Source organism: Delphinus delphis, chromosome 6 (assembly GCF_949987515.2).
Source record: "Delphinus delphis chromosome 6, mDelDel1.2, whole genome shotgun sequence".
Taxonomy (NCBI): Eukaryota; Metazoa; Chordata; class Mammalia; order Artiodactyla; family Delphinidae; genus Delphinus; species Delphinus delphis.
The window spans coordinates 89,417,026-89,558,232 of NC_082688.1; the positions used below are offsets into that span (position 1 = coordinate 89,417,026).

The following is a 141,207-nucleotide window of genomic DNA, read 5'->3' on the forward strand; positions in this document are numbered from 1 at the left end:
GACATGAATTCCATAAAGTTGAATAAGGCATAATATGACATTAAAATAGAATCATATGCAGTCATATGTTGCAGAAGAATTTTTATGACATGGAAAGTTGTGTTTGTAACATAATTAAGCAACAAAATAAGTAGAATGATTCTGTTGTGTAAAGAACATGTCTTTATAAAAAAGCATAGAAAAGGTATGAAAGGCTAGAGGTCTGGGGTAATCTGGATTATAAATGGGCATGTATCCACACACCTCCCCTTCAAATGTGAGTGGAGGACACTCTCCCACCATGTTCATCTTGGGCTTGGCCAAATGGCTTGCTCTGGCAGCAGCATCAGTAGCCGATCCCAATCCTAAACCTTCAGAGGACTTGCATGCTCTTCTTGCCAATCTGGGAGCTCCGGACTCCCAACAGGAGAGGAGCATGCCGAGGAGCATGTCCCAGGAGAATGGGAGACATGTGGAGCACACCTGGACCACACCTGAAGCTGAGGCTGAGCCCCATCCAACCCACAGGTGCAAGAGCAAGACGTACACCCTCACCCTCCTACACCTCCTAGTATTCCCGATGGCTGTGACTGATGATACAACATCAAACTAGGAAAAGCTGTTATTCCTGCATGATAGAATCATTTTCTTTTTTTTCTCTTACCTTCATTTTCTAAATTTTCTGAAATGAACATAATATTATATTATTATATTAACTAATTATATATTTTATTCAATATATTCATTATATAATATATTACATTTTGTTATTTAATTATATTATTTATATACATTTTTATTGTTTATTTAAATGTTTTTATTATTTTATATAAAGAGTGTGTGCATGTGTGTGTATGTGTAAAACAAGGTTTTGGGACGTTTAAAAAGAAAACCTTGCCCTTAAGGCCACCCTGTCTCTCTGTTCCCTGCCTCCTGCAAATGCACGGTAACCAGCGATAATCACAATGAACATTTTGATATCCTGTCTTTTCTCTGAAGTTACATTGTAAACACTCTTTTTGTTACTATATGTCCTTCATGAGTAACATTTACAGTGATGACAGAATATCCCACCAAGTGAATGTAACAGCATTCTCATGTGTTTTACCTGCTGGAAATTTAAGTTACAGGCATAACTTGTTTTTACAGTGCTTTGCTTTATTGCACTTTGTAGATACTGTATTTTTCACAAATTGAAGGTTTGTGGCAACCCTGCATCAGATGATCGTTAGCATTTTTTAGCAATAAAGTATTTTAAAATTAAGGTATGCGCATTGTTTTTTTAGACATAATGCTATTGCACACTTAATAGACTACAGTATAGTATAAACATAGCTTTAATTTGCTCTGGGACACCAAAAAATTTGTGTGACTCACCCATTGAGATGTTCATTTTATTGCAGTGGTCTGGAACCAAAGCTGCAATATCTCCAAGGAGGTCTGTATTTCAGAATTGTCGTTTAGTGAATGTGTGACCATGAATATATTCATGCATGTGCATTGTGTTTTTCCCTTTGCTTCCCAAAGATAAAATCACAGACTTGAGACACACAGGAGGGGATGCATATTTTACTCCCTCTTGATATGTATTTAAAAGTTTGCCTTCCAGAAGAAATCAGCCAATGTACCTCTCCACCAGCTGTACTTACAGGTGTGCCGGCCTGCAGAAGACACCACAGATCACCCACTGCATGTCCCTCAGGAAATAAGACCTGATTTGATTCTAGAGTGTGGGGGGCAATTTGCCCATCCCACCCTGTATCTATGGGTAGCTAATGAGATGTAAGCAGAATTACTGAGTGAGTCATCTGGAAAGCTCCTTAAGAGGGGATAACTGGAAATGAGCCCTTTTTGCCCCCATGCCTGCTTTTTGTTGTGATGGTTGGATCTCCAGCAGCCATCTTGGGCCATGAGGCTATTTTGAGGATGGAAGCTCCACACTATGCAAGGCAGAAAAGAAAGATTCCCCCTACTCCCTCCTGCTGAGCTGACGTTGCACTGTTGCATATCCCAGCTACTCTGTGGGTTTTGTGAAACTGTGTGAAGTCTCTATCTCATTGTATTATATGCAGGCAAGACTGAACTCTCCTACAGATGTCTGGAGTAAGCTATGGTGTAGTTTTTTGGGGGGCACATAATAAGCACGTTACAGCAGAAAAAATAATAATAATAATACTGTGGAGGAGCCATGCCAGCCTTAGATTTCCTGTCTCCAGGCTTGTTTCAAGGTGCGAGTAAAATAAATCCAGTATTAGTTAGGTCTTTGAATTGTAGACCTCTATTACTAGTAACTGAGCTACTTCTTAACCTCTCCAGAACATTACTAGCATTGGCTTTAGCACATTACATTTTTTAAAATTATGTATAGGTGTCAAATAAGACTTAATTGTTGCTTAATTGTGCATTTTTGGAGGAACATTACAGGCAGAAGGAGTAGCACAAGCAAAGCTGTGCTAATTGGGAATGACAGCCGTTTTCAAAAACACAACAGTCACTTCCTGGGGCACGACACCGTCAGATTTCATCTTACTGAGAGGGTTTCAGGTAAGACATAAATGCACGTCACTCCCATCATGGAGAACCATTGAGGCAGAGCATCCCTATGGAAACTCAACCTGTGTTTTCACGTTTCCAGTCTCTCTCTCCTCTCTTGCTCCCTCTCCCCCTTTTTCCCTCTCTCTCTAACAGTTTTAGCAGGAGAGGGATCAGCGAGTCCCCCGCCCAGGACAGGGTGAGTAACTCACATAAAAAGGGACAGGTTGCACAGCTTGGAGAAAGAGCTGGAAAACTGACACCCTCAGAGCAGGACAGCCCAGCCCTGCTGGCACTCTGTGAAAGGCTATTTCTCTCCTCCCTGCATTCAGACAGAGACACACCATCCAGCCCAATAAATGTCCCTTTGTGCTGGATGGGTTTCCATCAACTTATGAGATGTCTTTAATGAGAGCTGGTTGTACTCTGCCCGGCCTCTGCCCAGCAACAGGCCTGCCAGCCCGGACACCATAAGAGCTAGCAACAGGAGATGGACGTTGTGGGGAGACACCCCGGAGTTTTTAGCATCTGCACAGTGCAGACAACATCCACGGGCTAGACAGGCAGCTGGCCCCATGGAGAGGCCAGTGGGTCACATGCAGGGCCTGGCTCTTGGACCTGCCTTGAATATTCAGCTGGAGGCCCCAGTGGTCTGGTGGTTCAGCCCCCAAGCAGTGGTGGCCCCAGAACCAGCCCCTGGGGTCAGCCAGCTCCCATCCCACTCCATGTCAGACCAGGAGGACACACCTGCTTCCTACCTGCTCCTGAAGGGACAAGGGTCCTTTCCTTGGGCAAGCCAATTCACCCCTCAAACCTCCACACCCTCTCCCTTAGATGGGAGGTAGCAGTTGGGGAACTGAAGTGGAATATCTCAGCTTCCAAATTCTTCTCATCAGCCTTAGCTGAAAGCAAGGAAAGAACCGGGGGTTAGCCAACCAAACAGGATTCAAGAGAGACTTGAAAGAAGAGGCTGTGGGGACCAACATTTTCAGACCGAGAAGCACAGCCCAGGCATTACAGCAGGCAAGCAGCGGCCAGAGGGTAACGGGCACCATCCCGCTCCCTCACCTCGTTGCCCTACAGTTGTTCTTAGCAAACAAGGTCCTCTGGGAACCCCTGCTTTTTGACAACATAGGCTTTACCAGGATGAAGGCAGCCTTGCTATCCGTTGGACCAAATCTGCTCATCAGCTGTGAGAAATGACCGATGACAGGACATCACCTGGTCATCGGGAACCCAGCCAGCATGAAAACTGTGTCGGCTGACCCTGGAACCTATACAGGATCCCTCTTTAGGACTCTTTTCTTCACGGATTTATGCAAGTAAAATAACTAAAAATGGTGTCTTTGCAGTATAGTCATTTCTAACATGCTACACTGAGGAGTCACTTTTTCCACAGCAGAAGACACATGCCCCATGCTGAGGGGCAATTAGTGAGTGCATCTGTGCAAAGGTGCCAGGACCATGGCGGGTGCTCATAAGTGGGGTCTTTTCCCCTCTGCACCCCTCAGTCAAATCCACTTGACTCAAATTCCAACGTTGGGGCTCCGAGTGGGGTCCCCAAAGCAGCCACACCAGCCTCCCTGGGACCTGGGTAGAAATGCAGGGCATGGGCGGCAAGTAATATCCCTCAGCAGTTCTGATGCTGGCCTAACCAGGATCAGAACAAGGATACCCCTTTGGATGGCACTGCATGATGTCCGGCAGGCACAGGGGCCAACCACTGTCCCCTCCCCACCTCAGAGCAGGAGAGATCTACGCCTGGGCTCAAAGCCCCCACCCTGTTGTGGCTCCTAGGGCGTTTGCAGGGGTCTCCCTAAGGAAAGTGAAGCCATGGGTCAGCCTGAGATCTGAGGTGGGCCACGCTTCTCCAGGGTAGACAGGAAAGGGTCTGAGATGGCTGAGTGCTCCTGCAGGACTCACCCCAGCCTCGCGGTAGCTCCCAACACCCGTCTGGGGTAGGTGGGGTGGACTCAGGAGACCCGGGTTCAAATCTCAGCTCTTAGAGCCTTAGTTTCCCCACATGCCGAATGGGTTCATAGTGAGACAGTGCACACCAAAGCCCCATACCAGGGTCCCTTAGCAACGCCTGCTAGTTCTATCCTTGGCTTCTCAGTGGCAGTGTCTCCACTTGTCCACAACCTGTGGGAAGCCGTGGGTGCTAAAGGAGACAGCCCCCAGCCTGAGCCTCAAGAGCCTCAGTGGGGGTGGGGGTCGTGGAAGGTGGTGGGAAAGACCTGGGGATGCAGAAAGCATGCCCTCAGGGGCATCTGGAGGTTTCCTGGAGGAGGCAGCCCCTAGACTTGGATAATGAGGAGACTGACCCTGGGCCGGGAAAGGCAGGAAGGCGGGGGGCTTCGGGCTGGGTATGAGCGGGCCCCACCAGTCCCTCAGCAACTTTCCTCTGAGCGCCTGTGTGGAGGTTTCAGACCCAGTTTACTACGGAGGAGCCATCGCCTGTCCACAGGACCTCCTCGTGGCCTGAGTCTGGGCCTTTTGCCCAGCTGGCTCCCTGGACAGGCCAAGGCTAGCAATCGACCTTCGGGAGAGGAAGGGGGGTACTTAGACTAGACCTGACCTGCCAGCAGACACCTCTTTGCCAAACCACAAGCCACCTACCCCAGCAGAGCTCCAGACACCTGTCCTCACTCCCACGCTTACCCGTGGCCCAGTGGCTTCGTGGTCTGAGTCAACGGTCAATGTCAGAGCCAAGAATATAGAGCCCCATCATTAGTGGTTTGCAAAGCACGGGCTTGGCCGAGCCAGCCAGGCTGAGGGACTCCTGGAGACTGGACAAAGCGCACATGGCCAGGGCATGCCCCGGGCAGCTACCAGGTGCGGGCTGAGGGTTAGCAGTACCTGGGGTTTTGCGTCTGTGGTTGCGGGGGAGGGGGCAGTCAACACACAAACAGCAAGCATGGTGCTTTCAGGAGCTGACCCAGGGCACGGGGTAAGGGAGGCCAGGGGCTACTGCAGACAGGTGGTCTACAATCAGAGGTTATGAAGAAGCTGGCCACATGGAGACCTGGGGGTAGGATCTTCAGGTTGGGAATACGGGGCGTGCAAAAGCCCTGAAGTAGAGATGAGTCCAAGGAACACACAGAAGGGCAATGGGCAGGGTGAGGAGGGGGGAGGATGTAGGGGTTTCAGTTGTACAGGTTCCAGGAGTGAGGATTTTCATCAGAAGACTTCAGAGGGACTTAAGCTGGTCAGTGATATAATCTGATTTACTTTTTCAAAATAGGATTGTGGGGAGGGATGAGTGTTTTAATCTGTTATATGTCCTGTGTTTATAGAAAAAAATACCTATTTATCAATGAAAAATATAACATATAAAAACTAGGACTGAGATCAGCTGTATCAGGAAAAAGAACAAAATTACAGTACCCTAAAACAAGATAGTTTGTTTTGTTTTGTTTTTTCACATTTAAGAAGTATTGAAAGGACAGCCTCTTCAATAAGTGGTGCTGGGAAAACTGGACAGGTACATGTAAAAGTATGAGATTAGAACACTCCCTAACACCATACACAAAAATAAGCTCAAAATGGATTAAAGACCTAAATGTAAGGCCAGAAACTATCAAACTCTTAGAGGAAAACATAGGCAGAACACCCTATGACATAAATCACAGCAAGATCCTTTTTGACCCACCTCCTAGAGAAATGGAAATAAAAACAAAAATAAACAAATGGGACCTAATGAAACTTCAAAGCTTTTGCACAGCAAAGGAAACCATAAACAAGACCAAAAGACAACCCTCAGAATGAGAGAAAATATTTGCAAATGAAGCAACTGACAAAGGATTAATCTCCAGAATTTACAAGCAGCTCATGCAGCTCAATAACAAAAAAACAAACAACCCAATCCAAAAATGGGCAGAAGACCTAAATAGACATTTCTCCAAAGAAGATATACAGACTGCCAACAAACACATGAAAGAATGCTCAACATCACTAATCATTAGAGAAATGCAAATCAAAACTACAGTGAGATATCATCTCACACCGGTAAGAATGGCCATCATCAAAAAATGTAGAAACAATAAATGCTGGAGAGGGTGTGGAGAAAAGGAACACTCTTGTACTGCTGGTGGGAATATGAATTGGTACAGCCACTATGGAGAACAGTATGGAGGTTCCTTAAAAAACTACTAATAGAACTACCATAGGACCCAGCAATCCCACTACTGGGCATATACCCTGAGAAAACCATAATTCAAAAAGAGTCGTGTACCAAAATGTTCATTGCAGCTCTGTTTACAATAGCCCAGAGATGGAAACAACCTACGTGCCCATCATCGGATGAATGGATAAAGAAGATGTGGCACATATATACAATGGAATATTACTCAGCCATAAAAAGAAACGAAATTGAGTTATTTGTAGTGAGGTGGATGGACCTAGAGTCTGTCATACAGAGTGAAGTAAGTCAGAAAGAGAAAGACACATACCATATGCTAACACATATATATGGAATCTAAGAAAAAAAAATTTCATGAAGAACCTAGGGGTAAGACAGGAATAAAGACACAAACCTACTAGAGAATGGACTTGAGGATACGGGGAGGCGGAAGGGTAAGCTGTGACAAAGTGAGAGAGTGGCATGGACATATATACACTTCCAAATGTAAAATAGATAGCTAGTGGGAAGCAGCCGTATAGCACAGGGAGATCAACTCGGTGCTTTATGACCACCTAGAGGGGTGGGATAGGGAGGGTGGGAAGGAGGAAGACGCAAGAGGGAAGAGATATGGGAACATATGTATATGTATAACTGATTCACTTTGTTATAAAGCAGAAACTAACACACCATTGTAAAGCAATTATACTCCAATAAAGATGTAAAAAAAAAAAAAGAAGTATTGAGGTAGGCAGCCTAGGGAAGGCCTGTGATCCAAGCATTGGGGACACAGGCTCCTTCTGTCTTTGGCTCTGCTGTGTGAGACTACCATGCCCAAAGTCTCATGGTCCAATATAGCTGCTGGAGCTCCAGCCATTACAGCCACATTCCAGCCAATGCGAAGGCAGAAATAATAAAAAATGGCATACGCCCTCTGTTTAAGGTCCTTTCCCTAATGTTGCACACCGCTTCCATTGCCAGAATGTAGCCACACGGCTACCCTTCGATGCAGGAGAGGCTAAGAAATGCAGGAGAGACCCCTATTCTGGGAAGCCATTTGCTGACCTAAAAAGCAGGAGCCTGTGACTAAGAGAGAAGGGAAGAACCAATAGTAGGGATGACCACTCTCCCTGCCACCTTTGCCCTGCTCCTGGGGACAAGGACTTTGCTGGGCATAGATACCCATAGATGGCAAGTGGAGTCAGCCCCTTGGGGACTGGGAAGAGACCAATGCAGAGACAGGCAGGACAGATGGGTGGATCGGGGCTCCACAGAGGAAGCTGCATCTCACTGTTCTCTCTCCACAGTACTGGGTGGGCACCTCCAAGCCAGCTGACCTGCCTCTCACTCGCTCTGTCGATAGCTACATGACAGTCCAGAACATGATGGGCACAACTCAGCGACAACCTCATGGGGGGAACTCACTTTGTTTTGGGGTTGAGGGCCTTACTGTGTGACTTTGGGCATGTCACGTCTCACTAGAGGATCAAGTGAGGTGGTGCATATGCCTGCCTGGGTGCCCATCTCATGTTACTAGTCCATTACCATGCTTGGCCCAGGCATGTCTGCATGACCTTGGCCAGTGTCTCCCCATCCCTGTCTTTAAAACGGGGGTGATGACAAAGAACCTCCTCACAGGCCTGGCCTCCTTCCTCTGTCCTTCTGGAAATGGGGTGGCAGCCCTGCCCTGCCTCCCGGCTCTGTGCACTGAACTGGTGGGAGCAGCGGTGCCTGGAAGTGCCTGACAGAAATGCAGAATCCTAGGCCCACCCCACTGCCATGAGATGGTTCCCCTCAGGTGGGTGGCGGGCAGGTGGGCCACCAGCTCCCAGGGAGTGCCCATTGCCCCAGGCTGTTCTCCTCCTCCCGCTCCCTGGTGGTGGGCATGTGTGGGCCAGCCTGGGCCCTGGCAGAGACAGGAACTATAGCTGCAAAGCCAGCCTCCCGGGGTAGGGTTGAGCACAGGCCTGCTTCACTCAGCCTGGGGCACCTCAGACATGCCACACCACGTTTCCAACCTTGGTCTCTCTCTCTCTCTGTAAAATGGAAATGCCATCTCTGTCTCCTTGCCTCTCACGAATGGAAAAGGGCCAGGGATTCAGCCACTTTCAAAGGTTCCCATTCATGTGGTCTATCTGAATGCACATCTTCCCAGATCCCAGATGACATAGTCATGATCTCCCCACAGTAATTCAGGGGCACAGGCAATGTTCATCCCCCTCCTGGTGGTGTGTTGGGTGAAGTGGGGCCCAGGCCCTTCTAGCCATGAGACTCCCATCCCTCCTGATGAGGAGTGAAGTGGGTCAGGCATCCTGGTCTCTGTCTCATCCAGGGCATGAAGCCACTGCCCTAAGAGCCACCAGACTCTGGGGCCTGTTCTGGGTGATGTGGCCCTTGGCTATCACTGGCCAGCAGGATTTCAGCACCTGCTCAAGGTGGCAGCATGAGGAGGGGCTTAGGTCAAGGCCACCACCACCCTCACTGCCGGGAGCTGGTCTGGGCTTCACCTGGGCTGGGTCAATTCATCTTCACAGCATCCCCATTTTACAGACAGTAAATGTATCCCCAGTCACACAGCTCAGAAGGGGCAGGTGAACTCAGCATCATGCTGCGTGTGTGCGTCTGCACATGTACGTTGGCTGCACATGCAGCCTCTCTATCACGTGTGTCTCTCTGCTGGAGCATAGCTGCTGGCCCTGTCCCTCCCCAGCCCACCCCGTCTCCTGGGACATTACCCAGTGGTCACTTCCCCATGGACCCAAGCCTCGTGGTCAGCATCTGGGAACCGGCCTTGGACAGTCATGCTGGTCTCTCCAGCATTAGAATTTGAAACCAGGTAGATGTGGGGACACACAGTAGGCACTGCCCCTTTCAGTCTGTCCTGGGAACAATCTGGTAAACAGACACAGCATAGGCAAATGAAAATGACAAAGCAGACAAGGGAAGTCCCTCCCTGAGGACAGGCACGCCTGGAGAATGAGACCCTGCCCAGGGCTGACCAAGCCCCCCACAGGTCTACCCTGGGAAGGTGAAATGCCTGCCTGGGTCCCTGGTGGTCAGTACAGAGCACAGTTACAAACCCAGGTCTAAACGCCCAATTATTCCACCACGATCTTTCCTGGCTTCCGCCTTTTGGACAGAGGGAATAATGAACCTCAGCACAGAGCTGCCATGTGGCCCACATGAGAGACCCCTATGACACCCACAGAAACCCTTTCACTCAGCAAACAGGCAGGAACAAAGCCCTCTCCTCCCACCTCTCTTCACCTGCCCCATCCCCACACCTGGGGCCTCCCCTGCAACCTCAGAGCCCTCTCCTGGCTGCCCTCTCCCTGGCCCCTCCAGGAGCCAGCACTGCCCCTAGGGCAGAGAGGCTAGTGCTTTTGTATGAATAATACCAACTTAAAAACTCTGGATTTCCAGCTGCTCATGAATAGTTAGTTAGCTGTGGGTTATGTGAGAATAACAGTAACTACTACTTGTAATGGCCACCATGCCCAGGCCTGATCAGACCCCCAGGCACTGCTGCGTCCCCACTCATGGTGGCTTTGTGAACTAGGACTGAGGCAGTAGCCACCTCTGTGAGCCTCAGTTTCCTTAGCTATGAAGTGGGCCAACAGCAGTTCCTCCTTCACAGGACGGCTGTGTGTGGGCAGAACTGATGTCCCATTGGGATGCATTGGGCCCTCAGCGGTGCTGCGACTGGGCAGGCCCTGCTCACACCTGCACAAAAGGGAGGGCTATTGGTCTGAACTGTGGGCTGCAGGACTTCAGGGCTAAGGTCAGGACAAGCTCCCAGGGCAGCCCATACAGACCCTAGACACTAGGCCCCCACCATGGGCAGAGCACTGAAGAACCAAATCCAAACACCTCATTGAACAGAGAAGGAAACCAGCCACATCATACAGCGGGCGAGCGCCCGGCTGGGTTCAGCCAGTGCTGTGGGCACCCCACAGCCCCCAGCCTGTCCCCCACCACAAATGGTTTGGACATGCCAGCAGGTCAGGAGGAGGACCTGGTGCAGGGTTTAGCGGAAGATTCCTTTTTCTGATAAATCTCCAGGGTGACTTGCATTTTCCATGCCTTCTATTTCACTTTCAAAACTCCCTCTAGCAGCGGGGGTGAGGCTCTGGGCAGGGGGAAACAAGGAGGGTCCAGTGTGGAGGGCAATCACAGGTTAGACAGGCACTAGGTTACAACGCCCATGGGTACCCACCTGCTGGCTGGGTAGACTAGCCGGGAGAGCATCCAGTCCACTCTTACAGGACTGCACAATCTCCCCAGTTCTGAGCGTGGCCCTCCTGGGTCTCTTCCCAGCTGTGCCTCAGTTTCCTCCCATCATGTGAGGGGGTAACACCTGCTTCCCAGGGCTGTAAGACAAAAAGTGATGCACCTGGCCCCACGCAGGGCTGTCCCATGCCACCTCCCATCTGCCCCAGAAGTCCTGTTCCAGCCCACAGCACCTAGAACAGGGCATGGCATACAGCAGGCACTCTGTGGTTACAGGATGAATGAATGAACCTCCACCTCCAGGCCAATGTAACTCACTATCTCCTGACCTTGGGCACCGCTGCTTACCCTCTCTGGTCTTTGGTTTATGTGGAGGGAGAAGGTCATGCCCACATGGCCTTGGTCTCCCTCGCAGGCAGGGAAGCTGACGCACAGAGGTCAAGCCGCCTGCCTGAGCCACTCTGCTGAAGACATCAGCAGACACCGTGACAGACGGCGGAAAAAGGGCAGGGGTGGGGAGGGGGAGGGCGGCTCGACTAGGAGTGAAAAGCAGGTGGGCCTGGGAGCCGGGTCAGGGTCAGAACAGGAGAACACAGAGGCCTGTACTTTCGCATACCTGCCAGGGGAGATAATGCCTGGCCCCTTCGTACCTGCCTGGCTTCTGGGAGAGGCCCGCGTCCTGGCCGACAGAGCCAAGGGCTAGAGGAACCAACACGCTCAGGCCACCCCCGACGGCTGGCACGGGCACACACAGGGTGCCACCCCAAACAAGGGGGCCCTGCCTGAAGACACAGAGGCTGCTTCATGAGGGGCAACGGCGGGCACTGGCACACAAAGCGGGCCCAACCTGTGGTGATCCGCTCTCTGCCTCCCCCTTCCCTCCCCTCGTGAGTGCGTGGGAGGCCTTCATGCCCCCATTTCCTAGACGAGAAGGCCGAGGCTCAGAGGGTGTGAGACCCACACGACTCGTTGACTCAGGTTCCGGGTGTGGGGCGGACGATGTGTTGGCGAGACCTGCAGTGGGGCCCCCGGGGTGAGCCTCACCCCGTTAAAAAAAAAAAAAAAACAAAACCCACACCCGCGGGAGCGCCCTTTCGCCTTCACAGCGCGTTCGGCAGTTAGCGAAGCGGCCGGGGAAAGGCCGGTTCTTGTCCTCGTTTTATGGATTAAAAGTGTCCACGACAGGAGCACAGAGGGCGACGTACTTTACCACGAACACGCGAGGTCCGGGGCCTAAGAGTGCCGAAACGCAGCGCGGGATTCCGCGGCCCTTGCCGCCCACGCTGGAAAGGAGAGCGGCAGTCTAGGACCAGCCAGCCAGGCCTCCAGCCCCGGCCTGGGGGCGGAGTCTGAGGGCAGTGGCGTGCGCTGGGCGGGCCGGGGGGCGGGCCGACGGGAGGGGGCGCTGGTACGCAGCAGGGTCTCAAAGGCTGAGGCGCCGGCCGCCCTGAGGCCCGGAGCAAGGCTGACCCAGCGCCGCACCATGGACTCGCGACCCGAGGAGTATGAGCTCAATGGCGACGTGCGCCCGGGCTCGCTTGGCTCCCCGGACGCCTCGGTAAGCACCCCTACCCCCGTGGCGCTCTGCGACCTTGGCCGATGCCCGCCCTCTCTGAGCCCGGCGCCAGCGGCCCCTAGGGACCTATGGGCGCCGACCAGCTGCGCGCCGCGTCCTTAATGAGGGTGGCGGTGGTCGCCACGCCCCGTGCGTTCCGCCCCCTACCCGCGCGGTCGGGGGCCCCAGCGGTGGCCCTGGGGCTCCAGCCACCCCGGAAAGTGAGCGGGGGCTGGGGCGGTTGGCAAAATGCCGGACGTGGCCCGGGGCAGGTAGCGCCCACACCGAGCTGCACAGCCGAGGGGCCTCCCCCCGCCACTTCCCGCTGGCCCCTGTGTTCCCGGCTCCCACACCACACTCCAACTTTGCCTCTCCGCCGGCTCGATGCGCGCCCGGACTGGGCGGAGTGGATCTCGGCTTCTGGGCCCCAGGCCAGCAGCGGGCAGACAGTTACGACACCCACGGTGTCCACGGAGACCGCACAGTCTTGTGCGTGCCCTGATGGGGAACTTGGTGCCACTGTGGCCCCTCTCCTCTCTCCACCCGCACGAGAGGCTCTATTCAGAGCCTGCCCTGCTGGCCTGGAAGCACTGTGGGCATGGGGCAGGCCCTGGCAGTGGTCCCATATTACAGCTGGTACCCTCCCACCCTGGGGTCCTGTCCCACTGGCAGGGCCAGAGTAGCGGTTCCTAACTGGCTTTGCCTTGGACTAGCACTTCCCCAGGGCCTCTGTTTACGGCGCAGTCCTGAGCACGGCCCTCCCAACTTGTTGACTTTGGACGTTCTTTCAGTTTCTGACCCCCCGGGGATGGGGGTAGGGACGGTGGCCAAGTGCGCCTGACTGAGGCAGAGACTGGCCCTGCTCAGGTGTGGGTGACCAGTCCTAGGCGATGTTGTAGTAACAGGCCACATTTAGGGGATGGGGGGAGAACATGTGGGGCAAGCAAGGCCTTGGACTGGGGAACGGGCCCTCAGCAGGCAGGATGGGTGTGCTCAGGGATCACTGCGTTCATTGGCTTTGGGACCAGTTGCAGTTGCTGCAGCCCTGTACCACTCAGTCTGAGAGCTGAGACCGGTCCAGACGGAGAAGCCACGGCCAAAGTGCTGAACTCCCAGGGGTTGGTTCTGAAGGCAGGTGGGAGTGGGGTCAGGAAGGCTTCCTGACCAGTGGGGACATTGGCACTGGAATGGGGTACAGGTATGCCTGGGAAGGGCATCCCAGGCAGGGAGAACAGTGAGAGAAAGGCCCAGGGGCTGGACCACCAAGTATCAATACATTGGAGCTGGGGAGCTGGAGGTGGTATGGGAGGTCAGACCTTGCCAGCTATGGAGGCCATGGAGGGGCTGGAAGCTCATGTGACCGTGAACACATTCTTCCAGGGTGGCTCCAGTCACAGGCAGGGAGGCTCTGGGAGAGATGGTCAGTACTGAAGGCTGCTCTGCTCACCCTGCCTGGGGCCCAGGCCCACGCAACACTGCTCTCCAGCCTTCGCCTTCCCCTTCCCACCCTCAGGACCTGCCTCACTGTGTTCTTGAGCACATCACTCTGTGTCTCAGTTTCTCATTTGTGAAACGGGGTGAGAAACGGGGTGAAAACCCTCCCTCAGAGGGTTATGGTGAGGATTAAATGGGCTAATGCGTGTGAAGTGCTGTAGGAAACTGGGCACACAGCGTTGTTAACATTCCTGCCTGCCACACAAGACCCTCTCCCAAAGATGAAGCCCAGGCAGGGTTTGGAAAGGGCAGCACCTTCCCTCAGGTGCAATCCCTGTGGACAGGCATGGCCCTCCCCCTGCACCTCACCTGGCTTTTCCACAGCCTTCTCTCCCGGCGGTCCCTCCCTGAATCTGAGCCCCAAGCTCCTGCTTGAGGAGGGGTAGAAAGGCTTGCTGGGAGGAGGGGCAAACCCAGGATCTTCAGATGTGTCCCCACTTAAGCAAGAGCCCCAGACAGCAGGGTGTGTGGGCTGGGTCACCACTATGTCCTTGGCTGCAAGAGGACTGAGTGGGAGGCCCAGGCCCAGAGCCGCCATCAGTCTCAAGACGCCCTGCCATGCGGCCTTGGGCAAGTGCAGACCCTCTCTGAACCTCAGTTTCCTCCTCTGTGAAGTGGGGCAGGATCACTCACCTCCCAGGGTGGCTGGGCTCAGGGAAGAGTTATATGTGTAATCCATGGGCAGATGAGCCCTGTCGGGCCAGGGTGGTGGGGGAGCTCTGCAGATGTCCCCCTCCCCGTGCCCCATATCCCTATGGCCTCCACACAAGGCCCGTCTGCTCAGATGCCCCGCAGGAGTGAGTTGGAGTCTTCACTAAGTCAACTCACTTTCGGCTGGCAGCAGCAGGAATAGTAAACATCAATTTTATTGTGAAAATAAATGTGGTCCTTGACTGTGTCATGCACGGGGATTTATCTCAGGGGGCAGCTGCGTTGGACCCTGCAGCAGACTCTGGGACCACAGCCAGCTGAGGACACAGCACGGAGGTGGCAGGACAGGGTGCAGTGAGGCTCCTGGGGCCACATTTGGGCTTGGAAGCCAAGTCCTGGGAGGGAGGGGTGCGTGCACAGCGTCAGCTGCTGGGGGAAGTTTGCTCCTTTTCTCTTAAACTTTTTTTTTGGCTGCGCTGCACGACATATGGGATCTTAGTTCCCCAACCAGGGATCGAACCCATACCCCCTGCATTGGAAGCATGGAGTTTTAACCGCTGGACCTCCAGGGAAGTCCCAAGTTTGCTCTTTTTCTCATTTCTGCTTTCCTGGCAGATCCCGAGGCTGGTGGGGTCTTGGCCGTGTTCCAAAAGGCAGCCCTGATGTGGCTGCGGGGTTACTGCTGGCCATTGCTGAGTCCACAGGAAACGGGACTGCCCAACCCAGCCCAGCTGCATCAGGGAACCCCCCCGCCCCCCACCCCAGGAAACTTCCTGCCATGAACTCAGACATGGAGCAAGAGACATCTCGGGGCTGGCTGGGTGCAGACGGTGTGGGGACAGTGCAGGAGTAAGCCAGTGTGACCTGGAGCAGGTGGCTTCATGCTGAGTCCGGGTGGTGGCCACAATAACAGCTTATGCCGCGCACTAGTGGGTCAGACAAGGGACACCCCAGGTCCCAACAGATCCTATTCAGTCAGTTCTGAGGTCCCAGCCAGAGGCAAGGACGCCAGAGCCCGCACATCCACTGTTGCCCACTGAGTCCAAGGGGAGGGGCCTTATGCAGAAGTGGCTGCGATAGCCCAGCATCTGGAGCTGGACCTCCAGTGCACCCCGGGTCTCACTCAGCTCATGCATTTTCTGGGGCTAGTACTTTCTCTTCCTTGTTATGGATTTTTTAAGTGGAATTAATTACAAATTGGTACAGTTCATTTTGGAGGCAACCTTTCAAAGTGGTGAAGCCTGGGTGGTGAGAAAGAGGAACATCCAGTTCTGCCCTGCACCAGCTGTGCTCTGACCAGCCACTGGGCCTCTGAGCCCTTCATTCACTCCCCTTTATGTGCCCATTTTATAGATGAGGAAACTGAGGCACAGACCAGGCATTCTGTTGGTCCGTGGTGTGGCAGGATATGGAGATGATAAAGGATAGGTGCTGATGGAAGGCCCACACCCCAGCTCCTCCCAGGGTAGCTGATGAACCTCATAGATTTATTGGGGGCTTGGTTCTACAGATATGCAATTGGGCTCTGGGAGCATGGGTAGGAATTCCCATGTGGGCTCCTTGTTCCATACTTGTACATGGGGTTTGGAGTCAGTGGCAGAGTTGGGGCAGGAAGGATTGGTGGAAGTCCATAACCAAAACCCTGAGGGGTCCTGCAGGGGTTCAGTGGGCCATGGCCCTGGCCTGCCCTTGTCTCCCAGGGGAGCAGAGAGTGTACAGGCAGGAGGCTGGGGGTGGGCCAGACCTACTGGGCCCAGCTGTAGGCCACGGGCAGCCCATCCAAGCCCAGGGTGGACTGGAGGATGCATTGTGCTGAAACTGGGTTCTCTGAGTACCACAAACCTGCTTTGAATCCTGCTTCTGTCCCAACTCCCCTCCCTGTCCAAGCTGAGGTTGCCCAGCAGTGTGACCCTGGGCCAGGTGGCCTGGGTCCCTGCAAGCTGCCTACCAATGGCTGGGATGAGACCCTCTGTCCACAGAAAGTGGGCTCAAGGAGCCAGCCCTGTGGGCATCTGCCGAAGTCAGCTCCCTCCCCACAGGCTCCTTTCTGGCTTTTAGGGGAAAAAGTCTGGCAGCCCCAAGCTTACTCAGCTTCTGGGATGCCGTTGAGGTTTCAGGGAAGTCCTCTTGGCCCTAGGGACACATTAAACTGGGTATTTGTTCCCTGCACTGCCCAGGTCATGGGCAGGGGTCTCGGTGAGAGGGTCCCAGCATGGCTTCTGGCAGCTGGGTGGGCAGGTGGGCTGTCCAGGCCCATAGAGCTCCGCACCTGTGAGAGCTGGGCTCTGACCGCCCCCCCAGCCCCAGTGACCTTCTCAAGATAGCAGCCTCCCTGGGATTCACCTGTGCAGCAGTCACCTCTAGGGCCCAGAGCTCCCTCCACAGCTCAAAGCCCCTCTGCAGAAGGCCTAGGACACGAGGTCAGGCATGGGAGAAGCGGATCAGCCCTGCAGCCTCCTCCCCACCCAAGCCCCTACCACACAAACCTCCTGGGCTCTCTGACCAGGGTGGACATGAAGCTGTGCCATGTCCTACATGGCCCTAAGCTTTGAGGTGGAGAGGCTGGTTCAAATTCTGATCTGCCCCTCCCTCACAGTAGCCCTGGGTGAGCCCCCCTGAGCCTTAGTCTCCCACTCTATAGAATGGGAGAACAGTGCTCTTTCTCAGTGTTAGTGAGGGCACTTGGTAGGTTGTAGAGCTTCCCAGACTGTGGCCTGGGGTGTACAAATGGGGAAACTGAGGCCCAGTGAGGGGGAGCGTGTTGTCAAGGCTACACTGCCAGGCTATAGTGAGCTGGGGCTTGACCAGAGCTCCCCTCACCAGCCCCCTGGCCTGCAGCCTCTGGCCAGCACTCCTTATCACTGCACAGGTTGAACAGGAAGCAGATGGCCGTATGGGCAGGAAGTGCCCTGTATCATGAGGGGCACATGGCCTGGGGCCCTTGCTTCCTAACTGGGACCCTGAGACAGTGGCCAGATCCCCCAGAACCTCCTGGCATGTTTGCTCTGTGGCCCTGTTGCACACATGGGAGACTGAACCCCAGAGGGGCCTGGCTGTCCTGAGGTCACTCAGCTAGAGCCAGGGGCTGGGGACTTCTGAGCACTCAGGCTCACAGATGACCCAGACCCCAGACCCCCACTGCAGGCCCCAAGGGGACTGTCGTGTCAGCTCTCAGGGCTTCTGAGCCCTGGGACCTGGGTTCAAATCCCAGTGCAACCCTCACTTGCTATTGGCTTTGGACAAGGTTCCTCCCCATATAGCCTCAGTTTACCCTCGGTAAATGGGGCGTGAGGACGGGGGACTCCCTGGAGGAAAGCACCTAGCTAAAGGGTGAGTAAGATGATGGGCTGTGCCCTGGGCACCCAAGATGGAGGACAGCAGGGCACAGGCGCCCTGTGCTGGGGGCACTGCTGCTGATGGTGTCATTCTGTATTTGAATGTGCATGTGGCTGCATGGACATAAAATATTTCAACAGTTCAAGAGAGCTCAGAATAAAAAGGAATTCTCCCTCCTCCTCAGAAGCCTCCACAGTTAGCCTGGATGTGTACATATGTGTGTGTATGTGTGTTTGTTAATGCATATATACATATGTATTGTATATGTGTGTATACATGCGTCTGCATGTGTGCTCATCTGTGTTTGTGCATGTGTACTGTGTATACATGTTTGTGTGTGCTTACACACATATATGTATTGTGCTTGTGTGTAGATGTGTATTGGGTACTTACGTGTGTGTGGAAGACATTTTGGCACTTCTGGTTTATGAAACCTAGGGGCACATGGCCAGTGGGCCAGTGTCTCCAGGATGCCCACACCCAGAGGAGCACACACATGGTGAAGCATGGCCAGATGGGCCGCTTTGCAAGAGCAGAGCTGGGAGACAGTCTGGTGCTTTTGGGGGGGAGGGCACAGACCCTGGGGAGGAGTGGTGTGCCTTGGGTGTTCTTGGTCCAGGGGTGTGGCCCACCCAGATGTGAGTGCAGCTGTAGGCCTGGCATGGAGAGGCAAAGGGGAGAGTTGAAGAAAGAAAGAGGAGACCTCAGGCTGCACGTGGAATTTCCCAAAGAGCAGGCCAGGGCCCTGGGTCCAGTGGAGGAGGCTTTCCTTGGGGGCTCTTGGGTCTAGAATTTTAAACCAAGTAGATTTGCTACTTAAGAACAACTGACACTGAGGGAAAGCAGGACATAGCAGAGCCGCCTACGTTCCTGTCCTCCCTCCTGGGCATGTTATTCTAGATTACATTTAAAAGACATAATGTAAAAATGATGACCCCGCCCTTCTGTAGTTCTGTAATTTCCACGGTGAAATATCTCCAGCTGCAGAAGGTAGAGGCTTGCCCTCCCCAGAACCCCCACCTCCCATCCCTGCCTCTTTCATGACTCTAGAAACAAGATCTGAATGGCCCCAGGAGGCCTAGTGGCTCAGGGATTCCTGTGGACAAGTGGCCAGGGCTGAGGGGTACAGATTTGTCCTGGGAGGTTGGGGAGGGGCCTGGCCAGGGGCAGCTTGAGGAGAGCAGATGGGCTGGATACAAAGAGGAGGCCTGGCAGCTTACAGCTGGCTTCAAGTGAAACAGCCGCCCCAAGAGGTAAACTCCAGTCCTGGGAGGGGTCTTTGTGGCCTGGACTCCAACCTCGGAGGCAGACCTTCTCCTGCCTAACTACCCTCCCCCCTCCTGCCCTGGGACAGAAGAGCCTATCCTACAGGGGGAGTCAGCTCTGGGTGGGGCCCTGGGGCATGGAGGGCCCTTGGGAGGGACAGGGGCCCTGGCCTTGAGGAGTGGGGATGTTCTCAGGCAGAAGTGAGGGAAGTTATCAGAACTTGTGTTCCTGTTTTATCAACGTGAACATGAAGGCAGAATGAGCCCTGGAGATCCACTGTGCAGCATGTCGTGACCAGTACAGCACTCTAAGGGTGATATTAGTATTATCACAAATACTAATAATAAAGGGTCAGGAGAAGACTCTGGATGTGTGGTGGCCTGGATGTGGTGATGGTGTCACAGTACACACTTAGCTCCAAACTCTTCAAGTTGTTCACGTTTATTAGGTACAGTATTTGTGTGTCGATCACACCTCAGTAAAGTGGTTTTAAAAATTTTTTTAATAAAAATTAAGGAAGAAGCTAAGCTCAGTTGCATTGTAGAATGCTGAGGCATCTGTTGAGCACCTGCTGTGTGCCTGCACAGCTGGGAGATGGCCTGGGTGGATCGGCCATCCCAGGAAGACTTGTTTCAGGTCTGGGCGAGTATGCAGGGATGTGGAATCCAGATGCCGTCATGTCACTTCCCGCGCTGGCACCAATCACCTCCTGGAGAGGAGGGCAGGCAGGGGCATGCAGGGGAGGCTGCCAGACGGCCCCGCCCATGGCAGGCAGACAGTTGGCGGCATTTTCCTATCTAACACCAGAGTGTGTGCTAAGGTTGTGTTTTGTTTCCTTTCTCTTCCAGGACTTGATTCCTAGGGTGGGTCTTGCAGGGGCTGCACAGCCTTCTCTGGGCCTCTTGTTCTATTAATAAGCACTTTCCTTTTGAGCCCTTATCTGGGCCCTCACCTGCTGATCCGATCAACCCCCACATCCCTGGGAAGGAGACCAGGCTCAAAGGGGGGGACACCAGGGTGGGCCCAGGCCTGCAGCCCCCTGCCGCAGAGCCCAGGCTGACCGCCCCCCTCCCTGCAGCCACCCCGCTGGGGCAGGAACCAGCCCATCAACATGAACCATTATGCCAATAAGAAGAGTGCGGCCGAGAGCATGCTGGACATCGCACTGCTGTTGGCCAACGCCTCCCAGCTGAAGGCTGTCATCGAGCAGGGCCCTGGATTCGCCTTCTTCATCCCCCTGGTGGTCCTCATCTCCATCTCCCTCATGCTGCAGATTGGTGTGGGCGTGCTGCTCATCTTCCTTGGTGCGTGCCTGGGCAGGGGGCCCCAGCAGTGGGAGGGCCCTGGGGTACCCCTGCCCCACGGTCAGCTGATTCTGCCTGCACGCACCTTGGGATGCGTCACTTACCCCACTGAGTGTTTTCCAGGCCCTCACAGAGCTGCACGGGAGCCCTGGCCCTTCTCACTAGGCACGTAGTCCAAAATGTAGCTCCCACCGTGGCCCCCAGAGGGACCCCATGTCTCCATCTTTCCACTCACCCAAGCTGAGGACACAGGAAAGTGTCATAACTATACTAAGAGTTGATATGTACTGGGCACCTACTGTGTACCCTCTAGACCTTATGGCGGTCCGTAGGGATTAGGTGGTAGTCCTGCCCCCAAGGTGAGGGTCAGGGCTAAGAGCAGCAAGAGCTTTGGGCTCCCCACAACCGCTGCCTGGCTGTGTGACCTCAGGCAGGTCACACGACCTCTTGGACCTCTGTTTCCTTGCTTAGAAAGTAGACATAAGGACAGCCTTGGGTAGGTGTGAGGATGGCTAGATTATCATTGCACCAGCACTCAGAAAGGTGCTTGCCTGTGCACGTTCGGCACATTGTGCCTTAAAATCCAAGCCTGGGCCTGGGCCTCCATGCCTTCCACTTCGTGACCAGACACCAGGCCCCTCTGAGCTTCTGTTCACTGAACAAGGGGGAGTGCAGTGGTCAGGCCACAGATACCAGACTGCCCAGGCCAGAGCCCACTGTCTGTAATGTATTAAGGCAGCCATGTCTCTCTCTGGGGGACAGAAGAGGGCCCCTTGGTGTTGCACAGCCCTGGGCAGTGTCTGCTCCCTCTCGCCCACAGTCAAGTATGACCTCAACAACCCTGCCAAGCATGCCAAGCTGGACTTCCTCAACAATCTGGCCACCGGCCTGGTCTTCATCATCGTCGTGGTCAACATCTTCATCACTGCCTTTGGCGTCCAGAAGCCCACGATGGACATGGCACCCCGGCAGTAGGGGCTCGGGTGAGCTGTCAGGGCCGACCCCGGCAGGGTCTACACGTGGCTCCACCACGAGCCCACCCACTCACCCCACTGGGCCACCGACCCAGCATGGGGGACTCAGGGTCTTTCATGCAGAGCCCCTGTGACTGCGTCTGCCCTCACCTGGGCCTTGCAGGGTGGGCGCCCCTGGCCGTGTGCAACCCCACACCACACTCAGCCCACTGTCCTCGCTCAGAGAGACCCAGCGCCTGCCCAGGGTCACCCCACTTGGGAGCAGGAGCCACAAGGGAGTGGAGTGACCCTCATAACACACTCAGCAAGCCCCTACTGTAGGGCCTCAGACACAGGCAACCCTGATTGTCATGAGGGCAGATGCAGAAGGTCAGTGGGTCTGGCATGTGTCATGTGTCCAGAATCTGGAGCCCTGGCCAGGGCTGCACAACACAGGTCCACCCACCCTTGGGTCCAGCAGTCCTCGGGCCTGCCCCAGAGGAGAGGTGGGTGCCACAGACGACTGTCCATCCACTAGCACAGCAGAGTGGACGGGAGACTGTCCCTACACAGCAAGCACCTATGTGTCAGGGGCATACTAGAAAACCTTACACATTGACCAAGTGGACGATGCCGTGAGATGCTGGGAGCAGGGCCTTTGTGTGGCCCCATTGTGAGCACCTGGCCTCCACTTGCCCATGCCATTGCTATTGGCCCCACCTGGCATCTGATTCACTGCCCAGCTGCTGGCACCAGTTTGTTGTGAAGTCTGTCCCCCGTGGAGGCCTCTGGATGCCAGCCTGCTCCCTCACTCATTGCATGATGACTGGGCCACTTATTAATCACCTGCTTGTGTGCCCCAGACACAGTCCTGACTCTCCCCAAGCATCAGCCTAGCAAGGAGACCTTGTGGGCCCCACGGCACATGTCCACCCGCCGGCCCATGCTCTCAGGGGGCCCCTATCAGAGCGTGTTGGGACCCGGCTTTTAAATCCTGACAGTGACCCAGGAGGGGAAACTGGGGCTCTCCCAGGTCAGAATTGGGCTGTCTGATTCCGGAGTCGGAGTGACCCCAACATTTGTGGGCTGGTTGCCAGACACAACACTGAGGCAGGGTCACCAGAACAGAACTGGAGGCCCCTCTGGCCTTGGCGACCCTCATGCCTCTCCTCTCCCTTCTTTGCAGATGCCCCCGGATCGTGCCTGGCCGCAGCTGCCTAAACCCAGGAGGCGCCTTGCCCTTGAGGCCCACCCTCCTGTGCGCGCATTCCCCCAAACCGCCACAGCCCAGGCTGGCCCCGCTGGACTGCATCCAAGCAAGCCACCCACGGTCAGGCCACTCTGGCCAGCACAGGGCCTGCCCCATCCTCAGCTGCTCCTCCTCCTGGAGCATGGCGCGGTGAGGCCCAGAAGACAGAACTGTAGAGTCCTCAGCAAGGGTCGTCGCTGCCGTGGACATGCAGCAGGCCCAAGCATGGGGGGACAAGAGGCTGGCACCGTCTCAGGACATTTCCAGAGGGACGAGGAGGCGCCTGCCCTCTGCCAGTGCAGCAGTGTCCTGGCCTCGTGTGCTGCCCACCCTGAGTGACCCATGACCTCTGCACTTTCTGACCCAGGACCATAGACCACCAGAGACCCTGTGGGACCCCCACCGTGGCCACTGACTCAGGCCTCACACCCTCTACCAGCAGTGACTCGGCAGGGCCCTACCCCTCCTTGGCGGTCTGAGCCCCCACTTTTCTAAGTACAAGTAACCAGTAAAGCTGATGCTCCTCCTCATGTGGCTCCCAGTGCCATCCTCCCCTCCCCCAGGCCCAGGTGCTGTGCACCGTGCCCCTCAGAGCACCAGCCTGTGCAGGCCTCCTCTCTCTCTCCCCACAAGCCTGTGACCTTTGTGGGGAGCAGCCTCTGTTGGCATCTCCAGACATCACCCCCATGTGTCTTCGGGGACTGGTGACCCCTGACCAGACCCTCATGGAAAGTTCCAGCACTCCCACATTTCCTGCAGTTTGCATGCCCACACAGGTCCCTTCTGCACCCACAGGACTGGCTCACCTTGTGGCGGTGCTGGGCACTGCTGGTCAATCGGGCCAAGGGGACTGAGGAGAGTGGGGCGGGTGCTGAGCAAGCCTCGACCCTGCAGAGGCACCAACAAGGGCCAGGTGCTGTCTCGGGGGGGCCTTGGGGCCACATCTCACCTGGCTGGGCCCTCGAGCTCCCTCAGTCCACCCTGTGGCCTCTAGGGCCTGAGCCCTCACTCTCTGCCCCCTTGTCGCCTCCCTTCTGACTCCTGCTGGCCCCACCCCCTCATCTCCTTGAGGCAGCAATGCTCTTACTTGGTCCTCTCTAGGTGAGATACCTGAGAATCCCCTCCAAGCAACTGGAGCCCCGGGTGGGGATGCAGCCCCCAGGAGCTCCCAAGGCCCCTCCCCCATCACGCCTCTTGCCCTCTCCACTCTGAGCCTGGGGCAGCTCCAACACCTTGTTCCTTAAGACATTCAGGTGACCCCACAGACTCTTCTGTGGGGCTGAAAATTCAACTCTGCACAAAGTGATTGATAAACAGGAGTGCTTCTGGGTGAGATGATCTAATCCTGGGCTTTTCTTTAAATAAATAATCCAGGAAAAAACATAGGGAAATGGATGAAATAAGATTGAAAGTGCTAGTGGCTGCAGAGCTGGGGCCAGCTCTCTGCTCTTCTGAGTGTCTGAATGTCCCATAAAGAAAGTTTTTAAAGGTGATCCACATATGGGATGAGGTCCATGAAGAAGCAAGACCAGCAGGTAGGCAGTGGGTGGACACATGTTCCCAGAGGATCCAATGAACCTGGGGCCACCCCAGCCAGAGGGGTCAGATGCAGAGCTGTGCAGGTGGCTGGGCCCTGGGAGCAAGTGGTACAGAGGACCACCTCTCCTGCCGCTCACTATGAGCACATCTTACCTTGGCTGTCTTGTTATTGCCAGGAAGCAGCAGAGGTCAGGCTCCTGGCTGTGAACCTTCCCTACCACCTGGCCCTCATGGTGGGTCCAGGATGGTGTCCGGGCCCATGCCCCCAGGTCCAACCCTGCCCAGGGCCCAGCACAAGTGGATGCTGCCCAGCACCACGTGCCTGGTATAGCCTGAAGCAGTCTGTGGCTTGTGGTATGGGCTGGCTGGCAGCCACACCAGACGGATGCCAGCCTGTGTGGACCATGGACGTGGCCAACAGATGGCCTAGTTCCTCCTTTGGCCAGGACAGGAAGCTGGCCCAGATGTGGCCAGAGAGGTTAAGCCCCAGATGGCTGGACTGGGTCCCAGGTCACCAAGCCAGGCTGGCCTCCACGGGTGCTAGGGGCACTGGGGACAGGGCATGACAGTGGGTGGGTCTGTGCATCCCAGCCCCCTACAGCCCCTACCCCAGCTGCTGCCCCAACAGGTACACGTGACTGCCCCCCCCGCCCCCCCACCAGCACCCAGGCTCATGCCTCTACAGTTCCGGCGCCCTGATCCTCACTCCAGATGTCTTCCTGTCTGAGGCCCATGGCACGTGCTGCTGCTGTCTCGGGTCAGGGCTGTGCCCTGAGGTCTTCCCCACTGGCCCTCCTGACCACCACTGCTGGTCACTGTCACAGTGGGCCATTTGGGTTTACTCTGCCTTTGGTGCCATTGGCTAGCGTCACTGCCCACAGTGTCCCCCTGGGGCCCATATCTGAGCCCTGACTACCCCTGCACCGTCTGGCCCAAGACCAGGGCTGCTCCCTGAGAAGAAGGGTCCTGCCCACCATCTCCCTGAAGGCTGAGGAAGCTCTGCCTGAGCTGGGGGAGGAGGTGGACCCCTACTCATACTTGCACTTCTATTTGGTCTGACCTGGCTCTCCCACTGGTTGCAACCACCCACAGCCTATGTCCCCAGCACTGTGTCTGACATACAGTAGGTACTTAGTAAACATCTGCAATAGATTCACTCCTCCTCGAGTTCCGAACCCTGTGCATGTGTCACAGTGGCCAAGGGATGGACAGAAAACCGAGGCCCAGAGAGCGAGTCAGGGCCAAGCCAGACCCAGAGGGGTGAGACAACCCTCAGGGAGTCCTCCGAGACCCTAACACATCCACTGCTTGTTAACTACCCCCTCTGCCCTACCATGCAGCTGCCCCACCCGGGGACACTTCTCTGCCCTCCCTGGGGATGGCAGAGACCCTTAAGGAGTAAGAAGCAAGGAAACATACGTGCCAAGTTGGGGGACTCCACAGAGGGACACACAGGGAAGTCAAGAGCCGGGGAGCTCTCAAGACTGATGCTCTGGGACCCAGGACCGGGAGGGAGCCCCAGGAAAAGACAGGCTGTGGTGCACGAGCCCTGAGGCCACGTGAGCTGGGGCTGGCCTTGAAGGAGTGTGGGGTGGTCAGTGCAGGGGAGGGGGCAGTCATGCAGAGCTTGTTGAGCAAGCTCTGGGGGCCTGTGTGCTTAACCTTCTTACTGTAAAAGATAGATGATGACTGATGGATGGATGGATGACAAAAAGATGATAGATTGATGGACAGATGGATAGATGATGATAGATAGATAGGTAGATGATAGATAGACAGATAGATGATAGATAGGGGTAGGGATAGATGAGTCATCCCCAGGTCACCCCTGGCAGAGTCACCAGATGAGGAAGTAGCTCTGTGCCAGTGGAAGCCCAAACAGGACCCCTCTGTCCCTCCGGGAACCCTTGTTCTTGTCTCCTCATTTCTCATGTCCCCTGCATGTGTCCAAGGACACCACAGTTTATTCCTGCCTGGCTCAAACCCTGGGAGTATTCTAGGTCCGTTTCACTCTACAGGTTCTCCTTCCCTGACTCTCCATCCCCACTGTCCACCCTTCAAGGCCATGGCCCACTTGACCTGGGTGGGGGGAGGACAGGGTAAGTCAGGGGGCTCTGAGGAAGGTAGGCCAGGATGGGATGGGGGCCAGTGGACCAAGAAGGTGGACTTTTGCTGCAGGATTGGGTCTTTCCTCCTTCCCACACCTGCCACACCCACCTACCCATTTCCCTCCCCTCTCTCTCAGGCACCTTCTCTCCCACCTGCCTTTAATTGAACTTAGTTCCTCTTTTCTCACCACATTATTTATAAAAATCAAGGAGCTGAATGTTTTAACATTTTTCTTCCCTTTCTCTCAAGTATTTATTTCATGGGAAACTAAGCTAAGCTGCTGGACCTGTGTGTGGCCCAGGGGAGATGCCCCATGGCAGCCCCCTAGGCCCTGCCCCAGCCCTTGGTGTCCTCAGAGGGGAGATGGGGCTCCAGTCCTGCCTCCAGGTGGAATGAGAATTGAGGTCCCAGCTGCCACGTGGCCAGCGATGAGGAAGGGCCCCTGCTCCACGCTCCCAAACCCCCATCCAGTCTACAAGACTGGGGTCCCAGAGCCCATACAGCAGGGACCTGACCCAGCGCTTGGTCAGGCCTGGGGTTTATGCAGAGGTTTTGGGGGCACAGGGTGAGCAGTATCTTCTCTGAGATAGTCCACAGAGCACTGACCTGGCGGGAACTGGATATAACAACCCCAGATTCCAACAGTGTCAGCACCCACACCTGAACCCTGTGCCCTCTCCCCAGAGGGAAACCCTGCATTGTGCAAATTGCAGTTGCATTTCTGGTTCCACAAACACCAGCCTGTGACCTCACCCGGCCTGAACCACATCACTCTGGCAAGAGTATCTAGGGCCCTGACTCCCTCCATCACAGGTCCACTACTCTTCACACACACACCTCCTTCTTCACAGACACACTTCTCCCAAATGCCCGCATCACTTCCGTCCCTCCCATACTCCTCACACCCTCCCTCATTCCTCTCCCTACACATGGGGGTTCTTCCCCACCCCAGGCAGACTGGAGATGGGACAGTCATCCCAGCACTGTGATAGCCAGGATGAGGAACTACTCTTTTCTTACTAGAGTTTTTGGGGGACTTTCCTGATGGAGATGGCATTTTACCAAAGACCCAGTTGAGTAGATGGGGGGGTGGAGGGCGGATGGTTAGTAAAGAGTGTTCCTGCTGAGGGAAGAGCATGTGCAAAGGTGCAGAGGCATGGATCATGGGCAGTTCCAGTTGTTGAGGTATGGAGGTGGGGACGGGGGACAGAGGGTCAGGGGGCCAGCAGGGGAGACTGTGGCCCATGGTGTCTTTCACACCCTGATGGACTTAATGCATTCCATGTCATGGTCACTGACTGACAAGGTGGTTGGCAGGGCGTGGCCTCATGCGGGGAGGTACTGTGCCTAGACATGGATGCCCCATTGTTCTACCTCCCTCAGTCCCAGCCCAGGAGTGCAGGCATTGTATGGCAGTAACCAGCCAGGGGCAGGCAGATGGTGGACGGGCCTGGCTGCTGGTCTGGGCTGTTGTCGCAGACTTCAGCTGCAGGCACGGAGTCCAGGCACAGTCGAGGAAGGGGCCGTTGAGGCAGGGATCCACAAAAGGGTCCAAGAACAGCCTGAGCTCGGGGGCTGCTTCGGACCTCCAGGGCAAGGCCTTGGTAGGTCATGGATGGAAGGAGAAAGTCAGCAGTCACAAGAAGTAGCCCAGCTCGAGCCAAGGGAATAGGTGTCCTGGACTGTCACAGCTCACCAGACGGGTCCTGAGACCTGGGACAGGCACTCACCGCCCCCCACTCAGGGGATGGAACCCTGCCACAGGGTCTCACAGGTCTCGGGGGGTGGACAGTACCCAGGACTTCCCTGCCATAGGCCTGCGGGGCCTGTCTCTGGGATGTTCCCTCAAAGGTGCTGTCTTAGTTCGGGGCTGCTATAACAGAGGCCACAGACTGGGTGCTGTATAAACATTTATTTCAGGGGGTTGGAAGGCTGAGATCAAGGCACTGGCTTATTCAGTGTTTGCTCTGCCTGCACCCTTCACACAGTGGCCTCATTTACTTTTACCCAGATGTCTCTATCACCTACAGTCAGGCGTCTGTCACCTTCACCCAGTAGTGCCCTTTACCTAGTTGTGTCTGTCACTTTCACCGGGCATGTGTCACTGTTACCCAAGCGTGTCTGTCAGAGAGCAGGACAAGCATCAAGAATACCCCAGGCGGGCTTCCCTGGTGGCGCAGTGGTTGAGAGTCCGCCTGCCGATGCAGGGGACACGGGTTCGTGCCCCGGTCCGGGAAGATCCCACATGCTGCGGAGCGGCTGGGCCCGTGAGCCATGGCTGCTGAGCCTGCGCATCCGGAGCCTGTGCTCCGCAACAGGAGAGGCCACAACGGTGAGAGATCCGCGTACCGCAAGAAACAAAAACAAAAACCAAAAAACAAGAATACCCCAGGCATCTGCCCAGGAAGCAATTACCCTCAGAATCAGAATCCTGCTCGCTCACAATGGATGGAGGGGCTACAGACTGGACAGGACATGCTGGGCTGGGCCTCAGGGGTCTGCTGACCTCGAGAACCCCTGCCACCTTCTGAGCTCAGAATCTGGAGCAGGTGCAGGGACTAGTCCCCTGGTCTGGCTGGCCAATCAGGAAGGTGGCCTCCAGTGTCTCTGCAGCAATAAGGGCCAGTTTACATGGGGAACTGTCTGCAAGAGACCTGGAGTGCGGTGCACATTCACAGCCCTGAGGAGGCTGGGAGGGAGTGGGCACGTTCACAGCATCCCTAACCCTGGACCCTGAACAAGATCAAGAGGAACCTTCACGTGGTGCGCAGCCATTGGGGGATCCGTTCAGCCCATTCAGCTCAGGGTGGCACCTGTGTCCTCCCCACTGAGCACAGACAACTGCACTCCTTTCACCCAATGGGAGTCTGTCCCAGAGAGAACATGCATTAGCTATGCCTTCCAGCAAAGTGGTAAATTCATGAAGCAATTTCCAGAGAACAGTACTTGGAACAGTGCTATCCAGCTCAGGATATCCATGCTCAAGGACAGGTCCCAAGGTTGTGTCCCTTTTTACAGATGGGTAAACTAAGGCTCAGAATTCGGAGACACACACCCACAGCCTGCAGTGCAGAGATGGAGGAGCGAGTGGGAAGCTGCACTGTCCCAGGCTTCAGGGCAGAAAGGAGAGCTCCTATGCCTGGCTCTCCCTTGCCCTGGCCCTCACTTTAATGGCTGGGCATGCAAATGAGTGAACTAGCTCACGAGCTGGCTGAATGAATCAGCCAGAGACCATGTCCTGAAGCTGATTCCTCTGCCTCCCATCTTGTTTCCTTCCCACATGCTCTGAGAGACTAAAACCTGGGAGTGGAACCCCTCCTGGGGCCCCAATGGTAGCGTCGTTCCTGGAGTCAGGCTGTGGGTTCCTCCGGAAACCCCCTATGGAAAATGCAAGCTCATGATGATTCTTGGGTTGACAAACATACTTCTGTTTCCCCAAAGAGGCTGGAGAGGGACGAGCTGACAGGGTGGGGGCAAGGGGGAGAGGAGCCCATCAGGGGCCAGGCCCAGGCCCTGGCAGCCCACGCCTAGTGCGGTGCATGTGTGTATCTGAGCACTGTGCACGTGTACATGTGCACACTTTTCGTGTATGTGTGCATGTATGTTTGTATGCCTGCGTGTGCATGTGTACGTGTGTGGGGAGGGCACTCTTGGCAGCTGTGTGGTCCTGGGGTCTGAGCTTCCGCTCCCTCATCAGTAATGAGGGTGGTGACAGGGGTCCACATAAAAGACAGGTGCCAGACAACCACAGCCTGCAGGAGGGTAGTAGGCACTGGGGACGTGGCTCACAGGGCCCCCAGAGCCAAAGGCAGAGCACACTCTTGGACGTGTACACTCACCCTCTTGCATCCACGAGGGACATTCCCATGACAAGATCCTGAGCCGGAGGCTGGCAGGTGAGACAAATAGGTACAAACACCCTGGTCAAGGGGACAGGCCCATGTCCCCAAGACAAATACAGGGGCTCAGCTCTGAGGACAAGGTGCTGGGTATGGCCAAACCCCAGGCTGTTGGGGGAGGGCGTGAGGAGCCAGAGCCCAAGACTTCAGATGGCACAATTACATTTTTCACCTCTAAAAGTTCTAGAAGTTTTTGTGGACTCTTGTTTTTCTGTCTCAACCTCCTCTCCACCTGGGATCAGGGACAAGACTTTGTGTTCATTTCTAGGCTCTGACCATATCTGTGTCAACTGAACCCTCCCCAGACCCGCCAAGCGCAGGTCATCACCTCCCGGGGGGAGGGGCTCCATTTCCAAGATAGTAGTAGTATGAGGGGCCTCCAGGGCCCAGGATCTGGGTGTTGGCTCTGGTGACTGGACAGAGACAAGGGGGATGATAGGGGAGGGGGTATCTCCTTGGGACATGTCACAGGAAGGGAATGAAGATGGTGGTGGAGCCCCTCATGCACTGGGTCCCCCCCCTTTCCTGGCTGAGTGATCTCTCCTTTCAGTCTTAGATTCTTCATCAGGAAAGCAGGGACAGCAGCCCACCTCCTGGGGCTGCTAAAAGGAATCAAATTAACACATGCTGGCACTAGGTATCATGAGGCATTTGGTTGGCGCCCCTCCATGGCCCAGGGCTCGGGTAACAGAGCAGCCCAGTGCGCCCTGTCCATCCTCATCCTCACCACCTGAGGCTGAGGGCTGGGGAAGGAGGGAAGATGGGCAGGGGCAGGTGTGGGGACCAACAACACCCAGGCAGGGGATGGCAGGAGGGGTTCAAGGTAGGGAGCTCTGGAGAGAAGTAGTGGAAGGTGGCCAGGGAGGGAGGGAAGGGGAACACATGGCAGGGGATATCTGGAGGTGGGCACTGGGGGACACAGCAGGGGTCATCTGGGGCAGGTAGCCCACATGGAGGGGTGAGGCCCAGGCCCACAGGGGTCTGAGAAGGCGGCCTGAGCAGGACCTGGGTCTTGGGTTGGACTCGGGAAGCCAAGAGCCCACAGGGTCAGCCCCAGTTACACATGCTGTCATGTCTTGTGTTGGAATCATCTAGAAAACACTCCTGAGAGAAGGCATAAGACTCAAACATTTAATATTGTTGAGCACCTTTGTACAGTGAAGGTAAAGTGCTGGTTACATAAGTTATACACAGTGAGAAATAAACACTTAGAAAAATCAGCCAGCCCCAGGGCAGCAAGCAGCCAAGGTGGGCAGGGAGGGGATCGGTCAGAGCCCCCCCAGGTCATCTGTGAGGAAGGCCAGCAGGAAGCGGCTGACGTGCCTGTCGACGATGACAGGGGAGAAGCCCAGGACACGCCTGGCCCCTGGCAGCACCTTGGGGTCTGGAAGACAAGGGGGTCTCAGAACCCATCGAGAAGGCGCCTTCTCTCAGCCTCATGGCATCGCCAGCCCCACACCTGAGTGATGTGGGGTCCCCATGCCGAGTGGGCCTGCTTGGCACTGGCTCCCCACACAGGACCTTGACAAGGTCAGCAAGGCAGGAAAGGAACCGCAGGACTGCCACGCTGGGCCACAAGTAGGGGGCCTCAGGTGTAGGCCTCCGTCCATCCGGCAGGGCTCTGCCCCATGGTCTGGAGAGGACTGGGCTGAGGCTTGGCCAGGCAGCACCCACCTGGGGGGCAGCAGTAGACGAGGAGTGCCAGCCCTGCGGCCAGGCCGAGACAGGTCAGGAAGGCCACGGGTCCTGGGGAGAAATGCACGTGAGCAGCTCCCCAAGCCCAGGAGGGTGGGAGGGGTCCAGAGGCCTCGAGGGACAGGCTCACACCCTGTGCTGGGGTCAGCTGGGCAGGGACACACCCAGTGAGCACCCTGAGGGGGTCTGTCCAACAGGAAGCCAGGAACGGAACCCGACTTGGAATGGAGAAGCCCCCAAGGCAGAGATGGAGCCTTGGGTGGGGAACAGAGAGAAGGGACATGGGAGGCGGTTACCCCTGTCACTGAGCTCACGGCCTGCGGTGCCCGAGTCTAGCTCTGTGCAATCTGAGTTCTCTGGAAACAAAATCACAGGGTGCAGTTAGTCATGGGTGGGCCAGAGGGTAAGGTGGTTGCCCCGCCCTCGGGAAACCAAGGGGGCTGTCGAGCCCCCTCCCCCAGACCACCCAGGCCCCTCAGGTTGTGCCGGTGCTAAGCCCTCCAGGCTGTGTTTGGGGTAAGTCAGCGCCAGACAGGGAACCCTGCGCAGTTTTGTGTCTTCTCCTTTTGTCCACTTCATGAGAACTTGAGGACCATGGAGTAGGGGGTTCATTGTTCCCTGGCAACCACAAGGCACCAAACACAGCGCAAACACCTGCCTGTCCGAAGTCTGATGATGTTGATGTGAGGGCAGGGCGCTCTTTCCCTTTCCCCAGACCCCACTGGGGCTCCCCCTAACCAGCCAGCTGCCAGACAGCCCTGAGGGCACCCTGGTAGGTACTTGACTCCAGGCAGGCTGTGTGGTCCTGACCTGTGGTGACAGGACCGTTCCATGCTGGAGCTCAGGGCCCAGTCCTGCCAGCCTGTCCTTGGGGGCAGGGACACTAGCCCCAGGTCCAGCCGAGTGGGCTGAGGCGAGCCACCTCTTCCCTCCTGGCCTCCAGCCTCTCATCCGAGGACTGAGGGACAGTAGCCACTCCTCCTGGGGACCTGGGTGCAGAGGCCTCAGAACTGAGCTGCCATCCTCGCTTGTACCTTCCCTGCACCCAACCTGGCAGCTCAGAGGACCCATCGGGGCTCACAAGCCTCCCGGGCCCACAGGCCAGACCCTCTAAACCAAAACACATGTGTCTTGGACCAGCCATCTGTGTCAGAAACTGTTCTACAGAAACAGCCATGCCATGAGGATCTACCTGGGCGAAAGTGGACACAACCTGCGTCGTGGGGGTTGGGGGGGTCAGTTCACTCAAGGCCGGTACAGCCTACAGCCGTGAGCTATTTCTGATCAGAAGTGTAAGGGTTCCCAGATTCATTAGATTACAGAGGGAAGGGCAGAGCTGCATGCAAGAGATGCTACCTTTTGTGTAAAAACTGGCACAAGAAAAAGGGAGACAGAGGGACAGAGAGACAGAGACAGAGAGAGGGAGACGTGGAGACAGAAACATCTATATTGTCTGAAATACTCTGAGGGCCATACAAGATGCAACCAGAGGGCAGTCTCTGGTGAAGGGCCGAACCAGAAGATGCCGAGGCCTGGGGACTGGGACACGCACTTACGCAGGGCGTGCCGGCTGGGCAGGCAGCTGTGCAGAGGCTGGGCATGGATGTACAGGGCCCGGTAGAACTCCTGGCAGTCCCGCTCACCGCTCCGCTGCAGGTGGCCCAAGAGGTCGCAGAGACGCACTCGCAGAGATACCTTGGGGTTCCGGAACTGGAGGAGGAAGGGGCACAAGACAAGGTCAGGCTGGAGCACTCTGGGCTCAGCACCCAGCCCCAGCTTCCTCAATGGCTGTGATACCATCTAGGTGCTTGGAACATGCACGGGGAGGTAGCAATTGCTACCACAGCCTCATGCACCCCCATGTGGCACCCAAGACTGTGCTGCATGGCCACTAAGCCTTGCACTCCCACTGGAGGCCAGGACACGTCAGCAAGAAAGATGGCGGTGACATTATTCCAAGTGTGGAAACTTAGTGGCTTGCTGACTTGGTTTTCCCATTTGTAAAAAGGGAATAATAAACCCACATGGTAGGGTCATTACAGGGAATCTCTGAGGTAATGATAATTTCTAGTTTACACTCTACAGGAATGTGATTCAAGTTTTAAAAAATAAATCAAGGGTTAAGGAGAAAAAAAGGTGGCTTTTTTGATGTGGTTGACTGAAAAATATGTGGTTGTAAAGGTCAATGGACAGGGTACTTGGCATTGACCCCCAGAACCTGGAGGCCATGGCTCGGTGCTGCCACCTGGTGGTGGTGTACCATGCTACAAGGAACTAGAGTCAAACCACAAAGGTACAGAAACTGCAAAGCAAAGGCAGATGTGCAGCAGAAGCCATGGGTACCTATGAGGAAAGGAACTGTAGTTTTGTGTGTGGAGGAGTTTCCTTTTTCTCATGTAAACATATGAGCTTTTCAAATTGTTTTTTTACAATGAATGTGTATTCGACTTTTAATTACAAGATATAAATTTGAGCCCCTACTTTTTAACTCACTGTACTACTTCTGTAACTTAAGAAGCATCTGGGCCAGTAGCAGGGTCCGTGTTGATTCTAGTTCTGTTGAGGATCAATCTCACCTGTCCCTAGGAGAGACCCCAACCCTCCAAATAGTTCTGCACGTGAAACTGTTACCCTGTGCCAAGGCAGGAAGCTCAGGTCCAAGAGGAGAAGAGCTCGCTCAGTCACCCAGATGGGAGGCAGGTCCTGCACCCCAAAGCCTCGGCTGGTCTCTAGCACCCACCCCCAGCCCCACGGGGGAGCCAGAGAAGTGGGTGGGGCGAGCAAGGAGCACCCACTCTCACCCAGTGTCCCTGAATAGGATGGGCCAGATTACACCCAAAACGTTTGCCCACTTTGAACTTTTGGAAGATTCAGAGTGAAGAGCCCTATGGCACTGGGTAGGGCCTGTCTGGTATCCCTGATCCCCTCCCACCCCAGCACTCCCCTTGTTCCCCCTCCCAGGTTTGTCTCATGTTGTGGCATGTTATCACATGTCTCCTGTGATCCTCCCAGCATTCTGGAAGGGGCCAGAAGGCCTGATGACATATAAAGAGACTAGGGCTCAAAGAGCTGATGTTCTGGGCCCAAGGTCACCCTAAGGAGACAGGTTTTCACCTCCAAGCTGTCCTGCCCCCCGCTTCTCCCAGCCCAGAGAGGAAAGGGATGGGAAAGCAGCCTCAGGTTCCTTGGCACCTTTTCTGCATCCTTGTTGCTGAGTATCTGGGGGTAGTAGCGGTTCAGCTGGAGGATAATCCTGTCCACCTGCTGCTCACTCAGGCGCCCAAGGCCTGTGAGGAAAGGCATGTCCTGGACCAGGCGGTCACAGTAGGTCTGCTCTGAAACAGAAGCATACAACACAGAGGGAATGAGCCAGCTCAGCCCAAAAAGGGGGTGGCGAGACCCACACACCATGATGCAGCCATGGCAGGGACCCCTCGCAGCAAGGTCCCCATGCCCACCGAGAGGTGTACCAGCTGTAAGCATCTGGACAACTGCTGACATCCCAGCTCACGAACAGCCCAGAGTTCCCCCATGTCACGCCAACACCCTTGCCAGAAAGTGGGGTGGGTGGGTGCAGTGATAAAGGTTCAGACTGCTCAAAAGCAGAGCAGAGCCTCTGGCTCCTATCTTTTATGCCTGAGAGCTTATTGCAAAAAAACTCAGAAGGGCGAAGAATCTGCTGTCTGTTGGGCCCCCTCAGTGCCCTCTGGAAATAGCCAGGCCCGAGGAAGGGCACGGGCAGCCTGGAGAAGGCCCAATCTCAAAGCTCCTACAATCGCTGTTGTTGTTTGGAGTGGCCTGTGCTGGCATGGCCACCAGACACAGTGTATCTGCAAGGCCTTGAGAAGCTGACACCAACAGCAGACCAGCATGCTTGCTGCCCAGGAGGCTGGGGAATGCCTTTTCTTTTGTTTTTTCTTTCAGAGTCACCATTAAAGCATCACTGTTGCACTATCTTTCCCATTAAGAATGTCCCTTAGAATGACAAGTCTTTAAAGGCAAGGGGTGGGGAGAGGTTGGTGGGTAGTTGACAAAGAAATCTCTGAATCTCTGAGGGAGGGTCCCAAGTTCCTGCAGCACTAGCTGCCTGAACAAGTGCACCACCTTACCTACCTGTGGCAGCTTGTCCTGTTTCCTGGTGGACCCAGGGGATGGGGGTAGGCAGAGCTGTATAGGAGGAGAGTTTTTGTATGTGACTGAGGTTAAGTTGGTATCAATTCAAATTAGATAGCTGTAACTTTAGGGTATTATGTATAATCCTCATGGTAACCACAAAGAAAATGTCCATAGAATACACACAAAAGGAAATCAAAATGTGTTACTACAGAAAATCAACACAAAAGACGGGAAGAAATGAAGGAAAAAAAGCTATGAGACATACAGAAAACAAATAGCAAAAAGGCAGAAACAAGTTATCCCTTATCGGTAATTACTTTAAATGTAAATGGATTATACTCTCTAATCAAAAGACTTAGATTAGCAAAGTGGATTTGTAGTATCATGATTTATAATAAGAAATATATATTTGATCTTTGTCCCAATTCCTGGCACACAGTTTCTAAAACCCAAGTAATTTCCTAAGTGATGAGAGCTGTGAAGGTGGAAGGATATCTTTTGTTACTCATAACAAGCCCCTTCCAACCTCATCTGACTTTGTATTAATGAGGTGATTTTGGGAAAGCCCCTAAATAACCACAGGGTGGGAGCTGATTACGAGTGGAACCGACCACGTAATTCGAGGGGTGGAACTTTTAGTCCTCCCCATCTCACTTCCCCCTGCAATGTCTGGGGAGGGGAGAGGGGCTGGAGGTTCAATCAATCACCAGTAGTCAATGATTTAATAAGTCATTCCTACCTAAGGAAGCCTGCATAAAACCCCCCAAAAATGGGGTTTGGAGCACTCTAAGTTACTGAATATGTGGAGGTGCTGAGAGGATGGCCTGTCTGGGAGGAGCATGGAGCTTCCATGCTTTGCTTCTCACATGCTTTGCCCTATGCATCTTTTCCATCCGGATGCTCATTTGTATCCTTGAAATACCCTTTGTAACAAACTGGAAATAGTGTTTTCCTGAGTTCTGTGAACTATTCTAGCAAATAGGGTCACAAGGAGAGGGTCATGGGAACTCTGATTTATAGCCAGTCAGTTAGAAGCACAGGTGACAACCTGGATTCATTATTGGCATCTCAAGTGGGGGCAATCTCGTGGGACTGAGCCTAAAGTTAACCCATGGGATCTGACACTATCTCTGGATAGATGGTGTCAGAATTGAATTAAATTATAGGACTCCCAGTTGGTGTCCACCAAAGAACTGGAAAATTGCTTGGTAGGGGGAAAAACCCACACATTCCATAACCAGAAGTGTCAGAAGTATTGAGAAATATAAGCGTTGTATGTAAGAGTAGAAGAGAAACAGAATTTTTTTCCTCTCAGGATTTAAAAAACATGATTTAACTATATACCATATCCAAAAGACTCACTTTAGGTCTAAAGACAGAAAAAGGTTGAAGGTGAAAGAATGGAACAAGATATTCCATACAAATAGTAACCAAAAGAGAATTTACATTGCTATACTAATATGAGAAAAAACAGACTTTAAGGCAAAAGCTGTTATGAGACAAAGAAGTACATTATATATTAATAAAGTAATCAATCACCAAGAAGTTAGAACATACATGTACCAAATATCAGAGCCCCAAAATATTTAAAGCAAACATTGGCAGAATTGAAGGGAGAACTAGAAAGCTTTATGATAATAGCTGGAGACTTCAACAGACCACTTTCAATAATAGAATAACCAGACAGAATATCAATAAGGCAATAGAGGATGTGAACAGCCCCATAAACTAATGATACCTAACAGACATAGACACAACACTCCACCCAACAGTAGCAGAATATACACTCTTCTCAAGTGCACAGGGAACATTACCCAAAACAGACCACAAAACACAGTTAACCACAAAATGTGTCTTAATATATTTTAAAGGGTTGACATAATAAAAGGATCTTTTCTGATCACATGGAATAAAGCTAGAAATCAATAACAGTAGGAAAACTGGAAAATTCACAATTATGTGGACATTAAACAACAAATGCATCAAAGAGAAAATCACAAGAGAAATCATAAAATACCTTGAGAAAAATGAAAATAAAAATACAGCATACCGAAATTTAAGGGATGCAGTGAAAGCAGTACTGAGAGGAAAATTTACAGCTATAAATGTACATACTAAAATAGAAGATCTCAAATCAATAACCTAATGTTACATCTTAAGGAACTAGAAAAGGAAAAGTAGACTAAACCCAAAGCTCGTAGAAGGATGGAAATGATAAAGATTAGAGTGAAGATAAATGAATAGAAAAACAATAGAAAAACAAAACCAAAAGTTGGTTCCAGAAAAATCAACAAAATTGGCAAACCTTTAGCTAGATTAACAAAGAAAAAAAGAGAGGAGATTCAAATTACTAATATCAGAAATATTACTATGAATTTTACAGAAATAAAAAGGATTATAAAAGAATACTGTGGACATTTATACCAACAAATTGGACAACCTAGATAAAATGGACAAATTCCTAAAAACACACAATCTACCGAAGCTGAATGATGAAGAAACAGAAAATCTGAAAGGACTTATTACTAATAAGGAGATTCAATCAGTAGTTAAAATGGTCTCAACAAATAAAAGCCCAGAATCAGATGGCTTCACTGGTGAATTCTACCAAACATTTAAAGAACTAATACCAACCCTTCTCAAACTCTAAAAATAAAGTTACCACATGATCCTGCAATCCTACTCCTGAGCATGTATCTGGAGAAAACTCTAGTTTGCAACCCAATGTTCATAGCAGCACTATTTACAAAAGCCAAGACATGGAAGCAAGCTAAATGTCCACTGACAGATGAATGAATAAAGAAGATGTGGTATATATACATACACAATACAATATTACTCAACCATAAAAAGAATGAAATAATGCCATTTGCAGCAATATGGTTGGACCTAGAAATTATCATATTAAGTGAAGTAAGTCAGAGAAAGACAAATACCATATGATATCACAGTTATATGTGGAATCTAAAAAAATGACACAAATGAGCTTATTTACAACACAGAAATAGACTCACAGACATAGAAAACTTGTGGTTAGCAAATGGAATGGGGGAGATAAATTAGGAGTCTGGGATTAACATATACACACTACCAAATATAAAACAGATAAACAACAAGGACCCACTGCATAGCACAGGAAACTATACTCAATATCGTGTAACAACGAATAACGTAAAAGAATCTGAAAAAATATATATGTAGGGGGCTTCCCTGGTGGCGCAGTGCTTGAGAGGACGCCTGCCGAAGCAGGGGACACAGGTTCGTGCCCCGGTGCGGGAGGATCCCATGTGCCGCGGAGCGGCTGGGCCCGTGAGCCATGGCCGCTGAGCCTGCGCGTCCGGAGCCTGTGCTCCGCAACGGGAGACGCCACAGCAGTGAGGCCCGCGTATGGCAAAAAAAAAAAAAAAATATATATATATATATATATATATACACATATATATATGTATGTATGTATGTACATATGTATAACTAAATCACTTTGCTGTACACTTGAAACTAACACACACTGCAAATTAACTATATGTCAATTTAAAAACTTAAAAAAAGGAATAAAATACTTAGAAATAAATTTACCCAAGGATGTGGAAGACTTGGACACTGAATCTACAAAACATTGCTGAAAGAAATTTTAAAAGACACAAATAAATGGAAAGACACATCCCATGTTCATGGGTTGGAAGATTTAATATTGTGAGGATGACAATACTACCCAAAGTGATCTAGGAATTCAGTGTAATCCCTATCCAAACCCCAATAAATGTTTTTTGTTTTTCATCCTAAAATTCAAATGGAATCTCAAAGGACTTTTATGGCCAAAACTATCCTGTAAAAGGAAAGAAGGTGGATGACTCATACTTCCTGATTTCAAAATTTACCACAAAGCTACAAGAATCAAAACTGTGGTACCAACATAAGGACAGACATATAGAACAATGTAATAGACTAGAAAGTCCAGAAATAAACCCTACTTTGAGTGGGAAAAAAAAGAGTGAAGACAACCCACAGAATGGGAGAAGTATTTGCAAAGCATGTATCTGATTAGGCATTAATATATACAGAGAGAGGAGATAAAAAGAACTCCTATAACGCAACAACAAAAAATCCTATAAAGTAACCAATACAAAAATGAGCAAAAGACTTGCATAGATATTTCTCCAAAGAAGATGTACAAATGACTACTAAGCATATGAAAAGATGCTCAACAACACTAGTCATTAGGGAAATGCAAATCAAACTACAATGAGATACCACTTCATACACATTAAGGTAAAATAAATACATGGAGAGAGAGGGAATATGAATATGAGGATGAGGAGAAATTGGAACTCTCATGCATTACTGGTGGGCATGTAAAATGGTATGGCCACCATGGAAAACAGTATAGCTATTCCTCAAAAAGTTAAACAAATACTTCAGCAATTTCATTCCTCAAAAGAACTGAAAGCAGAGACTCAAACAGGTATGTGCACACCAAGTTCAGACTAGCATTATTCACAAAAGCCAAAAGGTAAAAACAACCCAAGTGTCCACAGACAGATGAATAGAGAGACAAAATGTGGTATATATACAATGGAATATTATACAACCGTAAAAGGGACAGAATTTTAGTACATGGATTTGACAACATGGATGACTGTGAAAACATTATGCTAAGTGAAATAAGTCAGACACAAGAGGACAAACGTTGTATGATTCCACTTACATGAACTATCTAGAATAAGCAAATTCTAAAGACAGAAAGTAGAATAGTGATTACCAGAAGCTGAGGGTAGGGGAGAAAGGGGAGTTATTGTTTAATGGGCACAGAGTTTCTCTTTGGGATGATGAAAAGTTCTGGAAATGCATAGTGGTGACAGCTTCACAACATCGTGCATGTATGTAATGCCACTGAAATGGTTAAAATGGTAAATTTTATGTTCTGTATATTTTACCACATACATACATATAAAGGTGAATGGATAATATGTTAAACTGTGGTTCAGTTTAGTAAGTTACAATGGAATATAATTCAGTGATAAAAGGACCTATGAAGTCACAAAAAGACCTATGAAGTCACAAAAAGACATGGAGGAAACTTAAATGCATTTTGCTAAAGGTTAAAGAAGCCAATTTGAAAAGGCTATATACTATATGATCCCAAGTATATGATATTCCAGAAAATGCAAAACTGTGGAGAACAGTCAGAAGATCAGTGGTTGCCAAGGGTTAGGGAAGAGGGAGGGATAAATATGTAGAGCACAGATTTTTAGCCAGGTAAAACTACTTGTATGATACTGTAACGGTGGACACAGGACATTATGAATTCTTCAAAACTCATGTAATATACAACACAAGAACTTTAGTTAGTAATACCTGAAGTTATTAATATTCTATCAATATTGGTTCATTAAGTGCAACAAACATACCACACAAATGCAAGATGTTAATAATACAGGAAATGGGGTGTGGGGATCCTCTGTGCTATCTGCTCAATTTTCTAAAAACTAAATATGTTTTAAAAATAAAATCTATTAATTAAAAAGAAATCCTATTTGGAAATTCCGTAGCTGAATTTTAAAGAAGGAAAATGAGAGTCACAGAAAGCAGATGAATTCTTGGATTGGGTGGGGTTCCCTGGAAAGGAGCATGAAGGAACTTTCTAGAGTGATAGAAATGTTCTGTCTTGATTAGGCCTGGGCTGGTTGTTCCATGGGTGCATTCATTAGTCAAACTTATATAATTATTCACTAAAAATGAGTGTATTTGTAAGTAAATACTACCTCAATAATGTTGATCTTTTTAAAATAGGGTCATTGAGGCGGAACAAGTGGGGCCCCTTCCCTGATTTCTTCCATGGGGCCAACTCAACAGACTGTCTTTCTCTCTCCTCCTCCTGGATGGTCTTTTCTCCCCCAGAATATGAATTTCTATCTTCTGATTCTCCGAGCCTCTGAAAGTCAACCTTGAAAATGGACTTGTCAGCAGCTCCAACTTGGTGAAGAAGCCATGGACAAGGAATGCAGAGAGACCTGCCACCACCACACGGCCGGACCCTCCTGGCCACCTGGCTTCAGCACCTACAACCTCTCTGATTAAAAAGTTAATATTGGCCATAGTTCATGGAGTGTGCCCCAAGCTTGGGCATTCTGTGGGCTCTAGGCATACAGATAATCGTCATTCTTCCATCAGCTCTGCTACACAAGCATGACTACCACCCCTATTTTCAGAAGAAGAAACTGAAGCACAACGAGTAGGCTTATCTAAGACCTGCCTAAGACCTCAACCAGCTAGGGAGTGATGTATCGAGGTCAGGACCCAGGCACAGCACAGTGTTGGGGCCAATTCTTGACATCTAAATTTTCTGCCTCTCTAATCAACCTACTAATTAACTATGCAATTAGCTGCATCATGTCTGTTCCTGGCCAAGCCATAGGCTGTCTTGCCCAGCACTACCAGTGTGTGCACGTGTGCATAGTGCCAGCACACACTAAGCACTCACTAAAGAGTTTGGGAATGAATGGACGTAGGTCCAAGGCTCAAGGGCAAGGGCTGTCAGTGGATGCTGGCCAGCATCTTGCAGTGGCTCCTCCTACCCTGCAGGCTGCTAGCCAGGTGGGGCCTCCATTGCCTGCAGCTGCCAGGCACGATGGAATAGCCTGGGGGCCAAAGCTCTGGGCTCTGCTGTGCGCTGTGCACACCAACCACACCCAAGCAGCCATTCAGAGGCATGAGAAAGCACAAGAAAGGAAACCACTTTGGTCCCAAGTGCTGATAAACAGTCCCAGACAGTTTTTACAGGACAAAGGAAGAGGAATGCTCTGGCATAAAATTCACCAGACCTTCACCAGCAACCTCTGCTAAGCCCTACCTCCCCCATCATCTTGCCCTCCTGGCAGCACCACAACCATGGACACCGCCACCCACCCACCAACCTGTTAGCCTGGCTTGGCAATAGAGGCCCTGTGGGAGCTGGCCTCACTTGCCCTCACCGGGCCTCCCAGGCCCCTGAGCCATTCCTGCACAGCAACCCCCAACTGCAGTGTACTGCCCAGGATTCCCGCCCTTGGCACAAGAATACCTGTCCCTGTGGTTTCCGCCTGGCTAACTCACGCTGACTGCCCTCCCGCCAAGAGACCTTCCTGAGCTCCCCTGCCGCCCCACCCAAACCAAAGTCCAGATGCTTGGACCGCAACCTCCCCTCCCAAATTGAATCTCCCAGAATCCCCTCCTGTCCCAGTGCCCAACCTGGCCTCAGGCATGGAGTTGAGATGGCACACTCCCCAGCACACCACAAGGCAGGGACTGGTTCTGCAGCAACAGCAATTGCTGCAGTGACACTCGGCCAGTGCTGGCCCTGAGCAGACGCATCAGGCCCCACACACTCCCTCTGCAACCCTTTGTAGAGGCCCCAGAACCAACACAAGACAGTTTCCTGTTGGTGCATGGAGACAGTGAGCCAGAACTTGAGGCCCGCAGCCTTGCAAGCCTGCCCATTTGACCCTCCCAGGCCTGTGCTCTCTGGGCCCCAGTTCCCCATACCAAAAATGAAGGGCTCTGAGGGAAGAGGTCTCTAGAGGCCCAGGACACAGAGATGGCAGGGAGAAAGGGGATTGATGGGCCTGGGCAGGGTCTAGTCCTGGCTCTGCCACTGACTGCCCTAGCAGTCTGGGGCACCTGCCCAACCTGACACTTTATTTCCTCATCCACACATAGAGATATTCCACTTTTCCCCATACAGCGGTTCTCAATGGGAAGCACCTGATGCAAGACCAGGTGCACAATAGGTACAACAGACCCTGGAACAACGCAGCGGTTGGGGGCGCAGATCCCTGAGCAGTCGAAAATCCACACATTACTTTACAGTCAGCCCTCCATATCCATAATTTTGCATCCAAGGATTCAGCCAACCTGAGGTCATGTAGTACTATAGTATGTATCGAAAAAAGTCCACATATAAATGGATCCTCACATTTGAAACCTCAAAGGGTCAACTCTACTCAGAAACAGCAGCCACAAGATAAAAAGAATTCAGAGAGATGACGGGAATGCACAGCAGCTGGGGTCTCTTCTGGCTAAGGCTGGGACACTGGTGTCCTGGAAATCACCAGGTTCCTGCCCATGAAATCCTATTTGTGTGCAGGACTCAGGCTGGAACTCCAGTGAGTTCTGGGGAGAGAACAGGGACTTCTGGGGCCTTCCTGGCCCCATGGGCCACCCCTAGGTAACTTCTACCTCATGAAGCAGCCTGACCATGCTGTCATGGGCTCTGTCACCAGCCTGTCTCTCTCATGGAGCTTCTCCTACAGGGAAAGGTCCATAGGGAAGGGTCACCCTGCTCAGTTAGGGTCAGGAAGGTGGTGGGCAGGTCCCCACTCCAGAGAGGTCCTTGGCGGATGACTGGGCTGGAGAACCCATCCAGGGAAAAGAAGGAGGGACTGGGGCAGTTCAGTATGGGGCACAAAGCCTTCGGGGACCGAGTCGGTATCCACAATTCCCCTGGGCCTGTCGCTGGGCAAGGGGTGCAGCCTGGGAGGCACCACAGAGTCCCATGGGTACCACACACTGCCCAGGTATGCACCACCTGTTGGGCATTCTTCTCAGGTAGCTGTGAGGACGGAGTGTCTATATTTCCTGATAGAAGCACAGTAGAATCATTTTTATTTTCACCTCCCACTGTCAGGCCTCAACCCTACCTCCCCCACCCGCCCATGCAGCATCTACCCACCTACAGACGTGCACTGGCCGCTGCCCTCCCGGAACCACCCACGACGTGGCCCCCACCCACTAGAACCTTCTTCCATGGCCTGACCTGGCCTCAGAACCATCCCAGGACCAGCCTCTGTCCCCCAGAACCCTCTAGGGCCTCACCTGGCCTCGCCGTCCAGACCCCTCCAAGGTGGGGCCCCCAACGCTCAGAAGCCTCCAGGGCATGACGTGGCCTTGCCCAACAGAACTCTCCAGGGCTTGTCCATGGCCCCCGCCCCCAAGAACCCTCCAGGACCCGGAGTGGCCTCGCCCCCCAAGAACCCGGCCCCGGGCCGCGAGCCGGCCTACCGTCGTCTCGTCGACAGGACACTTAGTCACGGGCAAGGTCACTCGCCGCCGCGAGGAGCGGCCTCCGGTGTGGCATCGGGACACCCGGACCCTATGGGCCACCATGGCCGCGCGCCCGTCCCTGTATGGCAGGCACGACCCCGGACCGCTCTCACCTGTCATGGCGGCGGCACGCCGTGCACCCAGCTGACCCGGCCAGTCCCCCTGCCGCCGTCAGTCAGCCTGGCTGTCCGGCTGCTGCCCGTCGACCCCTGTGACGACCGCCCGCTCTTTCCCTGTGAGCCCCGCCCCCGGCATCGTCGCGGCTAAGCCCTAACCCCGCCCTCACTGAGCCCGCCCCTTGCCGATAGGCCCAGTCCGTAGCGTCGGCTGCGTCGCCTCGAGGGCTCTAAATCCACATCCCTCACTCGAGCCCCGTTTCCGGACGCGTGGGCTACGAACGCTGCCGAGCCCTTAGCCCCTCCCCTCACTGGGCCCGGCCTTCCGAGCGCCCGGGGCATCGGCTTTGTCACTGCGAGAGCTCTAAACCCCGCCCTCACTGAGCCCCCACCCTCGCGGACAGTAGCTCTGTTGCTGCCACAATTCTTGAGCCCCGCCCCTCGCTGAGCCCGGTCCTCATCAGTTACTGGGCCTCCAGAAGCCTTAAACCTTGAGCCCAGCTCCCGCCTGCAAGCGGAACTCTCAGCTCCACCTCTCACTGAGTTCCGCCGCCGCTGTCCTGGGCTACGTCACCACCAGATCCCTGAGCCCTGCCCTTTTCCACGAGGCCCCGCCCCCGCCTGCGTCGATGGCGTCGCCGCGACCACTCTAAATGCCGCCCCCATTCTAAGCCCCGCCCCTCCGGCGCCACCTACATCGCCGCGCAACTCTGAGTCCCGCCCCTCACCCGAGCCTCACCCGGGTCTCTGGCGCAGCCTCCTTGACACCCTATGTTCTCCGTCCTGGCCTTTACCCGCTTTGGACCCGTTCAGTCTTGGCCTCACGGGGCGGCCAGGGTCCGGACCTGGATGAGCGCTTCCGGGCACAGTCCACCGTGCCCGTGCGCCGACCCCCCACCCCATGAAGGAACTGGAGGATGGGTGCAGCTGTCGGATGGAAACCCCAAAACTCTTGGACCGACTCGTGGTGGTCACCACGGGAACCATCCCCGCTCCGAACACTGAAAGTGAGTCTGGCCCGCCTTACCGGAAAAGCCCAGCCGGGTCCTACCCCAGTCCGTGGGACAACACGGGCAGTGCCAACCTGGGGCAGGAGGGCTGTATAGCATGACCTGGGGGTGCACTAGGGGAAGTCCAGGCCTGCTCGAGGTCCCACGGGCGCCCTCCTGGAGGGGGCCTCCTGCCCACCAGTGGAACTGGCCTCACACCCCCTCCCCCATTACTCTGCATCCCTCATGCTGGGTCATGACTCTGCAGACCAAAAGTGTTGCCTGTGACATCCCAGTAAACATAAATGTTACCCACTATTAAGCCATTAGGCACTGCAGCACCCCCCTTGGGGGGAATTCAGGACGGAGAAAAACAGGATACAGGACCCAGATAGATGAGATGCATATCTAAGGAATAATTTCAATAAGCTCAGATTCTTGTATCTTCCCAAACAGAAAAGCACTAAGATCATTAGCTTGACATGTCTGTTTTTGTGATTAGTAATCTTTTGATATTCAACTACATGGGTTTTTTGGGGTTTCTTTGTGTTTTTTTTCTTCAGCAAAAACTCTTGTGTATCCTGGCTCCTGTCAATTGGAAAAAGTGCACAACCTAAAAGTTGAGAATTATGTTTTATTTGGTAGACTTTCTGAGGATTTCAAGCCTGGGAGGTAGCCTCTCAGATAGCTCTGAGGGACTGCTCCAAATAGGTAAGGGAGGCGCCAGGATATATAGGAGTTTTGCAACAAGGACCAGGTAGTTGGGACATCAAAAGATTACTGTATAAGACTTCCCTGGTGGAGCTGTGGTTAAGAATCCGCCTGCCAATTCAGGGACACAGGTTCGAGCCCTGGTCCGGGAAGATCCCACATGTAGCGGAGCATCTAAGCCTGTGCACCACAACTACTGAGCCTGCTCTCTAGAGTCCGTACTACTGAGCCCGCACACCACAACTACTGAAGCCCGCACGCCACAGCTACTGAAACCCCTGCACCTAGAGCCTGTGCTCGGCAACGAGAAGCCAGTGCAATGAGAAGCCTGTGGACCGCAATGAATAGACCCCACTCACAGCAACTAGAGAAAACCCGTGCGCAGCAGCCCAAAAATAAATAAATAAATAAAATTTATGTTAAAAAAAAAAGATTACTGTTTGTTAAAGAAAACCAGGTATCTCAAGTTGATGAATTTAGTGCTTTTCTTTGTATGGGAAGATGCAAGAGTCTGGGCTCATCGAAATCATCCCTTTGATGTGCACCTTACCTATCTATGGCCAGTATCCTTTTCTTTCCCATCCTGAGTCCCCTGACGGTGCACTGCTGGGATTGGCTGCAGTGGCTGAGGGTTTGGGGAGTAAGGGGCAGTCCGTTTGTCTGCATCCTGAGTTCCCTCAGCGCTCTCCATAGGGGGCAGTGGTAGCGGCTGATGACTGCAACATCCTTTTTTGTGTGTGTGTGGTACGCGGGCCTCTCACTGTTGTGGCGTCTCCCGTTGCAGAGCACAGGCTCTGGACGCGCAGGCTCAGCAGCCATGGCTCACGGGCCCAGCCGCTCCGCGGCTTGTGGGATCTTCCCGGACCGGGGCACGAACCCGTGTCCGCTGCATCAGCAGGAGGACTCTCAACCACTGCGCCACCAGGGAAGCCCACTGCAACATCCTTTTATGTTTACTGATACAGCAGGCAACATTTTTCATTCACAGAACAGAGCTACCTAAGAGGCTGTCTCCAGGGCTATAGTCCTCACTAGGGTCCCTGAATAAAACATAACTGGCAACTTTCAGGCTGTGTGTTCTTTAAAAGTCAACAGCTCCTAGCATTTACTTCTCTTAGTTCCTTTCACTCTCTAGGAGTAATGTCAGTGGCATAAGTGTGGGGTCTAGATGGACAGAGGACACAGTGAGGAAGGGGGGCTCCTAGGCCAGACTCCTTCCTGGGTGGCCAACATTCCATGCCACTCCCACCAAGGGACAGATAGGGAAACTGAGGCTCAGAGCAGCAGATTTCTGGACCTTGCCCCTGTTCAGCAATGACAGGGCCTCCGAAGTGCAGGATTTGCTAGAGGGACCCCACTCCCTGGCAGACAGGCCCTGTGCCCCTCGGGATGTGCATGCCAGGCAAGCTAGGGCAGGGGATCCCCACCCTGTGAGTGGCAGCAGACGCTCGAAGAGTCAATGGGTGGGCCCTGGGCACTCCCCTCCCCAGATGGGGCGGGGACTGTGTGCAATGTCTCCCTCCTTGCCCACTGCCCCACTGCCACTGCACGATTCGGATCGAAAGTGAACACTCAGGAAGTTGGGCCATCTGAGGTGGGAGGGCGGGCCTCCTGCGGACCCTCCCCAATCTGCTGAATACTGTGGGTCTCACATGCAGAGCGAAACATCTCCCTGTGTGGACTTACTGGTGCGAACTGACGTTGCTCCCCACCTGTCCCTTAACATCCGGGATGCACTGGCCCTGACCCTCACCCCCACCCCCACTGCTTTCACTTCTGACTTTTGCTTCCGTAGAATTTTGTAATCTTGGCATGCTTTATGTGATCAGAAAGTAAATACAAGTTTAAATCAGGCAGGGAGAGCTCTTCCCACGTGGTGTCTGCACTTGCCACTTGCCTGATCTCCTCAGGACTGCCCTCCCCTCCAACATGTAGGCAAAGTCAAAAAGCAAACAAGAAACTGGGACATGTTAGCAGCTCATCTCCCTAATTAATAAAGAGCTCCTAGAAATCAGAAAGAAAGCAGTCAACATTCATATACTCAGAGAAAGAGGAAATGCCTAAGGAGCTGCTCAGTTTCATTCATAATAAGAACATCGTGTTCCATGGGTACAACTGGCACAAATCCAAGATCCTGATCAGACCTTCTGTGGGCCAAGCCGTGGGAACACCTCACCACAGGGCACCACTACAGGCTCCCCATCCTGTCCCCCCAGGCACTTCCTGCTGCCCATCTCCCTACTAGAATGTCAGCTCCCAAAGGCAGGGCCACATCTACTTTGGTCACAGTGCCAGACTTACAGCAGGTGCTCTGTAAATGCACTTAGAGCCTAATTAGATGAGCTGAATAAAGCGGCAAGCACAGGCCAGAGGCAGGAGGAATGCAGGGTACCTGTGGGCTGAGAAGCAGCCTGCCTGGGTAGAGCTGACCATGCGAAGGGTTGGGGTGGGTGATAAAGGGCCTGAACACTGCGGAGGTGCAAGGGCATTCTCCTCCCACATTCTCATATGGCCAACGGCCACAATTCATTCATTCAATCATTAATTTATTTAGTAAATATCTCCTAAACACCCACCATGAGCCCAACGAAGAGGTAGATTGTCACTGGGAGAGCAGAGGAGCCCTGATCCCATGGAGCTTCCATCAATAGCAGCAAAACACATCTGAGTGCAGGTGCTGAGTGTTGTGAAGAGCAGGAGGCTAGAGGCTGCCTGGGGAGGCTACCAGCCTCCAAGGTGGCCCCTCACATTGTTACAGAACTCAGGTTTGGCTGCTCACTGCTCAAAAGTCAATAACTGAGGACCAAGTGTCGATAGAAAGAAAAGGTGCTTTATTCTGAAAAGCCAGCAATCTGGAGAGAAGGTGAACTCTTGTCTGGAGCCCAATTCCAAAGATTCTGCTCAGCCATGACAACTTTTAAAGGGAAAAAGGGGAAACGATCTCAGTGAATCATTAATGTAAGAGGTCAGATTCATCGTCATTTTTCCATTGCGTGCAGACCTGCTGGCTTCTGATCCTTTGGATGCTGTCTTGCTCACATGGTCCCCCTAGAACTGGATGTTCCTTTGCCCATGTGGTCTGCCTTGCAAATGTACCAAGGGTAAGAAAGAGGTAGAGAGTCAGTCATTCTTTAACTACATAATTCTTCATCCTTACTCCTTTTAATCCAGGAATGAACCCATTAGACTAGGCATTGTGTACATCCAGTAAAGCAAAACTCCGGAGCTGTGTTACATGTTGCCTAGTGAGCTCATCTTTCTGATTAAGGTCTGAGGAAAACAGGGGTGAACAAATGGAAAAGGGGCAAAAGAGCTGCTGCAACATACTGGGTCACACCCCTGTGCAGTCTCCTCCGCAGCAAATCAGGCCAGTCTTTGTGACTGGTGAAATGTGGCAGAGGTGATGGTGTGTGACTTCTTTGGCTGGGTCGTAAAGGGGACTGTGGTTCCTGCCTTTCTCTCCTGGATCACTGTCTCTGGGGGAGCAAGCTACCATGTCATGAGGATGCCCAAGCAGTGCTGAGGAGTATAGGGAGGAGCTGGACCCCCAGCCAACAGCCAGCATCAACTTGCCATGAGGGAGTCCCTGGCTCCAGTCAAGCCTTCAGCAGAAAGCCTGTCCAACATCTGACAGCAGCCTCAAGAGAGATCCAGAGACACAGCCACCCTGCCAAGCCTCACCTGAAACTGTGAGAGATAATAAATGATGATTATTGTTTCGAGCAGAAGGGTGAGGTCAGGTGGTGACAGGCAGGTCACACAGGGTAATAGAGGCCAGGCAGCTGGGAGCTGACAACATGAGGGTTATGAGCTGGGGAGGCGGGGTCGGGGAATGGAGATCTGCTGTGATTTATATGTTCTAAAAATAACCCCCTGTACACACAAAAGTATTGAAAGCAGGGTCTCAAAGAGATGTTTGCACACCCCTGTTCAAAGCAGCATTATTCACTGTAGCCAAAAGGTGGAAGCAACCCAAGTGTCCATCGAGGGATAGATAGATAACCAAATGTGGCATATACATAAAATGGAATACTATCCAGCCTTAGAAAGGAAGGAACTTCTGACACATGCTACAACATGGATGAACCTTAAATACATTATCCTAAGTGTGATATTACAATTTATAATGAGAAATATATACTTGGTCTTCATTCCAGTTTCTAGCACAGTTTCTAAAATGCTTAATATTTCCTAAGTGGTAAGGTAGCCAAAATTCGGTCTCTGTACCCTGGTACCGAATTGAATCGCAGAAACAGAGTTTTGGGTGAATTAGAAAAGAATAGCTTGTTGGTGGGAATGTAAATTGATACAGCCACTATGGAGAACAGTATGGAGGTTCCTTAAAAAACTAAAAATAGAACTACCATACGACCCAGCAATCCCACTACGGGGCATATACCCTGAGAAAACCATAATTCAAAAAATACATGTACCACAATGTTCATTGCAGCACTATTTACAATAGCCAGGACATGGAAGCAACCTAAGTGTCCACCGACGGATAAATGGATAAAGATGTGGCACATATATGCAATGGAATATTACTCAGCCATAAAAAGAAATGAAATTACGTTATTTGTAGTGAGGTGGATGGACCTAGAGTCTGTCATACAGAGTGAAGTAAGTCAGAAAGAGAAAAACAAATACCGTATGCTAACACATACATATGGAATCTAAAAAAAAAAAAATGCTTCTGAAGAACCTAGGGGCAGGACAGGAATAAAGACGCAGACGTAGAGAATGGACTTGAAGACACGGGGAGGGGGAAGGGTAAGCTGGGACGAAGTGAGAGAGTGGCATGGACATATATACACTACCAAATATAAAATAGCTAGTGGGAAGCAGCCGCATAGCAAAGGGAGATTAGCTCAGTGCTTTGTGACCACCTAGAGGGGTGGGATAGGGAGAATGGGAGGGAGACACAAGAGGGAGGGGATATGGGGATACATGTATACGTATAGCTGATTCACTTTGTTATACAGCAGCAACTAACACACCATTGTAAAGCAATTATACTCCAATAAAGATGTTAAAAAAAAAGGAAAAGAATAGCTTTATTGTTTTGCCACGAAAACGGGGCCACAGCAGGCTAATGCCCTCAAAACTGTGTCCCAACCTGGAGGGGATAGTGAGTTTTATAGTAATGGTTCAAAGAGGAGAGCGTGATCATCTTGTGGACATTCTTCCAATTGGTTGGTGGTGAGGCAGTTGGGAGTCAGCATCATCAACCTTCTGGTTCTAACCGGCCTGGGGTCTACCTGCTTGTGGGCAGCATACAGTTAACTTCTCCCACGTGATGGGGGTTTCAGTACCTGTAAAGCAGCTCAAAGATATTGTTATGTATATCCCTAGAGGGGAACCAGGACCACTGTTTCTTGACTGCTCCTCCCTTGTCTCCACATCCCCTCCTTTCCCTGATTAGCAACTGTTTGAACCTGCCCTTTGGAACTCAGGGAAGGTCATGGAGGCTGAATGAAGCCTATTTCCTGTAAGCAAGAAGTGGGGGGCATAGAAGGACTTTTATGCCCAGGAGCCCCACAGGGTCCTGCTTGGTTTCAATAAGAGAGAAAAATGTGTCTTTTGTTACGTTAATGAGGCAACTTTTGGAAAGTCCCTAGGTCACCTGAGGATGAAGGTTGATGGCCAGGGGAACTAATATTGTGATTAGAGGGTTGGAACTTTCAGTCCCACCCCCTTACCTGGACTGGCAGAGGGGCTAGAGGTAGAATCAATAACCAATGGCCAATGATTTAATCAATCTTGCCTACGTAATGAAGCCTCCTAAAAACCCCAAAAGGATGGGGTCTAGAGAGCTTCCATGTTGGTGAACTCATGGAGGTGTGGGAAGAGTAGTGCATCCAGAGAGGGGACAGAAGCTCCACACCACTTTCCTCATACCTTGCCCTATGCATCTTTTCCAACTGGCTGTTCCTGAGTTATGTCCTTTTATAATAAACTGGTAAACTAGTAAGTAAAATGTTTCTCTGAGTTCTGTTACTCTAGCAAATTAAGTGAACCCAAGGAGGAGGTCATTGGAACCTCTGAACTATAGCCAATTGGTCTGAAGCACAGGTGACAGCCAGGATTTGTGATTGGCATCTGAAAGGGGGGGGCAGTCTTGTGGGACAGCCCTTAACCTGTGGAATCTGATGCTATCTCTGGGTAGATAATGTCAGAATTGAGTTGAATTGTAGAAAACTCAGCTGGTGTTGAAACCGTGCACCTCAGATTGGGACTTGAACCCACGTGGCTGGGGCTCGAACCCGGCCAAAACCCTCGGTCTTCCAACCAATATCACACACCTGGTTTCAGGACTTAATGAAGCTCAGGTTCTTGATATCTCATGGCAGAAAGAATTCAGTGAGAGACAAAGTATTAGGTAAGAAGTAGATTTATTTAGAGAGAAACATACTCCACAGAGTGTGGGCCATCTCAGAAGGTGAGAAAGGCACCAGGGTATGGGGCTCTCAGTTTTTATAGGGGTGGGTAATTTCATAGGCTAATGAGTGGGAGGAGTATTCCAGCTATTTTGGGGAAGGGTGGGGATTTCCAGGAATTGGGCCACTGCCCACTTTTTGATCCTTATGGTCGATCTTGGAACTGTCATGGCACCTGTGGATGTGTCATTTAGCTTGCTGATGTGTTACAGTGAGCATATACTGAGGCTCAAGGTCTAGTGGAAGTCGACTTAACCATCATCTTGGACCCATTTGGTTCTATTCAGTTTGTCATGTCCTCGAGCTATGTCATTCTTTCAAAGGTTGTGCCCTGCCCCCTTCCCTCTTGTTTCAGTGTCTGGAGAATTGCTTGTTGGATGTGTGGGGAAACACCCTACCACACTGGAAATTGGGTGCTCATGATGCCGAAAGCTTGGCCTCTCTGCACCAGTGCTGAATCGAATCTCGGAGACAGAGTTTTGGGTGAAGTAGAAAAGAATAGCTTTATTGCTTTGCCAGGCAAAGAGGGACAAAGGGGCTCCTGCCTCAAAAAGCTATGTGTCCCAACCCGGGAGGATTTGATGAAGGGTTTTATAGTAATAGTTAAAGGGTGGGGTTGCTGGACAAGATTAGGGTGTGTGCAGGGCTTGCACTCCTTTAATCTCATCTCAGGTGGTAGATCTCCTTAATTTTTTTTTTTTTTTTTTTTTTTGTGGTACGTGGGCCTCTCACTGTTGTGGCCTCTCCCGTTGCGGAGCACAGGTTCCGGATGCGCAGGCTCAGCGGCCATGGCTCACGGGCCCAGCCGCTCCGCTGCATGTGGGATCTTCCCAGACCGGGGCACGAACCCGTGTCCCCTGCATCGGCAGGCAGACCCTCAACCACTGCACCACCAGGGAAGCCCTAGAACTCCTTAATCTTGTTGGGTTTCTCTGGTCTAATCTTGCCTCAGTTGGTTTCTTGGCTGCTCCTTCTTTGATTAGCAACTGTTTGAATCTGCCCTTTGGAACTCAGGAAAGGTAATGGAGGCTGGGGTCTTGCCTACAAGAAATGGGGGACAAAAAGGCTTCTGTGCCCAGGAGCCCCACAGGGTACTTCTTGGTTTCACTCAGAACACAAAAGACTGAATGAAATTGTTCTCAGAGAGACAGCAGTGATGTGTCTGCTGACACAGAAGCAGTTTATTTAGACAGAAGCAAAGCAGAAATACACACCTGGAGAAAAAGGGGGTGGGCATCCCCCCTAATGAGGAGGAGCAAAGTAAAGAGGTGGTTAAATCATTTATATGGGGGCAGTTCTTCTGGGTCTTTGTTCTCCTCTGGCCAATTATCTCGCTTCTTTTACCACATCTGACCTTGGGGACCTTCCTGATATGCATGCACATCTTTTTGCCAAGATGGATTCCAGCGCAAAGGCTAAAGGAAGGTTTGACAACACCTATTATTGGATAACGCCCCCTCCCTTTTTAACCCCCAAGGAGCCTTCCTGTGCATGTGCAGTTGGGGAGGTTTCCTTGCCCTCAGGAGTGATACGTGTGGTTATCTTATCTCTTTACTCAGCAGAGCCCAGCTCCTGCCATTAACTTTGTCCTTGGAGTGTCAAGGAAAACAAAGCTCCAGTTTACTCCACTTGACAAACCCCAGCTGCTCAGCCCAGGGGCTGTCTACCTCCTACCTCAAAATAAGCTAGTCACAAAAGGACAAATAATATGTGATTCCACTTATATGGGGTACCTAGAGTAGTCAAAGGCGGGTGCCAGGGGTTGAGGGAGGGGTGGAGGAGTTAGTGTTTAATGGGAACAGAGTTTCTGTTTGGGAAGATGAAAAAGTTCTGGGTGTGGATGGTGGTGATAGTAGCACAACAACGTGAATGTGCTTAATGCCACTGAACTTTACACTTAAAAATGGCTAAGATAGGGGCTTCCCTGGTGGCGCAGTGGTTGAGAGTCCGCTTGCCGATGCAGGGGACACGGGTTCGTGCCCCGGTCTGGGAAGTTCCCACATGCCGTGGAGCGGGCTGGGCCCGGGAGCCATGGCCGCTGAGCCTGCGCGTCCGGAGCCTGTGCTCCGCAACGGGAGAGGCCACAGCAGTAAGAGGCCCGCGTACCTCAAAAAAAAAAAAAGGCTAAGATAGGAAATTTTATGTTATGTATTTTTTACCACAATTAAAAAAAATAAAAGTAACCCTCTGGTAGCTGTATGGGAACTGACTCTGGGGCCAGGAGGATGGGGCTTGAATGGAGGAAGGGAGACCAAGGGGCAACCAGGAGGAGACTACTGGAATGGTTCAGGTGAGAGGAGGCTAGAACCAGAGTGGTGGTTGTGGAGGTTGGAGATGGGGTGTGTTGCGGTTGAATTTGGAGGCTGAACCAAAAGAACTGCTGCAGGATTGGTTATGGGATCTGAGAGAAAGTGGGGCTGGGGTTTTGGGCCAGGGGAAGGCGAGGGAGAGAGGTAGAATGGAGAGTTCTTCTCTGGCACACTGACTTCAAGAAGTGTGAGCATATCTAAATCTTGGACTGCATGGCAATAGTCTGGGCCCAGGCCATAGGAAACCAACAGCCCCTACTTCCTGTTTCTGGGATATCTACCCTTGAATCCCAGCCACCATGCTTGAAGAATACTCAGGCTACATGTGGTGTTTCCACCTAGAGCCCCAGCTGAGGTCCCAAACAACTAGTTTCAACTATTAGCTGTGTGAGTGGTCGCCTCTAGAAGATTCCAGCCCTGGACTCTGCTAACTGCAGCTGTGGGGGAGGCATGCCCGCAAGAACCCACAGAACCAGGAGAGATGACAACATGGTGGCCACAGTTTAAAGCCACTGAGTGTTGGGATGACTCACTATCCAGCAGTGGATAAATGGGACACATAGGTAACCACATTGTTGAGGAAATGACACATGAGGTACAATTTTTTCCCAAATGCTGTGCCCCAACTGCTGGGTAATGAAGTCTCCCTTGTGACATCTTAGGCTGATTCTGCACAGCTACTTCTGGGGGCAAGAATGGCACTGTTCCAATATTTAGGTCTGATTGGTATTTCTCTGATAAATTAGCTGTCATAGCATTTGAAAACCATGGGACTTGCCAGCACTGTATGTGAAAGAGCTGATGCGGGATGATATGGTAGTCCTGGTGTTGTTCTCACCTGCCTGTTCCCTCTCCTTCTGAACACTCAGGAGAGTCACTCTCCTGGCCCCTGAGGTCAGTCTTGTTGATGTGTCTTGCACAGAAGTGAGGTGTGTCCCCTCCAGGCCAGAGGATTGCATTGCTGGTCGAAGAGGCTCCAGCATCCCTTCCCCTTCCTGGAGACTGTGGAGGTGCAAGTTGGAAAGGGGCTGCTCCACCGGTGAGGCACTACGACTCCACTGAGCAGAGCCCCTGCTGATTGAACTGGACACACAATGTGAACAAGGAATAAATGATGTTGTCTGAGCCCCTGAGACTTAGGGGGTTGCTATGGACTGGAAGCCCTAACTTCCAGTGTTGGCTATATTCGGAGATGGGCATTTAAGGAGGTAGTTAGAGTAAAATGAGGTCCTAAGGGTGGGGTTCTGATCCCATAGGATTAGTGTCCTCCTAAGAAGAGACACCAGAGAGCACTCTTTCCCTCTCCCTCTCTCTGTACATGCTCCAAGACCATGTGAGGACATAGCAAGAAGGTGGCCATCTGCAAGCCAGTAAGACAGCCCTCACCAGAAAACAAATCAGCCAGCACTTTGATCTAGGACTTCCAGCCTCCAGAACTGTGATATAAATCTCTATTGTTTACATTGCCCAGCCTGTGCTATTTGTTACAGCTGCCTGAGCTGACTGAAACAGAAGTTGTTTGTTTCGGCAGCACAGTCTCGCCTATCCTGAATGATATAACAACAGTGGTTAATGTTTCTTGAGCTAAGAAGGCAAGTGTGGGAGTGAGTCATGTGGCCTGCAAGGGAGGGGGCACAGCAGGTGCTAAGGCCCATCGGTGTGGGTAAGCTTGGCATTTTGAGAAACAGCAAGAAAAGGTGTTCACTCCTCTCTCTTCCTAGTACAAGCTAGAATTGGTTTTAGGGGAGATTTGGGGCTGGCTCCCCCTCCCCCTTCTCCTCTGGTGCTGAGTGAAGTCCCTCTGCTCTGAAATGCCTGTGAGAGAACGTAGCTCTCTTCCTGCTCCTTGGCAGGCATGTCTCCCAGTCCAGCTGAGACTCCTGGCCATGGTATAGATGGGGTCAGGGCCCAGCATGCTGCACCACAGAGGCCTCATGCCCCACAGCTCTCCTGAGCAATGGCTTTGATGTCCAGCCTGCACCCTTTCCAGCTGGGCACCATGTCCCTTCCTTCCTGCCCCTGTAGCACCTTGTGGCCATCTGGACACCTATCCCTGTAACTCTCAGCTATTGGGAGTTGGAGCAGGATGGGGCCATCCCCTTTGCACCACTTCACCCCAATCCTCCTGTCCTCTGCTCCAGTAGCCCAAGGTTAGGTACCTGGGACAAAACACACACCTCCTGTTGAAGGCACCCCCAAACCCTCATGGCAAGCCTCCCATCACCTCATTCTGATAAGGGCATGGAGAGGGCCTGGTGGAGTTAGCACTTATGACAGGAACCCAGAATCTTGCCCAGTGTTGCTGAAGCCCCGTAAGGAGCCTAGCGGTTTCTGACAGCATCCACACGCATCAAGATCACACCCTGCAGGATCGGGGTGAACCTTCCACCCCTGCCTGGCCCCATAAAGTTGAGCCCACAGGCCCCTTGGAGGCATATAGTTGAGGGCCACTGCTTGCCACTCCCAGAAAAGCTGGAGAGGGCCTGAGTCTACCAGGGACCCCCACAGCGTGAATGCTGCATTGTCTGGTTGAGGGCTGGGTCTGAGCTTACCCACCCAGTGTCCGCACACGTGACCTCCCCACCACCGACCGGAGCACCACACACTCCCTCTGGCCTCACAGTTCCACTCTGGAACCCACCTGATGGAAAAGTATCCCAGAACAGAAAGGATGTTGGTACCAGTGTGGCAGCTGAAAATGTGAAACCACCCAAGCGCCCCCTGCTGGGGGCTTCCCAAGTGAATCAGAGGACAGATGGACTGTCCTGTGTGGCCTGTATCAAGATGTATTTGTTAGTGATGGAAACCATGACAAACGTGGCTTCAGGGTAGCACAGGCTCCCGAGGACCACCAGCTCTTCTTTGTCAGGCTCCACCCCTCATGGCTCCAACGTGGCTGCAGGGCCTCCAGGAAGCAGGAAAGTTCAGAGGGCAAACATCAGTGAGGTTTCTCAATGGCCAGAGATCACACCCCAAATCTCAGAAGGCTGGAAGTCAGATTTCAACTGGCCCAGGAGAGAAGTGGAGTCCAGCTGCCTCCCCTCGTTCAATGGAATGCAGCAGTAGTGACCCAGGGTGACTTCTGAGGCCCTGACAGGTAAGATTTGCACTCGGGACTCTCACTGTGGAATGCCATGATGTGAGGAGGTCCAGGCCACTTGAGGCGGCCACCACCCCATGAGGTCTCGGCTGACATCTGGCAGCAACCCAGCCAGCCTTGGATATGACCCAGTGTGTGCCACCAGCTGCCCACAACCACATGGGAGAAGCCCCAGTGAGCACTGCCCAGTAGAGCCTGGCAAACCTGGAACCCCGAGCTGTAATAAGAAGGAACTATAGTTTTATGCTACTACACTTGAGGTTTTCATTATGCAGGGACTGAAAATTGAGACAGTGATTTTTACCCTTGCTGTTTTTCAAAGTATTGTTTATTTCATACCCCTTACCACAACTTTACAGATAATAGATGCAGCACCCCAGCTGGGTCCCTGCTTATAGATACAAAGCAGCCAGCTGTAATTGTTGAGAAACCTGCTGCCACCTTCCCACTCTGCTATGCAAAACTAGACGTGCTTAAAATGTCCCCCGGTCTCTTCAAAGGAACCTGACTAGAGGGAGGCTGCAGCTGGTTCTGCGAACCTCAGCAGTGGTTTCAAGGAAGCCTATCTATAAAAACCACTACAGCTGGGCTCCGCTGGGACAGACACCCCCCAAATAGGGTCCCCAGCTCAGTGCCCTGAGGGAATCCCTAAACCCGGAAGCTGATTTCACTGACCAGTCTTGAGCTGGACACATGTTGAGATGCAGTGGCCGGCTGGTGGGGTCAGCCTGGCCCTCCCACTGTGGGCTCTGGCCTCCACCTTAGTCACCCCGGGACATAGGCTGCAGGCTGTCTGAGCATTCCCACGGTTGGCCTGGAGGCAGGCAGCATCTGCCCTGGGTTCGCTGTATGCACCATCACCTGGGCACGTGGTGAGCTGGTGGGACCACTGGGGGTCCAGGGGTCCTTGTCAATGCCTCGGGCCATGCTGGCCAGCTCTCTGGTCCCCTCGCCAAGGTCTCTGCAGGAAGAGGAGGTGTGAGCCTGGGGGCAGAGCGGGGGCCCCATTTAACCCCAACTCTGCCACCATGCAGGGTACCCTGGCCCTGATCTTCAGCAGGCCTGGGATAGATTGCTGCCCCTAGATGAGGGCCCCCGTTTCCTCTTGCCTTGCACCCAAGGAGGCCCCTCCATCGGTGCCCCTCCCTGGGCCTCAGGCCCCTCACTCATACAAGGGGGATGACTCAAGGAGCATCACACCCACCTTCCAAGGGTGGGAAGGGGCTTCCTGGGGCTTTGTAGAGGAAGGGAGCTTATTCAGAGTGTGTGTAAACTATATGCACCAGGATGCCCTAGGCAGAGAAGGGACACTGGGGCCCCAGGAACATTCTGGAGGACACCCTCGCACTTGCCAGGCTCTCCTCTGAGTCTGGGACCAGATCTCCCACCTTCCATATCTTCAGTTCCCTAGTGGCCTCCCCTAGCCCCCAAGCCACAAACCCACCCATTCTCCAGGCTGAGAAAACCCTGGCCCCACCGTTGTCCACCTGGCCCTGCTCCCATCTCCCGTTTACACTGGACTTTACTTCCTGAGGCTGCCTGGCTGCTTCCTCCCCTTAAGATGCTGTCTCTCTCCTTCCCCCCCAGTATAGGCTCTCCTAATCTGTTCACCTCAGGCATCACTTCTTCCAGGAAGCTTTCCCAGATCTATGTTGCCACCCACACCTAGTTCTCAGAAAAGCTCTAGGCAGTAGTAGGACTTAAATTATCTGTTGGTTCAGTGAATATGTGAATGAATCAATTAATTAGTGGAGAGGAAAGTCAGCTTAGTGAGCAAGTCCATGGACTTTGGAGCCACAGAGCCTGAGTTCAAACCTAGCTTCATGCTTAGTAGTTACGTGATTCTAGACAAGTTTCTTAAAATGGGATAAAAATAGTGCCCACTCCCATGGTTAGAACAGGTAATATTTGGAAAAGCTAAGAACAGTGCCTGGCATAATGTGAGTGCTGGGAAGTGTTTATGAAATAAAAGTAAGGTCAAGGGGCAAACCTCACCTTACTAAAGACGATTTCACCACCAATCAGTGGGAGACCTGGGGTATCTGGGCCTTGCCTAGGATGGCACATCCTGAGAGGCAGCAATTCCTTCCCCTATTCCATTGGGGTTTCCCAATTGAGACACAAGACAGTGTGTCACAGGTCTATAATGGGGAGAGGGTGCCACAGGGCAGCGGGCAATGCAGAAAATTCCAAACCTGCCAAGGAAACGTGACTATATGAAAAGGATGTGCACTAGCAAGACAACCCCAACGCAACTGAAACAAAAAGGAAAGTGCTTGCAGCCAACTGACAGGTAAGGGTCTCTTCCACAATGTACACAGAGCTTCCACTATTTATGAGAAAAGACATCAGCAGGAGATTCAGCAGAGCAAAGTGAAAGTGACTAAAACCAGCAATGCAACTGCTAAGCAAAGGTATGGAGAAAACACTCTTTCTCAATGTTAAAGAAATGCTGATGAAAACCACCTATGTAACTCACCCCTGCTAAGTAAGCGATGGAAAACAAATCATTAACACTCGGTGACAGTATAGGTGTAAAAATGGCTCAACTAGCGCCAGGTTCCTGGAGAAAGAATTTGGTAATAAAAATATTCGGACTACTTGGCCTAAACAGTCTGTTCCTAGGATTGCCCCAAAATGTCATCTCAAAAAAGAAAAACAGCTCTAAGCACAAGCATTTACCCAAACCTGAGCACAGCAGGTGAAGTATCTGGAGCATAGCTCCAGGGGCCTCAGACCACCATGGCAACACAATGACAAGTCAAGGCAGGTGGAAAGGGCGCAAGGCGGCATTTCTGCCATGGCCATCATGACCTAGGCCTAATGTGTGTCAAAAGCTCAAGGGAAGGAGGTAGGAAACCAATTCCTTCCCACAGGCCTCGCCACTCCAGGAGTCAGCTAGGCCCAGTACATTGAGTGTGGACATGGGACCAGACAGACCCTCGCCACGCCTGCACAGGCCACCACCTCCAGCGCCTCAGTTTCCTCACGTGCACACCAGGATCAAGAGCAGAATTAACAACAATGGCTGGCACTCACTGAATCTGTACTCTGGGCCCAGTCAAGGCCATTGACTTGTATCACCTCAACAGGGCCAGGAAGTGAGCCCTGCCATAATCCTCACTGTACAAGGGAGGAAAACGAGGCATGAGCAGTTGTCACACAGTGAGGCGTCAGGCCAGGGGCAAGCACTTGGTTCCCTGGGAGGTTCCTGTGGGGACAGGCTGAGGAAATGAGCAGACTGCCTCTGCGACGCCAGGGCGGGGCAGAGAAAGCACTAAATGGGCCAGAACATCTGTGCAGAGAGGAGGCACTTGGAGAATAAAGGGCATGATCAGGACGCAGCACAACAGGGCTCCAACCAAGAAAGGACTGGAGCCCATAGGAAGCATAGGTCCAGATGACGCAGGGGAACGGTGACCCCTGAGGTTAGCAGACGGGGACAAGAAACCCGTTACACTATTCTCTCTGCTTCGTGTATTCGTGAAATTTCCCCATAATAAAGTTTGAGAAAAGATTACCTATGAGCTCAGAGTGATACAAAAACAACAAAACAAAATGAGAAGGAAAGGAAGGAAAAAACAGAACTCATTTTCATTCCTCATACAGGGAATAACAGAATCGCAACAGAATTAAAATCATTATTCTGTAAACCTCAGGGCCCAAACCAATTCTGGCTGGAACATCCCTGGATGCTAAGGCCACAGGTCAGACGTCATGGGGGCAGCAGAGTGACCCTTAGCAGGGTCCCTTCTTCATCTCCTGACAACGGACTCATCTCAGTCAAGAGCGCCCAGTCCTCGTGCCTGCAGGGCGACAGCCTGACCCATACCTGTGATTCACACCAGCACCGCCCATGGGGCACCCACATGAGAAACGCTGCCCGAGTGCAGTCATGAGGGAATGTCAAGACAGTCCAGAACACGGTGTCTGTAGGAGACCACTGGCCTAGAGTCTGCAAAAGGCAATGCTGCCCAAGACAAATATCCTGCCCCATTTAAGGAGCCCAGAAACCGGGCAGCCCTGGGATCCTGGGGTCAGAGGGTGCTCACTCAAAGCTAGCAACAACCCTGGGAGATGTTCTATCTGCAGTCCGTGTTCAGCCAAGATTAGACTCCTTGAGTCAAAAGGAAGTATGTAAGAAATGTCCTTGTATTGGTTCATAAAAAGTGTGTGTGTGTGTTTTTAAAGAGAGACAAGAAGAGATAGAAACTGAGAGACAGAGGAGCAGGGAGGGAGATGGGAGGAGAGACCAAGCTGACAGGGCACCGTGGGTCCTGCTGAAGGGTAATACTCGTGTCCAGAAGCTTCCTTCTCTAGACAAGGGGTGACAAGATAAAGAAACAGGGTGGAGGGCAACTTTAGGCACTAGGGTGCAGGGTCAGACACGGGTACTAGAAGGACCATCAGCCCCTGTCTTAGGGATGGGAGTTGAGGCCCTGGTGAGCCTGGGCTCGCAGCATGCTGGGGCCTCCCTGCCCTCACCACTGCCCCACCGCCCCGTTGCTCTGCCCATGCCCACGTGGTGAAGCTGTGGTTGTCGTGAGCCTGGATGGGCTGGATCCTGGACTCGCCACTGATGCTGCGTTTGTTGTTGAGGCCCTTGAGGCCGAGGCAGGCGGCCTGTACTGTCTCTAAGTCCTCGTCTCTCAGCTGGAACCACAGCTGGGCCGCCCTGGAGAGAGATGGGGGAAGGACATTCAGGTGCACGTGTGTCCAGGACACCACCTGCAAGCCTCTGCAAGGCCGATAGTACTTTAGGGCCATACAGTTCCTGAGCAATTACTCAGCTCTGCTGCTGTAGGGAGAGAGCAGTCATGGATGATGAGTAAATGTCAGGAAAACTATACTTACAAAGACAGGCAGTGGAAAGTTCTTGAGATGAATCAAGCTGATGGTGGCACAACACTGTGAGTGTAACTAATGATCCTGAATTGTGCACTTAAAGATGGTTAAAATGGTAACTTTTATATTGTAAATATTTTACCACAATTTTAAAAATAGCAAAAAGAATAAAAGGATAGGTTTCCGTGAAGGAAAGTAGAGGTGGGCCAGACTCCACCTGCAGGCCCTAGTTAACCGTCGTGTAGTCAGCCCTTCATGTCCACACAGAGCAGAGCATATACTGCGTGTGTGCACAGTCTGCAGAATGAGACAATCCCCTGTGTACCTGTCACCTGTCTTATGGAAGACCAAGCGAGTGAGCCATGTGCCCTCCACGGCCTCAATGCTCTGTGAACAGCAAGATGCCAAGATCCCAGCAGCCCCGCTCCCTGACACGCCCAGGAGTCTCGGAGTGACTTGCAGGTGCCCTGCGGCAGTGCCAGGTCACTGTACCTGTTGGATCGCCGCTGCTCACTCCTCTTCACACACTTCATGAGGCAGCAGGTGAGGAAGGCCATGGACATGAGCATGATGACGGCACAGCTGACGATGGAGGAGATCACGGCCACCTTGAAGCCGAAGGTTTCATAGGGAGGCACAGCTGCGAGTGAGACAAGTCCAGCTCTTGGGCCCAGCCTGCCCTCAGGGAGCCCTGTTCCATGGGGGAGGCAGGGAGGCGCTGGCAGCTGAGGTGAAGGTCTGTGCAAATTGTTGTAGGGAGTGGGGCTATCAGGCAAGATTGCCCCCCAGGAAGGGGGTGTTTGAGCAGGGTTTTGGAGGGTGTGTAGGAGTTTTTGCTGGCACACTGGGGGAAGCTCTGACAGCGAGTTCAGTGATGATAGTCCCCTTGGCTCCCACCCACTGCAGACTGGGCCCCTGAGACCAGAGGACAGCAGACAACACACAGTCTATTTTCACAATGCCTCAAGTGGGTAAAAACCTACGGGGGCCTAGGTGCTTTCTCGGGTCACTTTCCAGGAAGGTGCAAAAGCAAGAAAAATGCCAGTGTTTGGGGTCAAAGGGCCTTTGGCACATTATCAGCTGTGTGACCAAGAACTAGCTATGTACCAAGAACTACTTCTATCAGGTTCTAAATGATGTTCTTGGGAATCAAGGCCCAGGATGCTAATTTGAACAACACTGCATACTCTCCCCTGTAGTGGACACTGATCACGCTCCCCAGTCCCTAGTCCCCCAGCCCTAGCTGGACACTGGCCGTCCAGACTGAAGACTACATCTCACAGCTTCCCTTGCAGCTACATGTGGTCACATGACCATACTCTGGCCAGTGGTGAACAGGGTGGAGGAGTGTGGGACAACTTCTAAGAGCCTTCCTTGCCCTGCAACTCATCCTGTAACAACTGCCTGGATCATGCAGTTGAGATCATGCCTAACAGAGCCATAACATGGGAAGGACTTGGGTCCCCACCGTGGGGTACCATACAAGGCTAGGACTGCCCATCCTGAGGGCCATGGGCAAGAGAAAGCTCTCATAGCCCCCATTATCTTGGGTTTTCTATCTCTTGGAGTCTAATCCTAACAGACACTCTCCTTCTCAGAGATTCAACCACCACATGAGTATTTTAAAGGCTCTGAGAAGTCCTGCAGTCTATTAACCCGGGCTTTTCCAAATTATATTGACTATAGAGCCCTTTTCAATGCACAATACACATTAACACAATATATGTATCCTCACTTTGGAAAATGCTGTGCTGGGTATTATCCTTTAACATCCTGTATAACAAATACAACTAGAAAACCATCTCCTCCCCCAGACTGGGGCCCCATGGCCAAGCAATCCTATTCCCCAGTTCTAGAATTCTTGGCGCACGAAACATCCTATTAATGTTTGCTGCATGTGTGTTTGAAAGAACGTAGTTTTCTGCTTAACAGATGAAGTACTAGCTCAGACAGCACAAGTAACCTCTTGGAGATGACAGGCCGAGTCAGTGGCAGAGCTAGAATTTGGAGCAGCTGCTAGGATTTGAGTCTACACTGCTGACATGGAGCCCCAAGGGACCACCAGCACTGGGAACAGGACCCTACACAGACGCCCATGGAACTTTCTCTGTGGACACCCACACCATTCATGTGACAAAATCAGCAACCCCCCACCAGGGGTCGCTGCTGAGCTGGGTGCGGCTCACAGGGAATGGGCCTCACTCTTGCACATGGGGGTCTCTGAAGACCACTCAGCAATGCTCCCCTTCCAGACACAGGTGAGGAGGCCAGACCCCACCATCTGGTGGCCCGAGGGGCAGTGGAACACGATGACAGTCCCCACAGAAGTACCGTTCCCACGAAGTACTTGGAAGGTGCCCTGCAGGGGTGGCTGCACTTGCACACACATGCCTAGGAGAGAAGAGAGGAGAGACAGAGTGAGGATCTCACCCTGGAGGGCAGGGGCTTGGCAGGAGCCCTCACCTGGGACAGGCATCATTGACCCAATGACCACACGATGCTCTGGAGAAGGTCACACAGCCACCCAGACAATTGGAAGTGGCGTCCGTGTGACTAGTGGCTTGGGAACAGAAGTGGAGCTAATCCCTACATTAAGTGAAATCTAGATGCTCTGAAGACCATGGTGTTGATAAAAGAAACACACATCTAAAGACAATAAAAGCAAAAGGACAATTATTACCCAAGTGCAGCTCAAAAGGCAGAATCAAGGGGGTAAAAAAGGAGAGAGATCAACAGATGTGGTTTCATTAAAAGTAAAACACAAAAACTTTTGTTACTCCCTAATAACTGAAAAACAAACAAACTCAGATGAAAAAATTAGGAAAAGGTATTTGGAAAACATAGGGCAAAGGTTCAACACCCTTAATTTATAAAGAGATCTTACACGTCAATAAAAGCTGAACATCCAAGTAAAGCAGAATGGACTGGTGTGTGAACAAGTAAATCACGAGATACAAGTAGCCAACAGACATGAGAAAATGCTTGCCCTCATAGTAACTGAAGAAACACTAATTCAAATGAGAGCTAATCTTTCACTCCTCCACTTGGCAAAAAGGAGAAAAAAAAAAAACATGTGTGAAGTTAGCAAGGGCCTGGGAGCCACTCCCCTCAGACTTGCTGGTGGGGGCACAGATCCAAACCTTTCTGGACAGAGTCTGGTAAAGTGTATTAAGAGCTTTATGCTGTGTATACATCTGAGAATTTAGCCAAAGAAGTAGTTATGCATCTGCTGCCAGGATTTCTATACCAGGATGTTTGTCTACACCCACATCTCCAGCTGTGGGGATCAGTACAGTTAATCAAAGTACATCTGACATGAATGCCAGCAATGCTATCCTAAAGTGTTACAATGATGTCCTTATATAAGGACACAGAGGCACTCTGGATAACGTGGGAATCACAAGCATTTTAATAAAATTGTAACAATGCCAACAGCTGGCACGTAGAATTTACTGTGCTGGACGCTGTTCCAAACGCTGTACGTGCATTAACTCATCAATCCACAAAATACCTCCCCACTTGACAGGAAAGCAAACTGAGGTACAGGGTGGTTTAATCACTTCCTGAAGTCACACAGCTCCTATGTTGTAGGGTAGAGATGTGGAACCACACAAGGAGGCTCTGGGCCTACCGTCTCAACACACGCGTGTGACAGATACATCACGTGTCCCTTGTGTCTGGCTTCCCTTGCTTAGCACAATGACGGGAGAGGTGCCGTGCTGCGTGTGTTGGCAGCTGTCCATATTTATGGTGGAGCTGAGTCCCGTTGTATGGATGCCCTTGTTTGCTTCCCTGTTCCTGCTGATGGGTGTGTGAGTTGTTTCCGGTGTTCAAGAATACGGAATGAAGCTGCTACCGATGTTCTGGAGCACACCTCCTGGTGCCTGAGTGCAAGAGGCTCTTCCTCCTGCTTTTCTGGAACTTTCTGATTTTTAGCACTGTATACTACTAGTGTATAAAGCAGTGAGTCTCAGACAAAAGGGAGACTGACCAGAGGCAGCATCTGTGTCCAACTCCCTCCACACATCCGAGGCCTAGGTGGGAGCAGTGGTGGGGATTCGGACAGAGGCTGGCACTGCCCAGGCTAAGGACCCCATTATTCCACACCAACCCAAGACAACCCTTCCCCTGTCCTCCACGGGATACCTCCAGCTAGGACTGTCCCCTGGGCACCAGGCACGGATGTCCAAAAGCCCACTCGGCCTGCCACATCCAGCCAAGCTCCTGCACTGGCCAACCTGCTCATCACTTGGCCTGCCCCATTCTAACTTTGATGTTAGCCCCCAAACTTGGAACCTACCTGGACTCTTTTTCTCAATCCACAACCAATTCACCAGCAAACTGTGTGGGCTCTGTTTTCAAAATATATACCCAGAATATCTGTAGTGGGCTGGAGAGTCCTCCAAAATCCACATCCACCTGGAAGCACCCATGAGGGGGATGCACTGTGGAATGCATGGTACCCCATTTCACATAGGCTGTGGGGACAGAGGACACCCGGAACTGCCCAAGGGCAGCAGCTGTCACTCAGGAGGGCCACACACATGCACTCACACACCCCGTGATAGTGCTTCACATGTCTGTGCACAGCCAGCCCTGCCCAGAGGGGAAACTGAGGCTCAATGAGGTCGAGCCACCCCTTGCATGGCCCCATTGGCCCTACCCCACTTAGGGTGAGGGTGTTAACAGGGCAGTGGCAGAGCCAGGCTTCAGCCTCAGTCTTGCATTCTGCCCTTGGAGGCTAAGGCTCCTGGACCCTCGCTGTGGGCGGTGACACTGAGGCACAGCGTTTGGCTGAGATTGGCCAAGCCCCCCCAGCTCTGCCCTACCAAGAACCTGGGGGGTGCCTCACCAGGCTGAAATGCTGGGGGGAGGGGTGTGAGCCTGGGTGGTCCTTGTGGTTTGTGTACCTAGCAGAGATGGGGGGCTGACATTCGAACAGCACAGACAACGCTGGGCACCTCATGGATACTTCACTGTATTTCAGCCATATGAGGAAGACCATCCACCTCCATCTCACAGATGGGGAAACTGACGCAGAGCAAGGCTGGATGACACGCTAAGGGTGGTGGGGTGGAAGTGTGCTGGGCCACGGCTGCCATGTAAACTGCACATCTGGGAGGATTCAGGCTTCCCTGTCTGCAGATGTCCATCATTAGTGTCACACTAACAACGGCAACGCAGGTCCGATAGAAACATCTGGTTAAGAAGGACCCCAGTTCCTGACCTCACGCAGCACTCAATCATCTGCAGAGGACAGCAGGGAAGAAATTGTTATTATCGTCATTTTAACATGAGCAACCAAGCCTGGAGTGGTGGCTGACCTGCTCAACACCCAGAGATAGAGAGGGCACCCGCAGACAGGACTGACGCAGAGCTTAAGATTCCTAATTAACAGCAGAACAAGGGAGTGTGGGTATTTGCAACATACATGTAACAGAGCATCTTTCCTACATAAACAGCACTTACGTAAGACATGACAAAAATCACAACACAAAAAATGGTTAAGTTAGAAAAGAAAAATATGGAAATAGCCCCAAACCAGGGGGCAGAGCAATTAATTAAGAAAATTAAACAGCATCCGCATCAGAAAGGAAGCAGCAAAACTTCTCTATTAAATGACATGATCCTGTATCGAGAAAATCCCTAGGAATCTGCTAAAAATCTACAGGAACTAATAAATGAGTGCAGCGAGTTGGCAGGATACAAGATCAACACACAAAAATCCATTGTTATTTCAGTACAGTGGCAATGAGCAAACTAAAAATGCAATTAATAAGACAATTCCATTTACAAGAGCATCAAAAAGAATAAATTACTTAGGAATAAATTTAACAAAAGAAGTGCAAAACTTAAACTCTGAAAACTACAAAGCATTGTTGAGAGAAATTAAAGAAGACCTAAATAAATGGAAATACATCACGTACTCATGGGTCAGAAGACTTAACATGGTTTAAGATGGCAACGCTCCTCTGCTCATCTACAGATTCAACATGACCCCTAACAGATCCTAGCTGCTACCTTTGAAGAAATTTACAAGCTGATCCTACAGTTCATAAGGAAATGCAAAAAGACCTAGAATAGCCCAAACAGCAATCTTGAAAAAGAAGAACAAAGTTGGAGGACTCGTACTTCCTTATTTCAAATTCTACCACAAAGCTACAGTGATGACGACAGCGGCACTGGCATAAAGAGAGACATATAGTCCAATGCAAGGCTTTAGACTCCAGAAATAAACTCATATTTACAATCAACTGATTTTCAACAAGGGTGCCAAGACAACTGAATGGGAAGAGAATAGTTTTTCAACAATTGGTGCCAGGAAAACAATACTTACATGCAAGAGAAGAAAGTTGGAGCTCTCCTTACATCATATACCAAAATTAACTTAAAATGAGTCAAAGACCTCAATATAACAGATAAAACTATTAAAAAAAACCCTTAGAAGAAAACATAGAAGTAAATCTTCCTGACCTTGGATTAGGCAATGGTTTCTCAATGATACCAAAAGACAAAAAACAAAAGAAACAGATAAACTGGACTCCATTAAAATGAAAAAATTTGTGCTTCAAAGGATACTATCAAGAAAGTGAAAAGACAACCTACAGAGTGGGAGAAAATATCTACAAATCATCTATCGGATAAGGGACTGTACTTAGAATGTATAAATTATTATACTGAATTATAAAAAGACAACCCAATTTATAAATGGGCAAAAGATATGAACAGACATTTCTCTAAAGATATACCAATGGCCACCAATAAGCACATGAAAAGATGCTCAACATCATTAGCTTCAGGGAAATGCAAATTAAATGCACAGGGAGGTACTTTTTCACATCCGCCATGAAAAAGACACATTAAAAAAAAACCAAAACAGATGATAACTGGTGTACCAAGAATGTGGAGAAACTGGAGCCCTCACACACTGCAGCTGGGAATGTAAATGGGGCAGCCGCTTTGCAGTTTCTCCAACAGTTTCGCAGAGTATTTCCAAATGATGCAGCAATGCCCCTCCTAGCAATATACCCAAGGGAAAGGAAGACACATCTACATGAAAACTTGTACACAAATGTTCACAGCAACAATATTCATAATAGCCAAAAAGTAGAACCCACCTAAATGTCCATCAACTGATAAATGGATAAATAAGATATGGTCCACCCATACAATGGAATATTTCTGGAAATAAAAAGGAGTGAAGAACTGACATGCTACATGGATGAACCTTCAAAACACTATGCTCAGTGAATGAAGCCAGCTACCAGAAAACCACATATTGTATGATTCCACTCATATGAAATGTCTACAATAGGCAAATCCAGAGACAGAAAGCAGATCAGGGAGAGGGGGAGTTGGGAGGTGACCTCGAAGGGTCTAAGGGATGCAGGGCTTCCTTTTGGGGTGATGAAAATGTCCTAAAATTGAGTGTGGTGATGGTTGCACATATCTGTGAATATACTAAAAATTGTGACTATACATCAAATTGTACACTTTAAATGTACAATTTAAAGGTGTGAATTGTATGGCACATGAATTATACCTCAATAAAGCTGTTAAAAAATTCAGGGGAGAGATCTAGCGGCTGCCTTCCCCAGCTCAGGCTCCAAAATGGGAAAATCCTTCGCCAATTTCATGTGCAAGAAGGACTTTCATCCTGCCTCCAAATCCAACATCAAAAAAGTATGGATGGCAGAACAGAAAACATCATATGATAAGAAGAAACAAGAAGAATTAATGCAACAATATCTTAAAGGACAAGAATCATATGATAATAGATTGCTTATGGAAGATGAACGTGTGAAGAATGGCCTTAATTTCATGTATGAGGCTCCACCAGGGGCTAAAAAAGAAAACAAAGAGAAAGAAGAAACAGGAGAGACCGAATACAAATTTGAATGGCAAAAAGGGGCCCCACGAGAAAAATATGCCAAAGATGACATGAACATCAGAGATCAGCCCTTTGGTATTCAGGTTCGAAATGTGAGGTGCATTAAATGTCACAAATGGGGTCATGTCAATACAGATCGAGAATGTCCTTTGTTTGGTCCTTCTGGAATTAATGCAAGTTCAGTTCCCACTGATGGCTCAGGACCATCGATGCACCCCTCGGAGTTAAGCGGAGATGAGAAACAGTGGGTTTGCACTGAAACGAAACGTACTGGGGAGAAACTTGACTGCAAATGATCCATCACAGGAATATGTTGCAAGTGAGGGTGAAGAAGATCCAGAAGTCGAATTTTTAAAGTCACTCACAACCAAACAAAAACAGAAACTTCTCAGGAAATTGGATCGACTTGAGAAGAAAAGAAAAGAAAAAGAGAAAAGGCAGAAAAGAGAAAAAGCTTCAGAAGAGCAGAAGTAAACACAAAAAACATAAAAACAAATCCTCCTCCTCTTCCTCTTCCTCCTCTGGTGGCACTTCAGAAAGCAGCAGTGAGAGTGACAACAAAGGAAAAAAAAAAAATACAGAGGGCTTCCCTCCTGGCACAGTGGTTGACAGTCCCACCTGCTGATGCAGGGGACACGGGTTCATTCCTCAATCTGGGAAGATCCCACACGCCGCGGAGCGGCTGGGCCCGTGAGCCATGGCCGCTGAGCCTGCGCGTCCGGAGCCTGTGCTCTGCAACGGGAGAGGCCACAACAGTGAGAGGCCCGCGTAACACCAAAAAAAGAAAAAAAAACAGAAGAAGAAAAGAAAGAAAAACAAGCATTCAGGGAATTACAACAGTGGTTCTGGAGAGACGGACAAGTCTAAGAAGAGAAAACTTGATGAAGAACGTTCTAGCAGTCACAGTAACAAGGAAAAGCCTAGGTTTTTAAAACAAGAGAGTTCTGGGGAGAAGAGCAAATGGAGGCATTCTGATTCTGACAGAAAGCCCAGAAGCCATAACCAGAGTCCAGAGGAGAGAGGATCTGGAAGAAATGAGAGAGGCAGCAGGAGCCAGAGCAGGGATGAGAGGAGTAGGAGAAGCCGAAGCAGAAGTCATGGTGGTTACAAGCCAAGAGAAATAAGAAGACGGCCACGGCGAAGTCCCAGTGAAGAGTGGGACAGAAGAAATGACACCAGAAGCCATGGCACAGATAGACACAGAGGAGGGAAAATGCACAGAGCATTGTCAGGAGACAGGCGCACTAGAGTGATGCAAAGAGAATGGAGAAGTAGAGAATAGAGACTTGTATGTGACAATTACCTGGAAATAAAAATATCTCCACTTTCTTCTTGAATACCTTTAGCAAGGGCTAAATTATGTACTATTGTCTTTCTAATAAAAAAGCTCTATTTTAATTTTTCATCTCTGTAAACTGTTATATTAAGTACAAAACTACATGAATCCCATAAGAATGAACTTGGCAAATATTTTAAGTGATCTATTTTGGGGCTGTAAAAATATTTTCTGTTCATTAATGTTTCTTGTGCCCTATACTAAAACAAAAACCCCACGTAACTGCGTGACATTTTCTTTGTTCTGAAACATCATTAAAAGAATGACAGACAGTAAAAAAAAAAAAAAAAAATTCAGGGGAAATATTTATTTCAATTAAAGCAATGCAGATTTGAAACCTAAGTTATTACTTTTGGCTTCTTAGCTTGGTCAAGATCACAAAGACCAGGCCACCAGGTTGGTGAGGGTGTGGGGAAAGGGGTGCATAACCCCTGGGGCAGAGGGCACAGCAGGGAGGACCTGAGAGGCTGTCCTGCCCTGTAGCAGAGGACAGGCAGGTGCTTGCAGGCAGGAAGGGGTGGGGAGCCTGAGCTGGGAGCCCCAGGGAGACAGGGCAAGGAGGACACCGCACCCACCCTGAGCCTCCAATCGGACATTTCCTGATTACCCTCACTGGTCTTGGGTCCCCTAGTACTCAGTAGTACAGAGGGATGCCAACTTTGATTCCAGAGTATAGGCCCTTAATTAATCACCACGCTTTGTCTCCATAGGTGCCAAAGCAGGAATGAATGAATGCATGCATGAATGAATGAATGAACAAACTAACAGTTGAAAGCTGTGATCAACACTCCCCCAGGAAGAACCTCTTTTCTTTTTCAGGATCCGTGGACTTGGACATGTGCTGTTCTTCTAGCCAGGGAAGCGGACTGGGGTTTTGGAACTGGGTAGACACAGCAGGGCAGCCACGGGCCAGCCACGTGGCCCCTTCCCCAGGGTCACCGGGCAACCAACACTTCCCAGTCCCCAATTTAGAGCTGCTACTTCTCCATTCTTCCATGGCTAAGCATCTTCTTTCTCCCGGGCCCCATATGGCCCTCAGAGAAGGGAGGCCCCTGTGGGGGGATCAGCAAGGGTGAGAGCTTTGTGGACACTTGTCTGCCCAGCACCTGCACCAGTGCCTGGCGAATGAAAGGAGGAAGGGATAAACTTGTATTCATCTTTTAAAGATGCAACTAGGACTTTATCAAAAAAGTAAGATGCCTTGAGGGAGGGACGAAGAGATGGCAAGAGATATGATGAAGCAGGCCTACTGAAAAGTTATGGCTAGGCTAGAGCTGGGGGGTGTGTGGTTATAAATTCTTTCAACTCTGTGGTATGTTTGAAAAAATTTTAAGTGTGGGGAGAACGCCTCAAGCGTCACTGCTGACTGCCTGATATGCCCCAGCTGGCCTGCCAAGCCATGAGGGGTGGCTGTCCAGCTCCCTAACCAGAGCACAGCCTAGACCCTGCATTACCTAATGGCCCTGGCATGGAGAGTCACAGACAGGAGAAAAAGCTCCAGAAACAGAGGCAGCAGGCTGGTTCTGCAGCCAAACATGTCTGGGTGTAAACCACACTTAACCAGCTGGGTAACCTGGTCACCAGTCTGGTCCTCTGACCCACCTGTAAATGCTGCAGAGGGCAGGACAGGGGCTGACTGAGATGATGTGCAGCTCCGGCTCCAGCCAGGAAACCACCACTGTCGTAGGGAAAGGGCTCGCCTGTCAACAGCCACATCCTGTGCTGCTGCTGGGTTCCGCTATGGTTAAGGGTGCCCATCGTGACACAGCACTGCAGGCTATTTCACCACCCAAGGGGGTCACACGTCTTAAAAGACAGAACTAACCCCTCACCCCAAGAGGCCCAGAGCCTGTTCTGTCTCCTGGAGCCTCATCAAGGTGGGAGGGTGAGAGGTGACACCACAGAAAGGAAACAAGACTGACCTGCAGATGCCTGCATGGTGTGCATCAAACTGAAGACTTAAGGGAAAGGTACAAGAAAATTTGAAGCACAGGCCCAACGAAAATGCCGCTGCCCCATTAACTATGCACTCTGCATGGCCGGGGACAGGCCATGGACTCGGAATGGAGGGCTTTAAATGCAGTCATGGCCTCTCTCCCCAGGCCTCGTACTCTGCGTTTCCAGCCAGCCAATACAGGGGTCTCACGCCCATCAGAGGCAGGGAGCCCCTGCTCCTAGCATAAGTGTATTGTTTGAACGGTTCTTCTTTTAAAAATGAAAATGAAAGGTCAGAGGAAATAACTCTGGTAAGGAAGGGTAGAGGGAGGATGAGCCTTGCCCATGGCCCCCTCCTTGCAGTGACCTTTCCCCTACCTGGGAGGCAAGGAGCTCAACCCCCAGTAATCCAAGAGCCCAACCAGGCTCAGAGAGAAGGCAGAGAAGCCAAGTGGGCCTGGTCTGCTAGGAACCCAAACCCCACCCAGCCCCTCTCCACCAAGTCTGACTCTGCTCCACCACCTCTAGCCTCAGTTCCTGGACCTGGTCCTTGCCTTGCTCAGACTCATCTTCCCAGCCTGCAAAATAGGGTGACCTGCCCCCCGGGGTGACAGCAGTGGGACCACCTGGTGGAGACCTTAAGCCTGTGCCTGGGAGCTCAGGAACGCCGCCTAGGAGGAGGCTCAATACCTCATCCTACCCCCCACCCCAAGTCCACAGCACCCAGGATACCTGCACCTGCCACCCCTACCCGCCACCCGCCAGACTCCAACAGGATGGCCTGCATCCCTTCTCTGGGCCTGGAAGGCCAGCAAACACTTTGGGCTGGGCCCATTTTCCAGATGAGGAAACTGAGGCCCACAGACTTTTGAAGGCCCCAGGTGTACACTGGCAGGGCCCCCACCAGACCTTTCTACAGGACTTGTGACACGTAGCCCAGATGGGGCAGGAAGGTGGCACAGCATCAAGGGACTACAAGGGCTTCAGTCTACCCATCTTCTAAGGGTATTCCATGAAACCACCAGCTGGCTCCAGAGACCACATCCCCTAACCACTGCAAACTCAGCCTCTGCTCACACTCCTCACTGCACCCTCCACAGCCTGGAGACCCCTGCACCCCCTAGCTGGGCCCCCAACAGTCCCTCCCCACACTTGGTGTCTAAGAGGCAAATCCTACCCCCTCCATACCCTGCTGAAAACCCTCACAGACACCCAGTTACCCCTGTATACCCTTCCTAGGACTGGTCCCCAAAGGGGACCACCCCAGCTATCCTTTCCTTCCAGCCCTGTTGCCTGGCCCCGTCCACTTGCGGCCCGCCTCAGACACTGGATGCTACACTTCCCCAGCCTTCCTTTGGCTGGACCCCTGCACCCCTCAACCTCTGGTGCATTTTTTTTCTCTGCACCCTGCATGATACTATCTTTTTTACTATGTACAAATAAATCTCAGAGGAGAGGAAAAACAACAGAAAAAACAAAGGGAATGGATTTGATGCAAGCAAGATACAAAACAAAAGCAAACCCTATAGGCTCACTGGACAGTAGAGAGGCAGACCTGCCCATCAGTGTTCGCCCAACACTCCCAGCTCACTCCCCAGCCCCAGGCAATGCTCTCTCCCACCTCTAACACACAGGGGGTGCATGGCCTGACCTAGACAGCCTGTCCTCCCAGCCCATGCCTCCCCCAGCCTGCCTGGCCAGTGTGGGTGAGAACAATCCTTGCTTGTTAATCTTTTATCTGGAACCTTGGACCACAGGACCATCCCTCCCATCCTCCTTTCTGGAGCCAACATGGCCCCCAAACCCTGACCTCACCCGCTGAGACCAGGTAAATAAGTTACCTTTTATGCTGGCTGTGACTGTGGACAATAGGTACAGTGGGGAGATGGGGGGAAGCAGGCCACTGGACCAGCCTGGGTCCCTGTGGGACTAGAAAGTCGCTTCTGAGTCTCAGTTCTGAGTCTCAGTTTCCCCAAGTGGAAAGAGGAAACCGCAGGAGGAATTTCTCAAAGAGAAACTAAAGAGTGACGTGTACAGAGGTACTCTATGGAGAGTGGGACCCCCCAAGACCGCAGCAGTGGGGACAGCCACATGCAGAAGGCCCATGCCCAGGTCGTGTGTCCTGAGGCAGGTGCAGGGTTCAGAGCTACTGCAAGCCTGGCCCTTGGGAGACCCGGGTCTCCCAGGCACTTCCCTGACAGCAGGTCAGCTCACACACCCAGAATATATATTCTCCTCCAGAACATAACCAGGTAAATTCCAAACCAAACCAGGAAGAGCGCACTTCCCCATTCCCCCCAAATCTCTCAGGGGAGAACATCGAGGCTCCAAGGAGCCTCGTTCATCCAGCAGCTCTGCCTGTACCATGGTGGGAGGCCAGAGCTGGGCCTTAGGGGCACATAAGCCACATTTAGATTCCCACCTACACCCTCTGGGCTTTGGTCTCCTCCATGAAATGGGCCCAGGGCTGGCCCAGTGGCTGGGCGGCAGGAGTGAAGCGAAGAGGCTGTCCACAGAGCACGTCCTCACCCACCCAGCAGTCCTCCTGCTGCCCCCTTTCAGGGGCATGGGGGAGGGTCACCTCTGGCCACTGGTCTTCCTCTGGCAGGGCCGTGTTCCTGGACAATCTCCTCCATCAGGGAGTGCTGGAGCTGCCCTGGGAACAGGGCCAGGGACAGGCCAGGGGCCTAAGGGCAGTGGGAGGGTGGCCTCCCAGTCAGCCATTCAGAGCAAGGCCATAAAAATTTAAGGCCTTGCTCTGAGCCGGCCTTCCCCCACCTGCCTCTCCCCGGTCATCGTGCACGGGAGATGAGGGGAGAATCCTAGGACTCTGTGTCTGACTGGACTCTCATACCTCCTCTAGGAAAAGCAGAATAATGTGCCCATTTTACAGACTGCAGGAAAAACACCCACCCCATTGCTGTGTTTTACACAGTGCCAAACTGTCTCTAAAGACCCCCACACCCATCACTTCACTGCCCCACAAGGAGAGGTGGGTGCACATTTCAGAGCCCAAGAGACTGGGGCCATGGGGCAGAGGAGTGGATGAGTCAGCATTACCTTGGAGCAGAACCATGCAAGGGTGGGTGCACTGGGCCCTCCCTGGCTCCCCCTGGCCTGTCCACAAGCCTGGGGCAGGTATACAGGGCCCACCACTTAGCACATGGAGAAACTGAGGCACAGAGATAAAGAGACACACCGCAGGTCATTGTGTGTGGGGGGGTCCAACCCTAAGTTCCTGGGAAGGACTCACAGGCTGGGACCCACAGGGCTCACATCTGGGAGGAGGCTGAACAGCAGCCGGTCAGAAGTAGGGCTGGGGCCAGGCTTGGCAGGCCAGAGGGCAGGAACTGGATTCTGAGACCCTCTTTCCCCCAGGAGAGTCCTCTGCAAACAGCCTTTTGTATGTAGTCAGGGCCTCCCCTTCCCTGTCCTTGGCTGACCTTGGGCAAGTCCCTCCACCTCACAGGGGACACTCACCTCCCCAGGCAGTGCTGCACAACTTGCACACACATTGTCCTCTTCACACACGGGGCAAAACACCAAATTCAGGATTGGGCATCAGGCTGCCCGAGGGAGTCAAAGAAAATAAACCGACCCCACCACACCAGGGGCAGTATCAGGTCTTAGCTTCCACACCACCAAGCCACATGCCTCTGCTTTGTGACTTACTTCCCTGGGCCTGTTTCCCCATCTGAGAGGAAGCCAGCATTCCCCCCAAGGTGGCAGGTGTCACTGTTTTAAGCATGACTGGCTGCATCCCGGGTGTGTGTGTGTGTGTGTGTGTGTGTGACCTGTGCCAGCCTGCTCTTTCAGGCCCAGCTTCCACTTGTGCAATTCAGCGCCTGGCCTGGGGCACAGGTGTGCAAAGACCCTGAGGTTTAAAGGGGAGCAGACAGTGTGCCCTAAAGTGAGTCTCCAGGAACATCTGCGGCTCAAGGTCCGGCTTTATCTTTGTTTCTAAAAGGGTTAGATTTTAGACGCATTCATGGAGCAAGGCCGACATTCGAATCCGGGGCTTCAGCTGCAATCCCCCTATCCGAGCAAGGCAGGAAGGTGAACCCCCTACAAAACAATCTCGAAATCAAACATTGAAGATAACAGCCAGCCCACCCCTCCTTCCGGAGACCCCGGAGCCTCACCACAGGCTCGGCTGCAGCGGGACCTTGAGCAGTCACTCCCCTCTCCCAGGTTCAGTTTCCCCGCCTGTGAAGTGGGGCTGGGGAGCTAGCTGAGGATCCAGAACACCTCCCTAGGTGAGGCCAGTTTCGATTTCCCCACGTCCGTCACACCGACATCCCCCGCACTGAGGCGGCCCCCACTGGGAAAAGGCGCGCACCTGGGTTGGCGGGCAGCTGGACGCCGCCGCCTGGTTTCTGGCCGCTTGCCGCTGGGCTTCGGCTCCGCTGGGGCGCCTGCTGGGCGGACGGAGAGCGTCGGGGAGGTTTGTCCTCCGACTGTGCGCCTCACCGCGGCAGTGCCGCACCCACCGCCCCCGCGCAGGGCTGTGCCCCCCGCGCCTCAGCTTCCCCGTCTGAGAAATGGGCGCAGAGCCCCGCTCGAGGTCTGCGGCCTCGGCCCTCACCTGTGCAGTTCCCCGGGGCGGGCGTGGCGTCCCCCATGCGCCCCCCAGGCCTCGCCCTGCGGCTGAGGGTCGTAGCCTCCTCCCGCATCCCTGCGCGCTCCGCGGCGTTCGGCCAGCCTGCCGCACAGGGGCCAGCGGGGGCGGGGCCGCCCGGTCACGCCCATCCAGGGTTGAGGGCGGGGCCGACCCCGCAGGAACCCAAATCCCCGAGGGGCGAAGCCAGCAGAGCGGGAAGTCTCGCTCCAGGGCTTTGCGTAGGTGTTAACCTCTGCCCCTGCGCCTCCGACCACCAGGGCCCCCCACAGACCAGGTGTTCTCGGTGAGTAGCACATGTGAACCCCATCTGCGTCACTGTGGGTTAGGCCCTCTGTGGTGGGTGTCGATATTGTAGGTCCTAGTGAGGGACCTCCGAGTCGTGGGGGTCAGGATTCAGACCTCCAGGGTCTGGCCCTGGCCTTACACACCCGGAGGGCCTGCCCTCTCCTTGCTCCTCCTACCCAGCTCCCTCTGAAGGGGCCCCTGGCTAGGCTCAGAGCTGCGGCCCGCCCCTTCCTCTTCCTAGGACCCCACCCAGCTCAGGCGCAGCACCCCGCCCAGGCCCAGGCAACCACTGAGGGAGCTCTCAGACAACAGACTCAATAGACGCCCCCCCTCCCCCCCACTCCCCGGCCAGGGCATCTCAGGGCAGCTCCTGATCAGATGACCAGCCCGGTAGAGCTGAGGGAACGTAAGTGGAGGATTCCTGGGTCTATCTTCGTTTGCAATCCTAGTCTAATAATGGATCCTTATGTCTATCTTGGTCTACACTATCTATTCTAATGGTGGATCCCTGGATCTATCTTGATCTCCACTACCTAGTATAATGGAGACTCCCTGGGTCTGTCTTGGTCTGCACTTCTAGATTAATGGTGGATCACTGAGTTTATCCACCATTAGACTAGGTAGTGGTGACCAAGATAGACATATGGCTCCATCATTAGACTAGGAGTGCAGACCAAGATAAATCCAGGGATCCATCCTCAGAATAGGTAGTGGAGAACAAGAGAGACACATGGATCCAACATTTGAGTACAGACCAAGATAGATACAGGGATCCTCCATTAGACTAGGTAGTGGAGACCATGATAGATCCAGGGGTGCACCATTAGCATAGGTAGACCCAGGGATCCTCCATTACTAAGTAGTGGAGACCGATATAGACACAGGGATCCACCATTAGATTAGGAGTGCAGGCAGGCTAAGATAGATCCAGGAATGCATCATTCGACTAGGAATGGAGACCAAGGTAGACCCTGGGACCCTCCATTGGACTAGGTAGTAGAGACCAAGATAGATCCAGGGATCCAACAATGGGCTAAATAGTGGAGACCAACCTAGACACAAGGATCCACTATTAGACTAGCAGTACAAACCAAGATAGACCCAGGGATCAAACATTAGACTAGGAGTGAATACCAAGATAAATCCAGGGGTCCACCATTAGGCGGTTAGTGACAGAGAGAACAACTGATGCAAGGCCTTGAGATCTTAATTCTTTGGAAGCTTGAGGTATAGCCAGAAGTCCAGTGTGCTCACCCCTGCAAGTCTGTGAGGTGGCCCAGCTGGACAGGCCTGGCTCTGGAGTGCCTGGCAGGTGGCAGCGAAGAGGTAGGTGTCTTGTGGGACAATAGAGCAGGGTTCCAGCAGGCCAGCCCCTCCCCACCTTTGCTTTCGTAGCCTGGTAGAAGCTGATGTTCAGTGCGATACATAAGGGCCCTGCCCTTTCCTGGGTCAGAGTTGTTTCAACCCATAATATCTAATTCCCACTTCAGACTTGTGGGTCACACATAATGACTTTCTTCATTTCCCTTGATGTGAACCAAGCATGTATGTCCCATCTGCCACATCAGGAAGCCGGGTGAATCCACAGGGCCCACTGTGATCTGCCCCCTTCAGACCACACTCAGGGACATGGGACCCCAGAATTCCCTACCACATGGCCCCGTGCCTACCTCTGGGGTCTTGTGACCTTCTCATTGGCTCTGGTCTTTTGTGCACACCACTGTACCCAGGACAGCTGCCTGTATAGGTGCATGAGCAGGGCTGGGAGGGGAGGTCTGGTGTCGCCCTTGAAACTACAGGATAGAGCTGGTGGAAGCTGCCTGCGGGCTGCCTACAACACCACACGCTGGCCCAGGCCTGGTATGTGTATGCATCCTGGGGCTGCTGTAACGAGGTACCACAGACTGGTACTTTAGGACTACAAAAATGTGTAATCTCAGGGTTCTGGAGGTCAGAAGTCTGAGATCAAGGTGCTAGCAGGGCTATGCTCCCCCTGAAGGCACTAGAAAGGGTCTTCTCCATGCCTCTCCCCAGCTTCTGATAGTTTCTTGGCAATTTTCATACAGCTGTTTTGTCCCTTTGTGCATATCTGTCTCTGTGTCCAAATTTCCCCTTTTTATAGGAACGCCAGTCCTATTGGAATAGGGCCACCCTAATGACCTCACTTTAACTTGATTGCCTCTATAAAGACCCTATTTCAAAATAAGGTCATGTTCTGAGGTACTGGGGGTTAGGACTTAATCACTTGAATTTTGGGGAGGGCAAATTTCAGCCCATAACAGCCTATAACATAACAAGAACGAGACAACATGTTTTCTTGGCCATCTGTGGCATGGTTACACGTTCTGGGTATTCAAGCATGGGGCGCTGGCCTCCGTTTGTACCGTTAGGGAACTGGTGGTGGCCTGAGACTTCTGTCACACGCTACAGGAAACTCTACACCTCGTTCTACCTCAGAACACCCACTTGTGTCAAAGACATCTTCAGAAGCAGTGGTAGGCACTGGGTTTGGTTCTGGAGGTGGAACCTCAGTCGTTATGAACCTTGATCTGGACCACCCCATCTACCTTTTCTGGGACTTCTTGGAACAGCGTGCTCCTGGAGAGCACCAGCAACACCTACCATGGGTAGGGAGGGAAACTGAGGCCGGGGAGGCGAAGGCACTAGTCTACCACAGACTCAGACCGCTTGGGCCGCCACCTCGCCCCCCATCCATGTCAGGGATCGTGGTTCTGACAAGCATCCCGTGCCTGAGCGTTAGTATTCTCATCTGAGGGATAGAAAAGATCCTGCCACCCTCCCAAGGTGAGGGAGACTGTGACATGGTCAAGGATGGAGCATCTCCTGAAAGCTGAGTTACACAGGCCCTGCCAGTGTTTGGACTTGCTGCCATCCCTATCTGCCCCGCAGCTCTCCAAGTCCTGGCCCAGACTGGGAGCAGTGCCTGTGCTATGCCAGGCTGGTGTCTCCTGGCCCTCAGGCCTTGGCCACCTACTCAAGGGAGCCCTCCCTAATGCCCTTCCTGGACAAAGCCATTCCATGCTGCATGACCTCAGGCCTGTGAAGCAGACAGGACATAGGGCTCCCTGGTGGAGGCAATGGCGAAGAGGCAAGAAGCACTAGCAGAGACACTTGAGGAACTGACCGAAGCCTTGGCCTCTCTGCATTTGGGGGTCCAGCCCCTACCCCATTACCTCTTCCCCATCTGCGTTGGTATCTGGGAGCACAAACAAACATTTGTTGAATAAATGAACTGGCAGGAAGGAACCAGGGAGGTTCGTGAAGGGGGAGGGGTCTGGAAGCTCTAGGTCTTGGTGTTCTGCTCTATAAAATGGGCTTACACACATGCTACCAGGGACTTTGAGGGGATGATGAAGATCTGGCTTGGGGGTCTCCTCTTCCCTCAAGGCTTAGCCTGTCCCAGAGAGCCTTCCTCAACTTAATTGTCCTGACACAGCATCCACAGGCCATGGTGGCGGGGTGGGGGGGGAGGCGTTGGTCATTGGTGTGTTTCCCTCACATTGGATAATCACTTTAGAAATGTAAAATGCTTTTTGTTTTTCTTTAAATGTTCCTCATTTTTTCCACCACTCAATATAAAAATAAGATTTTTATCCTAAAAACCTCTCATAAAGGACCAAATCCAGAAAATTCCATCCCAAAACAAGAGTCAGGGAAGCAGGGTGGTCTCATGGGCTTTGCCTCTTTTTTAAAAAAATTATGTTTTTAAATTAAGAGCGATTATTTTAAAAAGTAATCTAAACTTGTAGCTCCAACGAGCTGGGTATTTGGGGAGGGAATTTTCCCCAAAATATTTTCTGCCAGGCTGTTTGGCATCCTCCACACACACTAGTCCTCTGGCTGCTCCACAGGAAAGCAAGAGCTGGTCCTCTTCTGTAGGGAACCCCTGGCTGGAAACCCACTCCCCACCAGGGCCCAGGCTCTGACCACTGGGATGTCCTCCCTGGCCCTAGGTCTGTACAAGTGAGGCTTTCCTTGGCTTTCAGGAGGGAGACAGGTGAATCACCCTAGGTGACATCAAGCCACCACCCACAGGTTCACAGTGATGGCTTGGAGACATGTAGCAAGGAAGCTGGAAGGAGGCAGGCCTATGGGCTATACGCTTTCCTAGGGGGGCAAAAGCAGGTGGTGGATTCACAGAACAGATAGGACCAGGCCCTCCTGAATGCCAGGCCTGCTCAGCAGCCAGGACACAGGGGGCACAGGAGGGGCAAAGGCTGATGGGCTGCTTCCAGGGCTCCTCCTCCACCTCTGGGCAGCCAGACTATGGGTCAGTTTTTCCTGCCTCTTGACTCTTCTCTGAGTTGTCTGAATCGTTTACAATAAGCACGAATCTATTCTCTCACCAGAAAGCAGGAAACTCATAAAGATTTTAAGGGTGGGATACATGTAAATGATAACACACATTCACAGGACAGTTCTGAATTCTACCTGTCAGTACAGATATGGACTGGCCCCTCATTAGCAGATGGGGAAGCTGAGGCTCAGAGAAGTGGAATTGTCCTATCTAAGGCCATTTGCCAGCTAGGAGGATGCCTCATGACTGTGGTCTGAGGGCTCACTCATAATGATAGGGTTTGGCTGTGCCCCCGCCCCTGCCGGGTCGGGGCAGGGGTATGTTTTCACAGCCAGAAGTTTTCCTAGGTAAGCCTGGGGTAAGAACTACATAGGCGGGTCCAGGGCAATCCAGAGGCTTAGTGGTTATGAGCCAGTTAAGCTTCTTTGATGCCATGCACCTGCGCAGCCAGCTTGGCGGGAGCCTGAGTCCCCAGTCACAGAAGTATGAGAGCCTGCCTCCCCCTGCCTAACACAGACCCTGTGGCCTCTCGGCCCTCATCAGCCCCTCAGGCTCAGGGCATTTTAGCTACTTCTGCAGCCTGCTGGTTGACTTTGGGTAAGCCCTGCCCCCTCTCTGGGCTCCTGTCTCCTTCCCACCTCCTCCCAAGCCACACCTGCCGAGGCTGTGGCTCAAGGGCACCTCAGAGGCCCAGGCTTGCAGCCTGGCACATGCCTTGTGGGAAGGCATCCCCTGGGCCTCCTAGGGGGTGGTGTCTCACAAGGCCTGGAAGGCTGGCCAAGGCCATCCGCATGGACAGATTGGAGAGACCTGGCCTGGGACAGGTGCTTGGAGGGCTCCCATTTCACAGATGGGGAGTCTGAGGCCTGGGGAAAGGGTCTGTCCCTAGCAACACAGCTCATCCCCAAGGCCCAGCCTCTGGGGCCTGACATTCTGGCTCTCTGTGCCTCTCAGTTTTCCCAAGATGGGCATGTTAGCACTCCTCATACCAGGGCCAAAGGAAGGATGAGATGTACAGTGCAAGTCCAAGTATGTGAGCCCCATAGTCAGGGCTAGTAGGAGGGTCAGGACAGCAGAGAGCAGGAAGGGGCTGCTCTGAGTCCTACAGGCTGTATACCTGCTCTCACCTCCTCACTCCCTGTGCTGACAGCTGTGCTTTTCCAGTAATCATCAGGAGCGCTTTGCTGTCCCCATTTTACAGGTGAGAAACTGAGGCTCAGGCCTGTGAGTCACACATTTGCTAAGTAGCTGCTTTAGTCAGCTGCAAAGGATAGAAACCCAGCGTCAACCCAGAGGAGATGGCTGCTGGCAGCTTCAGAGTTCAGAGGGAAGTCCTTGAAGCTCAGGATCCCAGAACAGGGGAGCAACTCTTTCAGCATCCCAACACCTCGTCCCAGAGATGCACTGGACCATGGGTTCATCCCTGGACCAATCGCTGTGCCAGGCAGAGGCACTCGATGAGCCAGGGTTCCAGGAACCTGTGGCTGCATAACCACAGATACCGTTTACAACAGCAACAGTCATTTCTGCTCATGAATCTGCAGTCCAGGCAGGGCTCAGCACCTTGGCTCTGATCCACGGTGAGACTCTACTGGAAAGGCATCCCAGAGCATTGGCACCTCTCCACAGGGCTGCTGTAGCTTCCTCATGGCATGATGCTGTCTTCTAGGAGCAAGCATTCCTTAAGACAGGGAGTGGAAACTGCCTGTTTATCCAGGCCTTGGCCTGGAATGTCACTTCTATCGGATTCTATTCATCAAGCAGCCATGGAGCTCAGGTCCAACGAGTAGAGACAGACCTCACCTTTCATAGAGAGGATCCTCAGCAAATTTGAGGGCCACAAGCACTAGGCCAGACTCTTCTTGGGTGTCTGATGTGCACCTGCACACTAGCAGGCCATTCCAAGTTAGAGAGCTTAGATCAGATTCAGACCCCAAAAGCAGGTGTGACCTTACTGAGTTCTGATAAAACACGCACAAGCAGATGCAAACACAGGAGGACTGGAGGACACTAGTGCATGGTGTTAAGTGCTGACAGGGGTACAAGTAATGTGTGTGTTTTTGATGATTGTCCACATTTTCTGAACTGTTCAGAGGAATGTACACTCTATTCGTCTGGCCTTGGGCTGTAACGATGCTATCTGAGGGCAGGCGGGCAGAGCCTATAACCAGAGACAAGGTCATCTCTCATGTACCCACGTGTGGAGTCCTGATTATTGTGCCCAGGAGTCTTCCTTCCCATCGAGACCCAGCTCGGCCCAGGTGGTTCCAAGCTCATGTAGATCTTGGATATTGCTGTACTCTTTTCTCCCCTGTCCTCTGTACCCCCATGGTCCCGGTCCTCCTGGAGACCACCTTGTTCTCAGCTCCTTTGAGAGGCTCAAGGAGTGCCGGGGGAGGCCAAGGCTAGCCCATCTGGTGAAGGCCAAGACGCTGAGGGTGCTGCACGGGCTGGATCTCTTTGTATCTCTGCGCTCACCGGGGCCCCTGTGCAGCAGACAGTCTGTCAACTGAACACTGTGACCCTCTGTGGGGAACATGCCCCTTCAGCCTTCAGAGGACTGTGAGTGCAGAGGTCCTGCCTTCCCTTGCTGATGGCCACCACCTCTTAAAACCAGACTCAAAAGGTGATTAGGTTAAAAGGTCCCTGCCCAGCTCTTCCTTGACTCCCTCTCTTATTCCATCCAGTCATCAAATACCTGCTCCTGCCTCGCTCTGTGCCCCATGCTGCTGACCTCTGTGATCTCTTGGGTCCACAGGGCCCAGGAATAAAGCCCTCAGTTAAGCTGACTTTCCTTGCAGTCTACCCAGCCCTGTGGCTCTCCTCGTGCTTCCACAATTCACTCAGGTGCCACTGCTTCCAGGAAGGACTCCTTGCCTACCCAGGCTGGCTTGAGGCAGACCATAGGCTTGCGACTCCTTCTCTCCCACCCAATAGAGAGATTGTACCTGGAGTGCAGGAACCACACCTTGTTCATCTCCTTGGCCCCAGAGCCCAGCACAGGCTGAGCACAGGGCAGGTGTCACTAACTGTTTGAGGAATCTGAGAACGAGAGATGGTCCAGGTAGAAAATGTTGGTGACACCTTGGGCAAACTCCTGCTGTTCCTTTCTCTCCACTCACCAAACTGAGCTGCGGATCAGATTGTGGAATTTGGCATCAGTGACCTTAAGCTCAAACCCTGGCACTGCTGTGGTGACTTTGGGCAGGTCGTCTGTGACAGATGCTGCCTGTGCCCACCATGTCTCCTCTGCTAAGCTCACTCAGGGCCCTAGGCCCAACTCCCAGCTGCCTGAGTCTCCCTCTGGGGTCTTGTGTTAGTCATGTCTTTTATTTTCTATGTTCTGATGCTTTGACACAGGCCAGGCTGACCCTGGAGGGATGGCCTCCGAGTCCTAGAGAGAGTAAAGCAGTTGCCATGAGCACATCTTTCATATGCAAACCAACACATCCAGAGCCAACGCCACAAGCACCTCACACTCCAGACCAGTGTCCACCCGCCCTAGTCACCCCAGGGCCAGGTACCAGACAGCTAGCCTCTGTGCCCTGGTCCACTAAAATGATTCAAACTGGCCAATCCTAAGCCTGCTCACGTTGCTCACTCGTTCCTTCCTATGGAAACCACAGTAAAGGCTCTCACCACATGTCCCCCTCTCCCTCTGCCTCCTGAGCAAACCTGGTGCTTCCCTGTGTGGCCCTACATGGTGCAGTGTGCTCCCAGCCCCCTGGCCCCTCAGGCAGGTTAGCTCTGGGGCGCTGGTTCTATACAGTGAGAAAGCCGGGCCCTGGGGCTCTCCTGTTGAACATAAACGGTCACAGAACATCAACATCAGACAAGGTCACTCTGAGACAAAGAAACAATCAACTGTACCTATCCTGGTGATATAAGTGGCTGCTGCTTTGTTACCAATTACAACTCGTGCTTCCCTTCATTCCTTATGCTTTCTAATAAAACTTATTGATACTCAAACATAGAACAAGCCCCACTTCCTAACAGCATCCAGTCCAGCTCTGCTTCTTTGAACCTCTTCAAAATTGCCTTACATGAGCCCCAACCCTACTCAAGTCCTCCCTAACACCATTGCACTGAGATGCCTTACGATTTTGCGTGGCAAGTGTTTCACCTCACCTCATCACGGCAGGTCTAAACGACCCTGGCGTCATCCTGGGGTCTCTGCTGGGACAGGGTGAGTGGCACACAGGCTTCCCCTACAACCAAACTTCAGTTGCCTCCAGACCTAAGTTGCTTGATGCCACACTCTGTGTATCAGTGTCCTGGGGCCACTACAACAAAGTATCACAAATCAGGAAGCTTAAAACAACGAAGGAATCTTTGGCCTTCCTTCGCTTGTAGCTGCACCACTGCAATTCCACCTCCACCATCACATTTCTGTGTGTCCTTTTCCTCTTCTTTTTTTTCTTTTTCTTTTTTTATAGTACACACCTTAAATATATGTAGTTTATTGTGCATTAATTATACACCAATAAATCAGTTAAGTAAATCATTAAATTATTTTGCAATTTTCCTGCTTCTGTCTTGAAAAAATAATCTGGAAATATTATACCTCCAAAATAATAGAGAAATATTTAGCAAGTCTTTCCCTCTTCTTATAAGGACACCAGTGATTGGATTTAGGGACCACCCTAATGCAGTAGGACCTCATCTTAACTAATTACATCTGCAAAGACCTTCTGTCTTGGTCACATTCTGACATTCCAGGTCAACATGAATTTTGGTGGGGGACACCATTTAACCCATCATAATCTACCCTTTGACCCCCTCAAAAGTCACTTTGGTCCCACTTTCAAAATATATCCACCCCATCCCAACATCTCCCAAAGTCTTAACCCATTCCTAAAGGGAGAAAAAGGAAGGAACGAAGGAGTCACTGGTCCAAAGCAAGTCTGAAGCCCAGCATGCACATTCCAGTAGATTTCAAGGCCGGCAAATAATACTTTGTGGCTTGATGCTCTGTCCTTTGGGTACATGAAGGTGGCCCTGCTCTCTGGCGCTTTGGCAGCAGCCGCATCCCACCTTCTCTGGTCTCTGCCTCTGCATTCATGGCTCTGCCCTCCAAGCCATTCTTTCTTCACTTCATTTCATCTCTGGGCCTCTCAATCTAGACTGGCAGAGTTTCCACTAATGTAACAGTCTCAAAAGCCTTGTTGGTCTTCTGCGTAATTCACAGGGAGCTACACCATCAGGTAAGAGGCTCCACAGATCTTTCCTGAATAGCCCCATCTCTCTTCCTGCATTCCGCTGGGATGGTGGAGTATACCCGCAAGTCACAGATTTAATCTCTTCAACACTAGGTTCTCCCACAACATCTTTGGTGCTGTCTTTAGACCACACTTTCTGAACAGTGAATTTCCTAATTTTAACAGGCTGAGGACTTCCCAAATCATCAAGTGCTGGTTCCTTTTGCTTAACAGTTCCTTCTGCAATTTATATCTTTCCTCTCAGATTTTACTACAAGCAGCAAGGAGAAACCAGGCCATATCATTCATATTTTGCTTAGAAATTTCCTCAGCTAAATATCCAAGTTCATTCCTTACAATTTCTACTTTCCACTCAACCCTAGAATACAATTCAACCAAGTTTCTGCTGCTTTATGGCCTGTCCTCCGGTTTCCAATAATTGACTCTTCATTTCCATCTGAGACCTCACCAGAAGCACCTTTCATGTTCATACTTAATACCAACATTATGTTCATGACCATACATGTATTCTCTGAGACAATAGAAACTTTCTCTACATTCTCCTCACTTCTTTCTTTTCTTTTTTGGAGGTTCTTTTTTTTTTTTTTAATTGACGTATAGTTGATTTACAATGTTGCATTAGTTTCAGGTATACAGCAAAGTGATTCAATTATACATACGTATATATCTATTTTTTTCAGATTATTTTCCCTTATAGGTTACTACAAAATATTGAGTATAATTCCCTGTGCTATACAGTAGGTCCTTTTTGTTTATCTATTTTATATATAGTAGTGTGTATATGTTAACCCCAAACTCCTCATTTATCCCTCTCTCCCACTTTCCCCTTTGGTAACCATAAATTTGTTTTCTATGTCTGTAGGTCTATTTCTGTTTTGTATATAGGTTCATTTGTATCATTTTTTCTAGATTCCACATATAAGCGTTAACATATGATATTTGTCTTTCTCTGTCTGACTTATTTCACTCAGTATGACAATCTCTAGGTCCATTCATGTTGCTGCAAATGGCATTATTTCGTTCTTTTTTATGGCTGACTAATATTCCATTGTGTGTGTGTGTGTGTGTGTGTGTGTGTGTGTGTGTGTGTGTGTGTGTATAGATCACGTCTTCTTTATCCATTCATCTGTCGATGGGCATGTAGGTTGCTTCCATGTCTTGGCTATTGTAAATAGTGCTGCAATGAACATTGAGGTGCATGTATCTTTTCAAATTATGGTTTTCTCCAGCTATATGCCCAGGAGTCCTCACTTCATTTTAACCTCTCTCTCCCCAGAATTGCCTTTATTGTCCATATTTCTACCAACAATCTCTTCAAGGAAATCCAGGCATTTTCTATCATGTGCCTCAAAACTCGTCCAGCATGTATACATTACCCAATTCCACAGCCACATTTTTAGGTATCTGTTATAGAAGCATCTCCCTTCCTGGTACAAAATCTGTGTTAGTTTTCTAGAGCTGTTGTACACATTTCCAAATTTAGTGGGTTAAAACAACAGAAATTTATCCTTTCAAAGTTTTGGAGGCCAGGGCCCTGAAATCAAGATGTTGTCAGGGCTGTGCACCCTCCGGAAGCTCTAGGAAAGGATCCTTCCATGCGTCTTCCAGCTGCTGGCCACTCTGGGTGAACTTTGGTGTTCCTTGGTTCATAGTTGCAGCGTGCCCATCTCTGCCTCCATCATCACAAGGCCTTCCCCGTGTGTCCCCTCCTCTTCTTATAAGGACACCAGTCATAGGACTTAGAGCCCACTCTATTCTCATCTTAACTAACTACATCGGCAAAGAACTTATTTGCAAATAAAATCACAGTCTGAGGGTCCAGGTGGACATAGATTTAGGGTGGGGGATACCATTCAACCCAGGATGCCAACTTGTGTGGGCTTTTTCCCTTCTCTGCTTATTCTCCATTCCCCTCGTATTCTTCCTGTGTTGCCTCCCAAATAAACTCCTTGCATTCAATCCGTGTAGCAGGATCTGCTACTGGGAGAAAACTACCGAAGACACAGGGCCCCCTGCTGTGAGCCAATGGGGACCCACCTAAGACATGCCCGCCCCCACCCTGTGAGCTACTGGCAACCCATTTAAGACATAACTCCTGGTGCTGAGCTACAATGTCCCCCTCTGTGAGTGGAGTGAAGATAATGGCCCTTTCCTCTGAGGTTTCGGGAGCACAGAGGAGAGAATGCCGTAGGGCTCTGGGTTTAGGACCACACACAGGGAATGGCCACTCCCTACTTCTGGGAAGCGGGGTGCTTTGGGAATGACCCCAATATTTTTCCTTGCAGTGGATGGGCTACTCTTTTGTCAGTTTTCCAGTGCCCCTTGGGGGCAGATGTCGTTCTGGGGGGCTATAATGTGCTTTCTGAGTTCTGATAGAGCACAAGGAAGTGGAGCTCCCTCTCCAAGATGGAGATTCATGGGATGGTGGCATGTGCATTGTGAGCGGGCAGAACTGGAGTGCTTAGGACCAGGCTCCCGGGGCAGGCCTGGCCCTGGCAGGAAATGGAAGATTTTTGTCCCTCTCAGGGATACTGCCAGCCTGGATTCTGCTGGGGAGAGAGGGTCAAGGCAGGACTTTTTGGAGGGTGCAGGCTGGTCCCTGCAGATGGGGTCTGCGGGGTGGGGCAGGGCCATAGAAGAAATCAGACTCCAAAAGAACTGTATTCTCTCATGGCTGCTTCAGGTGAAGTCAGAGGTGGGTTTCTTCCTGCCTCTGTTCTCCCATCCTGGTTTGGGGTCCCCGGGAGGCCCTTCCATCCCATTCCAGGATGGCCCCCTCCACCCTCAAGCGGGGGACTATCTTAGGTCACATGGCCATCTTGGACCAACCCCAGCAGAGGGAGCGGGAGAGCTGGTCAGTGAGCCTGTGCCACAGGAGGGCTAGCTGGAATCCTTCCCCTGTAACCTTCACTTTCTAGGATCTTGGGGCCAGATGGCCCACCCAAGCCACCAGCTCTTCTCCTTGGCAGGAAATTCCCTAGGCACTACCTGGTATTTGCCATCCTGCTGGTCAGAGAGGACCAAGTCCAGTTTGGGGACAGCACAGAGGGGCCATCAGGAAGGTAAGACAAGGCTGAGAGAGCAATGTGGGTGTGCCACTATCCTCAGGGATCCCTGGTATGCTCCCATCAGTGGGGGGGCCACTGAGGCCCAGCAGACAGCGGCTTGAGCACACCTGGGCTTTGAGGGAGATGGCGCGGGTGCCATGGAACAATGGCTTCCTGGGGCTGCAAGGACCTCCATCAGAGCTTTGCACCTGTGAGCAGGGCACCAAGCCCAGAAATTTGTTGGGTCAGCAAGACCAGGCCTGGTGGGCCTTGTGGCCAGGAGGGCGGGGGAGGCCAGCTTTCTAGGATGGAATGTGCAGAATGTAGGGTGGGAACCTGGCTGCTCCCCCATGGCCTGCCCTAGCCCCAGTTATTTCTCTGGCCCTTTTTCTCTCTGTTTTCTCTTGTAAATGGGGGGCAGTGGTGGGTGTGGGAGGGTATGTGTCCAGGGAGCAGCCTGGCCTCTTGTCACAGCTGGTTGCCTTGGGACCATCTGGAGCTCCTCAGATCACTTGGAGGACTTAGGAATACCTGGAGCCCCCAGGGGACACCTGGAGCCTCACAAGGACCATCTGGAGCCCCTGGCGACCATCCGGGGCCCCCTGAGACAAACCGGAGACCTTTAAGGATCCCTGGGGCCCTCAGAAACACCTGGAACCCCTCAGGACCACCTGGGGCCCTCAAGACCACCTGGAACACCTTGTGACCACCTGGAGCCCTCTGGGACCACGAAGAGCCCCTTGGAGACCCCGCGAGGAGGGGGAGGTGACTGAAAGGAATGGGCGGTGGGGGGTCCATAGTGCAGCCACCCTCTGTTGCCAGCTGGGCCTCCCAGAAGGATCATTCAGAGAGAGCTCGTCTGTAGAAACATTGCAGTGGCTCTTGGGGAGGTGAGCCCACCCTCTTTCCTAGATGCCAAGCACCTGGACTAGCTGCTCACAGGGGCTTGGATTCTAGGGCCCTGTCAGACCCCAGGAGGTGGGGAGGCCCTTTGAGCATCTGGGGTATGAGGGCTAGAGCCCCCCAAGGCCTGGGCTCTGAGGTTTAGGGTAAGCAGGGACTTCAGGGGCTGATCCTGCCCCCACAGTGCACAGTGGTCCGCTGTCCCCTTGGAGGGTGGTGACGGATGGGCACAGGTGTACGGCGGACCCACCTGGGTCCAAATGCCCCTCTGCTGATTTCCTGGGGCATGGCAGCCCCTTTGGGTCTTGTGTGCTGGTTTCTGCAACGGGACCAGACATCTGAGGAGGAATTGGCTGTATGTCCTGGAGACCTGGGGACCTCAGAGGAGGCAGGAGAGCACTGGGCCTTTATGATCTCAGACAGCCTCTGTCTCTCTCTGAGCCTCAATTTCCCCATCTGTTAAAAGAAGATTCCAGACCCAAAGTGCTCTGGGGCTGCATGGCAAGAACAAAGTCTCTGAGCTTTCACCCAAGCTGTTGGCAAATATTAACTGAGCACATACTCTGTGCCAGGCACTATTGTAGGTACTTCATTCTGCTCTCAGAACTTCTGTTCTAGATGAGGAGACAAAGGTTAAACAAGAGAGCAAATACCCCAACAAAAAGTAGAAAGACTGGGGCAAGGGCTCTTTGTTGAGGTTCACGGAGCAGACTCTTGCAAAGTCCTGCAGGAAGAAACCCCAGACAGACAGAACAGCATGTGCAAAGTCCCTGAGATGGGAAGGAGACTGGTGTGTTCTGAAGGTCCAGTGGCTGGAGCCTGGTGACCTGGGGTGGGAAAGGAGCAGTGCGGGGGCGCCGGACAGGAGAAAATGAGGCTGGAAGTGTGACAGGGCCAGAGGCTACAGGGCCTGAGTCCAACCCCTGAGTCCCAGAAATCCAAGTGGCCGGCACACAGGAGGTATGCCAGCAGTGCCTGCTGCATGAAGAAATGGACAAAGAGTGAATGAGTGACTCCTGGCTGGGTCCCTAACTCACTGTGTGACCTTGGGCAAGTGTATTTCCCTCCCTGGGGCTTAGTTTCACTGCTACTAAGACACCCTGAGTTGTCATTATTTTCAGCGAATGGCTGGGCTGGGTGCCTGGCTGCAGCAGACCCTTGTGTATGTTGGCTCCTTCCTCTTCCCAGGACTGTGAGGGACACGGCCAGCATCCCCCCTGGGCCTAGTGGGGAATGTGTGTTCCCCAGGCTAAAGAGGAGCAGCCCCTGGGGGCACAGAAGACCCTCAGCTCAGGCCTTTGACTCCTGTGACAGTTGGGTACTTCAGACCCTTTTCCTGCCCCGTCTGGCATTCTTTAGGACCCCAGAGGCCCCAGGGCCCACCTCCTGCTCCGCCCACTGGCCTCCCTTCTCCCTCTGTTCAAGGGATGGCCTCCTGTCCTGCAGGGTTGGGGGCTGGACTTGGGGAGGAGGAGGAGGAGGGACAGAAAAGGAAGGTCAGTGGAGAGGCTGAAAGCCAGTGTGCGTCCAGCCTCCACCCTCTGTGGGTGGGCAGTGCAGAGTGCCCAGGCCTCAGGCTATGGGAGCAAGATGAAGGTAGACAGAGGTGGGCAATGTGCAGGTAGGAAGAAGCCCAGGCCCAAGGGTCACCCAAACACATGGTGTGGAGACTCCAGGCAGGCAGCCTGCTTCTCAAGTCCTTACTGGGGCATCCAGAGGGCCAGGCCAGATGCCCCAGCCGGAAGGGTCCCTGGGGACAGACCTGCCTTCTGGGGCCATGCACCGGCCACCCACCCCATGACTTCAGACTCCACAATAGTTATTAACATTTATCAGGATATTTCACACGAACACCTGAGTTTCTTTCATCTCCTGAAAAGCTGGAAGCTCTGGCCACACAGGTCCATGCCTGCGTGGGGACAGCTGGCAGAGGCTCCCCTATATCACCATGCCTGCTGGCCTCCAGCATGCCCGTCATGGGGGTCTGTGTTGAGACTTGCTGGAGACACAAGGCCCTGTCTCCAGCTCTGCCCTGGTTGCCCCCATCGCAGCCAACTGGATCTGTTAAGACCCCCAAGCCTGCCCCGTGGCTCTTGCCTCCTGGAGCATCACCAAATGAGACCCCGTGGAGACCCCATGACCAGGCCTTGTCTCCCCCATGCTCCCTCTGCTCCTTGCTGTGTGTCACTGGCTCCTCCAGGCCTTGGTGGCCCTGCACTCAACTTAGGCACCCTTCCTGCAACCCTTCCCCCAGGGTGTCCTGGCTGGGAGTGGGGCTCCTAGGGAACTCCTGCCACACCCCCTGCCATGCCCACTCCCCTTCCCTGCTTCTGTTCCTCCCCTGTGGCTGCACAGCTTCTCAATGTCTCAGTGGGAATAGCCACTCCAAACAGAGGGATTTCCTTTCCTCTGTGTTCTCAGGGCCCAGCACTGTCCAAAATGGACAGCGAGGACATTTTTCCGGGTCCTGCTGCAGCCACAGCCTTTGGGACGCCTCCTGTTTTCACCCTTGTAGCTGGCCCCAGGACATATGGACTGTGATGGAATATAATGTCCTGGTGTACCCCGAGCTGCTAGGGACAGAATGCCCACCTCGCCAGCCTTCCGATGTGCTGACTGAGGACAGGACCCTCCTGAAATTACTGTGGAAGCTTGCGTGCCAGGCCCCCCAGGCTGTTGGCTGGGAGAGGATAGGGCTCAGGTCTGCCCTGGGGCACAGAGAGCTCACTGGGAACCGGCCACGGGGACCCTGGGCGGGAACCCACAGTGGGGGCCGCGGGTGAGGACCCTGGATGGGGGGCCCAGTCTTGCCCCCTCAGACCCCAGCAGAGTGGCACCATGTCCAGCAGGTCAATTCCAGCTGCCCACTAGGTCTGGAACTGTGGGACTCTTGGGGGCATCCTTTCTGTGACTGTTTCCTCAACTGTCAAGTGGGAACATCCTGGGGTTTAGGTGAGACTGGAGTATTACAGAGTTGACCCTGAGAAGGAGCCCCACTAGGCCCATGCTCAGTCAGTGCATGAGGTAGAGAGCAGAGCTCCGAGGGAGAAGGGGCAGGACCAGCGGGAAGAGGCCGGCTGGGATACAAGTCCCTTCAATGCCTCTGACATCTGCTGTCCCTGCCTTGGCTCCATGGGCAGGGACTTTGCTGTATTTTCTTGAGTAAGAGCACAGTTGGAAGGGCCTGGCCTCCCCTTCCCAGTGGGCAAATTGCCGGTATCAAGCAGCTTCAGAACACCCACTGCAGGTGGTGAGCTCTCACAGGTGCAGCATTGAGGCCCAGGTATGCAGCAGGTATACAGCTGCAGCAGCATCCAAGCATAGCAGGGTGGGTATGTGGGAGACAGCGCTGACTCACGCCTAAGCTCACCTGTGCCCTGCCCACCTCACCTGGGTCTCTACTTTACCCGTGTCCTGTCCTACTTCACCTGGACCCTGACCACCTCACCTGGGCCCTGCCCACTTCACCTGGGTCCCAGCTCACCTGTGCCCTGAGCACCTCACCTGTGCCCTGTCACTCCTTGCCTGGGCCCCACCCCTGCCTCACCCATGACCAGTCATCCATTTCTGGCTCCCACAATGACCCTCTCAGCCCACAGGTATGTGCCCTGCAAGTCTGCCCATGGCTGGGCAGTGACAGGCATCCCCGCAGGGTGCCTTGCGGACGTTAGAGGGATGGGGGTCCCAAGGGACTGGACACCCCTCAGTCATCAGTTCCTAGGTCCCTCTGCTCTCCTTCAAGGCCCTCGGGGCTCTGGTGCAAATAGACCTTCCCGACATCTTTGTGAGTAGCCAGCACTCCCACGATCCCGTATCTAAGTCTGGCTCCACTTGCTACAGGGGCAAATGGCCCTGTCTACCTCACTAGCATGACCAGGGACACAGAGCAGGTCTCCAGGCATGGTACCTTGTCTGAGGCCCCGCTGTCTAATGCCGCTGCATCCTGGGGCAACCACAGGGGTGTTACTTGCACCCTGCAGGCCTGGATTGGGGTCCAGGGCGTTATTAACGGCTGTGCCCATCTGTTACCCTCATTCTCCAGCCAACCAGGCCCACTGTGGGGAGACCCTGCCCCAAGGCTGTGTCCACCTGTTGGCTGCCAGCATTTATTTATGTAGATAAGCACTGTCCACCACCGACCAGGGGAGGCAGGCACAAATCTCAGGCCACAGATCACGACGCCTGTGTGGTCCCCCTGTAGTTTCGCAGCATGGCTATTCAGGAACCCACCACTCGCTCCCTTAGGCATCTCCAAATGGGGTGGCGAGCTACGAGGTGGCACAGGGTGTGCCCAGTTCCCGGGAGAGGAAAGAGGAGAGAGGTGGAGTCCGGGGGGCCAGTATGGTTCAGCTCACATGGATGTAGATGGTATAGATGGGTGGGCAACCATCAGGAGGGGTGGCATGACTGCAGACATCCACCAGGTGTCCTGGGCACCACCCATGAGCTCCTTCTGTCTTCTGGCGCAGATGACCCCTCACTGCCCACTCAGATGGAGTTTTCTTGACAGTCACCCCACGCCCCGCTCTGGGCCACACTGCTGGGCCTGCAGGCAGAGGCCCGGGTCTTTGAGGGACGTGCTGGGTGACCCTGGGCAATTGGCTGCCCCTGTTTGGGCCTCATTTTTCTCCTCTCTGACATGGAGGAACCCTCCAGGGCCAAGTGCTATGTGGCCTGTTGGTCCCTCAGCAATCCAGGCTCCCTTCATGCCTGCATGTGGCCTGATACCACCTCTCAGATGAGTACAGGCCCTGCCACGGTGGCTGTACAGCTAGGAGACACGGCAGAGACTCAGCTCATGGGGCAGCTGGGGCCTGGGGCTGCTGGGCCCCTGGGCTGGCCTGGGCCAGGTGCCCGTGGGCTGCTGAGCTCAGGGCCTCCAACCACTGCTGCTGCAGCTCGGCGGACGGGGCACTCAGGTACAAAGACCGCTGGGCCTGCTGCAGCTGCCACATGTGTCCAGCATCCAGCCTCTCTGCGGGCTCTGGCACACTCACCCTGCAGCCAGAGAGGGGGATGGCATGCAGCAGCTGGCCATCCTGCAGGAAAGGAGAGGAGCGTCAGCACCCCGGCCTCTGGAGTCCTGGCATCACTAAATACCATCTCCCACAAGTGGGCAGCAGAAGGGTGATTCTGGACAGCCGGGGAAACTGAGGCCCTAGGGTCACATGAGCCACCCACCACGTGGGGTTGGGCCCAGGCTGCGTGGCCCAGGCCTATCTGGGCGCCGCGGGCTTGAGGCTGTGGGCTGCCGGAGCAGGGTGGACCTCCACCCCCAGTGTGGCCCAGCGGACAGAGGACACACCTGGCTGCCTCCTCGAAGGTGCAGCACCAACTCCAGGGAGTCCGACTCAGAGATGGCAGCCCACACCTTGCTCCAGGCTGTGCCGCCATCCGACACCAGCAGGGGGCCACAGAGCAGGCTGGGCGGGGGGTCCACAGTGGCTGGCTTCTGGGGACACAGAGGACAAGTCAGGTGGAGTCTCCCTTGTAAGAGCCACTCCCCAGGAAGCACCAAGGCTGAAGCTCTGGGGGGGAGAGAGGAGGGGGAGACAGACTGGACAAGGCCTGGGCCAGCCTGAGCTTCCCCAGGGTCACTGCAAGGCCACTTGGGATTGGGCTGGACTTTCTAGGCAGTGAGACCACAAGAAGGGTCAGGACAGAAATAAAGATAAGGTAGGAAAAAATGGAACAGCAGGGAACCAGAATGTGGCGGCTGTTGATGATCTCCCTGTACACACACACACCTCTCACACGTAACATCACACACACCACACACATTCACATCCTCCAGGACTAGGAAGAAATAAGTTTCTGTTGTTTAAGCTGTCCATCCTGTGGTATTTGTTATACAGCCTGAGCTGACTAATGCACCATCTAACTCCTGAGTGCAAACGGTTCCCAAGCTCTCGGCCATGACTGGATCCTAAGAGCCCAACACGCACACACGTGATATTTGGCATTCAGCTGCTAGCTGCTCTCAGTGGCCTATGGACCCAACTGAGCCCTACCAGTCCTGGTCCCAGGGAAGGCGACAGCACTAGGAGCACAGTCTGTCAAGGCTTCTGGGGTCTTGTGTCTGGAAGGCTCACCCAGCCCACCCACCTCTGTGCTCTGCTTGGGCTCCAAGGGCTCCTCGAGGCTGGGGCTCGAGGGGGCCACCGGCTGGGTCAGGAAACACTCTCCGCAGACACGGCTCTGCCTGCCGTTCTCAGCCTTGAACTCGGAGCACTTCCCACAGATGACCTGCAAGACAAGGGCACCTGTGACCCCAATGCCCAGGGACAGAAGACTATCCAGAAGGAGGCTGGAAGGAGAGGTGTAACGGCATGTGGAGGGGAAGGGCTTGTCTGTGAGACATGGGAGTCGGGAGCCTTGTCCACAGGGCAGAGACCCCAAGTCTGGCCCCTGCTGGGCCTCCAGAGCCTGCCTTCTTGCTCAGAAGTTCCAGGATCCAGGGGTCTGTGTGCATGGAAAGAAGATTTGGAGGAGGAACTAAGCACATGGAGGTCCCAGCAGCTGGCCTCCTTCCACCTGGACTCACCGCCCCACACAGCTTGCAGTGGCGCTTCCTTTTGGTGATGGAGTTGAAGGTCTCGCCGCAGCTGCTGCAGCCCTGCTTCTCCTTGTCACGTCTGGTCTTAGAGGACCCTCTCCTGGGCTCAAGCTGTGGGAGGCAAACGGCTGCAGTCAGCTTCCCAGCGCATGTGGAGTGGCAGCTGTGCGATACACAGGCAACGCACATGCAGGGCAAGAAAGCCAGACGTGCAGAAGGGAATTAAGCAGGAGCCACACTGGCCATGGCCCCCTGCCCAGCCTCACTCCCCAGAAGCTGCCCTGCTGTCACACGGGGTGAGATCCCAAGGGGAACAGGAACTCTATGCTTGGAATGACTTGTCCCACCACGGAGGTCAGTGACTTTGCGTGTCTGCAAAGATAACCACCGGAACCCACACTGGGGGAAACGGTGGCTGCTCTGCACAGGAGCCCAGACGCCAAGGACTGGGGTGTCTGCACCCAGCATCCAGCCAGGTGGCCCTTGCTTCCATGCTCTGCCCTTTATTGGACCCCAGAGCATGGTCCCTGCTCCATGCCAGGCACTCAGAGGTGTGCAGTTGCCCGCCCAACACGTGTGAGAGCACTCTCCAGGGGTGGGAACAGGGTCAGGGGCTGGACTCCCTTCTCTATCTCCTCCGATGCTGCCTGAATTTCCCACAAAAGAGGGCAGTGATGAGTCCTTTCAGCAAGACAACGGGAAGTCATGAAACATGGTGTGTGTTCAGAGAGGTTAGAAGATCTTTAAGACTAGTCACAAGAACACACTATAAAATGCTTTTACTTCTTTTTTGTTTGTTTGTTTGTTTTCTTTTACGTTTAAACAAGCTGTTTTGTGTAAGATTTCTCAAAAAGTTTTACAAGAACCACATCAAACTCCTTGGAGCAAAGAGGAATTGGAGAGTGGCAGGCAGCGGTGGGAGAGAGGTTTTCATTTTATTCTATCACTTCACTTTTTTTTTTAAAAAGTATTTATTCCTTTTTTAGTTAAACATATTTACAAATTTTAAAAAATCTAATGCAGTCTAAAACTAAGGAACAGGTATATAAATCATACACGGGAGGTAGATGTCAAGGCGACATGTTGGAAGACTGTTTAAAGGTGTCAAGTTATATTGCTAAGGGAAACAAGCAAGTTGCAAAATAATGTACAGTAGCGTATAATGTTTATACCAAAAAGAGTACGTGCATGAAAAAAAGACTGGAAGGAAGCACACCTGATGATCTTATTGGCTGTTTGGGGTAGAGTAACTCTTATCTGACTCTCTTATCTGGATTTTCTCAAGTGTTCACCGAGAACAGCTTGTGAAAGAGGAAGAAAACCAATAGACACGTAGAAAAGCAAACCAGCCACTCACTGACCAGCCCCCCTAAGCCCCCCACCTCCTGCCTCACATTCCCATTGAGGACTGTGTTCCCTCTGCACTGTGGACAGCGGTTTGAGAGCTGAGTGAGGGAACCTATGTGGTCCACTCTGACTGCCTACCCCTGGCCATAGTGACATCAGTCGTGTCCAGGACCCCAGCCCCACCAGATGCAAGGGCTTGGGAGGTGAGCAGGAGGCAGGAGGGAGTGAAGGTGGGAGTGGGCACCAACCATGCAGGGTGAGGCTGGCGTGGGGGCTCAGTAGCGCTGTCTGATTAGGTTTCCCCATATGATTAGGAGTGGTGCAATTTGGGGGACAGCTCCCAGGCCCTTGCCCTGCCCCTCATCAGCCATGAGACCCTGCACGAGTCACTTCTCCTCTCCAAGCTTGGTTTCCTCATCTGTAAAGTGGGGTGAGGAACCGCCCCTGGCCCTGAACCCCATCACAGCACAAGAATCCTGACTGGTTTTGCTGATCGCCCTTATGTTACCATGGCTCTCAGGAAATGCCCCGTCCCAGCCCCTTAGCATTTCCTCTCTGTGTGGGTAGGGGGCGCTGGGGTCCCAGCAGAAAACACAGTCAATTCACCACAAACTTAAGATTTTAAGAAATGTCACAGATATGTATCAAATTCCCCAGGATGTCAGAACTAGAATGGCTACTGGAAGTGCTTGTCTCAACCTCTCCCTTGCACAGATGGGGAAACTGAGGCCCAGAGACACTTTTTCTGTTTAAAAGAGAAACACTTAAAATAAGTTTAACATTAGTGTTTCTGAGCAGAATAAAATGACGTCTGAGATTTGTTTTAAAATATTCCAGAAGAAGGAAGAGTATGTGGGGGTGGGGTGAGGATAGGGGTGGAAAGACAGATAAAACAGGAACAGCACAAAGCTGAAGTTGCTCCAGGCTGGTGTGGGGGTCTCGCTGTCTGTTAGTTCTACTTGTGTGTGTCCAAAGCTTCCCTAATAAAAATTTGAACAAAATAAGCTAAAAATATGTTTAATATAAACTCTGCAAGTTTAAGGAGAAAGAGATGCACTGGTTGGGGGTGAGGGAGACAGAAGGGAGGGGCTTGGGCATTGGAGGCTGTTACGGGCTGAATTGTGTCCCCCAAAAGTCATAGCTTGCAGTTCTAACCCCCAGCACCTCAGACGGTGACTGTATTTGGAGAGAGGGCCTTTAAAGAGGTGATTAAGGTAAAATGAGGTCACTAGGGTGGGGCTTAATCCAATATAACTGGTGTCCTTATAAGAAGAGGAGATTAGGACATGGTCACACACAGAGGCAAGACTATGTGAGGACACAGGGAGAAGATGGCTATCTACATGCCAAGGAGAGAGGTCTGTGAACAAAAAAAGAACAAAGAGTGCCACTCATCATCCAGTTATATAAGGGTTAAGATGCACCCACTGCAGTCACCCACGACAGTGCACCCGGGAGGGAATTCAGGATGAAAAAAACAAGATGAGGCATTCTGTGTGTTGGAGAAACAGGCCCCAAGATAGAGGCACATCTCAGAAAGAATTTCAGTGACCCCAGATTCTTGCATCTTCCCATGCAGAGAAAATCACTTAAAAGTATTAACTTAAGATATCTGTTCTTTGTGATATAGCAGGAATCTTTTACCAAAATGTATGCTTGACTACATGTATTTCCTAGCCAAAAAATTCGTACATATACTGGCTCCTCCCCTCCCTCTTACAAGCAGTTCCTCAGAGCTGTCTCCCAGGCTATAGTCCTCAGTAAGATCCTGAGTAAAACTTAAATCCAACTCTAAGTTGAGTGTTTTTCTTTAAGTTGACAGGCCTCAGGAGAAACCAGCCCTACCAACACCTTGATCCTGGACTTCCAGCCTTCAGAACTGTTAGAGAATAAGTGTCTGTGGCACTTTGTTAAGTAGCCTGAGCACGCTAATTCTGGCCTATGCTTCCAAGCTCTGCTGCCTCTGCTCATAGACCCCACTGCGGGCCCCACCACTGTGAGGCCAGTGCTGGACCCCTGGTACGAGGAGCCCTGGGACCAGCTGGTGCCTCTGAGGGTGATAGGGACGCTTGCTCTGCCCAAGACCCCATCACCTTCCTCCTCCATCTCATGACCCCTGACCCCATGGACACTGGGTGTAAGAAAACCTTGGGCCCCCTCTCAGTTTATTCCATGCAGCTCAGGACCACAGAGCCCTGTGGGTGGAAAATGGGTGGCACAGACCCGACAAGCAATACTGACGCTCCCCACAGCCACATGCCTTACTGGAGGCCACCCCTGTCACCCGGCCTTGGCTGCCAGCCACACTCTAGCCCTGAGGCACATCTGTCTGCCCCACTCAGGGCTCCTTCTCTTGAGACCATCTCTCAGGACTGCTGGGGTTCAGACATGAGAAGAGAGAGGAGGGGCCATCCCTGGGTCTGCTGTGGCCCAGGAGCCTCAGCCCTCTACCAACCTTCATGGTGACCCTGCCATGCCTGTTTTCCAGGTGAGGACACCAAGGGCACTGGAGGTGGGAGTGGTCAGTGGCAGGTGGCTGGATCTGCGTCTTGCCTTCAAGCACTTACATGTGCTGCAGAACCTGGGCTCTCCAGACCCTGCGAACAGCGCTGCACAACTGCTGAGAACACAGGGAGGCCATGGGGGCTACTGGGGCATCCCTGAGGGGCAGGGCTGCCCACAAGATGGAGGAGAGGCTGTAGCGGGTCAGGGGTATGTGGCCAAGAGCTCAGGTGCTGAAGGTCAGCAGGGACCCCGTCCTGGCCAGAGGGACCAGAGGACAGTTCCTAGAGCCGGGCATCTTGGGGCTGGGGCTTGGAAGAGCGACCCATCCTGGCTTCCTTTTTTTAGGCTGCAGTTCGGTGATCAGACAGGGTCTGAGTACCAGCTTTCTTGGCTGGGTACCAGCTTCCTCGGTGCTGAAGACCGTAAGCCACCATGGCCCATGCTTGATGCGGCTCCCCCAGGCAGTTCCCGACACCGAGGGCTGGTGACCAGGTGGCTGAGGTGAGCCCACCTGCATCGTTGAGGACAGGTCTTCCTGGCCAACCATACTTCCTTTTTGGATGAGGCTATAGAATAAGTCAACCAAAGGGAGGGGCTCAGATTTTCTTTTTGGATGTGGAGACATTGGAAAGGCCTGGGCCAAGTCTAACCAGGGAGGTGTGGCACCGTGGCTTCCCTAGTAACAGCCAAGCGACTTCACCCAAAGCGCTCCAAATGCGCAAGCGTGGGCGTGGGAGGTCTGTGCCGAGGGCCTGTTTTACTCAACGTCTTCTCTTCAGCAGATTCACTTACAAAGCAGGGAAGCAGGAGGAAAATTCAGGGAAGAATTGGGTCCCAAACAGTGGCCCTGCCAACCAGCCTCAGAAGATGGAGCCACAGTTATCATCAGTCCTAAAGGGTGTGGACATAGGCCTGGGTCTTAGGCCTGGCCCTGTGGTGGGTGCAGCCCAGGCCCTCTGCCCTTCACAGGCAGCCCTGTCCTGGGCTTGGGGTGGAAGGGCGGCACTAAGTTTGTGCATGCTGAATGACGGGTGGCAGGGATGGGGCCTTTCACGACATCGTGGAAGGGTCCATATGTTGCCATGGTGGCTCTGGAGCCCAGGGAGGCCTTGACAGTTCTGTGCTTCCGTGAAGAGAGACGCAACTTTTGCAGAATGGGGAAGTCTTTGTATTCTGCAAGACTCCCTTGCAAAACTTCCTGGTTTGGGTTTAGCTTTTCTTAGGAAAGAGGGCCTAGTGGGAACTGTGTGTCTGAGGACAACACCAGGAAATCAAATGAGCACACCAAGAGTGAGTTTACATTTCCTCTCCAAAAGCTTACATCTGGCATGTTGTAGCAAAGATCACTCTTTCTAGTGCCAGAATTAAAACCCACTTTGGGGTACTTTCCACAAATATCCACTGAGCACATCTCGGACTCGCCCTGTATGGCAGGAGCTTCACGGAGCTGCCCTCCTGGGTCCACCAAAACCTGTGCTCATCAGAAACACAAATGAGAAAAACCATGGCCGGGCCATGTGTGCTGGGGCCGGAGCTGCAAGTCTGTTGCTGACGAGCGTTTGTCTGTTGTAGGGCCTGGGCCTGGCTTGGGGTGGATAAAGGGACTGGGACAAGGAGACCTGAACTTGAATTGTGATCCCAAGCATTTGGCAAGTCAATGGTGCTGCAGAGCCCTTGGAAGGCTGAGCCCCTGTGTAGAAGAAGGTGGGGTGGCCCGCATATCCACTGGCTGGGCGTCGCCATCGATGCGCAGCAAGTCTGCAGCCTGGCCTGGGCAGACCCCTGGACCGCGCTGAGGCCCTGAGCCTCAGGGGCTCTCAGCTACCTTTTCACCTGTCAAAGGAGTTGGGCAACTAATCGGAGGGGCACCCGAGTGGCCAACAGACACCTGACACAGCTCCTCTCTCTCTTCTCCCCACCCAAGGGAAGGTGAGGGCAGAGGGGGAGGAGTTGCCCAAGGTCTCATGTCAGGACCCACTCCACGTGTTAAAACATTAAACATGGGACCTTCAGGTCCCTTCCAGCTAGAACATTCTCCGATGGGCACTGCCCGTCGTGTGTGCCAGCCCCACCTCCTGCTCCTCTGTCTCTGCCTGGGCACTGGATCTTCCTCAGCCCTGTCTCCCTGACCACACAGCCCACAGCCACTTCTACTTTACCCCGCATCCACGGACTAAGGCCTGCCCGTGGACTCACCCTACAAAGAGTGGGGGTTGCTCACGGCCCTTGATGCCTTCCGGCATGCCCCAGGCCAAGGGTCGGATAGCAGAGGGCCCTGCAGGGGGTCCAGCTCAGCTCCCCTGCAGAGACAGGGAGAAGCAGTGCTTCATGCAAAGGGCCATCATGGAGGTTGTCAGAGACCCTGGCCAAGGGACCCTGGAGCTGATTGGAAAGCTGAAGAGGCCCCATGTGTCATTCTTCTCTGGGCAGTTAGTTACACAGATGAAGCTTGAGTGTGCAAGCTGCTTTTCATGATGTTCCTAGACGTTCCAGAAAGGAGCCCAATAGCACACTGCCAGCCTCACACGCACAGTTTGGTGATTCAGAAAGCTGATGGTGGGTTGCTTCATGTGAGAAACACTTGTCAGTGACTCTGGGGTCAGCTGCGAGGGCTTCACAGATGAGGCCTTGGGGCACAGCAGGCATAATTGAGGCATTCTGCACAGAGGGGATAGCAGGTGCAAAGGCCCTGGGACATGGCCAGGTGAGGTAGGCCAGGGCATGGTAGGGGAGGGTGGGCTGAAAGGAAGGCAGGGCCAGACAGAGCCACAATGCAGGAAGCCCCTCAGGGAGTTTGAGGGGCTGTGACAAGACCATCTCTCCCCTGCTGGTAATGCTGCTTTCAGATTTCCTGACTGAGTTCAAACAAATTAGCACAGGCTCCCTCTGGCTCTCGCAGTGCCACCCTGTGGCAGCAGTAGCACTCAAATAAGGGGGTTCCCTCCTCTCACTTGGTCCCTGAAGCCCATCATGCCCTAGAAATGCTCCATCCCTCCATGGGAGCCCAAAAACTCCTCAAGGTTTTCCCAGTGCCTGGCAGTCAGAGACACATCGGGTCAGGGGTCGTGTGGTGACCTGGCAAAGCTTCTGCTCTTGTAACAGAGCAGGGGACTGGAGCATCTGGGCACACCTGTTCTGGGGCCTCAGCTGGGGCCCAATGCTACCCAGCAGCATGGATTGTGTGGGAGGAGGGGACTAGTTTTCTTACTAAAAATCTAAGCCAGGACAGGGACATTTACTCCCCGTGAGGAGCTAGACATCCGTCCCTCCCTCTGCTGCTGTCCCAGGAAAGTCAAGTCCCACCACAAGGCCTTTGAGGCAAAGGCCAGGTCTCCTCACCTATCAAGCCCGTTTCCTGTTCCTAAAATGGGTTGACCCTAACAGGTGCCAACCCAGAATGGCTGTGATGACCAGCAGGGTGGCCCTCGTAGCCAGAAAAGAAGGAGCTCTGCAAGTTGGTGCGAAATTCAGGCAGACTTTGCTGTCCAACTGGGGAGCACCTGCCACCAAGGGAGTGCTGGCCCAGATGAGGGATGTGAGAAAGAGAAGTCAGGGGGAGGGAAGGAGAGGCAGGCCCAGTGGAGAGAATGTGGGGGCTGGACCAACCTACCCATGGAAGAAGTTCCGCTTTAGGAGCAAAGCCCCTGTTAGGGGTCAGGCTGGGGCTCAGGCCTCCACTCATTCCTTCTGAGCCCGGAAAACTGAGGGATAGGGCAAAGCGAAGATGCCCAGGAGAATCCCCTCTCAGGATGCAGGGTACAGCACCTCCTTGGTAGTCTAGGCTTATAACTGTCATCAGACTTCACGACTATTAGGCCCAGTGGTTAATAATGATGCTTCCCTGTACTGGATACTCACTGCATGCGAGGCGCACATATTTACCCTGTTACTAATCTCCCAAACTGACAGAGCAGGAGGGACTCTGGCATAGTCCCGGGGCCTGGCCCTGTCGGGGTGGGGACATGCACACAGGCTATCTGACCCTGGACCACGCCTTCTCCGCCCACATTGACTGAGCCTCCTGAGGGCCAGGTACCGCCTTGATCCACATTTCATCCAGGCATACTTTACCTGTGGTAAAGAGCACAAGTCTTCAGAAGAACTCAGCTGTGTAACCTTCACCCACCCAAGGAAATGGACATTTGGGTCCCAGCGGGCTTGCCCCAGCCCTCCACCAACAGGCCCCAGAGGCCATCACTGTGAGGACCCAGGTCACATGGAAGGGGGAGGCTAAACCCTCACCCTCAGGTCACCCTGGTCTGACCCCAACTTCCACCTCCCGCCCCTGTCAAAGCTGGGGGGGGGTCACTCACCCCTGCAGCACCCCCTCCACCAGTGGCTACCGCTGCAGGCACCTCTGGGTTGGCGCTCACCATCTGGAGGGGACAAGACAGCTGGCATGAGCAGAGGTCTGTGGCCACAGGCTGACATCCAAGGCAGTGCTGGAATGCCACCATTCCTTCTGTCTGGTCACAGGGTCAGGAGGAAGACTGTCGGGGCCTGGTGTTTGCTATGACTTTGGGAATCTGTCCTCCCTGGCCTGAAGGCATCTCAGAAGAGTTATCATTTCCCAGCTGGGGTGGAGGGCGGTGGGCAGGTATGAACCTCCTTGAGGCCCACCAGGCCTAACCAGCTGCATCACACCATGTGAGGTGGCCCTGGCCTCTAGCTGTCCTCAGGCATCTGTGGAGAGCTCGGTGCCCTGCCTTCCACGGTCAGGCTCTGTCTCTGCACCAACTTTAACGGCAGGTATGGGGTGGGGTGGGGGGTTCTGTTTCCAGGTCACCTCTTTTCAAGGTAGGGGACAGTACTTTCCCTGCCCGGGGACAGCACAAAGTTTTCTTCTAAAATAGTCCAGAAAGCAGACAAAATGGAGATTTGATGGAAATATTAAATGGATAATGAGGTGGCCTGTGGCCCACAGACCAGTGAGACCACAGGGAGGGCCACCCCGGCCTGGTGTCTGGGACTCAGGGCTGCTCAACCAGGCTGGGCTGGGTATCTCTTAGCTTCAGGGATGTCCCTGAGGCATGGAGTGAGGGACCCTCACTGTGAAGTCATGTTTGGTTGTACCTAGACAGAGGGGATGGCCAAGGCCTAGGGTGGACCCATCTGGCCCTGGGGGGGGATCCTGCTTCCTGGCTCCCCCCAGGCCTGGGGACAGCTTCGCATGGGGAGCAAGCTACCCCTGCTGACAAGATCACAGCCCCTAGGTGCATGTGATAGGACAATGCCTCATGTAGCAGCTGTATCCAGGCCTGTCCTTCCCTCCCTCCTGTCCAAGCACTGACCATCCCAGCTATAAGGTACAGGCGTCCCCACATGGATGCCCAATAAAGGTGGGCATGAGGAGAGCATGGGGACCAGCTTCCCCCCCAAGCACCAGTCCTTGTGCAAAGGGCCTGGGTTGCCCCAGGGACACTGGCACTCACAGGCGGGTCTGGAGTGAGAGAGGAATCCTCATCCTGGCCGAAGGAGCCACTGAAGGCCTTGAAAGTCTGGCTGTTCTGCTTGTGCTTCTCAATGGTGGCCTCAATGACCTGAAACAAAACCACAGAGAACAAGGGCCCTCAGAGAGCATTCCAGGAGGGTGAGGACAAGGGTCCCGTGGTCATTGCGTTCTCCCCTGACCAACAGCCTCACATGTCCTCTGAGATGAGGAAACAAGGCTCAGGGATGTGATCAGTGACTGACCGGGTCCCCACTCCAATCTCCATGGCTCCCAGTGCCACCCCACATGCAGTTCTTCAAGCCAAGGGCAGATGCTCTTGGAACAGTTTATATGGATTCGAGGCCACGTTTCCATTCCTGCAACAGCATTCCCATCTAATATCTGTTTGAATTTCTTTTTTCTCTTCTCACTCAGATTTCTGTCTTATGAATTTTGGGAGCCACGAATGGTGGCTAACCATCACTAATGGTTAGCGTTTGGCCTGGTGGTGGTCTGCCAACCCCAGTCACTGCCTTGGCCTCCGCTCTGACGTGGCCCTCCTGACCTGTGTCCCTACCATGGCTGGTTCTGAGCTGAGCCTGCTCTGGCTGCCCCAGGACACTGCCTGGCCTGTCTTTGGAAGCACAGGCTCCGTTCTGGAAGTCAAGCTGCTCGTCCTGCAAGACCCACCTCTCCTGCCAGCCACGGAGAGAAAGGACAACACGGACCTACCTTGGAGCTGCCAGACAGTGGAGATCCTCCCCAGGGTGAGGGCACCTCCCTGCATGTCCACCTCCAGGCCTTTATGTTTATTTGTTTACTGGGGAGCCCCAAATAAGAGAATGGATTCAAAGGTTTGTGGAGTCTGAAGGTGCTTATAAACTTGGTCACCCCATCACTTCAAGGTGGATAGATGGGTGGGTACTACCTGGGGGGGACACGGGGCCATCCCATCCCTTGCTCCAACATGAAATGGCCATACCACTCAAGAATTTGGTCATTGGGTTACTTTAAAACTTTAGGAGCTTCACCTGAATCCATTCTTTCTTTTCCTCTTCTGTCCTATAAAAGCCAAAAGAGTATTTTATTCATTTAGTCTTGGATACTGACTCTAAACCACCTGATTCCTCTCAGCCCTGAAGTACATGCCTGTGCTGCTCACTGCCTGGAAGTGCAACTCACGGCTTGGGAGAGTGGCCCCAAAGGCTCTGGAACACTGTGGCCAGTATCACCAGGTGCAGTCAGGCGAGGTCAATTGTGGCCAGGTGGAGTTAAGTGTGGCCTTGTGGGTGCAGGTAGGGTCAGGTGTGGCCAGATGAAGTCAGATGTGGCTAGATGTGGTAAGCTTGGTATGCAGAGCCCTCTGCAGTGGATGTAAACCAACACTTCGGTGGGCCACAATGGGTCATTGCAAAGATCTCACGTCATTGGCGGAAGTGAGAGATGGGCTCTCCCAAGCCCCGCCACAAGTCATGCACCATCTTACAGGGTAGTGTGACAACAGCCACCAAAATGTAAAGTGGACATGCTACCCTTTGGCCAGCAATTTTACTTCAGGAATCTACCAGATGGACGTAACGACACATATGTACAAAACTTGGTTCATGGACACTGCTTGCAGCACCATTTGCGACAGCAAGACCCCAGAGGACCTAGGTGCCCGTCAATGGGAACCAGCCAACGATCATACTGGAAAATTATGCTGCTTTAGAAAATGGTGCTCATATATGGGATGATTTCTGATAAATTAAATGAAAAAAGCAAGATGCAGAACAGACTAGATAGAAAATGGTCATCTGTGCTTTAAAAAATAGATACAGGGCTTCCCTGGTGGCACAGTGGTTAATAATCCACCTGCCAATGCAGGAGACAAGGGTTCGAGCCCTGGTCTGGGAAGATCCCACATGCCGTGGAGCAGCTAAGCCCACGCGCCACAACTACTGAGCCTGCATTCTAGAGCCCGCGTGCCACAACTACTGAAGCCCATGCGCCCTAGAGCCCGTGCTCTGCAACAAGAGAAGCCACCGCAATGAGAAGCCTGCGCACCACAACGAAGAGTAGCCCTTGCTCGCTGCAACTAGAGAAAGCCTGCGCACAGCAACAAAGACCCAACACAGCCAAAAATAAATAAATAAATTTATTTTTAAAAATAAATAAATAAAATTAAAAATAGATACATATGTATGGGGACAGAAATTCCGGAAGGATACTTCAGAGATGGTTAAGAATGTCTGCTGGGGGTGGGGAACAGGGGGTGGGCAGAGGCTTAATTTTCATTGACTTCCCCTTAGTACTGTTACATTTTAAACCACAGATAAGCGAGTAAAATGAACACAAACACATCGAAAGTTTATGCAGTTTAGAAAAGGAAGCCATCTGCTAAAATTTCAGGTCAAACATATTCACACAGCGGCAGACACCAAGGCAGCTGAAACCTACCGAGTTTGTAGCTCCAGGGACCTTTTCTTTCCAGTTATGATGAATGTGTAGGCTGCATTTGACTTGACGACATCCTGCACCTGAAGGCATACAACAAAGGACAAAACAAAAACAGTAGGTCACTTTTAGCAGGTCCTGAACTGTGGACTCACACTCTCAGACTTGGAGGTCTTTCCCTGAGAAGGGGGGGCAGAGGTGACCCAGTGAGTCTGCAGGGGAGTGCTCAGCTTAGGGTCATGGTTGCTGCGGGCCACTCCGTGAGTCAGTCCATGGTGGAGGGTGGACCACCGACCTGCTCAGGCAGGGCTGGGACCACTCATTCACTGTTCTTGGAACTGTGCCGGCCAAATCTGCCTGCTCTCAGGGCTTCCCAGGAAGTCAGCCCCAGTGCCTTTCCCCACAAAGGTACCCACAGGCACTCCCGACACAGGGATGGGAATCTTAGGAGAAGAGCCAGGAGGATCGCCACTACTCTGCCGGGGTTTCTGAGGCCCCATGGGCAGGTACCTTCTATCTGCAGGTGTCTGCAACAGGGAGCCTTCCCTCATCCCCTCAACACTCTACTCCCACAGCCCTTGGGAGTAGATGTGGCCCACAGGCTGGCCACTGTCAGAAGGGATTTTTTTTGCATCACTAATGCAACCCTTCACTTTTTAGAATAAAGAAATACTTTGATTTAGCCAGTATTTTTGGAGTGCCCGTTAATTCAAAGCACTCTCCCACAGAAGAGGGGGACTGACTCCAGCTCCAGCAGCCCCACAGCACGAGACATCAATGGACGCAAGGAATAGGGACAGCAGGGACAACAGGTCATCTGGACCTTGGGTACAAGTGCCTGCAGAACCTCATCTGGGCTCCAAATTGGTGCAGGAGTGGAGAGAGCATGGACCAAGGACCAGGGAACAGGCAGGATGGGCACCCCATCTGCATTCACCCCAAGTTTCCCTTAGAGTCTGTAAGTGGGGCCCTTAGGGCTAACTTCACAGGGGACAGGAGATGGCCCAGGTCCTGGCATTGCCCTTCATCCTGCCAACATGAAGCCGGCAGCGCACTGGCCGGTACCCAAGTGGAGGGACAGGGGATCCTGCCCATTCAGCCCAGGATGCTAGGCCAAGGCGCCCTCAGAGATGTTCCCCCATGCCTGGGTCAGGATAGAAGTAAGGCTCAGAGAAGTAGTCAGGCAACCAGTTGCACAGCAGTGAGTACTTTGGTGGCTAAAGCGCTGTGTCCCTACACCTGCTCTGTGCTTTCTCAGGGGAACAGATCGGTGGGAGGGGCTCACCCACCTGGAGGTCGGAAATGTCCATCTTCTCCCGGACACTGAACTTCTGGCCCATGAGCCGCAGTTTGGGCACGCAGTAAAGGATCATGCTGTTGAACTGCGATAGTGACGGGCACGTATGGGGTGAGGGGCGGTTGACTCCACAGAGGAGCACCCCAAGGAGGAGGTGGGGCGTGGCTCTGGCAAGAGTGGGCAGGGCTAGGCGGGGCTGGGCTGAATGTGGGAGTGGTGAGGGCATGCTGGGGGTTGGACTGGGGGAGTGGCTTAGTGGTGGGGCGGGGCTCTGCAACTGGTTGGGCCTGGGTTGGGTGAGGGTGTGGCTGAGTGGCTGGGTAGGCCCAGGCTCTGCCGCTGGGCTGGGTGTGGCGTGGCAGGGGCGTGGTTCTGCAGCTGGGCTGGGCAGGACTGGGCAGGGCTGGGTGTGACCGGTTGGGGGCTCACCAGGAAGAGGTGGCGGTCCTGGGTCGTGCCATTCTTGGCTGATAGCTTCTGGATGTGGCCCTCCTTGATCAGCTCGTTCGCAGGGTTGACGATGTCCTCCTCCCCACCTAGTCTCTCGTATACCTCCAAGAGCTTGTGCATTTTCTCCTGAGAGAGACACGGGGCTCAGGCAGCTGCACAACCACAGGGATTGGAGGCCTGCCAGGGCTGGGGACCCAGAGGTGTGTGGAACCCTGCCCTGCAAGTGTGGTCCAGAACCAAGGAGGGACCACGATCCTGCTGACAACGGTGGGAGGGAAAACACGGGCCTTGTAGAACAGAGGTTCAACTTGCAGAGAGTAATAAATAATAACAACAGTTAGCACCACTGCTATGTGCCACACCCTGTTCTAAACACAATGTGGGTATTAATTAATTTAATTCTAGCACCGGCCTTAAGAGGCAGATGCCATTACTATCCTCAATCTATAGACAGAGAAACTGAGGCACAGAAAAATCAAGTGAGTTGCTGGAGATGTTTCAGCTAGAGAACTGGGACTGGCTCTCTTAGCCTCCACAGTGAAGGGCATTGGGTCAGAGGAGATACGTTGGCCAGCTGCAGCTTTTGCCCTGGACAGTCATCCCTTCTTGTGGTAGCCTTACCTGGTTTCCTGCTCCACCCTCAGATGGCCCAGGGCCATGATGAGACCAGACCTCTGCCTACCCGCAGGTCATCGCCCTCTGTTCTCGAGACTGGTTGTGTGGTCATATGGCCAACCCCCACCCTTGTGGTGTGAGGGGAGAGGGTAGGCAGCTCATTGCTCCAGCTCTGGGCCAAGAGGCCATAGGCCCTGACCAGGGGCTTGAGCCAAGAGTGAAGGAGTGAACTCAGCAAAAGGCAGAGCTGAGCCCACAGGAACCTTAACCCAGCAACAAGGAGCATGGATCCACCATGCTACAGCACCACTGCCCTTGGACCTGACCAATCTTAGCCTGCACTCCCTGGAAGCAGGCTGGTTTGGTAGCTCTTCTGCCTCTGGTATGGAAACAGGTGGTAGATGTGGGCATGGGAGCAGGAGGGGGAGCCAGCATGGAGAGTGAGGAAGAGCAGGCTAGGCAGGGCCAAAGGGCCTTGTGTGTACTGGGGGCTGGGCGTGCAGTGGACATGTAGGAGAGCTAATGTGTGTACCTGTGAGGCAGTGGCAGGCCAGGAGGCTTCTGGACAGGGAGTGACAAAATAAGCAACCCATAGAAAGCTCTTAGTAGAGAAGTACGGACCGGAGACCAGGGAGATTGGAGGTGGGGAGGTTGGGGGGTTGGTCCAGGTTGAGGGGATTAGGGATGGACAGGTGGAAGCATGAAGAGGGTCCCATGAGCCCACATTGATAAGCCTTCCCCCACACCTGACCAGAGCCCCCTGCCGGTCACAGAGGCCTCACCAGACTTGGAGCGAGAACTGCCACACAGTGGACATGCTATTGTGGGACAGGAGTCCACCCCAAGCCCCTCAGAGATGTAGGCCCGTGGGGGCTCCTCCATGGGCTCTGTGTGAGCTCATGACCACAGAGTTCCATGAAGCAGCTCTTTCTCCTCCATTAGATTTAGTCTTGGGGAGGAAGAAAAGGGGAGATTAGATAAAAAGTATCTAGAGTGAAATGTCACCTGTTTAGGTTGCCATGGGTGCCCCACTGTGGGCCTGACCTCAGGCGCATCTGGTCTGGGGGCTCCAGACCCAATCCCGGGGACAGGCAGGTAATGAGGACACAGGACGTGGACCACACATAGCAAGAGCTGCCCCAAAACAGGCGGCCCGTCTCTCATTTCTCCTTTTTGAGAGATGTGGGGTCAAAGAAATATTTCACTTTCTTTTTCCTCTCAAACAACAGCAGTGCCCATGTGAAAGTGAATAGGTCTCAGGACTGAGGCAACCAGGGCTGGGTAGGGACTGTGGCGGCCTGGAGAGCCGGCCCACTTAGGGGGCACCTCGCCTCGTCCCAGGTTTTAGTGTGGGCCTGGGGTTTTCAGAGTTTTCCAGTAAAGCCAGGAATTTGGATTCTCCTGCGAAATGACCTGATCTCTAATTCTGGGCAAGGATTTAGAAATTCTTACACCATGTCCAGGCAGTGTGCAGGCCAAACAAGGGCCTCTGAAGACAGGGCCCACTGGGTCAAAAGGCATTGGTATGGGCTAGGAGGCCGCCCCATCGGCAGAGCCTATTACTTGGGGGCGTTAGATCAACAAGAGGACACCATCTCCTCCACCTTCAGGCTGTATTTGGAGGTGGGGCCTTTGGTAGGTGATTAAGTTTAGATGAGGTCATGGTCATGGGGTGGGGGAGGGGTGGGGCATGATGAGATTAGAGCCCTATTAAGAGAGATACCAGAGAGCTTGCTCTCTTTTTTTGCCATGTGAGGGCACAGCGAGAAGGTGGCTGTCTACAAGCCAGGAACCAAATCCGCCAGCACCTTGGTCTTGAACTTCCAGCCTCCGGAACGGTGAGAGTGAATGTCTGCTGTTTAAGCTGTCCAGTCTACAATACTTTGTTAGAGCAGCCCCAGCTGACAGAGCTTCAGTGAGTGAATGAACGAACAAATGAATGATGCTAACGCCAAGAGCTAACACTAAGTTATGCCAGGTCCTGTTCTGAGCACTTCACGTAGAGTGATTTAATCCCCACAACAGCCCAATGAGACAGATTCTGTCAGTGACCTCATTTTACAGATGGGGAAACTGAGGCATGGAGCGCTATATAACTTACCAGCAATCACCAAGCTAGTAAGGGACAGGCCTGTCTGGCTCTCAGTGGAGTCTCTGTCTTCCTGGGGGACAGGTGGGTGAGTATGCATGCTGACAGTACCTGGCCCACCCTGTGCCCTCCCTGCCCCAAACTACTGGTCCCTTGGGCATCTTCCAGGGTCGCCCACACTCACCATTTTCCGAATGGCAGCGTTGGAGTGGTTGGCAGCTGTGGAGATGAGCTCCAAGGACCCTGCAGGAAGAAGACAGAGTCAAGCTGCAGGGCGCCTGGTGGCTCCTCGCCCCACGAGGCTTAGTGTCAGGTTCTGCCCTGCTCCTGCCCTTTCCCACGGTTGTACCAGGCTGCTCATGAGACCTGGCCCTGGGTGTGGAGGTGTGACCCTGCAGATGCATCCCATTTGCTGGGGGTCCGCTGGGGCTGGCATGCCACTCCCCTGTGCAGACCTTGCCCCATGCTGCCTGCCAGCTGCTCCCCATGCACCAGGAGCAGCCTTGCCAGCCCCATAAGGTCCTCCGTGAGGGCTAAGCTCTGCCAACACTTAGCAGCCCCCTCCACAGAACCATCATCCACCCCTCGCACTGCAATGGGGGCAGGGGCGGTTTTCCCTTACACTCAGACTCTCAGTCACCTCCTTGTTTAGGGGTCACTTGGAGCTCTCTCCGTCTCTCTGTCTCTGTCTCTCTCTATCTCTTTGTCTCTCTCTTTCTGTCCCTGACTCTCTGTCTCTCTCAATGTGGGTTTTCAGCAGGGGCCCCAGCTCCCACTGCCCAGGAGCCCCTCAGCCTGTGGCCGGCTTGGCTCACTCTCTGCATCCTTCCAGTCTGGGGCATCCTCTGGGAGCCTCTTCAGATAGTCCTTGAGCAGCAGCTCATAGCGGGGGACCCTCTGCACGGGCTCCAGCATATGGTGCTGCAGCGTCAGGTTTCCGCACATCTCCTGCTTCTGTGGGGGAGATAGAGGCAGTGTGGGGCACCCATGGACACACATGTTGATCCCCCAGGAGGCTGCCTGGAGTACTGTACCCAACTGACTGCAGACCACATCTTACAGCAGAGGAAACTGAAGTTTGGAGAGGTTGAAGGATGGAGTAAGGAGCTGGACCCCAGGCAGGCCTGCTCTAGACCCAGCGCTGGCCTTTCTATACACATCCTCATTGGAGGCTGTTCTGTGGGAACAGCTGGGAGGGGTGAGCGTGCAAGGAGTGCAGGCAAAAGGGGAGAAGGAAACACTCTGATAGTATCAGAGCTATCCTCTCTGGGGAGGGACAGGGATGCTGAGAGATGCAGGGGGATCTAGGACCCTACGCTGAGAAATCATGGGTGACCTGATTACAGTGGGATCTGGGGAAAACACAGAAAGTTATCAAGGGGCCACCCCAAATCCGAGCCTGGCCTCCAAACCCTCAGCACAGAGGGACTCTGTGCCCATTAACCCTTCAGGGTACAGTGAGGAATGTAGGTGCACGTATGCATGTGTGAACACATGTATGTACACATGTGCACATGTGCCTATGTATTACGTGTGCACATGTATGCATGTATGTGCATGTGGCACATACTTGAAATATTTTTTAAAGAATTACTTTATTTAAAATTGGTGAATGTGGCTAATTAAAACCCCAAAATTTTGTATGGAAAACAAAATCATACATAAAGTTAAAAAATAAAACATCAATGGAGAAAAATAATTTGCAACACATTTGACAGTTAACAGCTGACATTCTTAACATATAAAAACCTCATGAATCAGTAAGAAAAAGACCAACATGGCAGTAGACAACAGCAACTAGAGGTGTGAACAGGCTGTTTGCAGAAAAAGAGAAAGAAAAGATCAATGCAACATTTTCCTAAGTGCTTCCACTAGCCATTGAGAGATACTGTGGAGGGAGACCAGCATGTTTGGATCCAGGTCCTATTGAATAATAGTTTCTGATGACATAGATCACACAAACTTTTTTTTTTTTTTTTTTGCGGTACGTGAGCCTCTCACTGTTGTGGTCTCTCCTGTTGCGGAGCACAGGCTCCGGACGCGCAGGCTCAGCGGCCATGGCTCACGGGCCTAGCCGCTCCGCGGCATGTGGGATCTTCCCTGACCGGGGCACGAACCCGTGTCCCCTGAATCGGCAGGCGGACTCTCAACCACTGCGCCACCAGGGAAGCCCCGCACAAACGTTTTGAGCCACGATTTCCTCACCCATGAAATGAGAATGATGATTTGTCCCTGGAAGTTATTTTAAGGATCAAAGCATCAATAGAGCATCTGGACACATTCCACAATTTTACTGATTTTCTCCATGTTGAAACACAAAGCCAGCACTGTGCCCGTGAAGCAGAGGTGGGACCGCCCTACCTGGATGCCTTGGACAATGTCCTTAAATACCGGTGAGCGCTGGGTCCAGGTGCTCACCAGCTCCACGGCCCGGTCAAAGTTCTTGACATATTCACCATACATCTTGAGGAATGGGGCCAGCTTCTGCAGGATGTCTCCAAGCCGGGGGTTTGTGTCCCTTTGTGGGGGAGTGAGTGAGATCGTCAGGCAAACAGCCCCACTGAAGTGCCAGGGTGAGACAGGGACTTCACCAGGGAGCTATGGGACAATGGCCTGACTCCCAGCTCTGTGTGATGGTGGGCAAACTGGTCACCTTCCCTAAGCCTTATTTTCCTTCCCTGTATCACATGGGATGGAAAATAGTGTGTTACCTAGAGGATCATGTAAAGTACTTCAACCATGCAGTCATAGAACGATTGCTCAAAACCAGGAGTTGTTAGTAATAATGGAATCTCTTTAATGATGAGCCACAGTTATCAAAAAGAATCAAGGAAACCCCATTATACTTCTTCTATATGAGCGAAGATTAGGAACAATGAAATGGGGCAATCTAACTCTGGCAATGTCATGGGAAAGCAGCACTGTGTAATAATGAATGGTTCGGACAGGGATTTGGAAATAAATTTCAAGGAGCAGAAAATATATTAATAACCTTTGACCTTAGAACTGTGGGGGATTTATCCTAAAGAAATAATCAAAAAGAAGAAAAAAAGGCATATGCATAAAGTCATCCTCTGCAGCATTACTAGGAACATGCACTCAAAGGCCCACCACCTGTGAAGACGGATGGGCAAGCTGCTGGACTCTCGCACCCTTATTATACAAGGGGTGTCTGTGTGCTGACAGTCACTCCAGGGCCTTGAGGAGAAAACTTATATCTAGCAGGTGTGCACTGCATCAGCCAGAAAGCCAATCTAGCCCTGAGCTTTAACCTCATGGGCTTGGACACAGTATAACCTGCTCTGCAGGTGGAGCATGTCTTTCTAAATATTTACGAATTGCCCTGGACCCCTGCTGAGCCTTGCAGGTGCAGGGACAACCCCCAATCAAGCCCCCTGGCCTCTGTGTTCTCCCTGGCCTGGCTGCAGCTTGGAAATGGCCTCTTCTCTTACCACAGAACCACACACTGGCTCAAGCCAGGCCAGTGAAGAGGGGAGACAGCAGAGACCCCAAAGCAAAGCTGCAGCAGCACCCGGAACAGAGGGGGAAGCACATAATATGGAGAATGGCAAGCTGGGGGCCATGCCTGTAATGTTTTATTATCATTTCTTACAGTTGGGCAGTCCCTCTGCTACAAATGAACAGAAGCGGCAGAGGGACAGAGGGACAGCCCTCTGGAGACACTGCTGAGGAAGAAAAACATCTCATTTTTTAAAGCAGAGGTGCAATATACACTAGGAGGGAAAATAAACCAATAAGCACTGTCTATTCACTGGTGTTTGCAGATGGCAAACCTCATTTAAATTCCACAAAGCCCTGAGCAGGTATTAAAGTCCTTTTAATTTGCAGATGAAGAAGCTAAGACACTGAGAGGGCTTGGGGTCAGGGTTGGCCCAGGACCCTACCGAAAGAGAGCCCAGGGCGCTATGAGACAGGCTCCCCAGGTATCTCCTGGCTTTTGGGCATACAAACCCCAGATTTAGAGGCTGCTTGGCAGAGAGTATTCAACAAAACCACTGCAATAGTGTCACCATGACCCTCAACCACCAAGGGCATTGGAGCCAAACTCCCTGGGAGATGCCAGCCCCTACACTTCCCAGGCACCATGAGCTGCACTTACCACTCATTCGTGATCCGTGTCTGCAGCTCAGGAAGGAGGAACTTCCCGTGGAAGCAATAGATGGAGGAGATGTTAGAGAAGATGCCTGTGGTGACTTCCGAAGGGATCCCTGCTTCCATCAGTCGGGTGCAGAAAACCTGGGCACGGAGAAGCCCATGCAGTGGTCGCTGAGTGTGGGTCACTGCAGATGGTTACGATCATGCTTCTGCTGCAGGTATGGGAGCTCAAGAGAGGCTGCCATTGCCTTATGTTTTCTTAGTGAACCTTCCACTTCATCAAACTGGCTCAAAGAACCTTATGGTCTTAAAGCAAGCTTACTTATGGCTAAGAATTGGGGGTGAGGCAGGGACAGTCCCCTCTAGATGGGGACAGGCCATCTTTCTTCCATCTGCCCATCAAGGGAAGTGGATGGTCCTGATTTCCTTTCTTTGCTTTGTGAGCTACAAACAGAAGAAGCACCTGTCAAAACCCAGTTTCTGTTGCAGTTTTACTTCCTGTGCTCATAAACCCTACGTTGCCAGGTGGACAGGGAGAGTGCCACCCACTTTCCCAACTATTTATGCAGAAAGATGTCCAGAGGCCATTTACATGCTCAGATAATTTAACTGCCAAGAAGAAAAAAACCCCAAAGTGACTGGATGAGACAATTGCCCCAAAGCCACAAGTTCTGAAAGCAAAAACTAAGACTTTCTGGAGGAGACTTAAATTTGTCCAAGTTTTAGTATTCATGTCAGTCATACTCCAACTGCAAGCCCTAGCCAATGCTAAGAGAGAAAGTTTGCCTCTGAAACTGTCCACTGAAACTCTGGAAGTGGACAAAGGCAGGCCCAAGCCAGGAGGGCTACCTGGTCTAGCAGGTGTAGACGCTTCACGTAGGTCTCCTCAGTATGCAGCAGCTCCTGGGCAATGTGGAGCAGCTTCTGGGGCTCAGCGCACTGTGAAGAGAAGAGCCATAGCTCACCTAGGGAAGATGAGTTTTGGGGAGGCATGATATGACAAAGGCTACCCGCTGTATGCCAGGGATGACCAGGGGAGGCTGCTGGGACTGGGATGTGGGGCTCAGTTCTCGCAGATGGAATTTCCAGGGAGGTTTCTGGGGAAGACATAATAGTTTCTACCAACCCCCCCCAAACCTTCTGCAGCCCAGAGAGAACTCTATCTTCCCAGGGCTTTAACTACAAAGGAGCTGCAATAGCCACATCAAAATATATCGTGGAGTGACATCAGCAAGGTGGCAGATTAGAAAGCTACAGGCCCTCCCAACAGGCACATGAAAAGATGCTCCACATTGCTAATTATTAGAGAAATACAAATCAAAACTATAATGAGGTACCACCTCACACTGGTCAGAATGGCCATCATTAGAAAGTCTACAAATAAGAAATGCTAGAGAGGGTGTGGAGAAAAGGGAAACCTTCTACACTGGGAATGTAAATTTGTGCAGCCACTATGGAGGTCCCTCAAAAAACTAAAAATAGAGTTGCTATATGATTTTGCAATCCCACTCCTGGGCATACGTTCAGACAAAACTATAATTCAAAAAGATACATGCACCCCAATGTTCATTGCAGCACTATTTACAATAGCCAAGACATGGAAACAACCTAAATGTCCATCAAAAGATTAATGGATAAAGAAGATGCGGTACATATATACAATGGAATATTACTCAGCCATTAAAAAGAATGAAATAATGCCATTTGTAGCAACATGGGCTAGAGATTATCACACTAAGTGAAGTAAGCCAGACAGAGAAAGACCATATGATATCACTTATATGTGGAATCTAAAATATGACACAAATGAACTTATCTATGAAACAGAAACAGACTCACAGACATAGAGAACAGACCTGTGGTTGCCAAAGGGGGGGGAAGGGATGAATTGGGAGTTTGGGATAAGCAAATGCAAACTACTATATATAGAATGGATAAACAACAAGGTCCTAGTGTATAGCACAGGGAACTATATTCAATATCTTGTGATAAACCATAATGGAAAAGAATATTTTAAAAAATATATATATGTATATATATAACTGAATCACTTTGCTGTGCAGTAGAAATTAACACAACATTGTAAATAAACTATACTTCAAGAAAATATATTAAAAAAAAAAAAAGAAAGTTATAGGCCCTCCTTCCCCCACACATGAGTTAACAATATACAAACAAGAATACCTCTGTGGAAACTTTAGAGACCAGCTGAGAAGCTACAGTTTCCAAGGCATTGTAAAACTAAGAAGAGATTCTATCAAATAGAGAATGAAAATTGGCATGTTTGGAACACCCTTTTGTGTTCCTCCCCCATGCAGCATAGCACAGCACAACTGGGAAGAACCGCCCCTCCCCCCAACTAGGGCTCCTCCCTCAGGATGGAAACAAAGGAGTGAACTGTGCATCCAAAATTTTGGCTCATCTGGAAGCTGCCTGAGGGACTGGTTTCTGTCTTGCCTGATTTGTAATGCTGTCATGACCAGCGCCAGAGTTTGAAAACAGGCAAGCAGCATGTTAGAGCTGATGTTCTGCAGGCAGATGCCAGGGGAGCAAGAGATCAGAAAAATTTTAATAGGTCTTAGAAATTCCAGCCTGATTGGCTAAGGTTTTCCCTGCACAAAGCCAGCATGCAAAGACTGGAGAGATGGTTGTTTTTCAGATGCCCAAATTCCAGCAAAAAATTACAAAGAAACAGGGAAACACAGTGTGATTAAAGGAATAAAATAAAATTCCAGAAACCAAACCTAAAGAAACATAGCCCTATGAGCTGCCTGTAAAAAATATTAAATACCTGTCATATAGATGCTCAATGAACTAAAAAAGAACACAGACAACTAAGTGAAATCAGGAAAGTGATGCATGAACAGAATATCAATAAAGAGATACAAACTATTTAAAAAAAAAGAGCCAAACAGAAACTCTAGAACTGAAAATTGCAATAACTAGACTGAAAAGTTCAAGCTAGGTCATTTGAAATCATAAATCAGAGAAGCAAAAAGAAAAAACAATGAAGAAAGCAAAGAGAGCCTAAGAAACTTATGGGATACTACCCAAGGGACCAATATATGCATTTTGGGAGTCAAGTACAGCATACTTGAAGAATTAGTGGCTGAAAATGTCCCAAATATGAGGAAAGAAATGGATATATGAATTCAAGAAGCTCACATAACTCCAAATGGGATAAATCCAAAGAACCACACTGGGACACATTATAATAAAAAAAAAGGGGGGTGGGGTGGGAAGAATGGGATGATATATTTAAAGTGCTGAAAGAAAAATAAAACTGTCAACCAAGAATATGTATCCAGCAAAGCCATCTTTCAAAAATGAAGAAGATGATACCAAAACCAGATAAACATATCACAAAAAAAAGAAAATTACAGGCCAATATCACTGACAAACATACATGCAAAAATCCTCAACTAAATACTAGCAAACCGAATCTAACAACACATTAAAAAGATCATACACCATGATCAAATGGGATTTATCCCAGGGATGCAAGGATTCTTCAATATACACAAATCAATTAATGTGATATACATATTAACAAATTGAAGAATAAAAACCATATGATCACCTCAACAGATGCAGAAAAAGCTTTTGACAAAATTCAACACCCATTTATGATAAAAACTCTCCAGAAAGTGGGCATAGAGGGAACCTACCTCAACATAAAAAAGGCCATATATGACAAACCTACAACCAACATTCATTCTCAATGGTGAAAAACTGAAACCATTTCCTCAAAAATCAGGAACAAGACAAAGTTGTGCACTCTCACTACTATTATTTAACATAGTTTTGGAAGTCCTAGCCATGGCAATCAGAGAAGAAAAAGAAATAAAAGGAATCCCAATTGGTAAAGAAGAAGTAAAACTGTCACTGTTTGCAGATGACATGATACTATACACAGAAAATCTTAAAGATGCCACCAGAAAATTACTAGACCTAATCAATGAATTTGATAAAGTTGCAGGATACAAAATTAATTCACAGAAATCTCTTGCATTCCTATACACTAACAATGAAAGATCAGAAAGAGAAACTAAGGAAACAATCCCATTTATCATTGCAACAAAAAGAATAAAATACCTAGGAAAAAACCTACCTAAGGAGGTAAAAGACCTGTACATAGAAAACGATAAGATACTGGTGAAAGAAATCAAAGATGACACAAAAAGATGGAGAGATATACCATGTTCTCGGATTGAAAGAATCCACACTGTGAAAATGACTATACTACCCAAAGCAATCTACAGATTCAATGCAATCCCTATCAAATTACCAAGGGCATTTTTCACAAATTTTACAATTTGTTTGGAAACCCAAAAGACCTCAAATAGAAAAAGCAATCTTGAGAAACAAAATTGGAGCTGAAGGAATCAGGCTCCCTGACTTCAGACTATACTACAAAGCTACAGTAATCAAAACAGATGGTACTGGCACAAAAACAGAAATATAGATCAATGGAACAGGGTCAAAAGCCCAGAGATAAACCCATGCACCTATGGTCACCTAATCTATGACAAAGGGGGCCAGAATATACAATGGAGCAAAGATAGCCTCTTCAATAAGTGATGCTGGGAAAACTGGACAGCTACATGTAAAAGAATGAAATTAGAACACTCCCTAACATACACAAAAATAAACTCAAAATGGATTAAAGACCTAAATGTAAGGCCAGACTGTATAAAACTCTTGGAGGAAAACATAAGAAGAACACTCTTTGACATAAATTGCAGCAAGACCTTTTTTGACCCATGTCCTAGAGTAATGAGAACAAAAACAAAAATAGACAAATGGGACCTAATGAAACTTAAACCTTTTGCACAGCAAAGGAAACCATAAACAAGACGAAAAGACAACCCTCAGAATGGGAGAAAATATCTGCAAATGAAGCAACTGACAAAGGATGGATCTCCAAAATATACAAGCAGCTCATGCAGCTCAATATCAAAAAAGCAAACAACCCAGTCCAAAAACGGGTGGAAGATCTAAATAGACATTTCTCCAAAGAAGATATACAGATGGCCAACAAACACATGAAAGGATGTTCAACATCACTAATTATTAGAAAAATGCAAGTCAAAAGTACAATGAGGTATCACCTCACACTGCTCAGAATGGCTATCATCAAAAAATCTACAAACAATAGGACTTCCTTGGTAGGGCAGTGGTTAAGAATCCACCTGCCAATGCAGGGGACATGGGTTCGAGCCCCGGTCCAGGAAGATCCCATGTGCCACAGAGCAACTAAGCCCGTGCACCACAACTACTGAACCTGCACTCTAGAGCCCGTGAGCCACAACTACTGAAGCCTGTGCACTTAGAGTCCATGCTCCACAGCAAGAGAAGCCACCACAGTGAGAAGCCCACACACCTCAATGAAGAGTAGCCCCTGCTTGCCGCAACTAGAGAAAGCCTGTGCACAGCAACGAAGATCCAAAGCAGCCAAAAAGAAGAAGAATAAAAAAACTACAGACAATAAATGCTGGAGAGGGTGTGGAGAAAAGGGAACCCTCTTGCACTGTTGGTGGCAATGTAAATTGATGCAGCCAGTATGGAGAACAGTATGGAGATTCCTTTAAAAACTAAAAATAGAACTACCATATGACCTAGCAATCCCACTACTGGGCACATACCCAGAGAAAACCATAATTCAAAAAGATACATGCTCCCCAATGTTCATTGCAGCACTATTTACAATAGCCAGGACATGGAAGCAACCTAAATGTCCATGGACAGATGAATGGATAAAGAAGATGTGGTGCAATGGAATATTACTCAGCCATAAAAAGGAGCAAAATTGGGTCATTTGTAGAGACATGGACGGACCTAGGGACTGTCATACGGAGCGAAGTAAGTCAGAAAGAGAAAAACAAGTATCGTATATTAATGCATGTATGTGGAATCTGAAAAAATTGGTATAGACGATCTTATTTACAAAGCAGAAATAGAGACACAGATGTACAGAACAAACGTATGGATTCCAAGGGGGAAGGAGGGGATGGGATGAACTGGGAGACTGTGATTAACATATAAACACTATTGATATTATGTATAAAATAGATAACTAATGAGAACCTACTGTATAGCTCAAGGAACTCTACTCAGTGCTCTGTGGTGACCTAAATGAGAAGGAAATCCAAAAAAGAGGGGATATATGTATCTATATAGCTGATTCACTTTGCTGTACAGCATAAACTAACACAATGTTGTAAAGCAACTATACTCCAATTCATAAAATAAAATAAAAAATAATAAAAAATTTTTAAATGAAGAAGAAATTAAGACTTCCCCAAATAAACAGAAGATAAAGAGTTCATTACCACTAGACCTGCCATACAAGAAATGCTAAAGTAAGTCCTTCAAGTTGTGAAAAGATGGTAGATAGCAACATGAAGCTGTACAAAAATATAAGGTTCTTCAATAAAGGTAAATGCATGAACAAATATAGTAACCTGTACTATCATAATTTTGGCAGTACAGTAACCTGTACTATCATAATTTTGGTAGATAGCAACATGAAGCTGTATAAAAATATAAGGTTCTTCAATAAAGGTAAATGCATGAACAAATATAGTAACCTGTACTATCATAATTTTGACAAAAACATTTAAAAACTATAAATCTATGTGAAAGTGCATACTATATATATAAATACATAATTTGTGACATCAATAACATAGAGTGTCTGGGAGGGGGAGCTGTAAAGGAGTACAGTTTTTGTGTATCATTGAAATTAAGTTTTGTTCAGCTTAAAATAAAATGTTATACAGATGAAAAGATGCTCAACATCACTAATTATTAGAAAAATGCAAATCAAAACTACAATGAGGTATTACCTCACACCAGTCAGAATGGCCATCAGCAAAAAGTCACAAAAACTAAATGCTGGAGAGGGTGTGGAGAAAAGGGAGCCCTCTTGCCCTGTTGGTGGGAATGTAAATTGATACCTCCACTGTGGGGAATAGAATGGAGTGTCCTTAGAAAACTAAAAATAGAATTACCGTATGACCCAGCAATCCCACTACTGGGCTTATACCCTGAGAAAACCATAGTTCAAAAAGACACATGTACCCCAATGTTCATTGCGGCACTATTTACAATAGCCAGGACATGGAAACAGCCTAAATGCCCTTCGACAGAAGAATGGATAAAGAAGATGTGGCATATTTATACAATGGAATATTAGCCATAAAAAAGAACAAATTGGGTCATTTGTAGAGATGTGGATGGACCTAGAGTCTGTCATACATAGTGGAGTAAGTCAGAAAGAGAAAAACTAATATCAAATATTACCGCATATACGTGGAATCTAGAAAAATGGTACAGATGAACCTATTTGCAGGGCAGGAATAGAGATACAGGTGTAGAGAATGGACGTGTGGACATGGGGGAGGGGAAGGGGAGGGTGGGATGAATTGGGAGATTAGGTTTGACATAAATACACTACCATGTATAAAATAGATAGCTAGTGGAAACATGTGGTATAGCACAGGGAGCTCTGCTCAGTGCTCTGTGATGACCTAGATGCGTGGGATGGGGGTGGGTGGGAGAGAGGTGCAAGAGGGAGGGGATATATGTATACATATAGCTAATTTACTTTGTTGTACAGCAGAAACCAACATAACATTGTAAAGCAATTATACCCCAATGAAAAATAAAAAGCAGATGGAAGATCTTTAAAAAAATAAAATACTATAACTATTTTATGTAATTGCAATAGAAAAAATATATAGAATATACACAAGAGGCAATGAGAAGGGATGCAAAACATATTATTACAAAAAAATCAATTAAACTTAAAAAAGGAAAGCAGTAAGAGAGGGACAAAAAAGCTACAAAACATACAGAAAACAATGAAAAAGGCAATAGTAAGTCCTTCCCTACCAGTAATTACTTTAAATGTAAATGAATTAAACTCCCCAATCAAAAGACACGGATTGATTGAACAGGTTAAAAATAAAATCCAATTATATGCTACCCACAAGAAACTCACTTTAGATTTAAGGACATACATAGGCTGAAAGTGAAAGATGGAAAAAGATATTTCATGAAAATGGTAAACAAAAGAGATCATTAGTGGCCATATTTACATCAGACAAATGGACTTTATGACCGTTTTTTTTTTTTTTTTTTTGCGGTACGCGGGCCTCTCACTGTTGTGGCCTCTCCCGTTGCAGAGCACAGGCTCCAGACGCACAGGCTCAGCAGCCATGACTCACAGGCCTAGCCGCTCCGTGCATGTGGGATCTTCTCGGACCGGGGCACGAACCCGTGTCCCCTGCATCGGCAGGCGGACTGTCAACCACTGCGCCACCAGGGAAGCCCCAGACAAATGAACTTTAAATAAAAAAACCATTACACAATACAAAGAAAGACATTATATAATGTTAAAAGGACCAATTCACCAAGAAGATATAACAGTTATAAATATTTATTCATCAAACCTCAGAGCTCCTAAATATATGAAGCAAACTTTGGCAGAATTGAAGCAAGAAACAGATAACAACAGAAGAATAGTAGGAGATGTCAGTACTCTACTTTCAATACTGGATAGGACATGCAAAACATCAATAAGGAAGCAGGGGATTTGAATAATACTGTAGAACAAATGAACCTAACAAACATATGCAGAACACTCCATATAACAACGGCAGAACATACATTCTTCTCAAGTGCACACAGAGCGTTCTCCAGGTCAAACCACGTGTTAGGCCACAAAACAAGTATTAACAAATTCAAGAAGACTGAAATCATATAAAATATCTTTTCCAATCACAACAGAATGAAACTAGAAATCAACAGCACAGAGAAAACTGGAAAATCCACAGATTTGTAGAAATTAGACAATACGCACTTAAACAGGAGTCAATAATAGAGATTAGAACAGAGATAAATGAAACAGGGTAGAAAAACAATGGGAAAAAACCAACAAAACTAAGTTGTTTTTTGAAAAGATAAACAAAATTAACAAACCTTTAGCTAGACTTACCAAAAAAATGAGAAAGAACTCAAATAAATAAAATGAAAGAGGAAATATTACAACTGATACTACAGTTGAATACAAGGGATCAGAAGAGACGGCTCTGAACAATTAAATGCCAACAATTGGATAAGCTAAAAGAAATAGATAAATTCCTAGAAACACACAACCTACCAAGACTGAGTCGCGAAGAAATAGAAAATTTGCACAGACCGATAACAAGTAAGGAGGTTCAATAAGCAATAAAAGTCTTCCCAACAAAGAAAAGCCCAGAAACAGATAGCTTCACTGGGAAATTAATACCAATTGTTCTCAAATTTTTCCCAGAAAATTAAAGAATAAGGAACACTTCCTAACTCATTCCATGAGACCAGCATTATCCTGATACCAAAACTTTGGGGTCTTGTTGACCCTGGAGGGACTCTCCCTCCCAGGGGTTCGCGGATTCCTAGAGATGTAAAGGATTCGCTGGCAAGAATGTCTTTCAAGTGCAAACCAGCCCATCCAGAGCCCACACCCAACCACCTTCTTTATACTTGCTTTCCCCTATTCCCCTGCCCTAATTACGCGAGCTATCCAGGGACAGCCCCTGTGCACAGAACCCACTGAAATTATTCAAACTGGCCAATCTTAAGCCTGCTTACCCTGTCTCACCCATCCCTTTCCTCAGAAACCACAATAAAGACTCTACTGTAACTTATATAGTATTTGTACATCAACTATACTTCAATTAAAAGAATAAAATCATTACATGATTAAAAAAAGACTCTTGCTCACAATTTCCACTCCCTCTGCCTCCTGCCCTACCCTGGTGCTTTTCCCTCTGGTTCCCCATGGTGTGGTGTGCCCCCTCCTCTCGGGAACTATGAGTAATAAACTGTCTTTAAATGGCAGTCATCTCCTGATTTGTGGGCTTCACCATTCCTGAATAATAATAAAACTTAGCTTAAAACATGCCCCCAGCCCACTCGCTGAGAATTTGGCTTTCGACAGTGCAGGCCTGTGGCTGCCCTTTGCCCACGAAGCCTGCCTCTTGATGCGGCCATGTTAGTCCATACCATCTCTACCAGGAGCCAGCAGGTCCGACCCTGGCCAAATGCCACTTGTGCTTGTCTTGGGACCCAGTCACTCGCAGCTTACCTACGCTGTTCTCCTCCCATGCACAGGTGGTCTCTCTAAGCCGGGGCTGTCGGCTTTACTTCCATGTCCCCACAAGTCCCAGTGTAGAGCCCAGAGCCCAAAATGCTAAAGGGACACAGATGAGCTTTCTTGCAAGGCCGAGCCCCCACGGGCGGGCACACCTGCTTCCCGGAGCCATCTGCACGGGGCTCCCCTCGCGTGCCTGGGCTCCCTTCCTGCCTCTGCCACACACCATGGGAAACCCTGGGGTTTCCCCATTCATAAAATAAGGTGACAAGCATGCTGTCTTCCTCACGGGGGCTCTGCAAGGCAGGCAGCAAGCACTGGCAAAAAGTGGTGGCAGCACTGTTTCCGCTAAGTTGGACCGCCACAGCCACCCTGGGGTGGGGTCCCTGTGCCACCGTGGGGCCATAGAACTAAGGCTTGGGAGTGAGATCATTGTCTGATATGTCAGGGAGATCCCTGCCTGTGTGGTCCTTCCCCAGAGCCTGCCCATCAACCCATAGCAGGGGCTTCTCTGAGCATGGTGTCTGAATGTACACCCTGCTACTGGCACCAGGCCTGGGTGATGGCACTGTAAACCTCAAATACCCTCAGAGGAGAGCTCTGCAGCCCCTGACGCCTGGGACGGGAAGGTGGCCTACCTTGGCTGGATCCGCGTCAGCCCTCAAGGGGCTATTCTCGGGGTCTGGCTCCTCACTGCTGCCCTCGCCCATATCGCTATCGGCCTCCTCCCGTGGGGCCTTGCCACCTGGGGCTGTCTCCAGGTGCAGCCCTTTGATGGTGGGGCCTGGGCCCACCTCGCTGCCGTCCTCGCAGGAGAAGTGCTCGCCGACCACGCTGCAGGAGGGGCTGTCTATCCCGCTGTCCCGGTTAGGGATCTTAGTGCCGCTGCTGGGCTCACTCACAGAGCCCACGTCCCCCGCAGAGGCCTGGCTGCCAGGGCTCCCGGAGGCAGGGTCACCACAGTGGGCTCCAGGCCCAACAGGGAGCGCTCGGAGCTTCCCCGGGTCTGTGCTTGGATGCTCCAGGGAGGAGCTGCTAGGCCCAGCATCTGGCTCCCCCCGGGTGGCAATGGGGGCTGGGGGCATTGAGGACACCCCTCCTGGCTCCATCCTCAAAGTTGAGTTCTCTGAGCTCTGTGAGGCGCTGGCCGGGGTCTTCCTGTCAGGGAGAAATGAGCATAGTCAATGCCAGCTGGGCCATGGACTAGCCCCCAGGTGGGGCCCTCTGGAGAAAATCAACATGGAGGAGGGGGGCTGGGGCTGAGTGTGAAGTGAACACCCTGGTCAGCCTCAGCTGGGTCCTGACTAGGCAGGCTTTGGGGCAATGGCAAGTGGAAAGCATTTTATTCTAAAAATAAATTTCTTCATTAAAAAAAGAAGGAAGAGAGAGAGGGAAGGAGGGAGGGAGAGAGTGAGAAAGAAAGAGAGAGAGAAAGAAAGAAAGAGAGAAAGAAGGAAGGAAGGAAGGAAAGAAGGGAGGAAAGAAGGAAGGAAAGAAAAAAGAGAGAGTGAAAGAAAAAAAGGAGAGGGAGGAATGAATTCTGTAGCGTGAAGCTACCTGCCCCTCAGTGAATTCAGAATATGTGTGTAAACGAACAGCAATAACCACCGTGAGCACAGTGAATCTGGTCTGTACTGTGCTTGGGCGTCCGTGGCACTCTATCCTACCACGTAGCTCTGAGGTGAGGCAGGATCCCCATCGAGACCCTCCCTCAATATCACTGTCGATATTCTGTCTGACAGGTGACCTGTCATTTTCCAGAGACCTGGAGGCTGAGGAGGCTGGATCTTGGTTCCCAATTCCTCTTCCTGCTAAGCACTGGAGCTACTTCATGCCCTCACATGGTGCCTCTTCTGGAAACCTTCGTGGAGGAAAGGCACCTTCAAGTGTCAGTCTGGGTGCACAGAGAGGGTCAAAGGTGAGACTAGACTGGGAGGAGATTGACGTTCCCCCAAATCTTCCACTTGAACCCCCAGTGGAGCTGCAGAGGAGGTCAGGGACCAGGAGCGGCAGTCACTTATTCCTGGGCAATAGGTGGGTTACCTGAGGCTGTCAGACTCCGCAAGGACACTGAGGTGGAAGGGTGGGTGCCAGGCTCCCTGCTGGCTGTGTTCCGGGTCCTTTGTGTGGGCCAGCCCAGGCCTTGCACAGGGTTGGAGGGCTGGGGGGATTTGCTGAAAATCTTTTTCTTGCCCAGCAGTTTTGAAGTGGAGCAGTTCAGGAGGTTCTAAAAAAAAACGTGAAAGGAGAATGAAAACCACCTTCTCCGCTGGCACTTGGAGCAGCATGGATGACAGACCCAGTGCTCAAGGGAGAACATGGAAGGGCATCTTCATGCCACCACCCAGTGCAGGAGACCCCCGGGCAGGTCATAGAGGTCTGCGGGTGGATGGAGCATGGCTGAGTCCCTGGCCCCCGTGCAGCAGCTTCTAGGCCCTGGCTTAAAACTGGGACCAGAACTGAGCTTGTCCCCAGTCATGCAGTGACTCAGGGAGAAAGGGTCCCCTTGAGTGTGCAGTGCCCACTGTGTCTGAGGAGAGCTGGCTGGCATCTACACGTGCCCTCCCAGACACAGGCACTCACTCAGCTCTGCTGCCAGTGGCTTCTTCACACATTCCCTTCCTCCCTTGCTAAACAAAATAAAGAACCATCAGTGGAGGTGCAGTTTCCCCTCCCTGCAACACACACAACCAAAAAGGTGTCCTGAAGCCTGACCCTCGGCCACCCATGCAGCAGAAGGGCCTCTGGTCAGAGTGTGCTCAGAAGAGAAGCGTGAACCACCTCTGTGCGTGCGTGGCCTTGAGGGCTGGCGAGGCCCCAGGAGTCAAGCACCAACTCCAGCCCCTGTGATAGTCTCCTACGCTCTTGCCTTCCAGTGCAGTCAGATTTCTTCTGAGCGGACCTTTTTTTTTTTTGCGGTACGCGGGCCTCTCACTGCTGTGGCCTCTCCCGTTGCGGAGCACAGGCTCCAGATGCGTATGCTCAGCGGCCATGGCTCACGGGCCCAGCCGCTCCGCGGCATGTGGGATCTTCCCGGACTGGGGCACGAACCCGCGTCCCCTGCATCGGCAGGCGGACTCTCAACCACTGCACCACCAGGGAAGCCCTGGACCTTTCTTTAAGTGACACCAAAACAAGTGCGGGGCGCACATTTAGTATTGGCTACTGCCACATTCTTAAAGAGCTTAATGGGGAGAAATATCAAGATTTCTAAACAGAAAATGCATGCTTTGCTACATTTTTCTCATAGCACAGGTGATAAACTCCAGTTTCCGGAAATCAGACATGACACAGCAGTCAAAATATGCCAGATGGAATGCAGGCCACGCTCAGCTTTGGTGTGTCCAGTGCAGCCATCTGGTGCCAGGTGGAGCCTGCTGCAATCACACCTCAGGGATTCCTGCTTCTGGTCAAGATGGAATAACAGAAACTGGAGATACTCTCTCACTGGAAACAACCAAATCATGGATAAAACATACGAAACAACAGTTGACAGACACCTTACACCAGGCAGCAAAACGCGGTGCTCCTGAGAGGTGGGTACAAGTGCAGTGATCCCTCTCTCACCCCAGCTTCCTGCCCAGAGAAGGGGATCTCAGGTAGACCCCTGAGTAAGGAGACAGAGCTGGGAGTCCAGGAATACGAAGGCAGCTGGAGGTCAGAGGATAGAGCACTAGAGAGAGAGAGCTGCACAGAGAGAGCGCAGAGAGCTGACAAGGGCCCTCGGAGATGGCTCAGTGCATGTGTGAGGAAACTGCAATGCTGGAGAAAGATCTACTTGAGAGGGTCAGAGGGAACATTACCTGGTGCTCACACAGGGCAGGGAATATGCCTGTTTCCACCAGCTAGACTGGAAACCCCAAGATCCACAGGGAGTTAGAGAACTTGGAAGGGTCTTGCCTCAGTGTGGGGCATAATTAGCCCCATGGTGAGCTCTGCTCAGGTCCCACCTAACAAATACTGATGAATTTTAACAGGAAAGTCCATCTGTTTACAAATGACTTAACTGCCTCCCTAAACAATGCCTAAGGACAATTATAAGAGCACAAACATATTCAGCATCCAGTAAGGTGAGATTTATAGTGTCTGGCATCCAACCAAAAATTACCAGACACAGAGGGCAGGAATACACAACCCAGAGTGAGGAGAAAAAGGCAGTGAGTTGAAATTGAACCACATATGTTACAGATGTTAGAATTACCAGACAAGACAAGGTCATTAAGGCAGCAGCAGTTACCCGCATTATATTTAAAAGGTCAGTAGAAACATGAAGAATAAAAAAAAGATGCAAATCTAACTTGCAGAGATGAAAACCACACAGTGTGTGATCAGACCCACTGGAAGGGATTGATGGCAGATTAGATATTGTAGAAGAAAAATTAGTGAGTTTAGAGAGACAATAGAAGCTATCTAAAATGAAAGAGCGAGAATGAATTGTGAGATGTGGAAAAACTTTAAGCAGCATAATATCTGTGTAACCAGAATATATATGTGGAGTCTCAAAAAAGGAGTGAGCTTGAAAAATATTTGAGAAAAATAATGACCAAAATTGATACCAATTCTACACAAATCTTTCAACCATTGAGGGGAAAAGAGAATACTTCTGAACAACATAGATGAATCCAGAAATAATCGTTGCCAGGTGAAAGAAGACAGACAAAAGAAAAGGCACCTACTTTTTTCTCATTTACATAGAATTCTAGGAAATGTACACTAACAGGTGCTGCCAGAAAGCAGACAGGGATGTTGCCTGGAAGGAGGGGTAGGTGTGGTGTGGGGGTTGCAACGGAACACAGAGAAGCCTTCAAGGGGTGACAGCTATGCTCATCATCTTGGCAGTGGCGACACTTTCACAGGTGTATATGTGTATGTTGAAACGTCAAATTGTACATTTTAAACATATGCAGTTAATTGTATGTTGATTATACCCTGTGGAAGGTGATACCTCTGAGCTGTGCAAACTTGGTGAGTTGCTGACACTCACCAAGTGTCATTTTCCTTGTTACAGAAGGGACAATGAATCATGTAGAGGAGGGTGGTGAGGGGTGTGGCAGGCCCAGAGGCTGGGGAGGCTGGCCTGCCTGGATGCCCTTCAAAGGGAGGAAGTGTGCCTTTCCTCTGGAGGCCCTTTAGCCATGACCATCTTATCTTCCAAGGGTTTTAGTGCAAGGGCAGCTGAACCATGCTCGGCCAGACTGGGAAGCCCAGGGCTCAGCATAAAGACATCCTCCAGGGAGCAGAGTACGTGGTAGAGGAAGGTCCTCGTTGCAGAGCAACCTTCCTAAAGATCAGATGACCCTCTGATCTGATTTGGGAAGCCACAGGATACAGCCCACAGCCTCGCTTACCTCAGGACTGGTCTCCCTGCTGCCTGTCCAAGGCCAACGTGAGTGCAGGGCAGGCCAGTCCAGTTCCAGCCTCCCCTCCACACTGCTCAGAGGAGCCGGGGGCTAAGGTAGGGTTGGGGGAAAGGAAACACATGTTCAAAGGTGCCCAACATACACACATATAAACACACACATGCCTCCACACGTGTATACACATATGCACATGCACACATACACAAATACATATAAACATATATCCAATTATACATACACACCCACACACCCCATGTGCCAGGAGATGTGCTGAATGCTTTTGTACCCTTGCTCAGTCACAATCACCAAGGTGGGTGACATTCCATGTTTCAGACAAGGACGCCAAGGCTGACCCTGGCCATGCTGGCCTGGGGTAATCAGCACCCAGGAGCTGGGTCCCCCAGACATGCTGCTCTGAACCCCCTGGACTGGGATCCGGGCTCATTCTGACATGCCCAAGGCCAGGGACGTGTAATCACGGAGGAGCCAAGGAGCATTTGTCATTTCTGTCTTCCCAGCCACTCAGTTCTCCCTTTAGAAGCCCTGAGCTGAGGGAGCCCACCCTAGGTGAGTTGAGCCTGCTGCCGAACTCAGGACCCAGGGCCCCTGACACCCAAGGCTGCCACCACCTAGCATCAAAGGCCCCAAACCTGGGACTGGGGGAGGTGTGGGGACTGGAGAAGTACAGAGAAATTAAATGTGCCCCACTCTCCAGTGCATTGTGACCCGTTAAGTGACTCCATCCACAGTAGCCAGTTGGATGGGGTGGCATGAATGCAGTGGTGTCTGCCCTAGAGTCTCTGAGCCACTTGGTAGCTGCCTGAGATGGGCAGGGATAGTCTTACCGATGGGCCACAAGTCCGCTCCACCTGCCGCTGGACGTCCCCACCTTGGAAACAGTATAGGAACCCCCACTAAAACCACCATTATGCCCATCTCACTTGCTGCCTGTCACCTGGTACCCTGGAGGCCCCACGTGGGCAGAGACCTTGGCTGTCTTGTCACTGACATGGCTTAGTGGCCCCGGCACGTGGGGCCCCAGCTGACAGCTGGCAGCAGCCATCAGATGTGTGAGCCTGAGAAGAAGACTTTGAAACAGTTCCAGCCCTCACTGGCGACAGTCCCAGAGAAACCCTGAGTGAGAGCCATGGGAATGCACCCCACGAGCCCCAGAATCATGAGAGATGACAATCCTTGGTGGGGTTGCTCTTTACCCTACCATGTCCAGGTGGTTGGTTACGTGAAGGAGGGAATTCAAACAATACTGGAAGCACCATAGGGCAATACCAGAAACTGCTGTGCTGCACACACCTGCACACAGGTTGCAGGCTGGGAGACAAGGCTGCAGAAACCCACAAGGCTGTATTAGCAGTGACAAAGGTCTGGCTGCGCTGGCCATGCCAGATGTAACAATCAATGACATGTCAGCAAAGCTGCCCAGGGACCCAGGGGTGCCTGCACTCCAGTGTCAGGATCCAGAAGCGCAATACTTGCCTTGGGGCCTCAGCCCTGGAAGCGCTCTGGCTGCAGCTGGTACAGTCTGCGTTCTCCATCCTGTGTGCTGAGAACACAGAGATGGACACAGGTACTGTGGGGTGCCACATGCTTCAAAATTCGCTGGGGTCAGTGGGACCTCGGGGCGGGATGGGGCCAGCAGAGTGGGGAGGAAAGGAAACGGATCAGCACAGCACCATCCCAGCTTGCTGGGACGCCCTGATCAGATGTTCCCCAAACAGTTCACACCATCACTTTAAAAAGTTACTGTTATTTTTTTAAACCTCATGAGTGATGGGTCATTTTTTTTTTTTAAAGAAAACCTAGATATTATGGAAAAACAAAAAAGAAGCAAAAGTTACCTGTCCGTTCTAGTACTGGGATACTGGTGAGTGGGCAGGGGCCTGCGGGCTGGACAGCAGGGGTGTGAGGTAGGTGGGGGTCCTAACGCTCCTAGGTGTGCTGCAGCTTTTCTTAGAGAAGCTGCATTTGTTTCAACACCAAATTCCAACATGAATCCCTTATGTCCTCAAGAACGCATTTCTCCCAGAAGAACTGAAAGCAGAGACTCGAACAGATGTTTGCCCCCTGTTCACATGTGAACAAAGGTTCAGAGCAGCATTTTTCACAGTGGCCAAAAGGTGGAAGCCTACTTCAACATGAATGAACCTCGAGGAAGTGCTGAGTGAAACAACCCAGACACAAAAGGATAAATATTAAGATTCCGCTTGTGTGAGGTACCTGGAGAGGGCAAATCATAGAGACAGAAAGTAGAATGGTGGAGCTGAGACTGGGAATGGGGAGTTAGTATTGAATGGAATAGATTTTCATTTTGGAATGATAAAAAAGTTCTGGAGATGCATGGTGACAATGGTGCATAACAACGTGAATGTACTTAATGCCACTGGACTGTACACCTAAAATTGGTTAAAATAGTAAATTTTATGTTATGTGTATTTTACCACAGTAAAAAATAAAAAAGCTTTTAAAAAAAGGAATGCATTTCAGAAAGGTTTGCATAGAAAGTTCTGTAAATTAGGGTCAAAGTGACAGTGATTCAAAAGCACTGAAAACTTACTCCCTGCCCTGCATTCCTGTCATCCTGGGCCTCAAACCCAGGCTTTTTCTCCACTCACCCACCCGGAAGCCTCGAGGCCCACAGTGACGTGCGGTTGTGGCGAGGCCTGGCCCTGAGCAAGAGCTGCCTGTAAACCTCTCACCCCGCTGCTGATGCATCGTCACCCTGCACTGCCCACGCTACTCCTCAGGAAACATGGCCCCCAGGGCAGGGCCTCGAACAGACCTGGGGGGTGGTTGGATGGTTGGACTGTGGCCCACGCTCTGCGTGGCTCCGGCTCTGACCTCGGCCTCCAGACCGTCTTTTGGTTCCCCACCTGACGAGGTGAGGCTCAGAGACGGCTCATGGCCCAGCACAGAACATGGGTATCATTATTAGAGGCTCAATACATGATTGTGGGGAAAATGCAGGATGATTTCCCAGTTGATTACACTCCTGAGACCACAGGTGCCTCACTGGGAGGGAGGTGGGAGGGCTAGAGCCCCCTGCCCACCAGGGAGGGTCAGCCAACTCCAGCTATGGAGGCCCTGCCTGGACTCCTCCCTGCTCTGACCCCAGGCCATCTTCTTGGGCCTGTGGGGGCATGACAGCCCCCATGGATTGCACGATGCATCTTTGGCCCTCCTGCGTGGATCCAGGGAGGCAGCAGCACAGTGGGCCTGAGGCCCTGCATCCAGAGTGATCAGTTTCTACCACTTATTGACCCGGTAACCAGAGATAAGCTCAACTTCCCCAAACCTGTTTCCTTGTCTGTAAAATTGGACCCAACAACAGTCCTGCAAAGGTTCTTAAAGCTTGAGGCAGTGCACAACACTCTACCCTCAACTGGCCATGTCATACATTTTTAGTGGCCCTAAATGACAAACATGGGCAGGACACCTCACCAGGGTGATGGCCTTCAGCCATTAGCATCGCCTGAAGCTCCCAGGTCCCCTGTCACAGGGCCTGCTCAGCTGCCGTAGGAGTTGTGTGAAATCACACAATGAGCCCAGTATTGATGACGTGTGCCCCGAGCTGGATGGACAGAAACTCAGGGAACGCACTGGGTGCAGTGTAAGGAGCTATGACAAGAGGGGTTACATGCAGGGCTGCATTGTGCGCAGATTGGTTGTGCCTGGGAAACAGACCACTGCACTGTTTCTTTCTTTTTTTTTTTTGGCTACGCTGCGTAGCATGTGGAATCTTAGTTCCCTGACCAGGGATCCAACCCATACCGCCTGCGTTAGCAGCATGGAGTCTTAACCCCTGGACTACCAGGGAAGTCCCTGCAGTGTTTCTACTTAATCTTTTTACTTATGTATTTACTTAATATTTTTCTTATTTCCTATTTTTAAATTTTCTATACTTATTTCTGTTTCATATTTTGTTTCTGTTTTTACTTTCATCTAGAAGGAGTATAAATATAAACACTACAGACACTGTACATTACCATACATTAAAAGCAACTATAAAAATAAAGTCACAACCTTTGAAATAAAAAATAAATCCTTCCTTGCATAGGCAGGTAGATGTGTGATAAAGCAAATAGAATCTCAGGAGGGGACATTGTAAAATTCTTGGAGCTTTGCTGTATGTTTGAAATGTTTTGTAATAAAGCTTTGGGGGAAAAAAGTTGATCTCTGCAGTACCCAAGACCTCCAGGCCCACACTTGGGGTGGGGCAAGGGGGGCTCCTTGTTCCATTCTGACCTCCTCCATTGGGCACCCTGGGCTCACTACATACTTCTCTCTACTTTTGATTATGTTTGAAATTTTTATTTAAAAAAGTAATAAAACAAAACAGATAAGAACTTTCCAACAGCTTCCGATTGACACTGAAATCCTTGAGCACAGATGTAACTCTGCCGCTCCTTCCACACTGAGCCACCTCAGGGGCCTTTGCAAGGTGCTCCCTCTAGAGGAACAGCCTGGCGCAGCTCCCTGAACTCACTCCCTGCTCTGTGACAGGCCTTCCCCAGATGAGGCCGCCCCTCCTCCATCCCCGCTACTCCTCCAGGCTCACCCACACCTCCCACCTCCACTCCCCACTGGCTGCAGCCCACACAGATGGAAATCTCACCTCCTTCACATGGCCCCACCTGGCAAACAGCAGGACTCAGTAAGCATGTTCGGTGAGGAAGTGAATAGATGAATTTGAATCGGCATCGCAAGCAGTCTTATTTCCCTTCTAATATGTACGTTTACATAACCATACAAAAATGTCCTCTGGCTGAGTCCAAATTTTGAAAATATAAAATGCAAATCAATATTACAGAAGGTCAAATCCCACCTCCTACAGTCCATCACTCGACAGCCCCACGGTCGTCTCATCTAACTTCACAGTGACCCTGTTAGGTAATTACAGCGAAAGGGACACCCAGACAATGGATTCACCTTCCTAAAGCCACACACCTGCACCAGCAAGAGCTCTGTGTCCTGGGCACCGAGGGGCTCCAAGTGGGCCCCACCAAAACCCCCAGAGCTGATGTGTAAGGACAGCCACCATCCACTTCACTGGGGACCTAGGTGACCAGTCATCACACATGGGGGCTCAGACAGAGGGGACAGTATCCCAGACAGACGGAACAGCATTACAGACAGAGGAAACAGCATCCTAGGCAGAGGAAACAGCCTCTCAGGCAGAGGGAACAGAGCCTCAGACAGAGGGAACAGCATTGCAGACAGAGGGAACAGCATCTCAGACAGAGGAAACAATGTCCCAACAGGGGAAACAGCATCCCAGACAGAGGGAATAGAGTCTCAGACAGAGGGAACAGTGTCCCAGGAAGAGGCAACAGCATCTCAGGCAGAGGGAACATTATCTCAGACAGAAAGAACAGTATCTGAGGCAGAGAGACCAGTGTCCCAGACAGAGGGAACAGCATCAGATACCATCAGACAGAGGGAAGAGCACAACGCAAATAAGAGTCAGCCAGGCCATCTGAAGAGCTGACAGTGTGCCTAGGTGGGTGAGCCCAGAAAGGGAGGGGATGGGACCTGGTTGTTGGAGCCAGGATGGATCTCATAGCTGTGGGTAGCCAGGGGGTCATGCAAATGAGTGACACCCCATCCAGGTTTGGATTTCACATCTCGGCTATGGTTAATACTGCCCCAAGGTTACATTTTTACCCCTATGTTCACCCACTTTTT

The 141,207-nt window shown here is 51.5% G+C and overlaps 6 protein-coding genes across 11 annotated transcripts in view; 3 read left to right on the plus strand and 3 right to left on the minus strand.

Annotated features, from left to right (window-relative positions):
• Positions 1–12,256: 12,256 nt before the first annotated feature.
• Positions 12,257–23,199, plus strand: NINJ1 (ninjurin 1). Its single transcript, XM_060013528.1, has 4 exons — positions 12,257–12,419; positions 20,242–20,467; positions 21,288–21,450; positions 22,607–23,199. Exons 1-3 carry the CDS (start codon positions 12,345–12,347, stop codon positions 21,440–21,442), a joined length of 456 nt encoding a protein of 151 aa, XP_059869511.1. The 5' UTR covers positions 12,257–12,344; the 3' UTR covers positions 21,443–21,450; positions 22,607–23,199.
• An 8,140-nt stretch (positions 23,200–31,339) lies between these two features.
• CARD19 (caspase recruitment domain family member 19) lies at positions 31,340–45,573 on the minus strand. 4 transcript variants are annotated; one of them, XM_060015035.1, is made up of 6 exons: positions 45,219–45,562; positions 35,104–35,246; positions 33,468–33,621; positions 32,208–32,267; positions 31,891–31,962; positions 31,340–31,600 (listed from the first exon to the last, which is right to left on the minus strand). In XM_060015035.1, the coding sequence occupies exons 1-6, from the start codon at positions 45,223–45,225 to the stop codon at positions 31,485–31,487; spliced, it is 552 nt and encodes a 183-aa protein (XP_059871018.1). In that variant the 5' UTR covers positions 45,226–45,562; the 3' UTR covers positions 31,340–31,484. The 4 variants fall into 4 exon arrangements, with proteins under 4 accessions (XP_059871018.1, XP_059871020.1, XP_059871019.1 ...); XM_060015037.1 differs by lacking the exon at positions 32,208–32,267 and having other exon boundaries at positions 33,464–33,621; positions 45,219–45,566; XM_060015036.1 differs by lacking the exon at positions 32,208–32,267 and having other exon boundaries at positions 45,219–45,560.
• Positions 45,574–59,086: 13,513 nt separating this feature from the next.
• Positions 59,087–79,466, minus strand: SUSD3 (sushi domain containing 3). Of its 2 annotated transcripts, none has more exons than XM_060013531.1 (5): positions 79,360–79,466; positions 65,944–66,003; positions 64,105–64,252; positions 63,290–63,442; positions 59,087–59,728 (listed from the first exon to the last, which is right to left on the minus strand). In XM_060013531.1, exons 1-5 carry the CDS (start codon positions 79,445–79,447, stop codon positions 59,533–59,535), a joined length of 645 nt encoding a protein of 214 aa, XP_059869514.1. In that variant the 5' UTR covers positions 79,448–79,466; the 3' UTR covers positions 59,087–59,532. The 2 variants fall into 2 exon arrangements, with proteins under 2 accessions (XP_059869514.1, XP_059869513.1); XM_060013530.1 differs by having other exon boundaries at positions 65,815–66,003.
• On the plus strand, positions 71,197–72,042 carry LOC132426737 (corepressor interacting with RBPJ 1-like). Its single transcript, XM_060013529.1, is given in 2 exon segments — positions 71,197–71,729; positions 71,731–72,042. Coding segments are annotated over 2 exon segments (753 nt in total). The 5' UTR covers positions 71,197–71,223; the 3' UTR covers positions 71,978–72,042.
• Positions 72,282–72,815, plus strand: LOC138414098 (corepressor interacting with RBPJ 1-like; the record flags this gene model as incomplete). The annotated part of the gene is made up of 1 exon (XM_069540726.1): positions 72,282–72,815. A coding segment is annotated over one exon (504 nt), but the record flags the coding sequence as incomplete, so codon positions are not given.
• Positions 79,467–97,261: 17,795 nt separating the features above from the next.
• The window catches only part of FGD3 (FYVE, RhoGEF and PH domain containing 3), a 64,573-nt gene continuing 20,627 nt past the window's right edge, over positions 97,262–141,207 (minus strand). The window contains exons 3-20 of one of the 2 annotated variants that reach the window (XM_069540794.1): positions 132,191–132,374; positions 131,913–132,041; positions 130,786–131,305; positions 120,859–120,948; positions 120,014–120,150; positions 118,255–118,411; positions 116,709–116,847; positions 116,078–116,136; positions 113,169–113,315; positions 112,732–112,824; positions 111,446–111,525; positions 110,038–110,068; positions 109,008–109,115; positions 107,889–107,951; positions 99,712–99,834; positions 99,273–99,413; positions 98,473–98,619; positions 97,262–98,206 (exon numbers count right to left, since the gene is read on the minus strand). In XM_069540794.1, the coding sequence (XP_069396895.1) occupies positions 97,964–98,206; positions 98,473–98,619; positions 99,273–99,413; positions 99,712–99,834; positions 107,889–107,951; positions 109,008–109,115; positions 110,038–110,068; positions 111,446–111,525; positions 112,732–112,824; positions 113,169–113,315; positions 116,078–116,136; positions 116,709–116,847; positions 118,255–118,411; positions 120,014–120,150; positions 120,859–120,948; positions 130,786–131,256 (2,229 nt within the window). In that variant the 5' untranslated portion in view covers positions 131,257–131,305; positions 131,913–132,041; positions 132,191–132,374 and the 3' untranslated portion in view covers positions 97,262–97,963. The remainder of the gene's footprint in view (positions 98,207–98,472; positions 98,620–99,272; positions 99,414–99,711; positions 99,835–107,888; positions 107,952–109,007; positions 109,116–110,037; positions 110,069–111,445; positions 111,526–112,731; positions 112,825–113,168; positions 113,316–116,077; positions 116,137–116,708; positions 116,848–118,254; positions 118,412–120,013; positions 120,151–120,858; positions 120,949–130,785; positions 131,306–131,912; positions 132,042–132,190; positions 132,375–141,207) is intronic. The other variant, XM_069540793.1, reaches the window with a different exon arrangement.

What these genes read in the sequence shown, in the direction of transcription:
- NINJ1 (XM_060013528.1), top strand. Translation starts at nt 12,345, where the DNA reads ATGGACTCGCGACCCGAGGAGTATGAGCTCAATGGCGACGTGCGCCCG. An exon ending in TTGGCTCCCCGGACGCCTCG is followed by an intron (nt 12,420 to 20,241) that starts GTAAGCACCCCT and finishes CCCTCCCTGCAG; the next exon opens with CCACCCCGCTGGGGCAGGAA. An exon ending in CGTGCTGCTCATCTTCCTTG is followed by an intron (nt 20,468 to 21,287) that starts GTGCGTGCCTGG and finishes TCTCGCCCACAG; the next exon opens with TCAAGTATGACCTCAACAAC.
- CARD19 (XM_060015034.1), bottom strand. An exon ending in GCAACAAGGATGCAGAAAAG is followed by an intron (nt 33,622 to 35,103) that starts GTGCCAAGGAAC and finishes TTCCTCCTCCAG; the next exon opens with TTCCGGAACCCCAAGGTATC. An exon ending in AGCCGGCACGCCCTGCGTAA is followed by an intron (nt 31,963 to 33,463) that starts GTGCGTGTCCCA and finishes ATTTCTCCCCAG; the next exon opens with GACCCGTGGCCTTCCTGACC.
- SUSD3 (XM_060013530.1), bottom strand. Translation starts at nt 79,447, where the DNA reads ATGCGGGAGGAGGCTACGACCCTCAGCCGCAGGGCGAGGCCTGGGGGG. An exon ending in CGCCCCGGGGAACTGCACAG is followed by an intron (nt 66,004 to 79,359) that starts GTGAGGGCCGAG and finishes CTTCTCTCCTAG; the next exon opens with GCATGTGTGTGCAAGTGCAG. An exon ending in GACAACCACAGCTTCACCAC is followed by an intron (nt 59,729 to 63,289) that starts GTGGGCATGGGC and finishes CTCTTCCTGCAG; the next exon opens with AGACCTTGGCGAGGGGACCA.